Source organism: Capra hircus, chromosome 4, assembly GCF_001704415.2.
Source record: "Capra hircus breed San Clemente chromosome 4, ASM170441v1, whole genome shotgun sequence".
NCBI classification, from domain to species: Eukaryota; Metazoa; Chordata; class Mammalia; order Artiodactyla; family Bovidae; genus Capra; species Capra hircus.
In genome coordinates, this window is record NC_030811.1 from 54,928,630 (window position 1) to 55,072,126 (window position 143,497).

The 143,497-nt window shown below is 47.5% G+C and overlaps 1 protein-coding gene across 3 annotated transcripts; it reads left to right on the forward strand.

The window, feature by feature from the left end:
• On the forward strand, window positions 16,428-78,389 carry ADCYAP1R1 (ADCYAP receptor type I). 3 transcript variants are annotated; one of them, XM_018047116.1, is made up of 17 exons: window positions 16,428-16,880; window positions 27,925-28,063; window positions 29,821-29,926; window positions 45,685-45,792; window positions 47,867-47,887; window positions 49,131-49,172; window positions 51,623-51,732; window positions 52,372-52,469; window positions 52,934-53,066; window positions 53,930-54,083; window positions 54,514-54,574; window positions 55,137-55,206; window positions 59,383-59,474; window positions 66,899-66,982; window positions 70,352-70,481; window positions 71,942-71,983; window positions 73,472-78,389. In XM_018047116.1, the coding sequence occupies exons 2-17, from the start codon at window positions 27,962-27,964 to the stop codon at window positions 73,658-73,660; spliced, it is 1,542 nt and encodes a 513-aa protein (XP_017902605.1). In that variant the 5' UTR covers window positions 16,428-16,880; window positions 27,925-27,961; the 3' UTR covers window positions 73,661-78,389. The 3 variants fall into 3 exon arrangements, with proteins under 3 accessions (XP_017902605.1, XP_017902606.1, XP_017902607.1); XM_018047117.1 differs by having other exon boundaries at window positions 16,575-16,880; window positions 66,902-66,982; XM_018047118.1 differs by lacking the exon at window positions 66,899-66,982 and having other exon boundaries at window positions 16,575-16,880.

Sequence of the window (143,497 nt, forward strand, 5' to 3'; positions counted from 1 at the left end):
TAAAGCTTTTGATTTCTCCTTCATATTTGGATGAGATCCTTGCTGGGTACAATAATCTGGGCTGTAGGTTATTTTCTTTCATCACTTTAAGTATGTCTTGCCATTCCCTCCTGGCCTGGAGAGTTTCTATTGAAAGATCAGCTGTTATCCTTATGGGAATCCCCTTGTGTGTTATTTGTTGTTTTTCCTTTGCTGTTTTTAATATTTGTTCTCTGTGTTTGATCTTTGTTAACTTGATTAATATGTGTCTTGGGGTGTTTCACCTTGGGTTTATCCTGTTTGGGACTCTCTGGGAGTTTATCTCTGTTTGGGACTTGGGTGATTATTTCCTTCCCCATTTTAGGGAGTTTATCTCTGTTTGGGACTTGGGTGATTATTTCCTTCCCCATTTTAGGGAAGTTTTCAACTATTATCTCCTCAAGTATTTTCTCATGGTCTTTCTTTTTGTCTTCTTCTTCTGGGACTTCTATGATTGGAATGTTGGGGAGTTTAACACTGTCCTGGAGGTCTCTGAGATTGTCCTCATTTCTTTTAATTCATTTTTCTTTTTTTCCTCTCTGGTTCATTTATTTCTACCATTCTCTCTTCTAATTCACTAATTCTATCTTCTGCCTCTGTTATTCTATTTGTTGCCTCCAGAGTGTTTTTGATCTCACTTATTGCTTTATTCATTATATATTGACTCTTTTTTATTTCTTCTAGGTCCTTGTTAAACCTTCCTTGCATCTTCTCAATCCTTGTCTCCAGGCTATTTATCTGTGATTCCATTTTTTATTTCAAGATTTTGGATAATTTTCACTACCATTATTCGGAATTCTTTATCAGGTAGATTCCCTATCTCTTCCTCTTTTGTTTGGTTTGGTGGGCATTTATCCTCTTCCTTTACCTGCTGGGTATTCCTCTGTCTCTTCATCTTATTTATATTGCTGCGTTTGGGGTGTCCTTTCTGTATTCTGGCAGTTTGTGGAGTTCTCTTTATTGTGGCGTTTCCTCACTGTGGGTGGGGTTGTGTAGGTGGCTTGTCAAGGTTTCTTGGTTAGGGAAGCTTGTGCTGGTGTTCTGGTGGGTGGAGATGGATTTTTTCTCTCTGGAGTGCAATGAAGTGTCCAGTAATGAGTTATAAGGTGTCTGTGGTTTTGGAGTAACTTTGGGCAGCCTGTATATTGGAGTTCAGGGCTGTGTTCCTGTCTTGCTGGAGAATTTGCGTGGTATGTCTTGCTCTGGAACTTGTTGGCCCTTGGGTGGTGCTTGGTTTCAGTGTAGGTATGGAGGCGTTTGATGAGCTCCTATTGATTAATGTTCCCTGGAGTCAGGAGTTCTCTGGTGTTCTCAGGGTTTGGACTTAAGCCTCCTGCTTCTGGTTTTCAGTCTTATTTTTATAGTAGTCTCAAAACTTCTCCTTCTATACAGCACCATTGATAAAACATCTAGGTTAAAGATGAAAAGTTTCTCCACAGTGAAGGACACCCAGAGAGGTTCACAGAGTTACATGGAGAAGAAAAGAGGGAGGAGGGAGTTAGAGGTGACCCGAATGAGATGAGGTGGAATCGATAGAGGAGAAAGCAAGCTAGCCAGTAATCACTTCCTTATGTGCACTCCACAACTGGACCACTCAGAGATGTTCACGGAGTTATAAAGAGAAGAGATGAGGGAGGAAGGAGACAGAGGTGGCCAGGAGGATAAAAGGAGAGAGACAGATCCATCCAGTAATCAATTCCCTAAGTGTTCTCCACCGTTTGGAACCCGCAGATTCACAGAGTTGTGCGGAGAAGAGAGGGGTTAGTGAGGAGACACAGGTGACCTGGTGGAAAAAAAGGAGAGTCCAAAGGGGGAGAAAGCAGTCAAGCCAGTAATCTTGCTCCCAAGTAAAAATGCATACTGAAAATTGGGTTCTTAAAGGTACAAAATTGATAACAAATATCAAAAAGCAAAGATTAAAAATCTAGAGTAGGATTTGAAATTTAAAAAACAATATTAAAGAAAAGCAGAAAAAGAAAGAAAGAAAGAAAAAAAACAAAGTCACAAAAATTATAAAAATATATATATATGAAGTTTGCTTTTAAAAAATAGGGTCTTTTTTTTTTTCAAAGTAATAGGTTATAAAAGTGAAAATTAGAGGAGTAATAGAGGACTTAAAAATTAAAAAAATTTTTTTTTAAAAAGAATGATCATAAAAATAGTAAAAATATATCTAGGACTTTCTCTGGTGTTGCGGGTATTGTGGGGTCAGTTCATTTTTGGATAGTTCTTTGGTCCGGCTTATATTTCTCAAGATCTGTAGGCCCCTTCCTATGTAGTCAGTCCTAAGGACAGGGTTTTAATCTATTACACCTGTCACTTCCATGCCGGTTCCCTCTGTTTTAGCTTCTGTTTGCTGGTCTCTTCAGTGTCTGATTTCCGCCCTGACACAAGGCGGGTGGTGGTGGACACTTTTTTTAGGCTCACTTGTTCAGTCGCACTGTGGGGAGGGAGGGATGCTGCAAACAAATAACACTGGCGTGTGCTCACAGTGCCTCAGCCACACTGGGCCTGCCCCTGCTCACGGCGCGTGTGCCCTTCCTGCCCACACCGCTCAGGCTCTAGGTTGCTCCGCTGGGAACCATCTGAGGCCGGCCTTGGGCTGCATGCACCTCCCAGGTCTAAGCCGCTCAGGTTCAGGCACTCGGGTAGTCCTCAGAGGCGCAGACTCGCTTGGGCCTGTGTTTTGCGCCCTTCCCAGGTCCGAGCAGCTCAGGTGATGGGGTGTTTGGCGAGCGCGGTCTCTGCGACTTATCGCCTCCCCGGTCCCTGCCGCTCAGTTTTCTCCCTGCTCGGTTTTCTGGGTGTAAAACCGGCGCACCTTCTCAGGCGGATGTTGACCGTCCAGAACCCCAAGAAGTCTTAGTTAGCAAAGAAGCCTGCTTACAGTTTTGTAGATAATGTCTCTCTGGGGCTGCGATTGCCCCCTTCCGGCTCTGGCTGCTTGTCACCGGAGGGGGATGGTCTGCAGCCGGCTATCTCTGTTCAGTCCTTTGTTCTGTGCGCAGGCCTGGCGGTGTCTTAGGTTAGGGCTGGCTTTTCGTGTGGTAGCTATCCCACAGTCTGGTTTGCTAGCCCAAGTTAATTCACTCAGATTGTCCTCGGGGCATTCAGGCCAGATCCTTACGCTAAGCAATGCAGCCCGCGCCTCCCTGCCCAGCCCCTGCTTGCTGGTGGCGGGTGCAGGCGTCTGCGCTGCTTCTCCACTGGGGGAGTTACCGTTGGGCACGGAATCTGTGGGGTTTAATTATTTATCTACTTTTCCTCCCTGTTATGTTGCCCTCTGTGCTTCCCAGGCTCGCCACAGACTCAGCAGTGAGAGTGTTTCCTGGTGTTTGGAAACTTCTCTCTTTTTAAGACTCCCTTCCCGGGATGGAGCTCCATCCCTACCTCTTTTGTCTCTCTTTTTCGTCTTTTATATTTTTTCCTACCTCCTTTTGAAGACAATGGGCTGCTTCTCTGAGCACCTGATGTCCTCTGCCGGCATTCAGAAGTTGTTTTGTGGAATTTACTCAGCGTTTAAATGTTCTTTTGATGAATTTGTGGGGGAAAAGGTGGTCTCCCCGTCCTATTCCTCCATCTTTGGACCGCCCCCAGGTTTTCTTAAAACCTGCTTTTGCTAAATGTCAACAGCTCCATGGATGAATGGTTAATTCATACTGAAGTGTGGATGACTGATAATGGCACTCAGCTATTCCCTCTCCAGAAAGTTTTGTATTTTAAGACAATAATGATAACAAAACTCCTCTTATGGGTCTTGTCTTTTGGAGTCTTCACAAACAGTTCCTATTGATTTATCTTATTTTTTCCCTCAGCTCCACCCCTATCCTTTCACATCTATGTCCACTGTTGTAGTCCACTCCAGCCCTTCATCATCTGTCCTCAGGACTACCTCAGTAGGTTCTTAACTGTTTCCCTGCCTCTCATGCAGCCTCTATCATGCTGCCCACATGATTCTGTTTAGCATGCCTTGCTTTAAGCCCTTCCCTGGCTCTATATCCTGCATAAGTAAGGTCAATCTCTTGGTGTAACTCTTTCTACACATTGGGGTGGGACATGTCTCTGGGCAGTCAGCTGTCAGTCTCTGTGCCACCCAATTTCAGCAGAAACTTCCAAGTTCTCCACGAGAGTCTTTTCAAACTCTTTGCATGGGGCTGGGATGAGGGCAAGTGCCCTTTTCTATGTGCCTTCCTTTGGGAGCCCCCACCACAAACACATCCTCAGTAGTTTTAACATGTCTTCCTATCTTCTCTCACATAGCTTGGAGGTGGTGGTGGGCTGATGTTGGTTAAACAGGTTTGAGGCTCTTCCCTTTGCAGTTACTGCATAGACGATGTCTCTGAATAGTTCTCAAGTGGGTAGAAAGTGGGTAGTGGTGGGTAAGCATGGGAGGGCTTTTAATGTCACAATGACTGGGCAATGCCGTTAGCATTTAGAACTAGGGACTGAACTAATGCTTAATGGTGTGCATGGCAAGGGAAAATCTGGCAATAAAGAAGAAGTAGCCTAATCAGGATGCCCACCATGTGAGGTTATGTGGTAGAAGTATGGATCAGAAGCAGTACTGTGATCCAGATTAGAATGCAAGGTCTCTCCTCATCAGACCGAAGCTCTTTCCTCTATCTTCCAAAAGAATATGCATATTTCCTCTATCTTCCAGAAGAAAATGAGTCTCAGTGGAGAGATTTTTGTGCAGCAGTGAACAGGGAAGATTGCCCAGAGGATAGAGGGTTTTTCCTCGTGACCCTCATATCTTGTGGTCGTCTGAGCCAGGTGAGGCTGGACCTCAGTAGAGGAACTACCACAGCCCCTGGAATATGGGTGACAGTTTCTCACTTCTTCGTCCAGGTGACTGCAGCTCCAAGAGGTTGGTGGGTCCATTTGTCCTTTCACTGCCTTATCTTCCTGGGAGTGAGCAGTGTGTGTCAGACATTTTAAAGTGCCTAAGAGGGGGAGCCTCCAGTTCTACTGGGCACCATGTTGATGGGATGAAGGCAGCTGTCCTTCCACCTTGGAGATGCTAAAACCAGAAGCAGGGAATACACAAAGACTCCAATTTATTTGTTATTTGGATTATTACAGAGTTCCTCCTCCAAAAGCGCTGGGCTCATTAAGGAAAAACAGTGGCCTATTCCAAGGCACTAAAACCAGGCCAATCAAAGCCAAGATGGTGAGTGTCAGAAGGGCAGAAAGGAGTGCAGTTGAGGGAAGAGCGGAGAGGTTGGGAGACCTTCATGAGGCACGTGTCTATCACCAGGCTTACAAATATTCATTGATATCATCAACTTCATTTGTCAAGACCACCCAGGCAAACATCACCACAGCTGTCTCCGCCTCCAATACCACCAGGGCCACCTCTGCCGATGCTCCTCCGGCTTTCATGCCGCAGTTTGCATCTCCATCCCCAGCAGTGTCTTGACGGGGTCTGGTCCACCGACAGCCTTCCGGGTTCTCTTTCTCATGTTGGAAAGAGCTCAGGCTGGAGCAGGACTACCTCTGAACTGAAGCCCTTCCCACAGCAGGGAGGGGAGAGTCCACTTGCTCTGGGCTTTGAGAGGGAGATCAACCTGGGTCTTTGTAGCTGTTTCTGGAAGCCAGCATGTGTGTGTACGGTTTAAGGAATCCTCCTGGCTTTTGGATTCTTTGAGGTGAATTCTATTTTCAGAGATCTGCGGATGCATGAAACATTGTTTGGAGGAAAATTTAGCTGGGATTGGGCTTCCCAGGTGGCACTAGTGGTGAAGAATCCGCCTGCCAACGCAGAAGACATAAGAGACGCAGGTTCGATCCCAGTGTTGGGAAGATCCCCTGGAGGAGGGCAAGGCAACCCGCTCCAGTATTCTTGCCTGGAGAACTCCATGGGCAGAGGAGCCTGGAGAACTACAGTCCATAGGGTTGCAAAGAATCGGACAAGACTGAAGTGATTTAGCATGCACTCACTTAGCTGGGATCAGGGCTCTGATCCCAGAGCTCAATCTAGAGGTTAGTCTGTAGCTGGGATAGGGGCTTCCTATGGGACTGGGACTGGGGCCTAATTTGAGAGAAGTTCAGGGTTCAGTGCCTAGCCCAGGTCAAAAGGCTGCCTGGGATTGAGTCAATATTCAGGGTAAAAGTACTGTTCAGTTCAGTGCAGTCGCTCAGTTGTGTCCGACTCTTTGCGACCCCATGAATCACAGCATGCCAGGCCTCCCTGTCCATCACCAACTCCCGGAGTTCACTAGCGGCTCATTAATTGAACCTCTGTTTAATATGCAGAATTTCTCATCAAGTACCATATATTCTACCCTAGGTCTACCATTCTACCCTAGGTCAATCCATTTTCTTGAGGGGTTCCTCTATTCTCTGCCCCCTGGCCACCTCCCCCCTTTTAGCCCTGGGTCTCCTGGGGCTCATAACCTAACCACACTCCTGTTCTAGGGTGTGGACTTCAGAACAGGATAGGGCACCTGTCTGAACCCCAAGCACTGTGCAGACCCAGCCTGCCTTTGGATGGGAGGGCAGAGCCAGACCTGGGGCCCAGCCGGCCCTGGCAGCTGGATGGCCAGCTGTAATGGGATTAGAGCGGGCCATGCCCATGCCCTGCATGCTGCCCCAATCCCCTCCCTCCCTTTCTCCTCCTGCATCCTCATTAGGATGCAGTCTTAGGCTCCACCTACCCAGCCAGCCTCATTGTCTCAGCCAGTGCCAGTGCCTAGCAACCCTCACAGGGGAGCCCTTTCCCACCACTGTCCTGGCCCTTCTCCCCGCCCCTCAGCTCTGAACACCAGCACAACTTAGGTTTGTTTTTATCACTGCAAAGAAGTCAGCAACGCAGGGCCATTTGGTCTCACCAGGTTCTCTCAAAGACCCGGTTCTGAGAGCCTCTTCTGAAATTCTGGGTCCCCTCTCCAAGATTCCTAGGTTCTATCAACAAATCGAAGATTACATTCTGAGCTTCCAGAGTTCCATTCTGGAATTCTCCAAGGCCTGGAGTCCATTCTAGGCATCCATGAATTCCAGGCTTCCAGGATTTTATGACATAAGTTTCAGACCATTTCATCACAGGGTAGAATTTGGTTATTGTGGGACAGAGTCACCTTGTGGTTCCAGAAGTGAAGTCTGTGGTCATGAATCAAGGTGACAGAGGTTAGAAGATGACGAGGGCATGGAAGCTGCATCTTTATTTTCTTTGAGAACTTCTGAAGAGCACAGAGAGAAGTGAAACCTCTGCCCGAGAAGAGAGAAGGTAGGATTCACTCACGGATTCAACAGGTGCTGGAATAAAGCAATGAGCAAAGAAAAGCCCTGCCCTCAAGTAGCTTCCATCCTTTTGGGGGAGACAAATATTAAATAGACAAATAACATGTAACATATTATTTGTTGCATAGCAGATAGTGATAGGTGTTATAAAGAAAAAGAAGAACAAAGGAATTATTAACACTTTATTGTATTTATTCTATGTTAGACTCTGTTCTAATGTTCTTCTTATTTATTTTTGGCCACATCATATGGCAAGCAAGATCTTAGCTTCAGGAATCTAACCCAGGTCCCCTGCAGTGGAAGTGTGGAGTCTTAACCACTAGACCTCCAGGGAAGTCTAATGATTTGCATATATTAACTTATTTACAGTCATAACAATGTGATGCTACTGTTTAGTCCCACTTTAAAAATGAGGGAACTGAGGCACAGAAGGTTAATAATTTGTCCAAGTGGCAGAGCCAGGATGGGAACCCAGCAGTCTGGCTCCAAAATCTGTGCTTACCTACTGTGTTATAACTTGGGGTCAGGAGCCAGACAATGATGAGTGCAGTGACATTGGACCAGAGCCGTACAGAAGGAGCGGCTTCCCTGGTGGCTCAGCTGGTAAAGAATCCGCCTGCAATGCAGGAGACCTGAGTTTGATCCCTGGGTTGGAAAGATGGCCTGGAGAAGGGAAAGGCTACCCCCTCCAGTATTCTGGCGTGGAGAATTCCAAGGACTGTATAGTCCATGGGGTTGCAAAGAGTCAGACACGACTGAGCAACTTTCACTTACAGAAGGACAGGTAGTGATGCATGAGGGTCTCTGGGGAAGGGTGCTCCCCTGTGGAGTATGGCAGGCCTGTCTCCCAGGATGGACCTGTGTTCTCTGTGCTCTAGATCTGGAAAAATAAAAGCTCCCATGGGGGTCTGGTGGAAGGGGTAGGCTTGGTGAGATACTTGTCTCTGTGGTCATGAATGACCTGATTGCCCAATCCCAGTCAGATTCCCCTGCATCCTCTTCTCCCTGGTTATGCAGACAGGTCCCCTCCTTTCCAGAGAAGTGTCCCCAGAACACAAAGGAGAGCACTAACAGAGACAGTCCCATGTGACAGGACTAATCAGCTTGCTAATTATGAGTAATTAGAAAGACCTCCCTGCCTTGTCAGGCTCTGGGTGGCCCAGTGTGAAACAGTGATGACTTAATCCCCATGGGAAGGAAGAGGGAGCAGCGGGCAGAGTCACCGGGGAAGGTGACCAAGCATCCCCAAGTATCTCCACACACACGGCGTCCTCCTGCTGCTCTCAGTCTGTCCCACCTGCAGACACAGACAACTCAGCATGGAAAAGGGAGCCCCAGGGACGTGGGGTCAAGTTGAGTGAGCTTGAGTCCTGATTTATGATGGTGCCAGCAGCATCTTTGGAAAAATTACTTTGCCTCCCTGAGACTTGGTCTCTTCATCTGTAAACCTTGGGTATTCACCATCCCTAATCACACAGCTTTATGACAATTTAAGGAGCTGGTAAGATAACCAAACGTGATGTCTGGCACACAGCAACTGCTCAATTAATGGCAGTACTTATTGTTGTTCCGACTTAGCCATCGGTTGCCTTGGATGACTTGAAAAAGTACTTTCCTTTCTCTAGTCTTGGCTTCCCCACCTGTACATTGGAGGTAGGAGTTGGTGACTCACTTATTCAACTGAAAAATATTTCCTGAGCACCGATTTCATGCCAAACACTAGGATGGAACAAGACTAACACGGGTTGTGACCTCAGAGATCTTTGCTCAATAGGTCGTTCCCACCCCATCTCTCACGTTCAGTCTCTAGATGACAGGGGTCTCAGTAGACAGGATTGTAAGGTGCCCTGGGATACAAGCCCACACAAGTCCCTCCTCTCAGATGTGGACAGGATGTAGAAATAGAATGGATTCTACTTTCCTGGTTAGGCTAGTTACATGGCAAAGGGGAAAGGATTTTGCAGAGGTTGTTGGTCTTCCCTGGTGGCTCAGATGGTAAAGAATCTGCCTGCGATGCAGAAGACTTGGGTTTGATCCCTGCTTCAGGAAGATCCCCTGGAGAAGGGAATGGCTGCCCACTGCAGTATTCTTGCCTGGAGAATTCCCTGGACAGAGGAGCCTGGCAGGCTACAGTCCATGGGGTTGCAGAGAGTCAGACAGGATGGAGTGACTAAGCACACACACATGTTGCTTTGACTTTAAGTTTGTCAAAAGGGAGATTAGCCCAAGACAATTTGAGATAATCAGATGAGCCCTTTAAGAGAGAGTCTAGACTTCAAAGACGGAGGCATCAGTCTCTCTCCTTTTGGCCCTCAAGAAGCAAACTGTCATGTTGTAGAGAGGACCAGATGGGGTCCCGGAAGCTGACTGCTCAGCCCCTCAACCATATGGAATAGATTCTATTGACAAGCTTGGAAGAAGACCCTGAGCCTCAGATGAGACCCCAGACCTAACTGACACTTTGATTGCAGTCTTATGACACCTTGAGCAGGGGACTCCACCTGTACTCCTGCCCTAGGAAAACCAAGACATAATCAATGTGCATTATTTTAAACTGCCAAGTTGGTGGGAACTTGTTATCCTGCAGTAGAAGCCTGATCTACATACCCCCCCCCCCCTGAATACCTGCAAGGTCTTGGGTCAAGGTCATCCTGCCAGCTCTATCTTCCCAGCCCCCGCTCAGGGCCCAGAGCCCCCAGCACCGCCAGTGAATTCCCAGCAGACAATGCTCCCATCAGCTGTGGCAAAGAATTGTTTCATCACCTGCCAACCTGCTCCCAAAGTTGGTTGTCAAAGAACGTTCTATTTGCCCTACTTTTAATATAATTATCAGCATCGTTTGCACGACACCGAGTCAGGGCTCAGCCCATCACAGGGCCCCTATTATCCTGAGTTGCTTTTCTGGGAACGGCTGGATCCATGCCTCACGCTTGCTGCCTCCTCCCACATGAATTATCTGTAATTTCCACACCTCCGTGCTTGCTTGCTGGGGTCCCGCGTGAAAGCCAGGACTTGTGCTGGGCCGGGAGCACTGTTATTTTCCAGGCAGCCAAGTCAGGCTCTGAGGAAACTGGAACAACAGCAAGCAGGACCAGGCTTTTTCTGTGGGACCTGCAAGGGGATGGGTGCCCCATCCAGCAGGAGCTGGAGCCAGACTGAGGGCAGTGAACAAGCACCCAGCAGAGGGCGAGGCGTGAGCAACGTGGCTCTTGAACACCTGCAGTGAGGCCTGTTTGTAGAGTGCCCAGGAGGGGGCCTTTCTCGCAGGGGAAGACCTCACACCAACTCCAGAGCGTGCCAGTGAAGATGGGGAGGATGGAGGTGCAGGGAAGAAATAAAAGTCCAGTGAATAGAGAATTGGAGATGGAATGGAAATACGCATTCTCCTTCCACCAGAGTTCCCGCAGGGTATTTGGCTCTCATGGGTAAACAGCTAAGTCCCTGGGGAGGGGACTACAGAAGGTGAGTGGGAAACTCTGCTTTATGAGAACTGCCTGACAGGGATGAAGCTCTGCCTCTGCAGAGTGGCCCACTGCCTGGCTCAATTCTACAAGGGAGCAATGGCCTCTCATGGTAGAGACAGTGTAGTTTCGCCCGGCAGATCTGTGGATGGTGCACATGAGTGTGTGCGTGAGAGCATGTTTGGGCCCTAGGCGAATGCACCTCTGGGCATACCTAATGGACAGAGAAGCACGCGTGCGCCTGTGTGGCGAATACTCCCATGCAGCAATGCATGCTAAGTCGCTTCAGTCGTGTCTATCTCTTTGCAACCCCTGTGGACTGTAACCTGCTAGGCTCCTCTGTCCATGGGAATCTCCAAGCAAGAATACTGGAGTGGGTTGCTATGTCCTTCTCCAAGGGAGAAGGACCCAAAGATCGAACCCGTGCCTTGGGTGCATTCCCCACCCAAAGATCGAACCCGTGTCTCATGTCTCTTGCATTGGCAAGCGGGTTCTTTACCACTAGCGCCACCTGGGAACCACCCTCTCCATGCAGCAATATGTGTATTTGGCTGTGTGGGAGGCTTCCCTTGTAGCTCGCTAGTAAAGGATCCTTCTCCAGGCCAGCGGCTGCAGTTGGGTACTTATGTACATGGGGGACAGAGATACGACATTTGGCTCTTCGCATGTATCTCTCACTTTTGCCTATTTTGTATTGGGATATAGCCGATTAACAAACAATGTTGTGATGGTTTCACGTGAACAGTGAAGGGACTCAGCCATACATATTCATGGATCCATTCTCCCTCAAACTCCCCTCCCATCCAGGCTGCCACATAACATTGAGCAGAGTTCCATGTGCCACACAGTAGGTCCTGGTTGGCTATCCATTTTAAATATGGCAGTGTATCGTGTCCACCCCAAACTCCCTAATTATCCCACGCCCCATCCTTCCCTCCCAGCAACCGTAAGTTCCTCCTCTAAGTCTGAGAGTCTCTTTCTGTGTTGTAGTCCACTTGTATCATTTCTTTTTAGATTCTACATATAAGAGAAGTCATACAATGTCTCCTCGTCTCTGTCTGACTTCCTTCACTCAGTATGACAATCTCTAGGTCCATCCATGTTGCTGCAGATGGCAGTATTTCCTCTTTCTAATGGCCGAGCAATATTCCATTTCACTTTTACCTCCTTTGATGCCTACTCACATTTACCTACACTTCCCACCTCCCAAGAAGCACCTCTTCCTTTCTAAGAGTTATGGTCCAGGGGACAGAACTCAGGACTTGAAATCCAGAGATCTGGTATGTGGCCCCATCTCTGATAATAATTAGCTTTTATGACTTTGAGCCAATCACCCTCATCCATCACCACGCCCTGTGGACATGGAACAGAGAGGACGCAGAATGCCGGAGCTCTGAGGAGCTCCGAGGAGGCTCTGAGAACATGCCTTCCTTCCATCTGTGCGCCAGGTTTCTGGTGAGGCAGCTTCAAGTATTTTAGAGTTCCTGGAGAACAGTCTGAAAACCATGGGTCTAAGTAGCCTGGTGTTTATTGCCTTGGTTTCTTAGAAAATTTCAAGGGTCTCTGTAGTTGAAAAGGCTCTGGAGGGTACTGGTTTATCCGCTAAGGATGCTGCCCGCTGGGTGCAAGCCTGCTTCTGGAATGGTGCTCTCCCCGGGGAGCCCAGGCCTGCTACCTGGATGTCCCTACAGACTGTCTATCTGCTGGAGAGCAGAGCTATAGAGGCACTGGACCTGCCCTATGCACCATCATGGGACTGACCTTCCAGAGCCTCCCTGCTCACTCCACTGTGTTTCTGGGCCTTCCAGGGGCCACTCCCTGATGCACGTGGGTCGACTCAGCCTCCCTGGCTGTCTGACTCCAGCACAGATGCAGGGGGTGACCAGGGGCCCTTCAGAATCAAACTTCCCCTGGAATTGTGCACTGGCTTGCGTGAGAAGTGACCCAGGATCAGCATTTTGCTCCTTCATAGAAAGAAACACAGATTCCATAGCCTGCCATGCAAGGCCCAGCACATTCCCCAAACAGGAATTAGATGGGCAAATGCACGGAAGGCAGTTACTTTCCCATCCGTTTCATGGCCCGGAGCATGTAGAAAACAAAAACATATGTATATGAATAGTTCCCTGAGGAGGTAAAAGAGGCTGCTGATGGTTGCGAGGGCACTGAGGGACGGTCCCTCGGCACACCTCTCAGGGTTCCAGACATGTGAGCATGCCACCTTGTGACACGCACAAGGAAGGCGTTTAACAGAGGGCGTATGACAGTGGTTCTGAGCCTTGGCTGCACATTACAATCCACTGGGGAGCTTTTAAAAAAATCCTTTTGCCCAGGCCTTACCACAGACTGTCTACTGATCTCAGTGGTGAGACCTAGGCATGGGGACATTTTTAAAGCTCCCCAAGGATTCTGTAGCACCAGAGGGTTGAAAACCACTGGCTCAAGATAAGGTGAGCATTCAGCAAATGTCAGCTGTTTATTGTACTATAAAAACGCCTCGGTATCCTTGAATGTGCTGTTCTCCCCGCCTGCGCAGCTGGACTGGTGTGGCTGGCATGGGGTGGGGTGGGTAGGGGCTGAGAGTCACGGAGGGAACCGGTGCTCAGGAGAGATGAATGCTGGGTAGGGCAGCCTGGCATCCATCTCCCTCTGCCACATCTCAGAAAATTGAATTAAAATCCATCTTTTTCGGCTGCTGCCCGCCTGGCTGGCTGGCTTGTGGAAGGGAGCTGAGGCAAAGAGCACCTCAGGGGAGGGAAAAACTGTTGAGGAGACCCCAGCCTCCCACCCCAGGGGAGAGACGGAAACTCCAGGGGTCCTCTAGGAGGAGCGGGTGGTCCCACGGGTGGTCCCTCGGCCTCCAGTCTCCCTGAATGAAGCCAGACAGGCAGGGTAAGGAGGAAAAAGAAGGAAGTCTGGTCCTGTCCTTGGGGAGGCCCAGTCTGGGAGACCAGAATTGGCATAGCTCCTGCTGAAGGAGATCAGGCTTGTCTGGAGAGACCAGAGCTGTAGGCCTGCATGGGTGGAGAACAGTCTGGGCCATGAGAGGCCAGCCTGCTCCAGAATGATCGGGGCTGTTAGCTAGGTCAAACAACACCAAACTGGGCACATGGACACAAACTTTAGTCCCCAGTCTAAATGTGTCCTCGGGCTAGTCCTGTGGCGCTCCAGGCTTGGGTGCTTCATTCTTAGAGAAGGGGACTAGTCAGCCTTCCTGGATCCCAGCTCTGATGATGCTCATTCCTGTGGCTCATCTAAACTGATGTTATTAGGTACGGCAGGGATTAGAAGCCATCTATAAGGACTGCAACACTTTGGAGAGAGTAGAGAGGTGCCCTGTCCAGAACCAACTATAAGAAGTTCCCTTATGGTGGACTCTATGTGGCTGGCTTAGTGGGCAGCAGGCAGAGCAGGAGCTGAATTTCTACCCCTACCTGCTCCATGCTGGGTATGGATGGCACAGCGGTACCTGGAGTCCTGGCTGACCCCTAGCTGTGGCATAGGGGGAAGAGGTGAAGGGAAGGGATGTGAGCGGAGGACTGCAGGTTAATTCCTGTCCACTGGCTGCTCAGGCAGAGGGGGGAAGGGATGCTCAATTTGCTCACTGCCCACACCAAGCAAGACACACATCTGGGACACAAAACAGAGAGCAGGTGTTCCAGAGCCCAGAAGGGGACCTGGAGTATGGAAAAGATAGTAAATGTGGAAATGAAGGCTGACTCTGAGCCAAGGGTCCTCATCTAGTCACCTGACAATGGAAATTTCCAGGGACAGCCGGCCTGCCACAGGTGAACTTCGTCATACTTCATGCCTCCAGTGTCCTGAGTTCCATGCTTCCCTCCTGACTCTGAGACTGCTGTAGCCCCTCCTTTCTCCTCACAACACTTCACAGTTTACAGAGCACTTTCACACACAACATCTCATTTGATCTTCAAACACCTGGGTTGGAGACGGATGAAAGGAAGCTGCCAGGGGTCAGGCAACAATCTAGAAAGGGGTCTACTCAGGTGTGGAAGGAAGTCCTGCCAGTCTCGTCTGTCTGACTTGACCAAGGCACCGAGCCCTCTTCTCTCCAGAGGGGTCTCATTCTTTATTGATACAGATAAGAACGAACATCCTCCTCTTCCAGGAAGCTTTCCTGGACTCAAAGAAATGTGATCCATGCAGACCAACAGTGTGGTGTACCACAGGGGGCCAGGGTTCACTGTGTTGTAGAGAGAAACCATCAACTCACTGAGCAGACTTTCTGGACACTCAGATACTTCCTTTGTTTCCCTTATGGAGTCCTGCTCCATCCTCCAGTCCTCTCCTCCTCAGCTGGGCAAGAATTCCCAAGGAAAGGCGCTCAAGTCTCTCTCTTCTTCCTCCTCCTTCTTGAAGCTTCCTCAAGAAGGTGGCATACCCAAAACTCAAACCCACTTAGAAGGTGAACAATAACTTACTTGAATAAGGAAAGCCAGAGCCTGGTTGCAGAGCTGTGGGCTGGGGCATGGAGGGAGCTCTTCAGATGCTGACTCCTGGGGTAGGACCAAGAAACCGTGAGCAGGGGCAGGTAGGAGCAGTGGGTTGGCTGGTGGGGGTGGGCCTGGGAGTATGTAACTAACTGTTCTCGGTTGGGCTTTGGCTTTGCCACCAACTGGCTACCTGACCTTGACCTGTTTGGGGCTTCCCAGGTTGCACTAGTGGTAAAGAACTCATCTGCCAATGTAGGAGACACAAGAGACACAGGTTCTATCCCTGGTTGGGAAGGTCCCCTGGAGGAGGGCATGGCAACCTACTCCAGTATTCTTGCCTGTAGACTGCCATGGAGAGGAGCCTGGCAGGCTATAGCCCTTAGGGTTGCAAAGAGTCAGTCAGTTCCCCTCACTAAGCCTCAGCTTATCCATCTGTACCTGGAGGAGGTTGAGCAGTACAACAACAGTTAGTTGTTCAGGCTCTAAGTCATGTCCGACTCTTCGTGACCCCACAGACAACAGCAAGCCAGGCTTTCCTGTCCCTCACGTCTCCTGGATTTTGCTCAAACTCATGTCCATTGAGTTCATGTAGCAATAGCAATTAATTCATTAGTGAGGAAATAAAATCAGTGAAAACCTACTTAGTCCTAGTCTTGTTTAATGCTGTTGACAAGAGGTGGGGAGTGGGGGAGGGGAGGTACTGTGATGCCCCTGTACAGGCAGAGAGCTGAGACACCCAGTCACCTGCCCCAGCTCACAGAGCTACCCCTGGCACAGCCTCGACTGGAGCCAGGCAATCTGACCCCAGAGCACTGTTGTTTAAGCTGCTGTAGGGCGCCCCTGTAAGACAGCCCCACCTCCCTTTTCTGGCCGTAGAGGGGATCACATTTGAAGACATTCGGACAGGCTCCCGTAAGCTAGCTGACTTTCCCAGGCCAGGGCTGTGGGGGCAAAGAAAAATCTCAAGGGGAGTCTGGCACTTGCCGTGTAAGGAAGGCTTCCTGGAGGAGGAGGAACTGGTTCTGACAGGGAATCAGAAGGACGTGGGAAGGAGAAGACTGATGGTTTCTCGCTCTGGGTATTTCGGGAGGGTTAAAAGGAGGGAGGTGAGCCCCGGGACTGAGTCCCGGAAGCCGGGCGACAGAGGGGGATTGTCGCCTCCGCATCCTCGCCCCCAGGTCTCCGCGCCAAAGCTCCTGCTTTGGTTTGCGGCGGGCGGGGTCCGGCTCCCCTAACCCCTCCCCCGGGCGCCCATTGGCCTGCACCCCACCCCGCAGCCTGCGAAGCACGGGGGGAGGCGGTGGTCGGTCGCCTCCCTCCTGCCCCCGGCCTGGCTTCGCGGTGGAGGCGGCGCCTCTCCGGCAAGGCAGACCAGGCTGGGCGGACGCGCGGCGCGGGGCGGGCTAGGGCAGGCCGGGGGCCCCGCGGTCGGGCCCCGGGCGGCGACTGACAGCGGCGGCGGCGGCTCCAGGCGAGCGTGGTCCCCGCGTGCGCACAAGCTCACGCCGCCGCGCAGGGACCCACGGACACCGGCGCCCGGCGGACACACAGACGCGGAGATCCGGCTCTACGCGCGCTACTCAGCGCACGAGCTCCCCATCCCTGGGCGGAGCGGGGCGCGGACTCGCTGCTGCGCGCCGTCCCCGCGGAGTCTGCCCCAGGCAGACCTGCAGCCCGCGGCCCCGCCGCGAGGCCCCTGGGTGAGCAGGTAAGCGCCGCCCCGCCGCCCTTGCCCCTCTACGCCTCGTCCGCCCTCCCCCGACTCCAGAACCTTCGCCCCTCCGGGGCCACGGGACCCCTCCTCCAGCTCAGCTGTCTCCGCCAGCCGCGTCCTTCACCGACGGAGAGCCGGCCAGGGCCAGAGCGGGGCCAACCTCCCGAAACCGAAATGAAGCCCTCTCCCGCCGCTGCTTCCTTCCTGCGCGACACTCTGCCACCCTCCGTCCCGAACCCCCCACCCCCACGCCCCTCCTCCCAGTATCTGGGATCGCGCCCCGGAGAGACCGATCCCTGCAGCCCGCAGAGGGTGGGATGGGCTAGCTCCCGGGCGCCCCTCCTCGTGCCAGAGGGAGGACCCGGGCAGGAAGGCACTGCGACCGGAGGGACCCAGAGGGACCTGTCTACGTACTCCTGAAGCAGACGGCTACGCGGATCCGATCGCGAAGGCAACGCTGGAGGGTTCCCAGGGGGCTGGGGACCGCAGTCTTCATGGGGTTTGAGGGGTGGGCTTGGGACATGCTGTGTAGAGGGTGAAGTACTGGCCAACGTATATAACGTTCCGGAGTAGTGACACCTTCGCAGTGGTTCAAAAGAGCGTTGTCTCTGGATTTCCCGCGGTGCAGAGGCAGGGGTCGGGATGCCTGGGTTTCTGCGGTTCCGCGAGGAAACGGCCCACCGGGGCCTGTGGGAGAAACGTGTCGGTCTCCCCTGGCTGAAGTGGGCCAGCCTGAGATGAGACCCCTGCCCGCTTCCTTAAAGGCACAGGCTCCCGCTGCAGCTGTGGGAGGCAGGGGCTGGCAACCTGGCCAGGCAGGACCTTTGCAGGTTTGCAGGAGGGGGTTCAGGGGCCGGAAGCGGGGTGGTGGGTTAGAAGCGGCCAGAGTGCCACTGGATGGAGCTAGACACTCAAGAGGCAGCCCAGCCACAAACTGATTGTGTTTCATGTGGAGCTGGGAGTGGAAGCTCACCCCTGGAAGGTGCTGAGACCCCCTTTGAAAGCTGCTGGGGGAGGGACGGAGGGTGGACCCCTGCCAATTCTCCAGAGGATTTCTATCCTTTTAGTACAGGTGCATCAGTCTCCTTTATCTCCTCCAGCACCCTCCGCCCAACTACCAAAAGAAAAGACATGGCGTTTGGCTTTTCCAGTGAGCAGCCCTGCGTGGGGCTGGGGGCAGCTGGGAAGTGAGAGGTGGCTACACAGTCAGAGGGGGGCAACTTTCCCTGGAGAGAGGCAGAAAACCATTCTGAAGGTCAGGCTAGAGGCTTTTGAGTAGCTGTGGGCCTCTGGAGGGGTTAAAAAACTATATGAGCCTTGGAGGGGTTGGGGGGAGTGGGAAGGAGAAGCACTTAGATTATCTCAGAAGGCCAGTCTGAGTTGGTGTTGGGTGCAGGTGAGGTTGGCAGAACCCCTAGTCCCTACCCAGATGAATCTGGGGCTCCTGCTCCCTTCTGACCTTGGGGAGGACAAGCAGAGGTGCCAGTCTGGACACCAGTCAAAATTTGAGCTTATAAATTAGAAATAGAACACACTGGGACAGGCCCTGGCCAGATTTTCCAAACAGTTCATCAACAAGTGTGTGTGGGGTGGCCAGGGAGCTGAAGCCGGTGCCTCCCCCACTGCCCTGGGTCATTCGTCTGTGATTCTGTGCCCAGGACAATCCAGTATGACTCTCTTTGCCCCTGTTTGCAATGAGAGGGAATGTCTATGGGGAGATTCCTAAAGGACTTTTGCCTACACTCTGGGAACTAACCAGGCTGAAAGATCCATTAAGTCTTGTTTTATGTCAGGTTCAGGCGGGCAGGGAGAGGATTGGAGAAACATTGGAATCCACCCTTTTTATGTGGCCACCCCTCTCTGCCATGCCCCTACTTTGGGAAACCCCCTCGATTCGTGTTGAATAATCCAAATAAAACAAAATGTGGGTTTACAGATCAACATAGACACCTAGAAGGCTAGGGAAGATAAGACTTAAGGCCGCAAAGTGGCTTTCTTCCTGGGGATGTGGCCTCAGGTTATGTGTCCTGGGTATCCGGTCTCACAGATTTCCCTGACCAGGGCTAGCACTAAGTGGAAGACACCTTGTGTTGTCTGCTGGAGGGCAGAACCAAGGAGTGCCAAGCACAGAGCACACGCTCAGCTCGGTGCCAGAGAGGCCTTGCTTCCCCAGGAGCCACCCCAGCATGGAGCCGACACTTGTGGGTGACAGGGGGTTTCCTGTCTGGGGAGGTATGTGAGCAGAGATCCCATGCCCCAGATAGGTAGGCCTAGAGCCCCTGTAAGCCTCAATTCCCCCTGAATGGAGGAATCTGTGAGTCTGGGGTCTGAATGGCCTGGGACTAGTGGTCTGGCTGCCTGGCAACATGCAGTCTGGAAACTCATCAGCTGCAGCATGCTTGTACTGAGCCCTGGATGCCGTCAGAGGCACATGGTGACAGCCACCCCCACAGTGACACACAGGGAGTGACACACCGCTGGGGTGGCATCAAGACTTCCTGTGGCACCCGCCAGAAAGCCAGGGCAAACGTACAACAGCAGAGAGCAACATACGCAGGGACATGGGACATGCACATGGACATGGAGACACACCCTCTCACACAAGTCTGGACACGCCTGGGGACTGAGGTGTCTGCTCCACGAAGATCACAAAGTCTTCCTTAATGAGTGTCCACGTGCACGACGTTGACACTGAATGGAGAAAGTGTGTGTGTGTTGCGTGAGGCTGGAATGAGGGTTGGCAGGCTTTTTCTGCAAAGGGCCAGATAGTAAATTATTTTAGGCTTTTGCTGGCTCTACACTCTGCTGCAACTGCTTCATTCTGCTGTCATAACGTAAAAGCAGCCATAGATGCTACTTATGCAAATGAGCGGAGCTGTGTTCTGATGAGCTTTATTTATGGCCACAAATTTGATTTTCACACAGTTTTCCTGTGTCATGAAATATGAGCCTTTTGATTTTTTTCCTGACCATTTGAAAATGTAAAAACCATTTTTGGCTCCCTGACTGTATAAAAATAGGTGACAGGCTGGATCCAATCTGCTAGAAGGGTTTGTGATCTCCTGGGCTATAGGTTAGCAAAGAGAAATGGTTTAAGAGGTGGAAGAAGGGAGGAGCTTTAGTCCTGGGAGCCCACATTGCTCTAGGGGGCCCTGGATGCCTGTCTTCACCCTGCCTGGAGCTCAGGGTACCCGTCTATTTAATGCCTGACCTCAGCATCCTATCCTAGACAAGCTTCTCCTGGGTTCATGTTATACATCTCCCATGCTAAGGACACCTGGAGACAGTGTTCATGCCTGAGCATGAAAGGATATCATGTCACTGGACTCACCAAACAGGTCCTGAGCCCCTCTCTCATTCACCCTGTTGGCCAAGGACATGCCCACCTCCACCAGGAGGAAAACTCGCAGGGAAACCTGGAGATGCCCCTTGTTTTTGGATAAGACTTCAAACTCGCAAAGGCAAGGATGAGACCTGAAACAGCCCAGGCAGGGGTGAGGGCTTTCCTCATCTAGGTCTGGCAGTTGTCAGAGGAAGGTGAGGCCAGTGGAGGTGGGTGCAGCCAGGCTGGGCTTCCTGGAAGTGGTGATAGGAGGTTGTATTGGCCTCATGGAATACCTGGGCTCTCTCATCCCAGCTCCATACATTGCCTTAGCGGTCACCTTTCTCCCATGACAAATGGGCACCTCAGAGGGGTGGATTGGGAATAAAACATAGAACTCCTTTGTGGATACCTCTGAATGTTCCAGCTTCTGACTTAACGCTGTGTGGTGGACTGGGTCCTGCTCAGTTTCTTCTTATCCCTCCTGTCCCCTTCTGACATTTCTTTCCTGCCATTTCCCCAGAGGAGAGGCCCGGAGATCATTCCCCACTTTCTCAAGTCTCTGGATGACTGTTCTCCACTTCCCATTCCAGCTGCCCTTCCCTGCCAAGACCCCCATCTCCTCTACCTGGATCCCAGGTTTTCTGCTTGTGTTTTCTCCTTCCACTCAGCTCACCAGCCTTCTGAGGAATATTCCCTAAATGAGAAGCCTAGCACTTCAGTCCCCTGCCTGAAACTCTTCAGTGCCCCAGCCCTCTCTCCTGTAACTAGGCTGCTGCATCCCTGGCATCCCAGACTGGCACCAGCTTTCTACCATCTCACCACCCCCACCTTGCTGGGTCCCTCAGCACTCTTCAGTCACCTTTCTAAGCTCACCACCAGGCACCCCTCGAGTTTTAGGGTCCCCACCGAGTGCCCTACTTGTTCCAGGTGCTAGTCAGAGCTGGTCCTCCCTTCCAGGGGTCAGCATCCCCTCCAGAGGGATGGTTGGTTAGCAAGAGGGTCAGTGCAGATGGCCACACTCTCCATCCCACTGGCCCCGAGCCTCAGCCCCGGCCTGGGAGGGGCACAGTCACCCATTGACAAACCAGTGCCAGCTTCCTGTCCCCCTCCTGCACTATGCCCTCTCCTCCCACCCCCACCTCCCACTGCCTTCCATCACCTCCTGCCCTGCCTCATGCTCTCCCTTTCTTTTATCTTCTCTTTGCTTATTTCCATTCTTATCCCTTCTTCCTCTTCCAGGCCCTGGGGGGCTGTCCCTGACAGAGGATTCCTAGGACCCTTCAGGGATAGGAGATGCGCCTGGACTAGCTAGTGTGGAAGGTTTAGCAGCTTAACCTTGGCAAAGACTCTGGGCCACTTTGGGCCTCAAATCTTCACCTATGAAATGGGACATGATTAACAATGGGCGGGCTTCCCTGGTGGCTCAGATGGTAAAGAATCCGCCTGCAATGCAGGAAACCCAGGTTCAATCCCTGAGTTGGGAAGATCCCCTGGAGAAGGGAATGGTGACCCACTCCATCCAGTATTCTTGCCTAGTGAATCCCATGCACAGAAGAGCCTGGCGGGCTACAGTCCATGGGGTTGCAAAGAGTTGGATATGACTGAGTGATGAACACACACACACACGCATGCCACCAGCGCCCACGTGTGCCCAGCCTTTCCTGAGCCCAGGTTCCCTATGTGTAAGACTAGTAGGAGACACTTTCAGGGACATGACTTCTGTCTCCTGCTGTGCATAGGCCGCTGGGAACCAGACTTTGAAAGGGGAACATTTGAACATCAAAGAAGAACATTTGCATGAATGATTAATCTGTCCATTGCCAGAACACCCCTCACTGCAGCATTGGGCACTGACCTTTATCAACTCTGACCTTATTGGTGAGAAAAGAGGTTCTTCTTTCCCAAAAACAAGTTAAGTTCCCTCCATTTGAGGGATGAGTTGGAGGGGCAGTGTTTCATCTTTCAGCCTTCCTTCTCTGGTCCCCTGTACTAGGAGGGAGAGGAGGAAGTGGGGGATGGGTGCTGCTCAGGTTTCATGAGTAAAGGGGGCATGTGCAGAGTAAGGGAGGTGAATGGTCCACTTTCTCTGGGTCGTCTTTGATCTGGTGTCCAGGCTTGGCACTGCCCCGTGATGGGGACGGTTGCTGAACGGCCAGAGGAGATGCCAATAGGAGATGCTCCAACTCCATGAGGACAGAGGAGGGACCCAGGGCTACGTGGCTCCATGGAGAGGAAGAGTGCGATGCTGCCCTCCTCCAGTGGGCGCTCCCAGGAGACAGAGGAACCTGTGCTGCCCAGGGCTGGCCTGGAAGGATGTGGTGGAAAGACATCAAAGCTTCCCCTGGGGGCCCTAGAGAGGGCTGAGCTCCCGAGCCCAGGAACTGGACCATCTCAGCAGGGAGGGGGCTACAGAGAGGGTCCTGCAGGGTGTGGGGCAGCGTGGGAGATGCTGCAGGGTCTCCAAGTCCCCTCCCACTCCATGCAGAGCCCAGTGAGTCACCGCTGGCTCCGGTGTGCTGACTGATGATGCCGTCTTCCTGTGTGCCTGGCGCAATGGCTCGCTGCAGGACACGGCTGCTCTTTCTGTTCCTGCCCCAGGCCAGTCGCTGGGCTTGTGGGTCCTGAGGAGGGCAGGCCCTTCCAAGTCTGGAGTGGGGAGCCGACTCCCCTGTGGTCCGCATATTTGTCACGCATCCATTCCTGCCAGGCAAGGCTCCGGGACTCTCTTTTGGGTGACCTTGGGAAGTGTCTCCCCCACTCTGGCCTCAGTTTCCCCGCAGGAAGCTCAGTACGTTGGGGAGGCGGCCTTCAAAGTCCATTTCAGATCTGAAATGCTATGTCTGTCACGAACTCTTCCTAAGGAGGGTGCTTCAGACATAGAAATGTGGGTAGAGGGGTAGCAGACGGCCTCACTAGTCCCAGGGGATAAGAGAGGGATTGCTATTAGGATACCAATGGATTCTGAGCTGGTCTTTTTTTTTTTTTTTAGCAATAAGAGAGAGTGGTGGGAGCATAGGGATGGAGTGCACAAGCTTTGAAGCCAGGCTCTTTCGGTCCACTCCCCAGCTCTACCACATGCTTGCTGTGTGACCTTGGGGAAGTCGCCTACCCTCTTTGTGCCTCAGTCTCCTCCGCTGTAGAATGAGGATACTGCTAGTAATGACGGCGTAGGTTTGGGACAGGTGAAATGAATTAATGTATATTTATTGTTTGGAAAAGTGCCTGGCATGTACTGAGTGTTTAATAAATGTTAGCCATTAGTGAATAAAAGTGCAGCAGACCTGACGTTCCCATTTTGAATATAACAGAGGGCTTCCCTGGTGGCTCAGATGCTAAAGAATCTGTTTGCAATGCAGGAGACCCAGGTTCAGTCCCTGGGTCGGAAAGATCCCCTGGAGAAGGGAATGGTAACCCACTCTAGTACTCTTGCCTGGAGAATTCCACGGACGTAGGAGCCTGGTGGGCTACAGTTCATGGGGTTGCAAAGAGTCGGACACGACTGAGGGAATAACACTTATAGGGGTAGAGATGTCAGTAAGACGATAAAAAAAAAAAAGCCTGAACACAAGGTGGTAAGATAATAATAGTTAACATCTGGATGGTCCTTATTGGGAGCCAGGGTATACTCTACTGTCTGTGGCTTATTGTTGTTTGGTTTGGTTTGTGTTGTTTGTTGTTTGTATTGTTGCATGGTTTATTAATCGCTAAGTTGTGTTCAGCTCTTTTGGGACCCCATGGACTATAGCCCACCAGGCTCCTCTGTCCATGGAATTTCCCAGGCAAGAATACTGGAGTGGGTTGCTGCTTCCTTCTCCAAGGCTTCTTCCCAACCCAGGGATTGAACGTGGGTCCCCAGTGCGGGTGTATTCTTTGTTACTGAGCCACCAGGGAAGCCCTGTCTATAGTTAACTTTCATGAATTGGTTGATGCCTCCTAGTAACATCTATGAAGTAGGTATTATTATTCTCATTTCACATATAATTGAATTAAGGCACAGAAAAGTTAAGTGGCTTGCCTAAGGTCTTTAGGCTTAAAACTCTAGCAAAATGGTTCTCAAGTCCACCGTACTAAATGCCAGTATGTAGTTTAATTGCCTTCAGATCAGTTGCAAAAGCTGGTTTATCTCAGCAGAGCCTGGACCCAAGAGACAGCGCCTGGGAATATCGGTGAACTGGTCATCCTGAGCCACATGTTTGGTGGGGCTGAAAGAGCCCAGCATCCATCCTGAGGGAGGGGAGAGTCCAGCCCCACGCTTCAGTGGCCAGGCTTGACTGTGGCCCTTATGAGGGTCATTGAGAGCTTGGGGGAGTCCAGAAGAGGGAGGCAGCCTTGATAGGGAGCAGGGGACAGGGCTGGGAGTGACAGACCCAGGGGTTACATTTGGAAGGGCTTTCCTGGGACAGAGGACCCTCCATGTGGTCCAGATGTATACGCGGTTTGGGGCAGGTATAAGACTAAGCTCTAAGCATTGTACCGTGGTCTTGGGGTGGGGGCCTGGGAAAAGAGGTGGGCCTGGGATTACATCCTGAGACCAGGTTCCCAGCTGAGGTTGGGGAGGGGAATGATCAAAGCCTGGGAGCCTGCAGGTTCTCTCTCTCCATGCTTTGGTGAGTGATGTCTGTGTCCTGTTGGGCAGAGGGTAGACTGTAGTTGGGGAAGGTGAACTAGAGAAGGCAAAAGTGAGAATCAGGAACCCGGCTCTAGTTCCAGAGGAGGCCCCGTATTGAGAGTATCCCCTCTGCCATGCGGCACAGGGTGGGGGTGGGGTGGGGGTTACACCGCTCTCTTGGTTCTCATCATTGTCTGAGCAGCCTGGTGACAAAGCAGAGAGCTGGGGGATGGTGAGGCAGGCAGGCTGGGGCCTCTGCTCTAGCTTGTTTTTAATCCACTGCAGGGATAAGCATCCTGCAAGTCAGGGCATCGTGTGTGTGTGTGTGTGTGTGTGTGTGTGTGTGTATGGATGTTTGTCTATGTGTCTGTGTGTGCATGCTCATATGCTCATATGTGTGTGTACCTACAGCCCCATCTGAATTCAGATAAATCTGCTGCTTCTAAATATCTGAATGCTTTTGCAGAATGAGTGCGTGTATGGTTACATGCATTAATAATCCGATAAATGTGCCTGAAGGTGTAAATCTCTGTGTGATGCATCTGCGCATACCTTTGTTCTGAGCTCTGTGAGGGTGCCTTGGCATTTATGTGAACATGTGTGGAATTGTGTGTCGATCCCCCAAGGAGTTTCCATCTTCATTATTCCACACTTGGGTGTTTGTATTGATGCCTTCAGGTGGGTGCCCTGGGGGTAAAGTCTCTCTCTGTGGAATTGATGTGTCGTTACGCTCTTCTCTGTAGATCTGTTCCTCTGTGTGTGTGTGTGTGTGTGTGTGTCTGAGAGAGAGAGAGAGCACCAGTCCTTAAAAACAAACTCCTTCTGCTTGCCTGCTGCCACCCACTTGCCCCCTAAAACAACCGCAACAGGGCCAGCCACTTGTTCTTCCAGGCTAACGCTCTTGGTTCTATTAAGTTAAGGTTAAAGCAAAGGCTTTATAATCCTGTCTCTATATGAGAATTTCCTGTAGAATTTAAACAACACTGGTACCTGGGCCCAGCCTGAGGGATTCTGACTCAGTTGGGCGGGGGTAGTTTTAAATGCTCCTCAGCGATTCTGCTGGACAGCCCAAGTTGAGGACTGCCAGGGTGGTTGACAGAGGTATGGGGAGCACCAGCCCCTCTGACCCCAGGCCCCATCAGCCTTTGCTCTGCACTGTAGCACATGTGGGAGAATCAGCCCAGATATCGGAGGCTTCCTGCCTTAGGAGCTTTTCTGAGCCCTTAGTCTCCAGCGTCTGCTGAGGTACTGTAGGCCCAGCATTCCTCTCTTCCAGCCAGCTGTGTAGGGAGCACCAGCTCTCTGAAGACAGGGACTTGGCCTTCCTAGGGTTAGTGGAGATGACGGATTCCCCTGGGGACCACCAGTGCCAAGTTGTGCCAGAGGCAGCCTGTGGCCCCAGGGGTATGGAGGGTTCTGGGAGGGGGTACAGAGGCTAAAGCCTGTGCCTGGGGTCCCCAGGGGTACTGGTGCCAATGTTTCCCCAACCTGCCTAGTCCTTCTTGACCTGCAGGGGGGAGACTGGGCCAGCATCCCTGAGGCCCCCCTGGCCGTCTCAGAGCATCTCTTGGGGATACCCAGGCCCCCCTCAGTATTTCCAAGTGACCCCCAAAAGGCAGAACAGCAGGTAGGTAGAGAAGATCCCCCTTTCCTTGAACCTTCCTGAAATTGGTTTTCTTTCTTCTTTTTGGGTGCTTATTTGTCACCAGATTGAGTTTGAAGAGGTGAGGAGAGGAGGGAGGTACGAGAAGGCGGAAATTCCAGGGGCACAGAGGGCCCTGGAGTGATGGCTGCTCTGCCCATTAGTGGGGGTGTGCAAGGACTCATAGTTGGGATGCAGCCCCTCGGGTCTCCCCATGGATGCAACCCCGGCACCTGTGGGTTAGTGGTGGCCCTGATATGGGCCTAGTCAATATTTTTAGTAATAACTTAATGGTAATAATAACTTTTAATTACTGTTTAGTACTTCATTGTATGGCTATGCAGGGGTCTATTAACAGTGCCTGCCTGATGGATGGTTGGCTGCCCCATTTTTTTTTTTTTTTTTGGCTGTTGGTGCTATTTTAAATGATGCTGCAGTGAACACTCTTGCATATGCTTCTTTCTGTACAAGTGCAGATATCTCCCTGGGATAGATACCCAGATGCCGAATTGCTGGCGTGTGAGGCATATCAATTACTGATTGATTTTAGAAGCAGACTGAACTCTTCCTCTGGGCAGGTGCTGGGGCTCCCTTAACCTCCTCACTCGACTCTCTTTGCCCTATCTGGTCCCTGGGAGCTCTGAGGGGAGATCCTCGAGGTCTGAGCACATCCTCCGTAGCATCACGTTTTGTCTGTTGCATTGGTGATGGTTTTATCCTGGAGGCCGAGTGGGCTGGGGCAGGGTGAAAGGATGCTATGTTTGTTGGGGACCAGGCTCGGCTGCTGGAACAAAGCGGCCCTGTATGAGCTAGTGAGTTGGAGAGAAGAGCAGCTCCTTGTCACGTAGCAGCCGGCAGCTAGGTGGGCCTTCAGGCTGGCAGGGAGGCTCAGCACCCCAGGGCCCACTCCGTCATCCTGGCTGCCCCTGGCGAGTTGTTCCCCACCCCTCAGGTTATCCTGACTGCTCCATCCAGACTGGGCCTGGGGAGGGCAAGAGCAGCAGGGGCAAGCACGAGCTGCCTTAGGGATAGGTAGTATTGGGGTGGCACGTGTCATGTCACCCACATTCCATAGGTGGGAAGTTCATCACATGCCTGCACCCGAGAGCAAGAGGGACCCGGAAATGTCCTCTTCAGGTGGGCATGTATGTGCCAGCTAAGACTTTGCCGCTGTGGAGGGAGATCCGGAGACACAGTCATCTGCTGCGGAAGAGAAAGCCACCCAGACCATTCTCGTAGTCCGATGGGCACCAGGGCCAGCGGGTTCCCTGCTGTGCCTCAGCGCCTGGTACTGAGCAGGTGCTCGGCAGATGCTTGTGTGTTGGAAGAATAAAGAACTGCACATACAAAGGCATGGACGGGGGTACCCTTGGAGGCTTTGCTGTGCGTAGGGAAGAGGGACTGTCCCTGCCCCTCCTGTGCCACTGAACCTGCAGGACTCATGCTTTTCCTTTCTTTCTAGCCTGTAGACACCTGGGGTTGAGCAGTGGCGGCTGTGAATGAGAGCTGGGCGGCACTGGCCTGAGCCGCCTGCCAGGCTGAGAAGCGTCATGGCCAGCATCGCGCAGGCCTGCCTGGCTGCTCTCCTCCTGCTGCCTGTGGTAAGGACCCAGGACCCGTGCCACCCCTGTGCCCGGCCCCCCTCCGCCCACCGCCGACCAGCCAGAGCCCCAGGCTCACTCGAGCTCCCACCCCAGATAACCTGTGTCTTTTGTGTGCTCTCAGCCAAGCTCAATTCACATGGCTGGTATCTCTGCCTGTACCCCCACTGGACCATCCTGTACCATTGTGCACATTGAAAAGGGTGCTTCTTCCTGAAGATCTTGTACCAGTTTGACGAGAAATTGTTACATAATTTACAAATTGATTATGATAGTAATATATGTGGGCTTCCCTGGTGACTCAGATGGTAAAGAGTCTGCCTGCAATGCAGAAGACCCAGGTTCAGGAAGATTCTCTGGAGAAGAGAATGGCTAACCACTCCAGTATTCTTGCCTGCAGAATTCCATGGACAGAGAAGCCTAGCAGGCTAATAATCCATGGGGTCACAAAGAGTCAGACATGACTGAGTGACTAACACAGGCACATATGTGGCAGCCTTTAGAGTTGTGCAGTGTACAACCTGCTCAACTGTATTCAGGGGCCCTCATTAGGGCTGCATAAAGCAATTTTGATCCTGGTTCCCAGCCTACTAGTCTCTGGCAGGCTAGAGCACAGAAGCCTCTAGCTGGAGCTCAGAAGCCTCTCCCTGACCGAGAGGGATAGGGTGGGTGGTTCCCAGGCATTGCCCCCTGCTCCTCTATCTGGGAATTCTGACCAGCGTAGATGCAGCTCTCTTCAGAGCCCTGGATGCCAGTCCTGCCTCTGGCTTGCCTTTCTGTGTGACTACAGACACGCTCCGCTCTTTCCCTCCATGACTGTGAACAGTCAGCGCTAGACTGGATCCCTGAGCCCTGCTCTTGGCAGCCTGCGATGCCTGGCACCTGCCTCCACACTTACCAACATCCCCTTGTGAAACCAGCCCTGCCCTGGAGCTTTAAGCAGAAGTAACAGCCTAAGTATGCGGCTGTCATGACAGCATTCATGGGCTTTGAAGTTATTTGATCCTGCACTTAAATCCAGTATCTGCCACTAACCAGCAGGCAGTATGATCTTGAGCAGGAGTTGTTTTTAACTTTTTTGAGCCTCAGTTTTCCTCTTTTGTAAAATGGGGCAGGAGTAAATGAGTGTGGTTCGTAAGCGCCATGCAGTGCTGTCACTGTCCTTCGCCTGTAGCTCCTGGGCCCCCAGAGGAGAGAAAGGATGAGCCCTCTCAACCAACTCTCCACTCTCTCTCACCTGCTGCTTGCTCCCCTGAAATGCAGTCATAGCCTCGGGGTCTCTGGAGCTGGACTGCGTGAATTTGAATTCTGGCTGTTCAGTCTACTGAGCTGTGTGACTGAGCAAGTTTCTTAACATCTCTGTGCTTAGGTCTCACATCTGTTGAGTGGGAAATGGCAAAAATAATGCCTAGTTTGTAGTACTCTTGATATATATGTTTGCATGGATAGGACAGAGGAATGCACGCACTTTAGTATGGTGCTATCTATGTATTTGCTAACGTTCTGATAAAACGTGGAAACTGAGAGCCAGGGAGGGGAGTGGGATCTGCCCGGGTCCCACATTGAGCTGGTAAAGTGGAAGAGTCCTCATGGCATTTGTGACAAAGCGGAGGCACCGCTGCTTCTGAAATCTCTCGGTCACTGTCCTCTTCCTGCTTCTTTTGCTCCCCACTCCCACTGCCCCTGAGGCTTAAGTAGCCGGGCTTGTCAGTGAACCTCCCTGCTCCTCCTTACCATTTATCCCGTGTCCCCTGCAGGCCACTGCCATGCACTCCGACTGCATCTTCAAGAAGGAGCAAGCCATGTGCCTGGAGAAGATCCAGAGGGTGAATGACCTGATGGGCTTGAATGACTCCTCCCCAGGTGAGGATGGTGGTGGGGAGGGCCACCACCTCCGGCACATCTCAGGTCAGCCTTAGAACTGATGTGCCCACCTCTGGCCACCTACAGAAAGTGGGGGGAGGTACAGGTCCCTGGGTCCTTCAGAAAGCCCTTTGGGGTGATGGAGCCCTGGATCTGCTCTGGGCAGTGATGCTGGGGTTGCCCTCCTTGGGGATGGCCTGCTTAGATGCCTCGCTCTGAAACGGGCTATTCCAGGTGGCACATGGCCGCCTTCACTCCCATGGGGGCCGAGAACGAGCTGGTATCTGGCTTGGGCAGCCAGCAGCTGTCAGAGAGCTCATTAGCAGGCAGCCTGGGTCTCATGGCAGAAGGGACACAGCTGTTGCTGGTGGCCAAGCTAGAGAGCACCTGGTCAGCTCAGAGCATGAGGTGTGTGATCGTGCCCGCCTCCTCTGCTCACCCCATCAGAGGGCAGAGAACAGGGTGGCAGTGGGGAACCCAGCCCTGTGTGTGTCTGTGCTGCTGTTCTCCTGGGCTGCTATGAGCATGGGGGCCAGGAGGCTGCTCCCTTAGGCTGGATGGTGCCACACATTGCAGGACATTTAGTGGCCCTAGCTCTCCCACTAGATGCCTGTGCCACCCCCTAATCTCAGTGACAGCCCCCAAAACCTCACATTACCAGATGTCCCAAGGGAGTGGCCTGGCCCCTGGCTGCCAACCAGTGGTCCTGTGTACCCTTTCCTCCTATGGGATACTGAGGCCCATAGAGCAAAGGCACCCTGACCCCAGCAGAGCCAGGAGGAGGGTCTGCATGGGAAGCTGGGGACCTGAGGGTAGGGGGCATCACTGGAGAACTCCTTAGAGTTTCCCATGCCTCAGTCACTGGAAGGTGGGACTCTCTGCCCCCTCCAGAGGGATCTCCTTTTCTCTTTGGTCCTCCCCATTCGCAGGGAGCTCTTCTGAGTACCATTTATTTAAATACTTGGTTAGCCTGCAGATGAGTTAATTGTAATGATCCCTCTGGGCTGAACTCCCTAGCCAGTCAGCTCAGTGAACATTAACTAGTAATGGAGTCCCTCCCAGCCATGCTGGCCTTTCCCTCCAGCCATGCTCTTGTTCAGCCCTGCTGCTGCTGCTGCTAAGTCACTTCAGTTGTGTCTGACTCTGTGCGACCCCATAGACAGCAGCCCACCAGGCTCCCCCAACCCCTAGGATTCTCCAGGCAAGAACACTGGAGTGGGTTGCCATTTCCTTCTCCAGTGCATCAAAGTGAAAAGTAAAAGTCAAGTCACTCAGTCGTATCCGACTCTTCGCAACCCCATGGACTGCAGCCTACCAGGCTCCTACCTGAGGCCAAAAGTGGATCTGAGGCCCCACCCGCCAGGGAAACCAAGGCGGGGGCCCAGATGGGCACACGGTTGCAAGAGACTCAATGAATAGCCGATCCAGGCCTCTTGTCTAGAGGATGGGAACGTGGAGCGCAGAGAGCAGTGATTCTTTGGAACCATGGGAAGAGGGAGTGTCAGACTCAGGTGGGCCTGGACCCCATACACCCTGCCTCCCAGCACGAGGCCATTGTTCTTGAGTCACAGGTCTCAGATATACTTGGGACTGAGTGGTAGGAAGCATCAGGTAGGGACAGGTAGAGATGGGAGGTGGGATGGGGACTGGGCCCACAGGTGTGCAAGCGGATTTCACCCATGGAGCCCTGGGCAGGAGGACAAGAGGCTCTGCCTGCAAGGGTGTCCTGGCAGAAGTGTGAATGTGGGCAAGGCAGGTGTAACGATGGTACCACCCAAGAGGGGCAGGCCAGAACTGCTGGGAGGGGCTCTCCCCTCCAGGTGTTCTCAGGAGAGGATGGATAAAAGGAATTCTCTATGGGGAAGAATTCATGGAGAAGGTGCATTTAAACCAGATCCTTGGTCCTCACACCTAGATCTGTGTGCCTCAGACATGGCAGCTTTTAGGAAAATGTAGCCAAGACCCAATCCAAACCAGTTCAACCAGAACCTCAGTCTGTCATAGTCGCCATGATTTTTAAAGGCTCCCCAGGCAGTTCTGCTGAGAAGCTAGGCTGAGAATCCTTGAGTTAGTAGCTCTTGATGGTAGGTGAGAGCTGAGGGATGGATGATTGGGGAGAACGTTCTAGGCTGAGGGAACCACAGCAGCAAGAAGCGGATGGGGAAGGGGAGTGAGTAGGTCCCTATATCTGGAACCCTGAATTGAAGTCGGTGAGGGTGAGCTAGAGGGAGGTATGGCTGAGGGCCAGGGAGCAGGTATCTGTGTGTTGTGTGTCCTCTACCACTGGGGCTGGAGGTAGGAGGGGATGGCACTGGGGGCTTCTTCCCCCAAGCTACTATCTCTCCAGCTTTTCCCAGGATACCACCTGGACCTCCCTCCTCTAACCCTGCCTCAGGGACCCTGTGAGTCAGGTCACCCTCAAACCTGAACTTGAGCAAGGGATCCCAAGCCTATGGAAGAATTCCACTGACCCACCCACCGGCTCATTCATTCACTCACTCACTCATCCCCTTGCCCTCTCTCTCATTCAACTTCCATGACAAGCTGGCATCTTGGGTCCTGCCTGGTGGAGTGCAGGCAAGTTCGGGGAAGGATGGGGGCCTGCCGAGAGAGAGGTTCACACACTGATAGCCCTACCTGTAGAGTTCTCCTGGGGAGTGTGGAGACATCTCTAGGGAAGAGGTCAGTGAAGTTCAGACCATCTGGGAAGGCTTTCTGGAAGAGCAGAGAGGGCTTAGGGACCAGATTTGGGCTTTGGAGGGCAGATGGGGAACCAGGGAAGTTCCAGGTGGGGACTGACCCCAGTAAAAGTAGGAAGGGGGCAGTGAGTATGGTCAGAGGGAATTGTGACAGCTGGCACTCAGATACCAGGGGCCAGGTTCTAAATTATTACACATTCACAATTGCATAGCATAGCTCATTTAAACCTCACTAACCTATGAGCCGCGTAGCCTTTTCCTCCCATTTTCTGGACGAGGCTGTACAGACTCACAAGAGGGTAGGTCACTACCTGTTACCTAGTAAGTCACACAGCCTGGAAGGGTGGAGCCAGGACATGGGTTTGATCCTTCCAGAGTTCGTGCTCTCTGATCACTAGACTGCAATCCGGTTCAGAAAGGAGGGAAGAGACAGCCCCACCCCCGCATCCCCCCCACCCCAACCCGAAGGCCTGCAATTTTCTTGGCTACTAAAGGCCAGAGGGTGTTTGTGTTTACAAGGGCTGGGCTGGCTGGAGGCCTCAGCCTCTAGTGACCTGCTTGGCTAGGTCTCCCAGGCCCCAGCTTCAGCCTTGTGGAAAGAGAGGGGCAGGTAGAGGGGAGGTGTGAGTGTCCAGCTCAGCTCACTTCAGGGGTCCTTCCTGCTGGCCAAGGTTGGAGGAGCCCCACCTTGAGGGTCCTTCAGAGCAGGGGGCCTCTGGGCACTCCCCAGATATCCTGGGAGATATCTGCCATCCTGTCAGCTGCCTGGGCTTGGGCTTGACTCAGGACTCAGGCTGGGTCCTCAGGGCATCCTTGGCTTCAGGTTTAAGACGCTTATGAACCATGGGTAGCCATTCATCCCATCGTGCCTTGTAGAGCTTCTGGGAGCATTTAAAGATGCTGATGGTCAGGCCCTCCCCAAAGCGATGAGGGGAGCATTTGGGCATGGCGGCTTGTTGAGAGAGTGTGTTAAAAGTCTCTCAATGAAAAAAAAAAAAATCCTCTCAATGATTCTAGAGTGTATCCAAGTTTTAGAACCACTGGTTTGGTCAGAGAAGACCATCTTCCAGGGTGCTCATGTCAACTCAGGCCAGAGAGCAGTGCTCAGGGTCCAGGCAAACCCGTCTGGGAGCCAAGAGTCCAATCTGACAGTAAGCAGGAGTCAGCAGTTGTGCATTCTGGTATTGATATCTGTGCCTGGGATGAATGGAGAGAGACCAGCTCTCCTGCTACAGCCCTTCTCGGCACCTCCCCTGCACCTTCTGTCCCAAGCGCACATGCTATGCATGGAACATTGGTCGAGGGTCAGCCAGTGTCACTGAAACACACCTGAACAAGGAAATCTGTCAGCCTGTTACAGTGACTGTGAGTGTGAATTCACGGCAACACTTTTATATATATTTTTATGCTGATGGCTCAGCAGTAAAGAATCTGCCTGCAGTGCAGGAGATGTGGGTTCAATCCTGGATCAGAAAGATCCCCTGAAGGAGGAAATGGCAACCCACTCCAGTATTCTTGCCTGGAGAATCCCATGGACAGAGCAGCCTGGTGGGCTACAGTCCAAAGGGTCACAAAGTTGGACACAACTAAGCAATTGAGCAGGAGCGTGTACTAATATTTATATATTTACTACTTGTGGGCTTCCTAGGTAGCTCAGCTGGTAAGGAATCCACCTGCAATGCAGGAGACCCTGGTTCAATTCCTGATTCAGAAAGATCCCCTGGAGAAGGGATTGGATACCTCTTCAGCATTCCTGGGCTTCCGTGGTGGCTCAGACGGTACAGAATCTGCCTGCAGGTTGGGAAGGTCCCCTGGAGGAGGGCAAGGCAACCCACTCCAGCATTCTTGCCTGGAGAATCCCCATGGACAAAGGAGCCTGGCGGGCTGCAGTCCATGGAGTCTCAAAGAGTTGGACATGACTGAGCGACTAAGCACAGCATAGCATATTACTTGTATGTCCCCGTGATCTTTTATATCCAGTAAAGTGAGTGCATTGGAATGAGGACGCTGATCTATTAGAGACGAAATGCGTCTGTGCCATGTTGTAGCTGTGTATCTGTAGGTGGGGGCCTCCCAGGAGGGCACCTGCGTCCGCTTAAATCCTTACTCCTCACTGATCCTGGGATACCTACCCCCCACCCCCAAAGAGAACATGGGATGGTAACATGTATAGTGGCCTTCAGAGTGGAAGCCGAGGGACAGTGATAGGCTGGGGAGGGCACTGGAGCTCGGCAGGGGGCTTAAGCCAGTAGAAAATGCAGGGAAGACCATGGAGAGTGAAAGCAAGTCTCTGACTGGGTGGTTTCGTTCGCACCATCCTTGGCAGGTTTTAAGGATGTTTATTGGGACCGATATATTTAGTGGTTTTGTCCCTCATTCCAAAGCCCTGCATGTGAACTAGATCTTGAGACAACACCAAGTCCGGCTTCGTCGTTGTGACGCACGGAGAGGCCGAGGCCAGAGGTGGCCAACACTGGCCAAGTCACACCGAGGGCCAGAGCCAGCTCTGGGACAGGCCCCAGGTCTGCCGTCCCAGCTGGGGAGCGCTAGGAAGCAAAGAGACGAGAGACAAGGAGAAAGGACTCCTGTGCGTGGGAACCGGAGTCGCCTCTCTGAAGTGTCCCCAGGCCCACGCAGGGCACAGGCACCGCCCGCTGGGCTGGCCGCTTTGTTCTCTCGGTTCAGCCCAGGCAGCCCTGCCAGCCCCGGTGAGTCCTGCCAGCACCTCTTCTTTGTGGGGCTGCAGGCTTGCATCAGTCTGGAGGCCTTCCCTGGATTTAAGTGGGCTGGTCAGGTGTGGTCCTCCTTGGGGGTCCCCCGCCCCATACTTTGGAGGAGATGGAAGAGGGAAGCCAGCAGTGGCTTTGGCACGAGGAAAGCGGCTTGGAGGAGACATAAACAGCCTGCTCATTGCTATTCCGACCCAGCCGCTGAGGCCTGTCCAGGGTGCAGAGTGCATATCCCAGCCCCCACCTCCCCTCTCACCAGGAGAGCGGCCTGAAGGGGGAGGGAACCTCTGCAAGGCTGGGCCCAGGCTCGCCATCCTTGGAGCAAGATCAGCTTCCTGTCTGTGCCTCCCAGCAGCTCTGAGAATGAACAGACCCCCAGCATGGGGGTCTGCAGGGACCCTCCCTCTGAGGAACTCACTTCCCAGGTCTGACAAAGGGTTCAGTTTCTGTCCAAACCTGTTTTCCTTTGGTCCCGTAGTTCTCAGATGTAAGCCTGCATCAGAACTTGCTGGAAGGCTTGTTAAAACCCGGATTGCTGGGCCCAGCCCCAGTTTCTGACCCAGTGGATCTGGTGGGGCCTGAGAGTCCGTACCTCTGGCAAGCTCCCAGTGGCACTCCTGCTTGGGGGTCCACACTTTGAGGACCACTGACTCCCACAGAGAAGGGCTGCGTCTTTAGTCCTCTCTCCACTCCCCTAGCACCGAATTCACAGCTGGTCCACATTTTATGGATCAGCAACATTGGCTGTAAAGTAAATTTCAGTTATGTTGAATCATTTTTTACCCTTGAATCGTGTGCCGAGATGAGGGACTCGTTCTAACAATACCCAGGCACCCTCGGGCAGCTTCTCAGAAGAGGGGACGGTGCCTTTGTGTGAGTCCCCCTGGTTTCATGAGTGTTGAACGCTGTGTGGAACTGGACGGAATCATCGCCATGACAACCTGAGATTAGCTCCTTATTTTGTTCCAGTCGGGGCTAATGGCTCTTGCATTCTCTCTCCATTCAACCTGCCCAAGTGGTCTTTCCCCTCCTGCTGTCACAAGGCACTGCGTCTCCTTGGCTGCTGTGTGTATCAGCGTCTCAGCGGGAGCAGCCCCAGAGAGTGTGCCCACTATCACCTCCCACCCCAGCAGAAATCTCCCGGGCCTGAATTCCTCTCACCGAGTCCCCATCGAGGCTTGTAGTGGGATAGACTGAGCCAGGAAGGCGTAGGCAGGCTTCATGGAGAATTGGGAGGCTTGGGGAGTGGAGAGTGGAGAATTCTCCCAGGGAAGAACACTGTTCTGACTTCCTCTGCACAGGGAAAGAGGACGGGAATGCTCTTGACCCTGAAACCACGTCTGATGCACTTTGCCAGCTCCTCCTTGAAGCAGAGTTCGCTGCAGCCATGTCATCAGTATCTTCCGGTTGTCCTTGTGTTTCTGGCCAGCCCTCCAAGTCTTCTTTGCCAACTTCTCTTCTGAGTGGTGACCTTCCTTTTGTTGGGGCCAGGCCCTAGTCTCTTCTCTCTCTTTTTTTTCCCTCTCAAATCTACACCCTCTCACTGGACATATTATCTGGGCCCATGGCCCTACGTAACTTCCTTGTGCTGACCGCTTCTTATTCTCTTCCTCCAGTGGCAACCTCCCTTCTGAACACTAGAATTTTATCTAACTGCCTATTTGAAATCTAGTTCTGCTTGGCTCTTTGCATCATCTCAAGCTAAACACACCCCAGATGACACTCTTGAGTTCCAGCTTGCTGATTCCCTCCACCACCTGCTTCTCATCCAGCCCTCCCCGCTGTGGCCGGTGGCTCAGTCATCTAGCCATCCAGACACTCAAACCCAGGTGCCAACCTCGGTGCCTCTCTCCCCTTCGCTGCATAAGTCAGGGTAGCCTAGACCATGGTGCAGTAGCAAATGAGCCTTAACATCTCAGAGACTTAGTACTGTAACGTTTATTGCTTGCACGTCACAGGCCAGTGTGGTGGGAAGAGGGGGGAGGTGAGTTTGACTCCACTTAGTCCTTCAGGGATCCATCTCGGAACACTGCCACCCTGGATATGTGGCCTCCAGGGATGCTGCAGAGAGGGGAGAGACAGAAAGGCTGCAGGGTCTGCAAGGGGTGTTTGAGACCCAGTTGTCGTCCCCCGCCCGCTCGCCATGAGTGAGCACTCAGTCACGTGGGATGGATGAGCATGAATGGTCCCTGGCACGCTCGCCGGTTGTGTCCAGCCAGTCTGCCACCAAGTCCTGCCTGCGGACCCTCCTACACGGCACTCCATTCTACCTCGGCGGCCATGGCTCTTCATCGAGCCCCACCACCCTCCTCCCAACTGCTGCCACATCCCGACAGGCGTGTCTTCGTGTTTGCTTTCCTGCTCTTGAAATGTATCCCTTCCCACACAGCCGAATCAGGCCGCGTGCCTCCTTGTCTTAAAACCCCTCCAGGGGAGGCACCATAATGTCCCCACCAAGGATGCCTACATCCTCATCCCCCAAAGCCAGTGGACTGTGTTGCCTTAAAAGACAGAAGGGACTTGGCAGGTATAGTTATATTAAGATGGGTGAGTAGCTTGGATTATTCAGTATATTCACAAGCACCTTTATAAGTGACAGGAGGCAGCAGGAGGTTCAAAGGAGACAGATTTGGAGATGCTATGCTACTGGCTTGGAAGATGGAGGAAGGGGCCACAGGGCAAGGGATGTGGGTGGGTGCCTGAATCTGGAAAAATAAGAGAACAGATTCCTCACTAGAGCCTCCAGAAGAAATGTTCACACCTTGACTTTGGCCCCTTTCTGACTTCTGACCTCCAGAACCGTGAGATAAGAAATCAGGTCCCTGTAAGCCCCTTAGTTTTCTGTGTTACAGCAGCAATGGGAAAGTAATACACCATCCAAGGTCTTCCTCAGCATTTGGCATTAAATCCAAATTTATTCCCGTGATCACAGACTGTAAGCCCTGGGTGAGCCAAGACCAGTGGTGCTTATTCATCCCACTTTTGCTCTTCAGTATCTGACTCTTAACAGACACGTAATATTTCTTGAATATGTGAGTGAAGAAGAGGGAGGGAAGGAGAAAATGAGAAGATGAAAAAAAGGCAAAAGGAGGAGAGGGAGGAAGAGAAAAGGCATCTTGAAATCTTCCAGCCCCAACAGCACTAAGCTTTGTTGGGGCTGGAGTCTGGAACAGATGGGGAGAGAGAAGCTGGACGTATTGCGTGGGTGTGGAAGGAAGATGAGTCGTCGTCCTTAGTTAAAAAACCAAAAAGAAACAGCCCAAGGTGCTCTCAGGAGCCCAGACCCAGTTCTCATTTCCCTGGAAAGTGTTCTTGGGAGCACTCAGCTCTGAGGCTCCTGAGGCCAGAACCAACCCATCGAGAATGGGAGAGAAGACAGACGCCACCTCCCTTCTCATCCAGGTCCAGCTGAAAGGTGATAACTGTAGGAAAAATGTGCACGAGGCATCCTGGGAAGCCCTGAGAAGACTTGCATCTCCTTTGACCCCAGTGATGCCAGCCAGAGGGGTGGGTGGAGGGCTGAGAGCTCCCTATGGGATCAAGGACATTGTCCCATAAAGCAAAACTGTTTATCTATTCACAACATTTCCAACACCAAATGTGTGCGTTTTCCATACCAAGCAATTCTCCAGTTTTCTATGGATACCCACTGGATGTCCCTACAATTTAATTCAAATCTGACCCTAACGACCTAGAGTTAGCACAGACCCTACAGGTGAAGGGTCAGTTTCAGGGTGACTGCTCCCCCACTTCAGATGCCAGTAGCACATCGTGGGTCCTCAGGTAACCCACACTTCAGTCTGACTTGGCTACCGATCTGGGGTTTCCATGGCCTCCTTCTCACACTCAATAATTTGCTATAATGACTTACAGAACACACTTAGCAGTTTACTATAAAGGATTTTATAAATGAACAGCCAGATGAAGAGGTCCATAGGATGAGGTCCAATAGAATCCCAAGTGTGGGAGCTTCTGTCTTTGTGGAATGTGCCACTGTCTGGCATGTGGATATGTTCACCAACCCAGAAACTCTCCAGATCGCATTGTGTAGGGGTTTATGGATGTTCCATTATGTAGGCATGATAGGTTAAATCATTGGCCTTTGATGATTAACTCGATTTCCGGCCCCAGGGTGAGAGGTGGGACTGAAAGTTCCAGTTGCTTAATCCCACAGTTGGTTGCCCTGTGGACCAGTCCCTATCCTCCAAGAGCCATGTCATGAACATTCACTCAGGTATGGCTGAAAGGGGCTTATGAATAATGAAAGCTGCTCCTCTGACACCATCACTTAGGTTGTTCCCAGGGTTTCAGGAGCTCTATGCCCTAGTGCCGGAGAATTGACGCTTTCGAACTGCGGTTCTGGAGAAGGTTCTTAAGAGTCCTTTGGATGGCAAGGAGATCAAACCAGTCAATCCTAAAGGAAATCAACCCTGAATATTCATTGGAAGGACTAATGCTAAAGCTGAAACTCCAATACTTTGCCACTTGATGCAAATAACTGACTCATTGGAAAAGACCCTGATGCTGGGAAAGATTAAAGGTGAAAAGAGAAAGGACCAGCCGAGGATGAGATGATTAGATAGTAGCACTGATTCAATGGACATGAGTTTGAGCAAACTCCGGGAGATTGTGAAGGACAAAGGAGTCTGGTGTGCTATAGTCCATGGTGTCGCAAAGAGTCGGACACAACTTAGTGACTAAATAGCACCAGTCAGGAATCTGGGGTGAAGACCAAATGTGTAATTCTTATTATACCACAATATCACAGTCTCACAATATCAGAGTCATAATTTATTATATCATGATATCAAATTTATTTTATCACAATATCATAGTCTCCTAAACCCAGACACTAGACTTGGGCCCTAAGGTTTGGATTCTACTTTTAGGCTTCCTACCTGCTCTGGTGCTAGGATCTTTAGTCTATGGAGGGGAGGCAGGCCAGGTACCAGGAGGGCTTGTAGAGTGTGGTGGGCCGTGGGGCAGGTGAGGGGACCTTGGCAGATGCCCTGTTGAGGATGTCTGTCCGGGCAGTGGGGCCAGGGAAAGTAGCCCTAGCCTACTGGCCATCCTTCCAGATCCCAGCAGGTCCTGAGTGACTCTCTTCCAGATCTGAGCTCTGATCACTCAAGGAGCTGGGAGGCCACTCAGATTCACCCAACCCTTGATGTGCTCAGTGGGAAACTGAGTCAGGCTGGAGGATGTGGAGACTTGCCAGAATCATGCTGTGAGCCCTTGGCAAAACTCGAGTCACTGACGCCCTGCCAATGTGGAAGGGGCACCCTGTCCTTTCCCTCCCGCTGCCCTCAAATGCGAACTTCTCAAACTTGTTTTCTCCACCACTGTAGCCCTGGGCCTGATGGGCCCTGGCACATGCTAGCTGCTCAGTAAACAGTTGTTGGGAGGATGGATCCCTTACTGCCTCTGTGTCTCTGACCTTCAACCTGGGAACCCTCCTCCATTGTGCCACCTAAACCTGAGCCCCTCGGCCCTTGTGACTATGTTCCCTCACTCATCTAACAAGTTCTGGGCCTCGGGGATGTCAGCTGGCAGAAGCAGCTGGCTATGCCAGGGCCTAATGTTCCACATTAAGGAACATCTGTTGGCCAGGGCTCCAGGGCGTGGGCCAGACACAGCCACACTCCACGGCCATTCTGTGGTCAGCACGGGCCACGTCGGCCAAAGATGTACTGGTAGGTCTCTTTCAAGGACACGTTATCATGACTAGCCATGTGTAGGGGGAGTCCTGCTGTAATGGGCGGACAAGAGTCATCAGTAACAGGCCTGGGACCCATCTCCCTTCATGTGGCCCCCAGAATCCTCATCATCTTGGTTTGTCATCCTCAGAGCTTTCTGTGATGCTTCTAGCTCCCAAATGCAGTCATTCTGGAAGCAGGATACTATGGGTTAATGTGACTGCATGTGAATTCTAAAGTTGTTGTTCAGTTGCTAAGTCACGTCCGACTCTTTGTGACCCCATGGACTGCAGCACGACAAGCTCCTCTGTCCTCCACTGTCTCCCAGGGTTTGCTCAAACTCATGTCCATTGAGTCAGTGATGCTATCTAACCATTCTAAAGTAGCCAGGTCTGAATTCTAAGAGATAGGGTTTTTTGCACATGGCAACTTTGGACGCTTTCTGATCTAAACATGACCCCAAACTGTGGGCCCCAACAGAGTGGCTGTGAGCTCAGGAGGCCCACCCCAGACCCCCACCCTTGCCCAATGCCTGCCAGGCTTCCTCTGTGACTGCCCAGGGGCCCTCCACCGGCCCTTTTCACCTGCTTGGGCTCTATTTCATCTCTCTGCCTAGGCCTGTCTCAGGGGTATGATTCTCAGGGATACCTAAGTGAAATAATGAGATTAGTGGTAATAGCAATGGTGACCAGGCACTGCGTGAGTCTGCCTTTCTTCCGACAACTTTCCATGTATGAACTCATTAATCCTTCCCACAGCCCTGGGGATGGAACAGGCACAGGCTGTCTTGTACCTGGCAGAGGAGCCCTCCAAAGTCCTGCTTTAGAGCCTGGTTAACCAGGTGAGGTCCCTTTCCTGCAAGTCTGCACTCTGCCATCAGACACGCCACATACTGCCTCCTGTCTCTGCCTTTGCCCCTCTGTCCTGATTGTATCACTCTATGCACTTTCTCTGCCCACCTGGAACACGTGGAGTTCCCTGCCCCTCTCAGGTTGTGTCCTTTCCCTGGATGACCTCTCACCCTGTGGCCTCGCCCATGCCCCTTGTGCTGGAGTGTAAAGCAAGGACAAGGCTTCAGGGACCATGTTAAGGAGCTGAGGTGATAGGGCCACTGGTTCGTGCTCACTGATAGTGGTGGCTCTGTGACCCGGCCACATCTGTCTTTGGAAGAGCTCGCAGTCACAGGTGTGTGGGGATGAGTGAGAAGACCAGTGGGGAAGCTGTAACCAGGGTCCTAGGGAAAAGTGGTCTGCCCTTGACCAGGTGGACGTGCATGGATTCCACAACTATTTGACTGTCAGACAGCAGGACTTGGTGACCAGTTGTCTACAGAGCACGAAGAAGGTGACAAAATGAGAATGATTACAGGATTCCAGCTGGGGCTGACACAGGAAATCAGGTTTTGTAGGAGATGCTCAGTTGAGTCTTAGACAGGCTGGGTGCTTGGGCCTTTCAAGGTGGGGCTATCCAGCAGGCACCTGGCTGTGAGAGGCAGCCCTCAGGTTGTACAGGAGACAGGCTTGGGAGCTGTGTGTATAATTCTGTCAGGAAGCCCTTGAGCCTGGTTCAGTTCAGTTCAGTTCACTGATTGAGGCGTATCTGACTCTTTGCAACCCCATGGACTGCAGCATGCCAGGCTTCCCTGTCCATCACCAACTCCCGGAGCTTGCTCAAACTCACATCCATTGAGCTGGTGATGCCATCCAACCATCTCATCCTTTGTTGTCCCCTTCTCCTCCTGCCTTCAGTCTTTCCCAGCATCAGGGTCTTTTCTAATGAGTCAGTTCTTCGCATCAGGTGGCCAAAGTGTTGGAGCTTCAGCTTCAGCATCAGTTCTTCCAATGAATATTCAGGACTGATTTCTTTTAGGATGGACTGGTTGGATCTCCTTGCAGTCCAAGGGACTCGCAAGTGTCTTCTCCAACACCGCAGTTCAGAAGCATCAATTCTTTGGCACTCAGCTTTCTTTATGGTCTCTCACATCCATATATGACTACTAGAAAAAACAGCTTTGACTATACAGACCTTTGTCGGTAATGTCTCTGCTTTTTAATATGCTGTCTAGGTTTGTCATAGCTTTTCTTCCAAGAAGCAAATGTCTTTTAATTTTACTTGCTCCTTGGAAGAAAAGTTTTGAGTCTGTTGATATCGTCTGAGATGAGTGGAGCAAAGGGCCGAGGGCAGGGCAGATGTGAGCCCCTGCATTCGGTCAGGTGGGGCCCCGTGATGAGGGCCAGTAAGGTCAAGTAAGGGTGATGAGGTCAGTAAGGTCAAGAGGCCTCTCAGTGAAGAGGAGGGATGAAGTCAGATGAGGGGTGAAGCATGAAGGAGAGGTGAGGATGGAGTGACAAGGAGTGCAGAGAACAACAGCAGGAGGCTGGTAGGGGCTGGGAGGAGAGTGGGCACAGGGGTTGGAGGATATACTGAGCACCCCAAATCTGAAAATCTAGTCTTCACACTTGACCTCCTCTTCCTCCTGGCAGCTCACATGCCGTGAGTCACTGTCTTAATGATTCCTAAATAGCTCTCAGTTTGTCCTTACTCCTCTCCATCCCTTGGTGCTCACCTGATCTGGGCATGCGTCCCCGCCATGGTGGTCCCTCTGTGCTCCGAGCCCTTTCATAGTCCTGGGGTTTGGCTGCGTAGGTCTCTGCCTGGCTGACTCTGCCCTCCTCCCCACCCTCATCTGACCAGTTTGTGCTCCTCCTTTGGTTCCTCCTTCATTTTCACTCCATCTCTCCGCTCCAGGCCTGTCCCGAAAGTCAGTGGGTGGCCGGGGCACGGGGTAGTGGTGGCAGTGGAGCATCCTCAGGCCAGCCAGTTCCTGCCTCTTCCTCCACCCAGGACGTCCATCTGAAGCTGGACCTCACAGTGATGTGGAGCCTGGGGATGTGGAAGAGCTCGTGTGTGTGTGTGCTGCGTGTGTGCTCTGTGTGTGTGTGTGTTGTGTGTGTGCTATGTGTGTGTCTGTGCTCTGTGTGTGCTCTGTGTGTGTGCTATGTGTGTGTACGCACTCTGTGTGTATGCTCTGTGTGTGCTGTGTGTGTGTGTTGTGTGTATGCATTCTGTGTGTGCTCCGTGTGTGTGCGTGCTCTGTGTGTGCTCTGTGTGTATGTGCTGTGTGTGTACACACTCTGTGTGTATGCTCTGTGTGTGCTGTGTGTGTGTTGTGTGTATGCATTCTGTGTGTGTGCTCCGTGTGTGTGTGCTCTGTGTGTGTGTGTGCTCTGTGCTGTGTGTGCTCTGTGCTGTGTGTGCTCTGTGTGTATGCAGTCTGTGTGTGTGCTCTGTATGTACTGTGTGCACTGTGTGTGTGCTCTGTGTGTGTGTGCTCTGTGTGTGTGTGCTCTGTGTGTGCTGTGTGTGTGTGTGTGTGCTCTGTGTGTGCGTGCTCTGTGTGTGTGTGCTCTGTGTGTGCTGTGTGTGCTGTGTGTGTGTGTGCTCTGTGTGTGTATGCACTCTGTGTGTATGCTCTGTGTGTGTGTGCTGTGTGTGCTGTGTGTGTGTGTGCTCTGTGTGTGTGTGTGCTGTGTGTACACACTCTGTGTGTATGCTCTGTGTGCTGTGTGTGCTGTGTGTGTGTGTGTTCTGTGTGTGTACGTGCTCTGTGTGTGTGCTCTGTGTGTGTGTGTTCTGTGTGTGTACGCGCTCTGTGTGTGTGCTCTGTGTGTGTGCTGTGTGTGTACACACTCTGTGTGTATGCTCTGTGTGTGCTGTGTGTGCTCTGTGTGTGTGTGCTGTGTGTGTACGCACTCTGTGTGTGTGCTCTGTGTGTGTGTGTGCTGTGTGTGTACACACTCTGTGTGTATGCTCTGTGTGTGCTGTGTGTGCTGTGTGTGTGTGTGTTCTGTGTGTGTACGCACTCTGTGTGTGTGCTCTGTGTGTGTGTGTTCTGTGTGTGTACGTGCTCTGTGTGTGTGCTCTGTGTGTGTGTGTTCTGTGTGTGTACGCGCTCTGTGTGTGTGCTCTGTGTGTGTGCTGTGTGTGTACACACTCTGTGTGTATGCTCTGTGTGTGCTGTGTGTGCTCTGTGTGTGTGTGCTGTGTGTGTACGCACTCTGTGTGTGTGCTCTGTGTGTGTGTGCTGTGTGTGTACACACTCTGTGTGTATGCTCTGTGTGTGCTGTGTGTGCTGTGTGTGTGTGTGTTCTGTGTGTGTACGCGCTCTGTGTGTGTGCTGTGTGTGTGTGTGTTCTGTGTGTGTACGCACTCTGTGTGTGTGCTCTGTGTGTGTGTTCTGTGTGTGTACGCACTCTGTGTGTGTGCTCTGTGTGTGTGTGTTCTGTGTGTGTACGCGCTCTGTGTGTGTGCTCTGTGTGTGTGTGTGTGCTGTGTGTGTACGCACTCTGTGTGTATGCTCTGTGTGTGCTGTGTGTGCTGTGTGTGTGTGTGTTCTTTGTGTGTACGCACTCTGTGTGTGTGCTCTGTGTGTGTTCTGTGTGTGTACGCACTCTGTGTGTGTGCTCTGTGTGTGTGTGTGTGCTGTGTGTGTACGCACTCTGTGTGTGTGCTCTGTGTGTGTGCTGTGTGTGTACACACTCTGTGTGTATGCTCTGTGTGTGCTGTGTGTGCTCTGTGAGTGTGTGGGGGGAGGGACTGTGGATGCCCTCTCACTGTGGTTTTCATCCTCACAGGGTGCCCTGGGATGTGGGACAACATCACGTGTTGGAAGCCCGCCCACGTGGGTGAGATGGTCCTCGTCAGTTGCCCTGAACTCTTCCGAATCTTCAACCCAGACCAAGGTGGGTTTCCCCCAGGGCCTCTTCAGGCTACACTCGGTCCAGCCTGTTCCCCCAAGTCAGACCCCAGGCATTCCTGGGAGACAAGCACCAAAGACCAGGGGCACCCTGCAGGGAGGTGGTTCCCATTTCGGAGCTCTGTGCTGGTGAGATGAAATCAGGGACCCCCGTGCACAAAGGAACACAGAAGCACCCCTCACACACGGCAAGGCCCTGTAGAGGTGCGTCATCATGGTGGGGCAAGGCTAGGCTCTTGGATGTGGGCTCCATCGCATAACCCAGCTGGGGACCTTGAGCAGGGCAGTCACCCCTCTGTCCCCCCATTCCTAGTCTATCAGATGGGAATGTGGAATGGTGACTGGGAGAATTTAAGTGGAAGATGCTGGTGGAAGTCCCTTAGCAGGACTGGGTGCAGCTTGATGGTCAGCCGTAAGTGTGAGCTGATGTTATCACCACGATCACTCATACAGGGAGGCCAGATGACTGCTCTCCATGGGGAGGGGCCTGAGGGGAAAGGGTTCCGAGGGATCTCTCCTTTGGATGTGAGTCTGGTGGGCTCTCCAGGCCTATTTCTGCCTTGGCAGAGACTCATGGACCCCAAAAGAAGGTTGGTGTCTGCTTTTAGTGGACATTGGCACTGGGAGGGGCCTGGAGCCAGACTGGCCTTCTGCCCCAACTCTGTGGGTATCCCAGGAAGCAGGGTGGCAAGCTGAGGGTTGCTGAGTTAGGCTGGGTAGAGGCTGATGGAGAGACTGGGCTCCAGGCAGATGATGTACTGAGAACCACGCATGGACCACCTAGTCCTGGGCTGGGGCCTTGGTTTAAGGAAGGAGGGTAGGGGCTCCTACAGGGGCTAGAGGCTCTGAGACACTTGTGTAGCCATGCATGAGTCCCTTGAGACCTGGTCCTCAGCTTCCTCCCTCACGTGCCTAAGGCCTCGGCCAGCGTCCGTCTAGAATCAGAGAGGCTCCAAGCCGTGCTTCGCTCTAGTGTCCTCTAGCCCGTGTCAGAGGCAGAGGCAATTTTTTTCACACCTGAAGTCCAGCAACCTTGTTTCTGCCTGCAGAGGAGTCTGCTTGGAGGAGGTGGTGCAGGGAGATAGAGGCAGTGTGATGGGGATGCCCGGCCCCGCCTCTGGCTCCCCACCCAGGACTAGAGAAGGCAGGGTCTAGCTGTGCTGCCCCTATCTTGCCTCCCCGACTTTCTGTTGGGGCCCGTTAGCCATACCTCCTACCTCCAGAATCTCAGTCCAGGCCAGTCCAGCAGTTAAATTCTCCCATCCTGACAGTGGCTTGAGGACTGGATGCAACCCAGAGTAGAACAGGAAGTGCTGAAAGGAGAGGCACAGTGTGAATGGTGGCTCGTCAAGCGGGGTGGCAGCCCAGTGATTCAGCCCCAATTTCTAATTCATTCCTATAGAAACCAATTAATCACTTCCTCCATTCACGTACTCCTTTCATTCAGTCATTTATTCAAAGTTGACAGGACAGCTACTCTGGGTCAGGTACCGTGGCAAGACTACTTTTCCACCACGCACAGAAAAGGTAAAATGAATCAGCAGTTAAAATAAAATTTTCTGAAGATACGCTTTCTTTCAGATTCTATGCCTCCCTCTGGCAGTTGCACAATGAATGTGTTATTTACACCTGCCTCTTAATGGTTCATTAAGGCAGGGCCTTTTAGCATCTCCATTCACAAAGTTAGACTTGACTTAAACACTTAGAAAGCTGAGAACCGCAGTTTTCCTTTTATTTCCTGGTTCCCAGGGGTGAGTCTCATGCTCATTGTATTAGCTGCTGCTCTGCAACTGTTGGAGATGCAGGAAGGCCATCTCGCCCCTCCTTTGGAATGCCTCTCTTTCTCAGTAACTGTGCCCTGTTCTTGCAGGATTGGTAGAAGTCTCTAGTAGGACAGTAGAATCCCAGCTTGTAGTTCTCAGGCCTCTGGGGCCTCAGCACAACTTCTCTTCAGAGTCTGGGAGTGGGAAGGAGGAGGGCACCATCAGCAGGGCTCAGAGAGCAGATTGACTTTAGCCAACCGTGCTCACCTCTGTGTTTTCTCTCTCACTCTGTTTCAGTCTGGGAAACGGAAACCATCGGTAAGAGGAACCTTGGAGAGGACAGACTGCTGATCATCTGTCCATCCAGCAGGAGCCCAGCTGACTGTTAGGAGTGGGTGGGGGTGGACTGAGAGGTTCATCAGGGGCTGGGCTCATCCCTCCTTTCCCTCCCCTCCACCCTTGGCCTTCTGGAAGCTGGGGAGACACAGGGAGATGGAAGGTTGCAGCCCTGGTCTCAGGGTGCCCATGGGCTTGTTTGGGAAGATGGGACTCGCCTATAGAGGGGCAGCAAGCAAGGACACCTGTGTGCTTTGGCATGAGCTTCTGTACACATACAGGCCTGACTGTGTGTGTGAGCCCATGCCGATACTGACATCCCCAGGGCCACGGAGTTGGAATGTACGGCAGACTCTGGAGCAGAAGAGACCTAACAAGGCAAACTAATTAGTTTGACATGCAGGCAAACTAATGATGGTGTCAGGGAAGGCTTCCTGAAGGAGGTGACATGTCAGTTGGACCTTGAAAACACAGTTTGGAAAAGTAGAGGGAAATGGGGGTTCATTGCTAGCAGAGGATTCAGCCTAAAAAAAGGTGGAGGTGGAAATGAAGAATTGGGAGAGAAAGAGAAAAATATATCTAAGGAGGAAATGTTTAGAGTTCTGGGGTTCCTTTGATGGGAGCGGTTTGTGGGCTGAGATGGAGGGTTGAACACCAAACAAAAAACCCGAGAGCAGGATCCATATTGCTATTCTATGTCCTTTTTCCTGAAAGAGCCGGTTAATGAGCTTGTTTACAAAACAGAAATAGACTCAGAGATAGAAAGCAAACTTATGATTATCAAAGAGGATGGTGGAGGTAGAGGTAAATTAGGAGTTTTCCACGAACATATATGCACTATTTTATACAAGTTAGACAAACAACAAGGAAAGACACAAAAGAGAAAAGGCCAGTCACCGTCTTCCAGTCCTCTCTCACTCCAGAGGCCCTCCCCTCCTCCCGACAATGTCTAATTTCCATACCCTGTCATCCAGTGGGGAGAACTGAGTCATGAGCCACCATTAGCATCATAGAAATACAAAGCAAATGAGATGGCCCTGGAAGGTACAGTGTGTGTGTGGCTGCTGTGTGCGATGCTTCCTCCTGGCTGAGACCCCACCTCCTCCTAGCCCCCCTTCTCTAGACTAGGGGCACCCTTGACCTTTCAGGGAGCAGAGTAAGCAGTGGACAGCGCTGGCAAGCTGATGGTCAAGTGTCCTGACTCATGTCCACGTCTGTTTTGCAGGAGAGTTCGGTTTTGCAGACAGTAAATCCTTGGATCTCTCAGGTAAGGGATGAGCTAAAATTGACCATGGGCTGGCTAGAGGGAGGACGTCTAACATGTGAGGTCACAGGGAGCTAACCTGTAAGCTTGGGGACCCCCTTCCAGGCGGGGCTATGCCCTCTGTGGCTCTGTGATCTTTGGTAGCTCACTTTCCTTCTTGATGAAGTTGTGGGTTTTCTCCATGGAAATTTGCATGCAAGTGCTCAGACAGAACACCGTGCATATAATTTCAGGGAAGGACAGATCTCAGTAAAAGAACTCCTGGATTAAATGGCCTGTGATAGCTTGGAGCTCCCACAAGTAGCCCAGTGGTTCTCATACTTTGTGATCACGGTCACCTGCATGCTAAGTCACTTCAGTCCTGTCTGACTCTTTGTGACCCCATGGACTGTAGCCCACCAGGCTCTTCTGTCCATGGGATTCTCCAGGCAGAAATATTGGAGTGGGTTGCCATTCCCTTCTCCAGAACAGTCACCTAGTGGGCTTGCTAAAACAGATTCCTGAACCTCACCCCAAGAGTCTCTGATAGAGCAGTCTGGGTGGGGCCTGAGAATGTGCATTTTGGCCAGTCTCCCTGGTGATGCTAATGGGCCCGTCTAGGGAGGGCACCCACTTTGAGAACCTCTGCCCTAAGATTCTGTGTTTCTATGAAGTTGTTGGAGGAAAACAGCCTAGTGAAGTAGGCGCAGCCACTGCAGGGTGTTGGCAGTCTGGAGAGTACTCCATCTTCCGGAGATTTCTATCAGAACAATAGACCAGCAGATTCATGGAATAGTTCTAAACAAAAAGGTTTATACTTTTCTGAGCCCACACTATATTTTGAAAAGGGTAAGAAGGAAAATAAAAGAAAGGAAATGGCTTGTATCTCCAGGATACTTTTTTTGAAAAAATGTTTTTCAGTGCAGCTTCCCTTTCCTCTTCCCACCACCCTGATGTGGGCAGAGCAGAGAGGAGACCCAGGGAAGGGAAGGGCTTGGCCACTGCCATGGTCCCCTAGGACGTGCAGCCTTTCTGAAAGAAGCGTTCAGAGGGTCTTGGAAGGAGGGTGCCAATAGCAGCCTGAAACAGATTTGCTGGAAGAAAAAACCATTTGGCATCAAACTGTGGGACAGAAGTGACCTCGTCTCTCCTGGGCCTGCCAGACGTCCTCCTTGTCCTGGGTCACATATGACTCAGGATCTGAGCTGCAGTAAGAGACCAGTCTCCCTGCTCTGGGCAGAGCTCTCTTTATGGCAGGATCCCCCACCCTCTGGTGCTTCCCAAAGCCCCAGGAAGTGCATTTCTGACTCTTGGTTGAAAATAACTGGCCTTGGATCTTCCAACTCAATCAGCAGGACATGAGGTTGGAAAAGTGTTGGCGTCTCCTGTGTTGGCTGCTGCCTTTGTCCCTGTCTGAGCTCCCCAGAGATGGCCTTGGCCTCTGAGCAGGGGTTCTTCCAGCAGCATAGATGCTGGAGCCCCTTTTATACAGATGTCTTTTGTTTATGATTTCCTGGCCCCTGAGTCCTGTGAAAGGAAGAGCCACCCCCAGGTGTCCTAATACACCAGGTAAACTCCCAGGAAGCCAGTCGGGGAACAGGGGTCAGCCTGGGGCCACACTCAGGGCCTGGGCTGGAGGCAAAGGGGGCTGCTGCCTTTTCCTTTCCCCTAGACATCATGGTTCACCCTTAGACAGTCAGAAGCAGAGAGGATAAAATGAGCAATCATAAAAGGCTAAAAGGTCCCAGGCAGGGTGAAAACCAGACTGGACTCCACTCTGCAGACAGCAGATGACTCCTGCCTCCTCTGGTGTCCTACAAAATGGCCTTTAAAGTCAAGCTGAAGAAAATTAAAGTACATTAGTGATAGGAAACAGACTTCTAAACTTGAAAAGGCAGAAGTCTTTTTTTTTTTTTTAAATGTGAATATGTATCTTAATAAGATCTCATGCTAGGTTAATGGAGGTCTGGTCCTTGTTAATTAAGCAAGCCTCATACCCCCTGGACACCACGGAAGCTCCTGGAAGGCCCAGAACTCCCGGTGAAAGCCTCACCTGGAGCTTCTCCAGATATGACGAGAGCTCCTGCCACACCACCCCCAGGGTGATTCCTGGGCCAGGAATCTGCATTTGTGATCCCAGGTCATTCTTGTGCCTTTCCAGGGCCTTCAGGAGGGGCTCAGGCCTTTTCCTAGAGGGAAAGAGGCTGGATTCATCCTGGCTCAATCCTCTCACTCCTTGTTTAGAGGTCAGCTTTCACTGGGCCCCCCTGTACCCCATGTTCTTAGTATAAGGGCTAAGCAATTATTATTTTCACTCGGACACTGGAAGATCTCATGAACCTGCGGCTGCCATGCTTCTCAGATGGACATGTGGATTTCCAGGAATTGCCACTTAAGGAGTAATAGGCCATTAAGAATTTTAGACCCCCTCTTCCATCACTTCTGTGCCTCACTGCATTTTTGTTTTGCTGCAGACATGAGGGTGGTGAGCCGGAATTGCACGGAGGATGGGTGGTCGGAGCCATTCCCGCATTATTTCGATGCCTGTGGGTTTGAGGAGTATGAATATGAGACTGGGGACCAGGTGAGTATCTGCTGCCCTTCTGAAGGTGGAGGGATGGGGCCAAGGAGGCTGGTGGAAGCCTGTGTCCCCCAGGGGCCCCGACTCCTGATGGAACTCCAGAAACTCGAGTCCCCAGGCAGCATCCACGATTGCCTGCTGTGGGGCCAGATGCACACAGGGCAGGACTTTCACTCACTCATTCTAGGCCGAGAAACAACTGTCTTGCTGCCTGAGCTCTTCCGGCCCCCACCATGTGTCCACCACCTCCCGGGTGGTTTTTCCAGGATACCTGCCTTTCTGTGGTCCAGCCATTGTAGGGTTAATGCAGGGCCCAGCAGGGGCCCCCCTGGATCCTCCTCCAGGCTAAAGGCTGGCTCTGTTCTGGCTGGTCAGTGCTCCTGCACTCTACCAGCATTTAGCTTCTGCGCAGTGCAGATGGACAGAAGGAGGAGGTGGCTCAGGGGAAATGGGCTTGGGGAGCTTGGGGTGGTGGAGGAACTGATGGCGGGGGGAGGAGATGTGATCAACTAGAGAAGAGGGGAAGGAGGAGCTGGGTAGCATGCCCAGAGGTGGGCAGGCCTGGCCTGGGAGGCTTGGTGCCCTCCCAAGGGGGCCGGGGCAGGCCCCACATGGATCCCTGTGCCTTGTGCTCTGCTCCAGGATTACTACTACCTGTCGGTGAAGGCCCTGTATACAGTCGGCTACAGCACGTCCCTCGTCACTCTCACCACCGCCATGGTCATCCTGTGTCGTTTCCGGTGAGGTTCCCGACAGCCGTCAAGTGATTGCAGCCCACCCCAGTACAGAGCCCTGGCTCTGTGCCTCCCACCCCTGACTCCTGCCCCGGATGTCAGCCCTGGGAGTCTCTTGAAAGAGACCTACAATAAGAGATAGGACCCCAGAGAGGACAGCTGACTTGTCCAGGGCCACACATAACAAGGCAGACCAGGGGCGGTAGACCTACGCCCCTCGCATTATCTTCCTGGTCTGGATGGAGAGAGTCACAGGAGGGAGCAGTATGGCCCCAGTAGTGGGGCAGGAGGTGGGAGCCTGGGAGTGAGTGCGGGTTTAGAGAGCTGGGAAGAAGGCATGGTCTAGGTGGACAACCCCCTTGAGACAAAGCTGTGGAGTCTGTGGTCCCAAAGTGGACCCCAGGGTGGAGGGTGGAAGGCTGTGGGGCTCCTTTCTTCAAGGCATCTGTCTTCCCCGCACGTGGGCGTAGGAAGCTGCACTGCACCCGCAACTTCATCCACATGAACCTGTTCGTGTCGTTTATGCTGAGGGCCATCTCCGTCTTCATCAAAGACTGGATCCTCTATGCTGAGCAGGACAGCAATCACTGCTTTGTCTCCACTGTGAGTGCGCTGAGCCCCGCCACGGTTGGTCCTCCCTGCAACGCACCCCTGTCCAGGTGTTTTCCTGCAGGTTGAGATGTTGGCCCCAGTGACCACAGAAACCCAGGAATGACCATGAGGTTACTAGCAGCCGGTGAGACCCCGGCTTGACATCACTTCCTGTTCTTTGGCCTGTGGGTATACTTGGCAGAGCAGTTGAGGCGGGTCAGGTGGAGATGTCAAGTCCCACTTGACTAAGGAGGGAACTTGACTTAGAGAGAGGACTGGCCTGGTCACTGGTGCTTTAGCCCAAGATGGAGCCAAGGGACTGATTGACTGGGGTTCCCTCCATACCACCTACCCAGTTCTGATAGCTTTGGAAGTAAGCAGAAAAGAGAACAGCTCAGAGCACAACGCCTTGACCTGAGAGGGCACACTTGGAGGCGGGTGTCTATGAGACAATGGGGCAAGGGTATCCCATTTACCCATGTGATATCTGAACCCTTTATTGTACCAAGGAGGCTCCTTCCTCTTTATTCTCTTTATTCTCCTCTTCTGTGGGGGCTGGGGAAGGGGCAGAAAGTGGGGGAGAGTGAGCCTGGGGAGAAGAGAGGGTTCTGTGTGCACCCCCTGACCCCACCCCAACCCCATCCTTTTCTTACATATGCAGAGCTGCCTCCATGGGCAACTTTGATTCAGACTCATAGGATGCTGCAATTTTAGACTCTGAATCCAGGAATGTTGAGTCTTTCAGACCCAAGGGGTGTTTAAGCTGGAGATGCCTAAGCTAAGAGCCCTCAGGATTCCCCATGGTCCTGTTGGGCTGGATTTTCAAGCTTTGTTGGGGGCTTGCACCTCCCTCCTCTTCCCCACTCGCCCTGTAGGTGGAATGCAAGGCCGTGATGGTTTTCTTCCACTACTGCGTCGTATCCAACTACTTCTGGCTGTTCATCGAGGGCCTGTATCTCTTCACCCTGCTGGTGGAGACCTTCTTCCCTGAGAGGAGATATTTCTGCTGGTACATCATCATTGGCTGGGGTAGGTCTCTGACTGTGGCCTGGACAGGTTCAGGCCCCATGAGCAGGCTGTCCTTCGTCCCGCCATCCGGGAGTATTAGTCAGAGGAGGGAGGCTAGGGAGGTGCTGCCCTGCCTCACAGCTATGGCATACTGCTGGATCTTGGATGCTTTCTTGCTCTTCTCCTTGTAGAAAGCCTGCCGGCTGAGGGAGGGGATATGCTCAGCGAGGCAAGATAGCCCAGGGTCTGAGGGAGGCATGGACCCCCAGAAGGCCTGGGTATGAGGGACAGTTAGGGTCCCCAGGACACCAGGTCTGAGAGGGAGACATGCCCCATGGACCAGAACCCCATGTCTGAGGGGTCCATTGGCCCCCAGAAGCCCCAGGTCTGAGGGGGATACTGGGACTATTAGTTTTCCTATTATCATGGGGCTCCTTTTCTTTGTATCCAGGGACACCGACTGTGTGTGTGTCCGTGTGGGCTATGCTGAGGCTCTACTTCGATGACACAGGGTGAGTACATGCTGGAGAGCCAGGGCCAGAGCCCCAGGTAGGCTGTCAGTTAACGCCCTGAACTTCATGTTGACTGTCTCAGACAAACCATCTGACGCCGGGCTTGGCTACACCACCAGCCCTGAGCACTGACTATGCCGTGAACCCGCTGTGGCTTGACCCACCCTGCCACGTCTCACCTGGGACCCAGTGAGGGAGTGCACAAGGTTTCAGAGCCCTACTCTGCCTCTGGGCTCAGCTCTGAGTGACTGCTCTCCTTTCAGGGAAGAGGGGGGGACGTCGAGGCTGAGACAGCATCCCCAAGAACCTGGGGTCTCAAGGGGGAATGTGGCCCTTGCCCAGGAGCCCAGCAGTGCCCTGACTCCTGGCTCCAATTGCTGCCTTGACAGTGGAGCAGAAGAGAGCACCAATGCGCTGGGACCAGGACTGGGCTTGAGGGTACAGTCCATCAGCTCTCCTTCCAGCCAGCCCCACTCCAGAGCCACAGGGGAAGAAGTGCCACCCCATTGTCTTGCAGGGTTCCCGGCTCCCAAGAATCATCTGTCTTTTTTCTGTCTTACAGCTGCTGGGATATGAATGACAACACGGCTCTGTGGTGGGTGATCAAAGGTCCTGTAGTTGGCTCCATAATGGTGAGTGTGCTTGGGACAAGAAGCAGGAGAGAGAGAGAGGTCTGGGCTGAAAGGTCCGGGAGAGGAGAAATAAAGTGGTCACCACACAAACCAACCTCCTTTTTCACGGCTGTGTTATGTTCTGCCACATGGATGTGCAAGTTATTTAGCTATTTCACTAGTGTTGGGCATTTGTCTTTATTCCATTTTACCTCATTATGGAAGATGCTATTATGAAGAATTCTCTGCGTAGTTTTGAGAATGTGTGAATATTTCTTTAGAATTAATCCCTAGAAGTAGAATTGCCAGGTCAAAAAGGGTATCCCATATCATTGTCTGCACTTGTAATTTCAATCATTTAAACTTTTGCACAGCTTTGTGGGAGATAATGTAGCTCATTGTTTTAATTTTTCCACATTGCTTGTGCAGCAAAGCAAGTTTTTGACACATTTATTGACAGTTTGCTTTTTTTCTGGTGACTGTTTATTTCTTTGCTCATTTTTTCTAGCCCAGTTGTTATCTTTCTTACTGTTTGATAGATAGTAATGCTTCGTTTGTTACACATATTGTAAACATAATGCCAACATTGCATGGTTTTATACAGTCAGACCACCAGGCCTTTTCATCATGAATTCTGAGGCTTATTTCTTGTTTCTGGAAGTCTTTCCCAACTGGAGAATATAAAAGTAATCTTAATTGGTTTATAACGATTTTATAAATTGGATTATTACATGTATGATGGGCTTCCCTGGTGGCTCAGATGGTAAAGAATCTGCCTGCCAATGCTGGAGACCTGGGTTCGATTCCTAGCTTGGGAAGATCCCCTGGAGGAGGGCACAGCAACCCACTCCAGTATTCTTGCCTGGAGAATTCCACGGACAGAGGAGCCTGGCGGACTACAGTCCATGAGGTCACAAAGAGTCGGACACAACTGAGTCACTAACACTTCCACTTTCATTCCATGTACGTCTTTAATCCATCTGAAATTTTATTTCTCTGATCTGAGATGATATCTAATCTTATCAAGTTGTTTTTCTTTTTTTCCCCAATGGATAGACATCCCACCCTCTAAATATTTTTATTGAATAGGTCATCCTTTCTCCATTATGTAGAAATGGAAGTTTATTATAAACACTCAATGAAGTCTACTTGTGTTTAGCTGCAGACTTCCTGCTCAATGTTACTAATCTATGCAGCTATTCTTGTGGCGAGTACCCCGTAGTGCTGGTTACCATAATCTGGCAGCGTGCTTTGATATCTGCTGTGGCTAATATTCTTTCATTATTTTTTCCCTTCAGAATTTTCTTGCACATTTATTTTTTCACATGGGCTTGCACATGTGTCAAGCTGAAGGAAAAAGACTGGTTGAAATTTTTTATAGGAACGCCACTGAATTTATGAGCAAATTTGGAGGAGAAGTGGTTTTCTTAAAACGCTAAGTCTTCCTTTCCAAGAATATGGCATGATTCTCTATTTATTTAGTCTTTCTCACAGAGTCATTCTGTATAGTGTTTTTAAGTTGTCTTGATAAGTTTACCTTTATGGTGTCTTTCAGGTTGGGCTCATATGTAGGAATTATTCTTTTGTTGTATTTTCTAGTGGGTGTATTTGTGCTGGTGTTTAGGAAGCCTACTAGTTTTTGTGTATTTTTTTCCTTTCTTGGTTACCTTTGAAGCTCTTTTATTGGTTCTTATCCCTTTTCAGTTGGTTCTCATGGAAAATTATGTAACCTATAAATGAAAATATTTTTCTCCTTCATTTCCAGTATGTATACTGTTTATTCCTTGGTTTTGTTGAGGATGATGTTTGCTACAGTTTTGGGCAGCTACCCTTCACTGAATTAGGAAAGTTTCTATTTCTGACTTGTTTCAGTGTGTATTTTTTAAAATAAGGAATAGATGTCAACTTTTATCAACTGTGTTTTGGAGACATTAATTGCTCATTCCTGTAGTGATGACTATTGATAATATTCCAGTTTATCTTCATGACGAACAATGCTGCTGCGGATATATTTGTGCATACTCTTGAGTAGGTATGAATGTGTCTTTAGAATATATCTCCAGGAGTAGAATTTCTGGGACAAAGGATATATACATTTAATATTTTCTTGGACATCAAATTGCCCTCCGCATGTGGACTATTAAAGTGCTCATTTCTCATGTGTTCATTGGCGTTTTGATTACTGAACTACTCACCAGTCTTGTGGGGATAAAGATAGCTCGTTGTTTTAATCTGTTAATGTAGCAAATGTTGGGCTTCCCTGATGGCTCAGTGGTAAAGAGTCTGCCTGCCAGTGCAGGAGATGTGGGTTCAGTCCCTGGGTTGGGAAGGAAAGGAAATGGCAGCGCACTCCAGTATTCTTGTCTGGGAAACTCCGTGGACAGAGGAGCCTGGCGGGCTCCGTTGGATGGCAAAGAGTCAGACGTGACTTAGCGACTAAACAGCAACAACAAATGTTGCTGGATTTTTTTTTTTTCCTCTTGGCATAAAACCTTTATTGCCCTGATCTGCTTGTCCTTTTAACGCACTGCTAAATTTTTCGTGTGTTAATATTCAGTTTATAGCTTTTGCATCGTTCTTTGTATGGTCTCTGGTTTTAGACATGTGCCTGATCATGTGTGTGAGCATGGTTTCTGCCCTTGTCTGGGTATAGCAGGGTTTTGTTCACCTCATAGGTAATTTGGCAGGTTTTCTTTTGATTTGCTTTTAAATAATGATATAGCATGTAAATTCCATCTTCCCTAAAGGTCTTATGAAACTGGCTGGTCAAATGATCTGGGCTGGTGCCTTTTCATACACACATCTTTGATTATTTTTAAATTTTTCCTGAGGTCATTGTGTTGTTCTGATTTCTACATCTTGATTTGACTTGATTAATTTATAGTTTACCATGTCTGATCTTTTTCCTTGTGATGATTCAAAATACTCTACACATCTGTTGTCTTGTCCTCTTTCTCATCCTTTAATTTGTTTAATTGCATTTTCTCTTTTTGGAGGGACTAACGTATGCAGTTAACAGTATTGACTGTGCTAAATTCCAAGTGCTGATTAGACACTGGGCATGTAGTAGAAGGCAAAACTGACAAAAACTGCCCTCCAGGAAGGCCCTTTATCATTCTGCTTGATCTGTGAAAGCAAAACAAAACCAAAAAAATTATATTCATTGATTATCTACTTTTTTCATGTTTCTTTAATGAATTTTTATTTTTAACTTCCTTCTTTAAAGGAAGTAGAAATTTAATTTATGGTACTCTTTCCCTAAATTTTGATTTGAATGCTTAATTATTTTATTTTCAATATTTCTTATCTTTTAATAAGTTAGTGTTTCCTTGAGCCCGGCTTCACTTCAGCCAGGCGTTGCTGTGTGGTCCCCATTGTTACATTTGTGTTAGTCTCTCAATCATGTCCGACTCTCCGCAATCCCTTGAACTATAGCTGGCCAGCCTCTTCTGTCCATGGGGATTTTCCAGGCAAGAATACTGGAGTGGGTTGCCATTGCTTTCTCCAGGGGAGCTTCCCACCCCAGAGATGGAACCCAGGTCTCCCACATTCCTTACCATCTGAGCCACCAGGGAAGCCCATCGTCTCTATTTATTTACTCCCCTCCTGCCTTGTCTTTATTTACTTACTCCCCTCCCTCCTGCTTTCTCACCATCCACACAGCTTCCTACTTTGTTTAGAGAGCTTTTGTCCCTGACCTCTGAAGGTAAATGCTATTGCCATTCAAAGGCAGTCCTTTAATTAATAATCCTTATTGTTCTCCATTCTGGTTCTCCGTATTCAGTGACTCTGAACTTGGAGTTTCTCCAGAGGACAGCTCTCACCTCTGCAGTAGCCTCTTCTCTGTTTTGCATGGCTGTTTTTCCATCACCCTGACGCTGTTTGCTCCGTCTTTTCCAGAAATTGCTCACTTTTCCGGCTCACGCATGACAGCTCTTGCTATTTCTCAGTACTCTCCTGGGCTTCTTTTTATCCCTCTCTCCTGTGGCTTCAGTGACATGGAGGGCGGCTGGGGAGGGAATGAGTGTTCCCGTGCTGCCATCTTATGTGTGCTTGCAATGCTGCCATTGTAAGTCTGGATGGGATCTTGACTGACGGGAAGAGGGCCTTGTTGAGGGAGTAACAGCCAGCGTAGTGGCAGGGGTGTGGAAAGTCTTTGCTCAGAACCGTTCTCACTGCTGTTTCTTTGCTCCTCAGGTTAACTTTGTGCTCTTCGTTGGCATCATTGTCATCCTTGTGCAGAAACTTCAGTCTCCAGACATGGGAGGCAACGAGTCCAGCATCTACTTGTAAGTACCACTGGGTGAATGCCATGGTTAAATTCCAACAGCTCGGTGGGGCCTGCACTCAGGACACAGGAGGAGAAGGCCTGGGCATCACTAAGTGGGTACTCTACATGGGCATTGGCAGGACTTCTTTTGGATTAAAGTGACTTGAAAATATAGTTGCCCATCTATCCTTCAGCCAACCCAGGAGCACCTAATCCGCATAGTGACAACATGGAAACGAGAGAGAAAAAGATGGACAGATCTGTGTCTTGCTAGGAAAATCAAGATGGAAAAGGCAGATTCCTTAAGGTAGTTAGGGTGGGTCTTGGTGGATTGAAATTGTAGTTCTTTTGGGGATCTTGGTTCTCAGGGGAGCTCATGACTGCTGCTGGATACAGTGTTGCCTGAAGTCCCCATTCCCAGGCCAGTGGGTACAAGTTGCTCAGTCCCCACTAGTGAGTGAGTTGGGCAGACAGTCTCCCTGGTCTGAGTACTGGAAGAGAAATTCTCTTTGCACCTTCTCTTGGGGCAACTCTACTTCTAGGTCTGGTCATTTTCCTGAAACTCCCTCCTCCCTGGGCAGAGGGACATCTAACATGTTTGGGGTTAATGGTGTTCAGGGGCAACCTCTTACCACTGAGTGTCGGGTTTCTCCACTTCCACGGCCATTGGGTTTGTTTCTTCCCAGTGTCTCTGCAGCCAGGTCCCTAATAGCTTATCCCTGCTAGCTCTGTCCCACCCCTCTCCTAGCCCTCCACCTATGCTGAATCAGACCAAGCACCTTCCATCTCACCCTTCTTGCCTTGTAATCATGACCAGCTTGGTGTATGGGCTGTGGGGGCACTTCTGATGCTGGGGAGGCAGTTTGGTCCCCTGTGGTTGGCTGGAGGGGCCAGAGAGGGACAAACTGAGAACAACCTGTGAGGTGGAAGCCTCTGCGTTGCTTCCTCAGTTTGAGAAGAGAACAGGTTAGAAAGAACTTTGTCAGAGACCCCAGCCTGGGGTTCAGAACCTTGATAGCTGCCCAGAGGACAAGTGGGACAGCAGAGAGACTCCAACAGAGGGTCCCCCCACCCAGCCATTCTCCTGGAGAGAAGGAGAAGCAGGAATGCTTGGGAACCAGCCCCGGATCCTTCTCTCAGCCTCCTTGAGACTTCCCTGGGTCGGTGGAGCTTGTCCTTGGTCCCTGCAGTCAGTCTGGCACCTCTTCCGTGGCAACCCTTCCCTGGGAGTGGGGATCAGTGCAGGGCCTGGCTCGGTCAGGCGCTTGTTTTCCCTGCATTTAGGATGATTACACTGACCGCTGCTCCTCTCCTTTTTCTGGCTATCCATTTATTGTCTTTTATTTTTTCATGTTTTTGTGAACATTTACCAGCCTTTGCTTATATGTGCGTGTTACGTAGTGCAAAAAATTGTTCATCCATATAAAGTCCCCTGCACTGAGGGACTGCGGGGCCAGCTCTCTGCAGATAACTGACCTGGAAAGATCATTCCTGCCTTTGTCTCCTGGAGCCACAAAACAGGGCCCTGCTGCTCCCCCTACCTTCTTGTCCAGCGTCAGAGACCACATCCTTGTGTCTGGCTTGTTTCTCCCACTTGAGGGTGGTTTTGCTCCTGCATTAGCAGTTAGTTATCTCAAATGTCCTCTGAAGCTGACAGGTAGCTAACTAAGTCAGCGTCTTCTCTCCTTTGAGCTCTAAGCAACCTTGGCTCCCCCTCCCCACCGCCTCCCTGCCACTTTGATTCCTAGTAGGATCTATTTCTTCTTCTGAGGTCCCTGGGACTTGTCCTCCTGGGACTCCCCTGGCCTCCTCTCTGTCTGTGCAGGGACACACAGGGACTCAGCCGCAGCCTGAGTAAGGACACTCTGCTGACCGCAGAACATTCTTAACCAGCTTGGACATCTTGCCCCAGGCTGCAAGAAACCCAGAGTGCAGAGGGAGGGAAGTGTGGGGCCAGGGATTTGAAGGTGTATTGTAGACTAGGAGCCGTAGAGTCCTATAAGACCTTCCGAATGCATAGATCAGAACTGTCTATAATTAACACAGGGTTTATACATTTAAGTAAAAATGCTTAAAGAACCAGCTGCAAGCATACCTCGTTTTATTGTGCCTCACTTTACTGTTCTTCACAGATACTGCCTTTATTACAGATTAAAGGCCTTTGGCAACCTGGGTCTGTGTTGAGCAAGTCTGTCGGCCCCATCTTTCCAACAGCATTTTCTTACTTGGTGTCTCTGTGTTATTATTTGGAAATGCTCACAATATTTCAAGCTTTTTAAAAAATTATATTTGTTGTGGTGATCAGTGATCTTTCTTGCTGCTGTGATTCACGGGAGGTTCAGATCATTAGTGTTTTTTAGCAATAAGATGTTTTTAAATTAAGGAATGTGCATTTTCTTAGACATTTTGCCATTGCACACTAAACAGGCTATAGGATAATGTAAACATGACCTTTATATGCACTGGGAAGCCACAAAATTGATGTGACTTTATTACAATATTCTCTTCATTGCAGTGGTCTGAACTGAACTCACAATATCTCAGGGGTATGCCTATGGTTGGTTTGCTCTTATTGTGTCAAGAATCCCCTTGAAATCTCGGCAAATTCTTTAAAATTTTTTTAGAGACATCTAAGCTTGAGCTCATCTCAAGCCCCAAAGATTAAACCTCAGGAGGATGTGCTTTGTAAGCCAGGTGGGAGGGCTGACACAAGACAGCGGGGATCAGTTTTAAGTGCAGCTACATGTTTGAGTGTTGCCAGGGTCAAGGAGACTCTATTGGTGAATGTAAGGGGTAATCAAAGCAGCCATGCTGCCAAGCATTTAAAAACACTTGCCGTTCATTTAATGCCAACAAATCTGGATTAAATATAATCCCCATTTTACAGCTGAGGGAACTAGTTATCAATGAAGTGGGATGAATCCAGTGGGAAAGAATGAAGCCGTAGTTACAGTGCAGGCAGGCAGGCCCTTGACTCCGAGCTTGCTTGCACCATCATTCCTCCCCTCAAGGAATTTACAGGCAAGATGATAATATTAAACAAGGCTTCCTGGAAGAAAAGGCCGCAGTGGGTTCCAGCCTTGTACAAAACTGCCCTACCTGGAGTGCTTTGAGCTGGGAGGTGTCTACTGCTGGGTGGGGAGAGGAGGGAACAATGGGGGAATTCAAAAAGGGGCAGGATGTGATGGGAGAGGATTTCAGAGCTGTGTCTGAATCCCCTTGGTCAGCAGAGTTCTGTGTTGGGCTGAGATCCTTTCAGACCTGCCCACAACAATTTTTCGGTTTTTCCCTCTGTTCCCAGAACAAATTTAAGCCTGGGAGTCCCCAGGAGAGACCGAGAGGACCTCCTGCCTGTGCCCACAGACCAGCACTCACTCCTTTTCCTGTAGGTTTGTTCCAGCGGCTCAGATGATGAGGTTTGCCCTCCTCTGTAGACCAAGATGGTGCTCCAGACCCAATCAAAGGACCTGTTGAGGGCTGGGGTTCCTACAGGGGGCAGCAGCCCTGAGCCACCTCCACTCTCACTGGCTGCTGGGAGAAGGAGTGGCTGGGCTCAGAACTTGGGCAGTGGCCAGGCATGGAGTGTGGGCCTGAGTCCTGGTTAAGCCTGTGCTTAGGCTCAACGCTGTTTGAAGCCAGGGGTTAGGGCTCAGCCCCATTCTGGGGTCAGGGTTAACCTTCCTTTTCTTGGGACCGGAGTTTACCTCTGTAAGAACCTGACTGGCTTAGAAAAAGGAGGGTGAGGTTTCTGCACTGAGAGCATCTCAGGCCTGTCTCTGCAGGGAGCTGGCTTTATTCCCAGCGGTCTTCCTGTTGCAAGATGGGCATTGGAGCAGCCTCTTGAGTCTGGGTCAGGGAGGGAAACTTCGTCTTTATTCCCCTCAGGGACCCCACAGAGCAGATCTCCATGGCCCCGTGGGGTAAAGGAAAGAGAACAGACACTGTGATGTAGTACATAGCTCAGCAGGGCTGTGACCTACCCAGTGTCGGAGAGACAACATTCGCCTCTGAAGACAGACTCTTCCCTGTCTAGGCAGAAGTACAGCCAGGAAGCTCTTAGGCCAGGAGCTCAGCCCACAGCCTGAGGCTTCCAGTTCACATGGGGCTCTGTCTTCTCCTTCCAAAACACGCTCTCCCCATCCTCTGTCTAGGAGTACCCTGTCCTAACAACTCCTGTTAGGGATTGTCAATAGGGAATGGTTGCCCACATTTTGCAGGTGGAGAAACTGAGGTCCAGAGAAGAAAAGTGGCAACACCTAAGATCAGCAAGTCAGTGGCCAAACAAAACCTTGGACTCAGGTCCCCAAGCCACAGGTTAGGCACGAGGCACAGGGGGCTGGCAGGTCCTCAGTGGTGGTGGGTAGCGAGGGAGGGCAGGGAAACTCCAAGATCTGTTTAGCTGGGCTTCTGATTGGAGTGCCAGTGTGGTGGGGAGTGCTTCTCTGGGGACTGGGCCAGGCTTTGACGGGGCACAGCATCTTAGCAGCAGGCAGGACCCTATGGGGAATGTTCAATTCAGGTCACGACATTCTGTGGGTCTGCTATGTGTCTAGCGTTATGCTGATCAGTAGGATCAGGGTGAGATAGACAAGGATCCTGCCTACAAAAGGTTCCCCTGCAGGGGTCTCTGTCTAATATCTGGGGGCTACAGTCCAGGCAGCCTTACATACAAAAGGCACTATAACACGCGTGGGCTGTATTTAGCTTGAGACCAAAGCAAGGTCTGAAGAACCCATGTGTTGCGTCCCTGAGTTATAGATGGCAGTGTTTGACCTTCCTGCAGACACCCAGCAAAGCTGTGGCAGAACCCGGCCTGGGAGCCAGGGCTCCCTGACTTCCAGATGTGGGTGTCACTCCTGCACCCGCCGTAGGGGTCTGCCGCCTCTGATTTAGGCCGACGATGCTGCTCTTCAAGCAGCTTCCACCCGGTATCCTTGTCTAAGTTGCTTATCCCCTTGGATCCAAATCAGAATGGAGCTGATCAGCCCACGCGGGTTAATCTCTTCCTCTTGACTGAATTTCGTTTCTTTTTTTTCCCCACTAATTGTAGTGACTTTTCAGCGATTTGGACATTTTTCTCGTGCCTGTCTCTGGCTTTTCTGCCACCCTCTTCCCTTTTGGTTTCTTTTCATTGGATCCTTTGAACAGTCACTGGAGGTTTGGGGGAAGGAGGATATTTGGGAAGAAGGTCCTTTAACTTTATCCCTTCTCCCGGGAGCCCTCCCAGGCATCAGGTGCAACTTTTGATCCACCCTCCCTGCCTCCCCCGTAGAGACACACATCTTTACTGGGATGTGATTTCCCAGCTTACTTGTTGCTAAATGGCCTTTAGTAGTATTTAAAGAAATCAGAAGGGCCTATGTTTATTGTATCCAGGGCCCAGAAAGAATAGGGACAACTTGGAAACTGGAGGAGAAGAGGTCTTGGAGGAGAACAGCTAAAGCTTTAGAGTTCGGGGTGAGAGTTTAAGCCTGGTGTGTATGAAGTGACCTGTGAGGTCTGGGCTCTCAGGCTCCCTGACTCTGATTTTTGTGGCTCACCCAGACCACGGTTGAGGGGTGAGGCCACTTGCCTTAGGAGAGAGTAGTCAATCTTTCAATCTGGGCAAGGTAGAGAATAAATTTGAAGACTAGAATGGCTTCCATTTCTGAATATCCAATTAAACTCTTAATTATTGAGAAAAACATACTTATGTGTCCATCTGTCTCTTTGTACACGAAACAGACCTTTGATATTCATTGAGGCACATGAAGAAACTTCTCAGATACATGACTCCCTCCCAACAGTGTTCTGAAACTTTGATTTGCGGGCGGATCACCTAGGGATGTTGTTGAAATGCAGATTCTGAGGCAGTAGGTCTGAAACTCTGAATTTCTGCATTTCTAAGACGTTCTCAGGTGGTACTGATGCTTCGTCTGGGTAGCAGAGCCTCATACCATCCCTCATCTGTAGAAGAATCTAGTAGCACCCACTGGCATGAAGTGAAAGATGTTGTTAATTAAAGGAGAACCACACACCTGACTGAGGCAAGGATGCTGGGTGGACCTCAGCTTGCCCCATCTATGATGTGTGTGATTCAGATGTCTACTTCAGCTAAATGATATGTCACCACATGTCAGGGACCTCCAGACTTACTCTTGAGCTGGGATCACACATTCTGGATCCATGAATGCCGAAGGTCTGGGCTCTTTGGGCGTATCCATTCTCATTTGCATCAGACCCCCGCAGGTCTGTCAGTTCACCAGCAGCTCTGGTTCACGGTGCCTAACAAGGTGTGTGGAATGGGCCTCTCCTTTGCAGTCTGACAAGATGACACAGCTCTTACTCCATCTCTTACATGTTTGTCAGGGATGGGGAAAAAAATGGGTAGTGCCAGCCCAAGGGTAAGCAGGACTGAGAGGGGCTAGAAGAGATGGAAGTTGAGCCTCCCTGAGGAGACAGAGCTCTGTGTCTCCCCCAGGGGCAGGTAGAGCTGGACAGGCATCCTGGACCCACGTGTGGATGGCTCCTTAAGGTGGCTTATTTCTGCAGTCAGTGGAGCAGAGCCTGAAGGGTGTCCCCTCAGCCCTCAGTCCCTGCCTGTTGAACTTCTGTGGAGAAGTCTGGGCAGCGCTGTGCAGTGGAGGCTCAGCAGTGGTGCAGGGCCTCCAGTCTGGGCAGCGCTGTGCAGTGGAGCCTCAGCAGTGGTGCAGGGCCTCCAGTCTGGGCAGCGCTGTGCAGTGGAGCCTCAGCAGTGGTGCAGGGCCTCCAGTCTGGGAACCACCACCACCCGTGGCTGTTGAGCTGCTGCGGTGTGACTCAGTCCACTCAGAAAGTGGATTTTTCATCTCATTTCAGCTTGCCTGGTGGGTGTGTAGTGTCTATCATCCGCATCCTGTCCACCCATCCTACCTCTTCTCCGCTTAGGCCTATGCCGAGGTGCTCAAGGTTCGGTCAGAGGAAGGCGTGGGCAGAGGAGGGAGAGGATCAGGGGATGACCAGTGGATGTTCCAGTTGGCTTTCACAAGCAAGCCCACAGCTGGCCAGATTCTAGGGGTTTCCAGCTGCCCCTCTTGCCTTGGGATCTCTGGCAAGGCCATGCCCCAAGCCTGGAGCTAACTCCGGAGACAGCTCCTGGTCCCGTGTTGAGACCCAGCCAGGCCCCACTTCTAAACACACACGCTCTCCCGTGAACCCCACCGCCGCCTTTTGGGTTCCCAGTGTGAGTGCTCACGTATGCCTGTGTGTCTGTGTGCACACGTGTATATGTAGGGGTGTGTGTGTTTCTATGTCCAGAGCTGACCGCATCTCGGCCCTCAGCTTCCTCCATGTGATGCCCCCGCTCGTCTCTACACCCCGAGCCGCTCTACCCTCCCTGTGAGCCGTGTCACTCTAAGTTCCCACCTCAGTTTCTCGTGGCCCAATGCCCCCAGCTGACAGAAATGCTGATCTTGTCACACCCAGCAGCTGCGTGCAGAAATGCTACTGCAAGCCACAGCGGGCTCAGCAGCACTCTTGCAAGATGTCAGAACTGTCCACCATTACTCTGTAAGTGTGCGTGGCGTGGCTGTGGCCGGGTGTGCTGGATGGGAGGGGGACGCATGCTGCTGCTGCCTCCACCTGGAGCTCCCGTCTGCCCAGGTTGGAGGAGAGCGGGGAGTGAGCCTGTGCCTCCAGCCCTGAGCCCTTGCCTGGCTGTTGCATGTTGACATCTGTGCGTCTTGTGAGTTCTCTGCAACCCCGTGGCCTGGGGTATGAGGGGAGGTGGTGGGGATGGGGCTATGGACGTCGTGGGAACAGCCGTGGTGCAGCTGGTTCTGAGGAGGAAGCAGCTTGGAAGCCTCTGCCAATGCTGCTTCGACGTGTGGTCTTCCCCCAATCCCCCGCTTCTCCAGGTTTCAGCCTTTGCAGCTGTCAGATGATTTTTAAGAGCCTTGAGCTTGAACTCACTTAGACAGTCCCCCTGCAGGGGACGGGACCCTCACCCAGGTGCCTCACTCACACGTCACCTGCAGAGTGACGTACTCCCACACAAGCCTTTGAGATGGGTACTTGTATTATCCTCTATTTACAGGTGGGGAAACTGAAGCACAGAGAGGTGAAATGACTCACTCAAGGCCAGAGGTTGGCAGGGCGAGGAATTGAACCCAGGGAGTCCTAAGCACTAGACCCTGAGGCATCTCTAGCTGGAGCTCCAGCCCCTATTTGAAAAGCCCTCTAAGTGGGGGATCCCACTGTCATTTGGCATCTCTGGTTGTAGGAAGCTCTCCTTTGTGTTTCTTTAGGCCCCTTCTGCCCATCGATGCCTCCTTGGGGCAGGAGGACAGAGTCTAAAGGCTTGTGTCACTGTCTCTCTGGCTTAATCAGATCATAGCGTGATTCTGTGACTCCCCAAGGAGGGGTTCTAAGGTTCAAACCTTATGTCCCCCTTCCAAGGCCCCTGGTCCCCGCTCTGAGGGACAGCGGTCCTCGAACTCTGAGACCCAGTGCCTTCCTCGTCCACTTCCACTGCTGCGTCTGTCAGAAGGAGTCACTGGGATGCCTGGGTCCCTGGCAGGAGTCCCTCGTTCTTTCTGGGCCATCGCAGGGCTGCGGGGGAGGGAGGGCAGGGCCCTTGGGTTGCACTCTGGTATGCTAGGGGCTGGGAAGTGCTCGAAGGCTTGTGTTTCTCACATACTGAACCCGTCCCGTCCTCTGCCACCACAAATGCTGGAGAGGGTTGGCCTTTTGATTTCTAGGGCTTTCCTGGTGGCTCAGATGGCAAAGGATTTGCCTGCAGGGCAGGAGACCCGGGTTCAGTTCCTGCATCGGCAAGTTCCCCTGGAGAACAGGATGGCAACCCACTCCAGTGTTCTTGCCTGGAGAATCCCATGGACAGAGGAGCCTGGCGGGCTACAGTCCATGGGGTCACAAGAGTCAGACAGGACTGAGCGACTAACACTTTCACTTGTCAAACTGCACAGACAGATCCCTGGAAACAGACCCATTTGGGGAGAGGCGAAAGGGACTGCAGGAGGTCGGGCTGCCTTCTCTCCTCAACTTCTTCAATTAAGCTGCTCTTTAAAGTAACCTCTTTAGTCAGGGTCACAGAGGGGCCCTCAAGATGTCCATGCTCCTGTGTTTCCAGACAACTTTGCTTTTCATTCTTCAGCCAACACTCCCTGCTGTCCTCTGGGGTGAGGCTCTGGGTGCCTGGAGATGAGCAGGACCTGGGCGCTCAGGTCATGCCCAGTGTCAAGGGCTCTGGGGTGTATCATCCCAGGCCCGTGTGGCTGTACCTTCACGGACGCACACTTTCTGAGCATGGGCCCCATGCCTGGCAGATGCTGGCCAGGGTAGATGACAGATAAGTGAGGCACCACACCTGCCATCAAGGAGCCACTTCTGAGAGAGGACAGACAGAGGAGAGGAGAGGTGAGAGGCTAGGGCACTCCAAGACCACAGCCAGGCTCTGAGTGGGATCCTGTTGACCCCCACTCTGGTCCAGGCACCCCCAGGTCTTGCAGAAGCGGCCACCTGTGAGCATGTGGAAGATTGGTGGGTGCTGGGCAGTTGAGGGGTTTTTTTCCCAGGACTGAGCCATGACCCACCTGGAGGTCTCCCCAGGTTATTCCTTCCCCTTTCTTAGCGTACCTCCCCTCTGCTTCTCTTTCTTCCCCTTCCCCATCCTTTCCCTCTGAGTAGGCATCACTCAGACTCTATGGACTCTGCTTCTCCTGAAAATCTGGAGCCCTCACATTCAGTGGAATAGTCTCTCCCGGAAAGGCTGGGGTTGGGAAGAGAGAGGGGCACCTTGTGTAACTGCCCCAGACCAAAGGGCTGCCCCCATCTTCTGCTGCCCACCTCATGGACTGAGGTCTGCCAGAGAGGGTGAGGCTGAAGCTCAGAGGGCTCCAGGGGGCAGACTGCACCTGCAGGGTGGGGCCGGTTCTTCCAGGAGGTCCAAAGAGAACCAGTCTGCTGGGGTGGGCGGAGATGGGGTCCCACTCTTGGAGGCCCTCTGGGTGGCCCCCTGCCCTGAGCAGGACCCACAGGAGCCCACATCACCATGCTTCCTCTTGATGTTTCCCCGTGGCTTCTGCGCCCCATCCCCTCAGGGTCCCACCCCACTGGGCTTAGGAGCCAGCTGCAGTCAAGGAACCCCAGGAGAGCTGGGCGCAGGGGGTAGTGAGGTCCCTAGGGCCATTTCTCTCTTCTCTCTTCCACTCCCACCCCCGCAGACAGCCATCTTCACAACCTCTGACTCAGTTTCCCAGGTGGCAGGTTCCTCCTGCTGGATGGTGGCTGTTTACGTTCAGGGTCAGTAAATCCTCCCTAGCATCCCTCCCATGAGTCTCCTTCTGTGCTCTACCCTCTGGGCCCATCCCCCTCACAGTGGTCAGCACCTCCCCACCGCCCTCCATGAGCGTCCCTGGCCAGCCCCAGACTCAGAGAAGCTGGCTGTCTCTGTGGTCCCCTAGAGCTGCTCTTTCCAGGCGCAGAGAGCTTCCTTTCAGAGCTGAAAAATGTTTGTTTTGCTTGAGGATGCATCACATTGTCCGTCCGAATCCCACCGCAGGATTTTGCCCTGACTTCACTTTTCCAGAGGGCTTCATATCTCCCCAGAGAGGTTTCTGCCAATCACATACTCACCTGTGCACGTTCAGTGGCTCCACGGGACACCAGTGTGGCCTAGGGGGATGGGTACCCCGCAGACTGAGGGAAGTCTCCCCAGAACTTCCCAGGGAGTTCTGGAAGCTGGGGCTCTGTTGACCATCTCCCCTAGGACCCACACCCTGGGAGAGAATCCTGAGGGCGTCCATGGGCACGGGCTCCTCCTGGGAGAGGAGGGGCTGAGACTGCGGTTCTCTGCCCTGCACGGCTCCGGCCTCAGGCCCTGGCGGCCCCCGGAGCAGACGGCTTGCTCTCTCCCGACAGACGGCTCGCCAGGTCCACCCTGCTGCTCATCCCACTCTTTGGAATCCACTACACGGTCTTTGCTTTCTCCCCGGAGAACGTCAGCAAGAGGGAGAGACTCGTGTTTGAGCTGGGTCTGGGCTCCTTCCAGGTAGGCGTGGTGTGTGTGTGTGTGTGTGTGTGTGTGTGTGTGTAGGGAAGAGCTTGTGGGGAGCCAGGTCCCTGACCTCTACCTTGTTGGTGGTCCTAAGTCGTTAACTTAAACTCAGCTCTGAGTTTCCCCTTCTGGAAAAACAGTACTAGATTAGAAGACCCCTGGGAGGGCCCTTCATACTATCTGCCCTCTAGGCTTCCAAGAGAAGACATGCGGGTGCTTTCATGTTGCTGGTGCATCTGGGAGTCCTGAGCCAGGCCTCCCTTGGGCCATCAGAGACAGGAGACAGCAGCTCCCTCTCCCTCAGCATTAGCCCTGGGGATGGGTGGAGTGTCCTCAAGAGACCTCTCTGTCCACATCTGACGTCCCCCTCTGAGTGCTGGAGCTCTGAGTTACCCAGGTCGAGATCCCCAGCACAGGATCTGATCCCAGGAAGCTGAATGAGCTGAACAGGGGATGAACAGTTACATAAATAAGTGTTCCAGGGAATGAGAAAACTGGAGGACTAGTAAGTCCGTTCTTGAAGGAATCAGCAGACAGGGTTGTAAATGAGTGAGTGAAGCAGAGTGAGTCAGTGCAAGGATGCAATAGTGACGCATCAGATGGGTGCATGAGTGGGTCAGTGAAGGCAAGGTTGGCTCCCTTGAATGTCTCTGGGATACAGTGCCTCTCCCAAGCCCAGCTCGTTAGAGGAGTATTTGACCTCGAAGGTTGAAAAGTTATTCTGTGTATCTGACTTGATTCTCTCCCTCCTCCCATTTATTCTGTGTATCTGACTTGATTCTCTCCCTCCTCCCATTTTAACTCAGTTGTTTCACCTGATCAGGTTCTTACCCTGGCAAGGCTGAGGGGTTTATTGGCAAAGCCCCAGACTGGGAGTCAGAGCCTGGGTTCCTGTTTCTCAGCACAGGAATTCTAAATGCACAGAATATAAGCCAAGCATATATGTAGAAGAGCCAAACACCTACTAGGCAGCAGGAACCACGTGGTGTTCTGTGCGGTCCATGTACAAAGCTGTCTGGCCAACAGAGTGGGGAGGTGTGGTGAATAAAGACAGGCTATTCTGTCCTGAAGGAGTGCTGCCCTCAGGGGGCCTGCAGGCTGGCTTGGGAGCCTGGAGAAGACTTTGGGGTATGTGGGGAAGGCCTCTTCTAGAAAGTGGGACAGAGCTGGCCCTTGGGAATGGGAAGGATTTGACCAAGGGAATGTGGGATCCAAAGCTAGGGCTGTGGGTGGGAGGGAATGCCGCCACCAGCCACTTGGCTTCAGGGGTGTGGCCGTCTCAGTGGAGCAGAACTTTGACTGCTTTACTGCAGGCTCCTGGGCAGGTGCTTGCATCTCGGTCAGCTTATCTTTCTGCTTCCTGGTGTCACTCCCTGCTCCTGCTGCCTCCCACACACCCCACGTGGGAGGTTCCTTGCTAGCATTCTCAGGTTCTGTTTGTTCTCTCTCCTTAGGGCTTTGTGGTGGCTGTTCTCTACTGTTTTCTGAATGGAGAGGTAAGTAAGATCTTGGGTTTCTTAGCGGTGGAGGTGCAGCTTGCTGGGGAGCAGACGGGGGTGTGACCGGCTGGCCACACAGGGTTGATCCTCCAGACCAGGGCTCCGCAGACTCCCAGTGGCTACAGGAGGAGGATGACAGCCTCCCCCCAATCCTGCCACCTTTCCTGGTGCCAGATTCTCTCCTGCTTTGCTGAGGCCCAGCCTCAGGAGCAGAGATCCTTCCATAAAGGCATCAATTTCTGAGTGCAAACCCGCCTGGGAGGGCTCACCATAAGATAAACCTTAGGAAATGGTACCTACAGTACCATCCACAGGAAATGGTACCTACAGTTCATGAGGCTGCTCTTGTGCAGGGGTGCTGAGCAGGGAGCTGTCCAATGCTCGACACTGCCCCAGCACGCCAGCCTGCCCGCTCAGACCTGTCCCCTGTAGAGTGGACTTGATTGATCCTGGGGAGAGGCCTGGAATCTTCTAGTAATGCTCCCTTGCCAGGCCTCTTGCTTTAGCCTGTTAGGATGATGTTTTGAGCAGAACCCAGAACAGAGATGCTGAGATGGGAGAGGCGCTGAGTGGGTGGGTGGCTTTGAAGAGTGGGGAGAAGTCATTGCACCAAGTGCTTGGGTCTTGGCTGCATGACTGTGGCAGGCTTCCCTGATTCTGTATCTGAGAAATAAGACTTTCTCAGACAACCTGCAGAAGGGTTGCTGCTGCTAAGTCACTTCAGTTGTGTCTGACTCTGTGCGACCCCATAGACGGCAGCCCACCAGGCTCCCCTGTCCCTGGGATTCTCTAGGCAAGAACACTGGAGTGGGTTGCCATTTTCTTCTCCAATGCATGAAAGTGAAAAGTGAAAGTGAAGTCATTCAGTCGTGTCCGACTCTTTGAGACCCCAGGGACTGCAGCCTACCAGGCTCCTCAGTCCATGGGATTTTCCAGGCAAGAGTACTGGAGTGGGCTGCCATCGCCTTCTCCGACAGAGGGGTTAGATAAGGATAAAGAGTGGCAGACAGAGCCCTGCAGGTAGTGACTGCAAGAAACAAGAAGTCCAAGCAGCTTATCAGGGCCAATGGTGGAAGTGGGAGCTGGAACTGGAGGCTGTGGGTACTGGTGCCACACAAAGGTGCTGGGTGGAGGAGGCTGGCATGTGGAGTCTGAAACTGGGCATGCCCTGCATGTACCATACTAGGAGCAATGTGTTGGGAGTTCACCCAGAAGGGTGCTTTATTTAGTGATCCTCAACCCTAACAGCATATTGGAATCCCCTAGAAAGCCTTAAAACATGTGGGAGCTCTACCCCAGAGATCTGAGTGTCATGGTTCAGGGGAATGGTCTGGGCATCTGGGTTGTTAAAGCTCTCCAGGAGATCCTCATCCGCAGCCACTGTTAATGGGCGTGCCCTCCTGGGAGGGCCAGGGTGCCCGGATGGGCAGGTGAGGTGTGAGAGGGTGTCCATCCGGAAGTGACCACCTGAGTTGCTGCCCACAGGTGCAGGCGGAGATCAAGCGGAAGTGGCGGAGCTGGAAGGTGAACCGCTACTTCACCATGGATTTCAAGCACCGGCATCCGTCCCTGGGCAGCAGCGGCGTGAACGGGGGCACCCAGCTCTCCATCCTGAGCAAGAGCAGCTCCCAGATCCGCATGTCTGGCCTCCCGGCTGACAACCTGGCCACCTGAGCCCACCCTGCCCCCTCCTCTCCTCTGTACACAGGCTGGGGCTTCGGTCGGGCGCCGGCCCACGCATGTTGTGCCTCTTCTCTCCCTTCGGGCAGGCCCTGGGCTGGGCGCCTGGCCCCCCGAGGTGGGAGAAGGATGCGGGGCACAGGCGGCTGTCTAGCCTCCCTGTTTTGGCGCTGGGCCCACCCACCATGGGCCCCTGGGCCCTGACCCCAGACATGTAAATACTCCTTTATTTTGAGAAAGTCATCCCATCCCTCCCCCTCTCCTCAGGGTCCCTGCTCACCTCAAGCAGGTCCCCAGATCCACCCCACCCCATCCCCATCAGCCTCAGTAATCACCTGACCCTGAGTGGAAGGCCTCCTATGGGCCGAGGCTGCTGACCTGGCTTTGGGAGCCTTGGGCAGGGGCCTGCCTGACAAGTGCCCCCTGCAATGTCTGACTATCAGTGTGGACTCTGAGTCTACTTGCCACCCCGTGGCCCTTTGCAGGCCTGGTCCAGTCACCAAGGTTACTGGAAGTCCAGCTTGGATGGCCAGACAGCTTTTTGGTGCGGGCAGACCCATGCTCACCCAACATCTTGGTGTCCAGGTGCCCAGGTGCCCAGCTCCTGGGCATCAGACAGTGGGAAAGCTCCAGGAATCTACCATCAAAGACTTCAGTTTGGATGTAGGGCTAAGGCCAGAGAAAAGTTCTGGTGCTTTTCATCTGGCCCAAGAAAAAATTGCCAAGATCCAGAAAAGTGGATCTGAGTGGAATTTAGATGCAAAGAGCTTGGAGGGATCCACGAAAGAAGACATTCCCCATCTTTGTTATTTTATCCCTGACTCAAGGTAGGCAAGGCTCTTCTGGAAGTTTCCCTTTTCCCCCTCCTGTCCCCAGGCATCACTTGCAGAAGTTTGAGAGATGGATGCCTCAGAGAAACTGCTCCCCAACCATACCTACCACACAGAGCCCCTAAGCCCTCCCCTTTCCTATTTCCCTTGAAGTCAAAGCCATTACTAGGATGAACCAGCCGCCTTCCTGTGAATCCTGCAGCACCTTACACCTCCATGTGCCCAAGTCCAGGGACCGGGGCTCCCCCTCATGCCCCCTCACCCTCATGGACCGTGAGGAGCCCTAGTTAGCCTCTGGCTTGGGTTTAGCTACCGAAATCTGAGACCTCTGCAGAGACTTCTCTCTGGATGTTGAGTCAGCATGGATGCCAATGTGTCCTAGGGCTTGGTGGGGGGAGGTGGGAAACCCCATCCACCATGCCTGTTAGCAGAAGCTGCTGATGGGAGGAGTGACTGCACCCTGACTCCTGTCTGACCGTCTAGCCGCAAGTTACCAGACCACAGCCTAATAATTTAAAATGGGGCAGAGCCAGGTTCAGGGAAGGTGGAGGAAAGTGCTAGCGTGCCATAGCCTCTATGTGGGACCCGCTTCATTTGTATCAGCTTGTGGTGTTGCTGTCCAAGTGTTTTGTGGGCTTGTTTTGTGGTTGTGTTCTGGAATGCTTGGAGAGTTCGGGCGGATGGGGAATGTTGCTTTGCTTGGCTTTATGAAGAAGAAAGGGCCCAGGGGGCTTAGGGACCTGTTCCTCAAGGCCTGTGAAGTGACTGGGGAAGGGCTTAGTGCTTGCTTTAGAGATGAGCCCCATGTAAAGAGGGAGAACCAGCCTGCTTGCCCTGCCTGAACATACTTGGCAACTCAGGCTGGAGATGGGGTATGTGGTGGCCCTTCCTTCCTGCGCCTGCCTCGTGATACCCTTCCCTCTGTCTGAGTGCCTCGTGTATTACCTGAGGGGCTGTCCTCTGGCCACCTTGCATTTGAGGCCCTGTTGGGAGACCTGTCCCTGGCAGGTTGGAAGGATTCACAGGCTTCAATTCAGAGACACAGCATCTGTCCCAGTGGGGCTCAGACTGCTGACATGGCGGACATAGTGCTCCCTGTTCTGGGCCTCAGTGTCTGCATTTGTGAGATGAGGTGGCTCTCAGGCCTTCTCCAGGCTCTGTGCTCCAATAATTCTCCGGTTCAAAGCCAAGGCGCTAGAAGGGCACTCATCATTGTTGTGTGTATCGCCTATGGTTCTGGAGTGTCTGTGTTTGTTACATGTGGAGGGAGGGGGGAGTTCTGTATATTTTCCCTATCTTAGAAAAGGGACACCTGTCCCTTCCATTTGGACCCTGAGAGTGGAAGCTGGCGGGCCGGAGGGAAGGCTCAGGCCAGGGGCCGTCGGCCAGGTGCCTGCAGAACCATGTGCAGACCCCTCCGTGTCCCAGCCGGGTCAGGATGCCACGACTGGGTGGGCAACAGCTACCCCCAGATCCTAGGAGCAGTCCCTTGAGTATGGCCCCTGTTTCTTCGTCCTCATACCCACCAGCAGGTCTGTTTCACCATGGAAGAGGAGGCTTTGATTTTATACATTTATCATCACAAAACAGCAAAAACAAAATCCATCCCGAATCCCCATGCCATGCTGCCACCTGAGCCCTGAGCCCGCATCCTCATGGAGGCTCCAGGTTTCTGCTGGCTGGTTTTTCTCTCTGAACAGATGATTGCCAGCCTGTGAGCAGACACAGTTGATGTATTTTGAATGCTCCAGGAGGGTAGGTAGCTGTCCTTCAGGGTCATGGCAGTGGGGGGATAGTGTAACGAAGGGTTACTTCCCTCTCTGACCGTTTTTTTTTTTTTTTTTCCAAATTTGTATAATGGGCCAAAAGACTAGATAGTTTGTGTAGCCCCCTGGATCTCTGAAATTCTTGTCAAAACACCAGCTATCTACTGGGAATGGCTCCAGGCAAAGACTGCAGTGTTTGCCTGGGCCTGGAACAGGTAGGAATCATGCTGAAGGATGAGGGGCTAAAGGGCCTTGGGAAGGGCCAGGCTGGAGAGGAGCAGAGTTATCCGACTCCATGACTCTAGAAGGGGGTTGTTTTTGTTCTATGCAATCCTGAAGAACAGAACTCGTCCAGGGGAGGCTGAGTTTTCCTTGGGATAAAGAAATCTCTCATCCTCAGTCATGACTGTCCCATCAAGGAACAGGCAGTGTTGGGAGAGACTCCAGCCCTGGGGGAGATGGGTCGCCAAGTAAAGGATGCTGAGCCTGTCAGGGAGCCTGTGAGGGGCTGGAGTGTGGGTATACGGGTTCAGGGCCTGTCTGGTGTTTCCCAGCATGACAGACTTCATGACTCCCCACCATGCCTGAGGCCAAGCCACCTTCTCTGTCTCCGGGGCAGCTCTATGACCCTACTCAACACACCCAGTGGCCCGCAGTCATTCCATCTCTAACCCCCAGCCCTCCCTGAACCAACTTCCCCAGGGGACAGGACCAGAGAGCTGGAGCCAGGCTCAAGGCCTCAAATACTCCCAAGTCCATCATCACCCACCACGAGTGGGTAATGACTCATCGCCCTCACCTGACACTCTCCCTTCCCAGGAGGAAAGCTTGAAGAGGCTTTCTTTGTAATTTTCTGAGTACTCTTGACCCACCCAAGGCTACCCTAGAGTCAAAGCAGGGAGTGCTTCATCATCATAAATTCCTGCTTGGGGCCCAGTGATGCCTGCTGGAAGAGCTCTGAGCCGGGAACAGGGGACCTGGGCATCTCCTGGCTCTGCCATTGATCTGCTGTTTGGCCTGGACTCCTTCCTCATGTATCTCTGGGGAGACACACAGAGCACTAGAGCTGGGAGGAAACTTGGTGATCTGCAGGTCAAGCCTCCCCCTCGGGCTGCTGAGAAAACACTGACAGGTGGGCTTAATATGATGCTTGTGCCATGTTGGGACCCAGGATGCTTTACAAACCTGAGTGGGGAAATGGGCCTGCTGATGTGTGTGCCTGCCCTGCACATGAGCCAGAACAAGACACCCAATAAAGCTTCTGACCAGAAAACATTCAGCCTTGCACAGGAGAGGGGCTCTGGCTATGGAGGGTGTCAGGACTCCAGACTGCAGGAGGAGCCTGGGGTTGGTATCATGACGGGAGACCTGTGTTCCAGCCTGGCTTCACCACCTGCCCTGTGCTCTAGCGCTGATCCTCTCTGGGCCTCTGCTTCTTGATCTGAGAAATGGGAGGACCTGATTTTCAATCTGACCCACAGGTCAGGAGTGAGATTCAAGTGAGATGCCTTGGTGTGTAAAAGGGAAACTGCGCAGATGTGAGCTGTTTCTGGGGTAAAGACCTCTGAAAGGGGGACCCCATGCTGTTTGTCAACTGCTTTGAGCCCTCCTGGATTAACCTTTGCCTCATTTGTGAAACCACCAGCACTTGGGGGGGTTAGGGGAAGGCCAGTGGGCTCTGATGGACACAGAATTCCAGGTTTATTCCCATCAGCTGATTGGTTGTTCCGGAGATAGAATGAGGAGACTTCCATACGGGTGATGTCAGTGTTTCCATGCCACCCCCATGGGAATCCTTCAAGGATCTGGGACATCCTTCAAGTAGGCTGTGTGCCTGCCTTTCTCCTTCCATGAACTCGATGTCCTGGGATGTGTCCATGCTTGGCCTTGTGCGTCTTGTCTTATGTCTGTCTTCTGTAGCTTTGCCCCGTGAGGGCTGGAGTGGGGACGCCACTGGCACCCCAGACTTCAGGCTTGCTGTGGAAGTTGCACCCGCCTGGGTCTCATCTCCCACAATAAAGACAAGCCCCACAGACCTCACTGCTACTGCTGTGCTCACAACCTTGTCCGGGATTTTAAGGATGTCAAACTGCTGTAGGTGACTCAATAAATATCTTGTCATTTTTCCTGGTGGCTGTAATTGGCAGATGTGGAGGGCCGAGAGGAGGGGAGGTGGAAGAGGAGGAAGTCTGATCCCCCAGAGGAGTCCAGCCTTCAAGGTCCTGTGGCTTTTTCCAGGGAGCTTAGAGTGGACTTGGAAAAGTAAAGTCTTGGCCTCAAAAGGACCTGCAAGGATCATGCAACCTGAGCAGAATCGAGGTCACTTGGATGTTTTGGGGGCTCCCGGAAATGGAAGCAGCTCACCTCACAGTCCTTCTTGCCTCATGATCTTTATATGTATATATTTTTCTGAGAGTGGCCCCCGAATATCCCCAAAGATTGCCTGTACTGAGCGCTTCATTAGCACTATAGGTAACCACAGGTTGCCAGAGTCCCAACCCCTAATGTTTCTGGGCGCTTCAAATCATCAGCCCCACCAGAACAGATAAGCAATCCATGGAACCCCCATTTCTTTGAGTTTTTATTGATTTTCACAATTTCCAATGTCCATAGTTATATTAGACTTTTTAGTTTCTAACAACAGGAGATCATTTTGGCTGATAGATCAGAAAAGAGTTTAGGATAAAAAATATTGGGCAGCTCCTAGAATTCTTTTGAGGCTGGAGAAACCAGGAAAGGTGTCTCAAGCCTTACCGTCTTCTGGAACTGATGCCAGAGCTGTTGACTGCTGCTCTCAACCCAGGGATGACTCTTCCGTGCTAGGGAGCCAACCTCACAGTGACCACTTTTGATAGCAAATAGCTTTGCTGTCACGGTAACCAGCAAGGTCAAGTCCCCATGCAGCCCCCTTGCCTCCAGTTGCTCACGTCTGAATCAAAGTCTCACATGAGTCCATCAGACTGGCTGTGTTCTCTCCACAGTGAGGCTGGAAATTTGACTTTTCTGGGTTCTACCTTGGGGCGGTCAGCCTCATGTAGCTGGAGAATTTCTATATTTAACAATAGTGTTTAAAAGTCCTTGAAATAATAAGTGCCTACCACCACAGGCCTGAGATCTATGGCAATTGCAGAGCCAGCTCCCTCCAGTGTTCAGGTGGGCCACTCTGAGGAAGTCAAGTCAATGAAAGGATGAATCCCAACCCACCTACCTGGGGTCCCTACAACCAGACAGACTACTCACTGAAAGCTCCCAGGTCTCCCAGCTGGGGTGTGCCCCAGCTGGGGTGCAGGCTGGTTCTGCCGTTTGGGGTTGCCCCTGCTCTTTCTTCTCCAGGTCCACACAGATGATTCTCCTAGAGCTTAGAGAAATATTCTCACCGATGTGACCATGATACACTGAGACTCTACATGTTTTGTTCTCAGAGAGAGGTCACACTCAAGAAGTAAAGATAAAGTCTTGAATTCCATCTTAGACTTGAATTTCTTGGCAATTGTGAAGATCACCCAAAGACTTAGTACAGATGAGCACTTATTAAATCCTATTTCCTCTATCCAATTTTCTCTATCCATTCCCCCCAATTGATCAACTATTCCAGCTCTCTTTTCTCCCAGACCCAGTAAAATGTACCTTCAACCCTAGTTATTCCTGGTGATGCTCTCTGCTCCTGGTAGTATGAGCAATTCCTTTTGGGAACTCAGTGGTTCTCAAGTTTTAGCATGCATCAGAATCACCCAGGAGGTTAATAAAATACAGATTGCTGGGCCCACCTCCAGAGTTTCTGATCCAAGTCTGAGGTAGGGCATGATAATTTGCAATTGTAAGAAGTTCCTAGACGTTCTACCTGTTATACCTGAGGACAGGAGCTGGGCATCTTAGCTCCTTTTCAGAAACCTTGGAGCTTGACAGTGATTAACTTTGGGGAGGACAACCAGGAACATCCACAACATGAAATTCAATTGACTTTTTCTTTCCAGGCCACTGTTTTAGGGAGCAAAAGCAGAAAGCTCCAAGAGAAAATCAATCCATGGATATCCATTTATTTTCTTTTTTCCCATTTTCAATTAAAGTAAGTATAAAACCATCTCTGACTCAACTAGGATCGAGTTCAGTATGCTATAGATGAAAAACTCCAATGAAAGGTGACTTTGAGAAGATAGAATTTAATTTTTCTCACATCAAAGAAGTCCAGAAGAGGCATTCCAGAATTGTATGGTGGCCGTGTGGTCTCTCCAAGGACTCAAGCTTCTCCCTCTCTGCTCCTCCATCCTTAGCATATGACTTCCAGGCTCAAGGTCAACTCATGGTCCAAGAATGTTTCCTGGAGATCTGGATGTCTCCAGACTCAGGGGAGAGTGGAAGAAGGCAAAAGGTCCTTCCTTTTAGTTTTTTAAATTTTCTTTTTGAAAGAAGCCTCACATCTGCTTACATCTCGGCTCACAGTTAACCACACGGCCACCCTTCAACACAGGTGATGGTATGCCCCCCTAGGAAAACTGGGAGAGAGAATGGATACTGGCTAGCAAACAGTAGTTTGTGCCATAGTCTCAAAGCCCAAGATCTTTCAGAATTTAGGTGGTGGTCACTGAGCTCATCCACATTGTGAAACTGGAGGCTAACTGATGACGTTGATGTCCCGCTGAGAGCAAACTGGAGGCTGCAGTCTCCAACCTGGACCGAAGAATACCTCGAGAGGGTCCCCAGTCAGAGTTGAGGGAGCCTCTTGCACCCACTCACCGGAACCTACTCTGGTGTGAAGTGTGAGGATTGCAGGTGTATTTGGGGCACTTCTGGTTTCCCCCATCCTTTCTCTCCCACGGCTGCATTTCCTGAGTGGATTCTGCTCCCTTGCGGCTTCTACGTTATTTCATCTCTTTTTAATTTGAAGGATCATCAGAATGGTGATGTAGTTCTGTTTCTTCTTTTTTATTTTTTTCCCCCAGTCTTTTAATTTTTGTCAGTTGTCCTCAAGTGAACCCAACTTAGGAGCTTCTGAACGTCTCAACTATCTTAGTCTGCCCTCTGGTGGATGCCTGTCATAGCCATCGTTCTGATCAACGTCCCCTTCCCCCCTCCCCAGCCCAATCCTAGATAAAAGATTAAGAATTTGATGTGTGGAACTCAGTCACTAAGAGTTCTTCTAACTTTTAGGATGTGGTCTTGTAAATGATCATATGAAGATAGTGTTTCTTGGCCTCTTGAAATTATTTCCTAAACTCCTATAAAGCATAGGCTTGGGGTGTCAATATTTTTAGGAGGATGGTGGCAATAAGGCTTGTACCTTTCATTTATTCAATGAAAGCCTGTTGAGCATCTAACTTTTCATTCACCAATTATTCCTTGACAGTCCACCGTGTGTCAGGAGCTGTTCTGGCACTCGTGAGCATCACCAGTGAGATGAGGGCCCTGTTCTCAGGAACTTATATTCTAAGCAGAGAAGAAAAGAGACAGTTTCAGATAGAGGAAAATGTTTTGAAGAAAATAAAGTAGCTAGGGCCCACCCTAATCCAGTATGACCTCATGTTAACTCATTACATCTTCAAAATCCCTATTTCCAAATAACGTCACATTGATAGGTACCTAGTTAGGACTTCAGTGTGTCTTTGGGGGGTGGGGGTGGGGACACAGTTCAGTGCCCAGTGAAGGGAAAGAGAGTCTGAAGCTTCACAAACTTCACGATGCTTTGAGATGATATGGAAGAGATGGGAGTTGATGATGGATATGAGGGGCAAAGTAGAGCGACAGCCTCCTCTCACCCACAGTCACCTCCTGGCACCACCAATGGGTTTAAATATTAATAATAATAATAAAAAGGAAAAACATGTATCAGCCCTAACTCATCCTGGCCCTGATTTGGCCCCCTTTTGAGTATTTCTCATGGAAATTGACTGGCTCCTAATATTCCATCGCCTGCTAGAACGCAAGCCACACAACAGCATCCAGATCCGTAGAGGGCTCAGTGTCAGCTGGTGAAGCTGGAAGAAGTTCATTCAAGCAGGCTGAACACTGACCTTCTCTCACTGTTCAAACAACCCCATGGTCAAAGAAACTGAGAGCCCATTTCCAAGCAGAAACAAAAGCAAACCAATGTTCCGGTAGCCACATACACTCGTGGATGCCTGAAGACGCGTATAAAATCGTCATTCACATCTTTTATTCTGACTCACATAGACTCTTAGGGATTGGGAGTGATGCCTCAGCTTTAGCTGGCTTACCCCCCACAAACTCAGTGGGAAGCATCTTTGTTCTGGAGCTCAGGGCTTTCTCCCAGGCCATCCCACTCAGTCACTCTCTTCTCTCTTCCCCTTACAGGCGTCCCTTCCTCCCTCATCCTGGGTCCCTCCTCTCTGCACTTGATCTAGACTCAGGCATGGCTGGGTGGTCAATGTTTTCCTTGAGCTGATATTTTTTGGAGTTCCTGTCTTTTGAGTTTCCCTGACACTTGGGAATTTTCTGTGGTTTTATCGTCAACCTTATTCTCTTTAGACACTCTCTCCGTGGGCAGAAACATCCATTCTTATGCATTAACCTTGATCTCAGTTGGTAATCCTGACGCTTTATTTTCCAGCAGAAGCAGCTGGCACAGGCAGGGCCCGGTGCAGTTAGTACCATGGAGAGAGCTGAGTGAACTTGGCTCCAGCACCACAGACAGTTCCAGGACACTGTACCTACTTGAGAGCAAATTGTGGCCAATTTATCTTACGTGAACAAAGACGCATCTAAGTTTTATTGGGCCTGAAATATGTAATTTGGAGAGGTCCTCTTTAATAAAAAATGTAGAATTTAAAATTCAGGATTAGGTGCAAAAATGATTTTTTTTTTAGAAAGAAAAAAGTCGACAGCTATCATAAATATTACAAAATCCAGAAAAATAACATAATATTTGTATTAATTATGATAGTTTTAACTTACTTTTTGGAAGTATATTCTTTGACTCCATCTTTATTGGACAAAAGTTTTTATATTGTTTTCTAGACAGATAATTGCAGAGAAGGCAATGGCACTCCACTCCAGTACTCTTGCCTGGAAAATCCCCTGGACAGAGCAAACTGTGGGCTGTAGTCCATGGGGTCGCTGAGGGTCGGACACGACTGACCGACTTCACTTTTGGTTTTCACTTTCATGCATTGGAGAAGGAAATGGCAACCCACTCCAGTGTTCTTGCCTGGAGAATCCCAGGGACAGGGGAGCCTGGTGGGCTGCTGTCTATGGGGTTGCACAGAGTCGGACATGACTGAAGTGACTTAGCAGCAGGAGCAGACAGATAATTGAAATATATGTCATAATTATGATATGAAATATCAGTCATATGATTAATCAAAATATGTGTTTTATTGTTCATAGCTTTGACTCAGCATCAAGAACAGAATCCCTCACTTAAAATTTTACATATCTGATGACTGGGAAATTTTTTCCAAATCCTGGCTCTATAGACGTCAATATTTATGTCTCTACCGTTACTCAGAGTGCCATACACTGTAGAATATTCCATGTTATGATATGATCTCTGACCTCTGTCTTTGTATGTAATGCTAGGTGGAATATAGGATATTAATAGTCTATATTATGAAGTAATAGAATACCACTTAACTGTAACCTAAACTAAAGTTTACCTCCAACATAACTTCCCCTTAGCAGATCTCCCAAGTGCTCACAGTCAGTCCAGCACTACCACACATGTGAGATGCTGTTCAGCATTCCGTCTCCTGTCGCATGTTGTGTCTTGACTGTTAGAGCCATCTGAGGCAGCTGCAGGAGGGGCTGGCAAGTCAGCTTTTCCATGAGACTTTGCTCTTAGGCTTGAGTACTAATGATGAGGGGAAAAAGAGAGAAAAGCAAGAAAAAAAAAAAAAAACTTAAAGAGGCAGAGAAATTATAGCAAAGGCTTCTTCACTTTCTTCCAAACAGCTTTTCGTGAGTTCAAATCTGGTTAAATGCCTCTTTGATGTTTTTCCATAAAACTCTGTATTGAAGCCACATTGAATTCTGAGCATTTATACAAGAAATGTTAATGGGACATCTACTAAGGTCTATGTGTTTTAGACGCTTGGGACTAAAACTGAGTTAGAGGTAAGAATTCTTTTCTTACAGGGAATGCTTTCTAATCAAGAAAGCAGAAAATACATAGGCAAACACATATGTCCCTAAACTGTTAGTATGTATTTGATTTAGAACAGACGCCAAAGGCCAACTGGGAGGAGGAGGGGTCTGTTAGGAAGCACCATTCACCCCACGCTCCAAAGGGCAGGTGGCAAGCGGTCTCTTCCATGAGAGCTCATCCAGGCCTCCCAGGGGTTTGTGACCTGAAAGTCTCCTGTTGGTGGCAGGACAGGCAGCTGATCAATCTGCAGTCCTTATTGACCCCGGTTATTATGGGCAGTTTCCAGTGCCTTTAGGAACCATGAGTCTCTCTCGCCAAAATCCAGGACTTGTCCTAGCCTGCCCTCGTGTTAGAGAGCTGAGTCCAGGCAGCAGAAAGGGCTGGGCGGGAAGAATTGGCAGCTGGCTCAGGGAAGGGGCTCAGTTAGGAGTCCTATTTTCCTCCAAGATGGTTTGGGTCAGGCCCAGTGTTGGTAGAAACCATGGAGAGTCCAGTCCGCATCCCTGCCTCTTGAAGGAAGGAGGGGAGACTGCCGGATTGAGAACCAGGCTCTGGATGAACCAGTGGGGATGGTGATGGAAAGGCCCTGCTGGCAAAGGGACTGGTCCTTTTTCAGGCCTTTTTCTCTCCCAGGAAGGAACTTTGCTGGAAAGCAATCCTTTTGCTGGAGTGAAAGGGATGCAGGGCAACAGATGAGTTGAAGATTCAGTGGGTTTTGTCTTTAGGCAAATGCAAGGAAATGCTGCCTTATGTGGCCCACTCAAGCACTCAGAACACTGGATCCAGCCCTGGCCCCAGAATGTCTGCCTCTTTAGCTTCGACCAGTATCCCAGGACCAGCCAGAGCCCCATCCCTGAATGCAACCACACACCAAGGTTTCTGCTCTGAGGGCCTATGTGATGCCCAGGCTGCACCCGGCCTCCCAGCAACACAAGACCTGAGGCTGGGCCCCAGTCCACAGGTGGGCCACGTGGAAGCACAGAGGGGAGAAGATAGGCATTAACTGAAAACAGGTCCTGACACAAGCAGTCATTTAACCTAAATTAGGTGAGGCAGCAGCAAATATAAAAGGCCTGGGAACCAAGAGCCAGTCCTTCCCCACGCCAACCAGGTCTGTGGGCGACGTCTCTCATCTTGACTTGTCCTGGTAAAAATAATCAGTGTGTAGGTCTGTGCTGCCCTCTGTCGGTCACTTGGTTATTGGCATGGGCAGCCTTGCCCTAACCTGGAAAAGGCAGGAACTCTTCCCAGAATCGAGTGTTCTGCTCACCAGGCTTGTTTCCATACAGTGACTCATAAATGAGATCATGTGGGCAAGAGCAAGTTAAAATATTTACTATAATTAACATTGGGTGTAAAAACTTATATCTTAAGTCTCCTGTGGAAAGAATGTGGCCTAGAGAGATTTCTGAAATGGGTTTAACCCTCTGCATTCCCTGTGGATGAAGCACGCTGCTGCTGCTTAGTTGCTTCAGCCATGTCTGACTCTTTGCAGCCCTATGGACTGTAGGCTGCCAGGCTCCTCTGTCCGTGTAATTCTCCAAGAATACTGGAGTGAGTTGCCAGGCTCTCTTCCATGGGATCTTCCTGACCTGGGATCAAACCCGGGTCTCCTGTATTGCAGTCAGATTCTTTACCACTGAGCCTCCAGGGAAATAGATGAAGCATACCCTTACATTTTTTTTTCCTGATCATACAGAAAATTTATTATTCATTTCTGAAGGTCACATAAAGAAATATACGACACCAAATATATGTTTGGTGTCGTTTAGGAAGTGAATATGTGTCTAAGAATTTTCACATTTCATTGTAAGCATGAGTGGTCATATATATCCATTCATTCCTTCCTCAGATTTTCAATGAGATGTTTGACATATCCTCCCCACAATGGTCTGGGGAGCACAAAAGTGAAAAAGATAAAGATGCTGGTGTTGAGGAGCATGTTGTTTGCAGGGAAGTTAAGAAATATCTAAAAGAAGACAAGCAGAGACATCGGTCCAGTTGCTATTGGTGCCTGGCTGGGCTCCTGGCCAGTCCAGCTGCTGCAGGTGTGGGCTGCTAATGGCACACATCTGTCCCCTCTCCAGATGCTCACTGGGGGGTACCTGAGGGGTAACACTAACCCCACACCATACTTCTTATCCATGGTTGCCTGCGGCGGGAAAATGATTAATGTAGGGGTTCCATGGCCCAGGCCCCTGGGTGGAACAGCCTCTGTGGTACAGCGTACGTTGCAGGGTCAGGAAGAGGCTGATGCTCCTAAAACGACATCCTTGCCTGCCTCCTTCCTCTTCCCTTCCCTGCTTTCCTCACCCCTCTCTAGTTTCTCCCCAGGCCGGCCTTCCATGAGTCACCTGCTGAAGAATCTCTGTTTCAGGCTCGACTTCTTGGGAAACCAGACAAAAACGTGCTATCAAAGAGGCCCAGGAAAGATGATGTCTAGTGTCAGGATCAGGGAAAACGTACCTTGAGGATTAGTTGAGATCTGAGCACATTTGAGCTATTCATTCATTCCACAAACACATATTGACAAGTGCCTTCCATGATCTGGGCTCTCTTCCAGGCCTTGGGGACACAACAGCAAATATGACAGTCTTGTTATCACTGGCACTTACATTCTGTGATGGGGAAGGAAAGAAATAAGAACACAAATAATGGATGATTAGATGAATTCAGGTAAGTCCTGTAGTAAAAACAAAACATGATAACGTCTCCAGCTCTCTTTCCTAGCATTCTGCGACACTTACTCATGGGAACAGGTAATTCAACCTTTCTCTTAGCAGTTCTAATTCTTTACATCCGGTGGTTCAGATTTCAGTCAATGCCAACTCCCAGTGAGTTCCTATTGCGGATGGTTATTTTAAACCTTAGCATTGACCCCAAACATTTTTTCAAACACTTCCAAAGCCTGAATTTGGGGTCTGGGAGCATTCTTTAGGCTTTCCACAATTGAAGCCTCGAAGAGTTTCATTCAGTCTGATTTCAGAGCAGAGAGTCCCTCTAGAGGACTGGGAATGCTGTAAACTGTAGGAGGCAAGCCCCTGGTGTTGCTGGAGATGAATACATGTAACTGCCTGACAGATGCTTCAGGGGATGAGAAGTTGGCTTTCCTGGGAGCTCAGGCTTGACCTGTCCTGCATGACTTATGTCCGTTCTCTGCACCATTGTTCCAGGACCGCCTTTGATCCAGTGTGCCTTGCCAAGGCCTGTAGCCTTAGGTGCTAACATCGCCTCTTTCTGGCCTGTGGGGTCTCCCCAGGCAGAGAGTGTTTGATTCATCTTCCTGTGTCCCAAGGGCACAAACAAAGCCTAGAGCACAGCTTAACCAGTGACATTTGTGGAAATACGTGAATTCCAGGTCCCTTTTAAGTCCGTGCCTTGCTATCCATGGTCTCCTATAGCCAGGCCATCATCCTTTCTCCATTCGACAGATCTCAAGTCCTTTCTAGCCACCGTGCCTTTGTGCAGCCTTCTCTCTTGCTCAGTGGCTAACTGGATCACTGAAAGAAACCTCTGGGCAAATGGCAACCCACTCCAGTACTCTTGCCTGGAGAATCCCATGGAGGGAGGAGCCTGGTAGGCTACAGTCCATGGGGTCGCAAAGAGTCGGACACGACTGAGCGACTTCACTTCACTTCACTTCACTTCACTTTAGGGCAGCCAGGCCTGCACTGGAATCCCAAAGTGTGTGACTTAGAGCAGATGACTCCTACAGACACCCTACCCACAGTGTCCACTCCTGCCTGTACATAGTAGGCACTCAGTGTATGTCTTCCTCCAGCTCTCCCATCTTCTACCCAGTCTGCTTTTGAAATGGCCTCTATCTTTATAACCAAACAGCATCTACCTTTCAAATCTCACCCCCTTCTCAAAGGCTCCCATGATTGCTGTGACATAGACTGACCTTAGAACCAGTTATTTTTCTCTAATTTGCATGGGACAGGCTCTTCCCCATGCTATGGCAAACACTCCTATGAAATTCAGTATTCCTTTTACATAACGCCGTGGGTGTTAGGCTTTCCTGAGAATCTTGATCCTTCTGTTTCTGAGAACAGAGTTGGATGGCAACTCCAAAGTCCTTGAAGTCAGGCATAGGCCTGTGACACACTGGCCAATGAACTGTAGCAGAAGGGAGCTCGGCCACTTTGCCACCTGAGTATTAAAGAGTCCCGTAAGATCTGTCATCCTTGTGTTCCCTCTGCTGGAGCAAACAATATGGACCTACAATTTGCATTGGAAATAAACGCGGGCTGTTTCAAGTCACAGGGATTAACCCAGAGTTGCTCATTTCTGCCACAGAATGTAGCTCATAATGACTGAAGCACCCGTCTTAGTATCCTAAAATGACATTAATCGTATGCATGTGTGTCTATGTGTATATGTGCTGTGCTGTGCTTAGTTTCTCAGTCGTGTCCAACTCTTTGGGACCCCATGGACTGTAGCCCGCCACGCTCCTCTGTTTGTGGGATTGTCCAGGCAAGAATATTGGAGTGGGTTTCCATGCCCTCCACCAGGGGATCTTCCCAATCCAGGGATCAAACCCAGGTCTCCCGCATTGCAGGCAGATTCTTTACCATCTGAGCCACCAGGGAAGCCCCTATACGTATGTATATCCACAAGTCCCATAAGCGTTCATGGCTCAGTCATGTCTGACTCTTTGTGACCCCATGGACTGTAGCCCACCGGGCTCCTCTGTCCCTGTTCTCCAAGCAAGAATCCTGGAGTGGGTTGCCGTTTCCTTCTCCAGGGGATCTTCCCAAACCAGGGATCAAACCTGGGTCTCCTGCATTGCAGGTGGTCTCTTTATTGACTTAGCTACCAGGGAAGCCCTATATGCCTATGTACATATACATACACGTATGCATATAGTATGCACATATTTAATTTAAAGGAGTTATATAATGGTCTAACTGCAATATGAGGGTGAAATAAAGGGGCATTAAACTGTAATGACAAAGAAGGTAATTGCAACCCACTCCAGTACTCTTGCTTGGAAAATCCCACGGACAGAGGAACCTGGTAGGCTGCAGTCCATGGGGTCGTGAAGAGTCGGACATGACTGAGCGACTTCACTTTCACTTTTCACTTTCATGCACTGGAGAAGGAAATGGCAACCCACTCCAGTGTTCCTGCCTGGAGAATCCCAGGGACGGGGGAGCCTGGTGGGCTGCCGTCTATGGGGTCCCACAGAGTCAGACAAGACTGAAGCGACTTAGCAGCATCAGCAAACTGTAATGATATATATTCAATAGTAAATGCTCTCAGGTGACGCTTGCTGACAGAAAGAGGGAGATGCTTGTCCTTGCCCATCCCAGCACTAGGAATACAGCAGCTGCAGAAGCGGACTCTTAGAGCTATGCCAATGACTCAGACACCACTGGCAGTACTATTGTCATTGACATGATTATCTAAAAATAGGAACAAATCTCAGTAAGGTTTTTGATGAGACTTTAATCCTCCCTTGATTAACAAAGCAGTTGGCTTCCTGAGAAAATGCAATGTATTTTGAAGTTACAGTCCAAATACTTTGTGTTTAAGTATAAACAGGAGTTGTGTTCCTGGTCCAGGTTTAAATGTAACCTACAGTTGGCCCAGGTTTTAAGTAAAAACCTACATGTTTTGCCTACATAACAGAAGGCAAAAGGTCTGTTAAGATATTGGAAAGTTGTGCAGGATATGGGACAATTCATTTTTAGTGTGCACCTGCCCTATGTATTACAGTCTACTGTCCCTGGCCCCTGCCCAGTAAATGCCAGTTGCACCCCAACTCCATTGCTATGATCCAGCTCCCCCCCACCTAAAATTGCCAATGTAGCCCACAGATGCTGGTTTTTCCCTCCGTGTTTCTGAAGAAGGACTCTGTTTTATACTTTTTCAGAACCCCTACCACCTAGCATTGATTTATTAATAGTTAACAGTAGCTTTCTTTTAAAAATCTGTTGAGTTGATTTTTAAAGCTGATTCTGTTAAGCTGATTTCTTTCTTAGCACCTGCTGTATGATTAACCTGACCCTAGCTCAGTTGGTAAAGAATCCACCTGCAATGCGGGAGACCTGAGTTCGATCTCTGGGTTGGGAAGCTCCCTGGAAAAGGGAAAGGCTACCCACTCCAGTATTCTGGCCTGGAGAATTCCATGGACTGTATGAAGTGAAGTCGCTCAGTCGTGCCCAGCTCTTTGCGACCCCATGGACAGTAGCCTGTACCAAGCTCCTCCATCCATGGGGATTTTCTAGGCAAGAGTACTGGAGTGGGTTGCCGTTTCCTTCTCCAGGGAATCTTCCTGACCCAGGGATGGAACCCAGGTCTCCAGCATTGTAGACAGACGCTTTACCGTCTGAGCCACCAGGGAAGTCCCAATGAGTATAGGCCATGGGATTGCAAAGAGCTGGACATGACTGAGCGACTTTCACTTTGCACAAGTCTGTCTCTGATGGCACCACAAGGACCTGTGGTTCAGAGCTGGATATGCTGATGCCCTCAAATGCCATGGATGTTCTGAGTGTCCCTAACTTTTCCTCATTTGCTTGTTCGAGTTCATCACACAGGTCTGTTCCCATGATCATCTCTGCAGTTTCCTCCCCATGTCAGTGCCTCCCCAATAGCGCTAGTTTCAGATGGTCAGACATGGTTCAGGAGATGGCGGGCCTAGGGCTGGGCTGGCTCAGCTGAGACTGGTTGTCTGTGGTAAACAGGAGCACGTTGTAGGCAGCTCATGTTCCCCCATGCCTCTGGGAAGGATGGCGCTCCCAGACCCGTGTGGCCCTCTGTGCCTTCGCCTTCCCCGAGACCCACCATTCGCTGCACCTGGCCAAACTCAAGCTTTGCTGGAGGGATCCCCTCCTGCCTTGTTTTCCACAGCTGCATTTGAAGCGAGATTCAGGAGGTTCATCCACCGGGTAACGCTACACTTCACTCACTTCCTGTTGGCGTGGTTTTGGAAACCAGGGGCTGATCTTGAGCATGTGTATATCCTGACCCCCATTTTCTAGTGTTGGGATTCTCTAAAATGCTGATTGACAATCTGATTCCGCAAAGCTCTGTTCTCTGCTCTTCAGTTCCACAAATCATGCTGTATAGTGGCCTCTGGGGCTTCCCTGGTGGCTCAGATGGTAAAGAATCTGCTTGTGAATGCAGGAGACAGAGGTTCGAACCCTGGGTTGGGAAGATCCCCTGGAGAAAGGAATGGCTACCCACTCCAGTATTTTTGCCTAGAGAATTCCACAGACAGAGGAGCCTACAGTCCCGGGAGTAGCCAAGGGATGGACATGACTGAGCGACTGAGCGTTCATACAGAGTGTATATATGTCAATATCACTCTCAGTTTGAACCATTCTCTTCTTGTTAACTGAGGGTGACTACTTTCCTGGTTTCTGCTTCTGAAAGTTGTGTCTGGTGGCTGGAGTGCAGAATTTATCTGTTTCTTGTCTTGAGACACCAGTTCTGACTGGCACTCCATGCTGGCAACAGGCATTATCTCTGGCAGACAGCAAGGGTGGGAAGGAACTGGTTTAAAAAACGCCCTCTGTTTATTAAATTCCTCTCTGGCACAAATATTTTCTGCCATGTTTTCACTTTGTGAAACATGATTCAACTATATTCTGCTTATAGGAGACACAGTTTAGGTTCTAAGAAATAAGCAGATTGAAAATAAAAGGATGAAAAAAGATGTGCCATACAAATGCAACCACAAGAATTCTGGAGTGGCTCTACTGATATTACCTAAATAGACATATAAGGAGGGGCATGAAAAGGTCAATCAATCAGGAAGATATAACAAGGATAAACGTATGTGAACCTAATAAAGAATATCAAAGTATATGAAACAAAATTGAAAGAATTCAGGGAGAAATAGACAATTCAGAAATAATAATTGCATACCACAATACTCCACTTTATTTTTTAAATTGAATTGAATTTAAATTGAATTTAATTTAAAAATTAAAAAATTAAAGTATAGTTGATATACAATATTATGTAAGTTACAGGAGTACAATATAGTGATTCACAGATTTTAAAGATTATGTTCCATTCATAGCTGTTATAAAAAATTGACCATATTCTCTGAACTGTACAATATATCACTGTAGCTTATTTTATAGAAAACAGTTTGTACCTCTTAATCCCTTATCCCTATATTGACCCACCTCTCAGCCCTATCCACACTGGTAACCACTAACTTGCTCTCTGTGAATCTGTTATATTCTCTAATCTGTTTTAAGTGATATATCATACAGTACTTTTCTCTCTCTGATCTACTTCCCTTAGCATAATATTCTCTAAGTCCATTCCTGTTTTTGCAAATGGTATATATATTTTTAATGGCTGAGTAGTATTTCATTGTACACACATACTACATCTTTATCCATTCATCTGTTGATGGACACTTAGGTTGCTTCCAACCTTGGCTATTGTAAATGTGCTGCTATGAACATTGGGGTGCGTGTATCCTTTTGAGTTTTAGTTTCATTTTGAAGTCATTTTAATAGGTGTGTAGTAATATCCACTGAAGTTTTGATCTGTATTTCCCTAATGAATTATCCTAACAAACAACTTTCACATGTTTATTTGCTATTCATCTCTTTCTTTTGGTTAAATATCTATTTGTATCTTTTTTCCCCTAAAATTGGGATATTTTCTTATTATTGCGTTGTTAGAGTGGTAAAACACACACATTTTTCAAACAAATCCTTCATCAGATACATGATTTACAAATGCATTTCCCAGTCTGTGGCTTGTCCTTATTTTCCTAATAGCATTTTAAGAAAAATAATCATTTAAATTTTTTATAAAGTCCAGTTTATCAATCTTTAAATTTATTTTTACTAATATTATTTTCAGAGGGATTTCGTGCAGAAGGAAATGGCTTCTGAAGGATTTTGTGCAGGTGAGAAACATCTTAAAAGAGATATTAAAACAAAAATTGGTCTGATAGTAGACAATGATATAAATTGCAGTCCAAATAATTCTAGAGTAAGAAAAATCACCTGTTACAATAAATAAGATATGAAATAAAGAACAATTTAGGTAAGTGTAGGAACAACAGGAATTGTAGTTTATTGAAATTTTATCTCTCTGCTTAGCTAGGATGTACTAATGATTACATAGGGTTACTCCAGGCCAGGCTGGGGTGACTCCAGAAGGAAAGCAGGAGTCCTCTGAGAGGCAGGATGAGGAGAGCCAACTTCCTTAAGTCCATCTGGTCCATCCTCAAATGTCTTTTCTTAATGATTTCCTATTCAGCCAGGAAATGTAAATTTTCTAAGATGTAATTTAGCAATATTACTTACGAGTTAGCTACAACTGTATCACAAATCACTCCAAAAGAATGTTAAAACAACCAGCATTTGTTTAGCTCATGATTCTGAAGACTGGCAATTTGGGTTAAAATCAATTGGGCGCTTCTTCTGGTTTCTACTGGGCTTCTCTGGTGGCTCAGATGGTAAAGAATTTGCCTACAATTGCAGGAGACTTGGATTCAATCCCTGGGTCTGGAAGACCCCCCTAGAAAAAGGAATGGCTACCCACTCCAATATTCTTGCCTGTCCATGGAAAGAGGAGCCTGGCAGGCTACAGTCCACAGGGTTGCAAAGAGTTTGACACAACTGAGCGACTTCACTTTCCCTTTCTGGTGGCTACTGGGCCCTCCCATGGATTTGTGAATGACTTTGCTCATCTTAGGCTTCTCCCATGTGTCATGGTGTTCTGCTGGGATGATTGTCTCTGCTCTGTGTGTTCTTGTAAGTTCCAGCCAGGCTGCCTACAGTTTGCTTGGCAGTTGGTAGGGTTCCAAGAGATGAAGGTGAAGCACACAAGGCCTTGTAAGATCCAGACTCAGAATTGGCAAGTGTTTTCCACTGAGCTTTGGGGGGACAAAACAAGTCAAAGCCAGTCGAGACTCAAGGGATGAATATAGGGAGAAGAATAATTGTGATCATGTTTGCAGGCAATCTATTTCAGTGTCTATCTGATGTTCTGATATAAGTTATTTCTGTGACATTTCTTGGGATGAAAAGCATCTTAGAGATCCTTTTTCTGGGAGTCGATGGTGAAAGGATTATTTCTAAGACAGACTTTTATTACGCTCATTATTGCAGGACCTGGAGCCCTTATAAAGAACCAGAGTTAAGATTTAAATTGGAAATCCCAGCTTTTGTTATTTGCCTTCCACAAGGATAAGAAACAGCCACATTATTAAGTGCTGTACTTTGCTGCAAATATTAAATAACAGCAATTGACCCTCTATGGGATTTTCCATTTAGTTATTTATTGGAAGCGGTTCCCTGCAATTTTCAACAGTGCTGTTATTTATAAGATTATCTTTCTTTTAGCTGCGCTGGGTTTCCAGTTGCATTAATACAGCTTAATATCTCTTCCTGTTGCTTCTCTAATTAAAAGCTTGTTGGATATCCAAACAAGAACTACTAGATCCCGGCAGTAGTAATAAAGACTGCTAAGAATCAGGAAGAAAACACCAGAAAGGGACAACATCAATCAGACATGAATAATCTTCTGATCAGGCAAAGATAAGGGTCCAGGGGTCTGGGGAGGATTTAGGGCAATGGTAGAGCTTCCCTGGTAGTTCTTTACTGTCTGTATATGCAGACAGTAAAGAATCTGTCTGCAATGCAGGAGCCGTGGGTTAGATCCCTGGGTTGGGAAGATCCCCTGGAGAAGGAGATGGCTACCCAGTCCAGTATTCTTGCTTGGGAAATCTCATGTACAGAGAAGCCTGGCAGGCTACAGTCCTCGGGTGGCAAAGAGTCAGATGCGAGCGACTGAGCGCACCCATGCAATAGGGCAATAATACAGCTCTGACAAGCCAGCCTCCCAAGGGAGGGGCCGCTGCAGGCGGGAGACACCGGTGGGCAGCCAGAATACAGTTCAGCCCTGTTCTGAGCTGGATGTGTGAATCCTGGGTCCCTGAAGAATATCTCATGTCTGCCTTTCCAATCACTACCCATCTCCTTTGTTGATTCCCGAAACTCCCGCCCTCCTCCCCTCTGGCTGCCTTTGCTGGCTGTGGTCCTCACAGCAGGTATCGGTTCCACTAGTTATAAGAATCAGCCACAAGATGGCACCAGCTGTTCAGATTAAAGTGCTGTATTGGGCCGGCTCTGTGGGTCCTTCCTCTGAGAAGGAAGGCAGGATCGGAAGATAGCTTCCCCTCTCTGCCACTGTCATTCTTTCTCCTACGTTTCCCTCCATCTTCTCACTGCATCCCAACCCCATTTAAAATATAGGTTTATTCCAGCAGCAATTTTTAAATGATTCTGAAGGAGGAAAAGAATGTGTGTGTGTGTGTGATGGAATAGGGTTGTGGGGAGGGAGAGGGAATCTGTGGGCCCTCTAAGGACGTAGATGCAACTCTGGACAAGAAAGAAGATAAAACCACAACTACTCACTACTCTCACCTCTCTTGAGCACCCCCACTGGGCTGATCTACAGGTACCTTTATTGTTTCAAAAACTGTACTCGTTATTTCCTTCTGCCTTCCTCTCCAACCTCAATCTTCTCTTTCTAGTTCCCTCCTGATTTATTACGCTCTCATAACCCAGTCAATGGCACCCCACTCCAGTACTCTTGCCTGGCAAATCCCATGGAAGGAGAAGCCTGGTAGGCTGCAGTCCATGGGGTCGCTAAGAGTCGGACATTACTGAGCGACTTCACTTTGACTTTTCACTTTCATGCATTGGAGAAGGAAATGGCAACCCACTCCAGTGTTCTTGCCTGGAGAATCCCAGGGACGGGGGAGCCTGGTGGGCTGCCGTCTATGGGGTCCCACAGAGTCGGACACGACTGAAGCGACTTAGCAGCAGCATAACCCAGTCATTTCAGGAACCTCAAACTCATCCTATTTTCTTACACAACTCTCACCCTCCTATGTAACTTGCTACCAATCACCTGTCCACTTCACATTTGCCTCCTCAGTCCTCCCCTTCTGTGCATCTACGCTGATTGATGCTGCTCTTTGTCTGATCACCTGTTTGTTTAAATGTAGCAGTGATGTTGACACTGAGGATTCAACAGTAACATCTAACCTGAAATCTCAAAGATGAATTCAAGTTAGCCAGGCAAGTGTGGGTAAAAGCATTCTTAACAGAGCAATGGATTCCCAGCTGGAAACAAGGGGAGATTTTACCGCATAAGAATCTTTTGGTAATGTCTATGGACAGTCTTTATCCAACCAGTCCATTCTAAAGGAGATCAGCCCTGGGTGTTCTTTGGAAGGACTGATGCTAAAGCTGAAACTCCAGTACTTTGTCCACCTCATGCGAAGAGCTGACTCATTAGAAAAGACTCTGATGCTGGAAGGCATTGGGGGCAGGAGGAAAAGGGGATGACAGAGGATGAGATGGCTGGATGGAATCACCGACTCGATGGGCATGAGTTTAAGTGAACTCCGGGAGTTGGTGATAGACAAGGGAGGCCTGGCGTGCTGAGACTCATGGGGTCGCAAAGAGTCAGACACGACTGAGCGACTGAACTGAACTGAACTGAACTGATGGACAGTTTTGGTTGTTACATCCTGGAGGGCAGGGGAGGTGGTACTGGTATCTAATGGGTAGAGGCCAGGGATGCTGCTGACCATTTTACGATGCACAGGACAGTCCCTAAGACAAAGGATTATCCACCCTCAGAGGTCACTAGGGGTGAGGCTGAGAATCCTGTGACAGAAGAAGCAGCTGAGAGGTGAGAGGACATGGCTTTTCTAGGCACTGGAAGGGTTTTATTATGGTGGGAAGGAGTGCTGGGGAGAGGTGGCCAGCACCAAGTGTGCAGAGTTGCACTCAGGAGTTTAGACTGTCCCCATGTCTAATGGACAGTTCTCGAAGCCGCTGGTGCCCCTGCAGACTTTATTCTCAGGGTCCCTGAGAGCCAGTGGTGGGAACTTTGGTGCCTCAGAAATATTTAGTGAGCGAATAGGCCCCATTTCAGCCAATGATTTGAACCAGGCCTTCTTGTCCAGGCCTTGTGTAGAAAAAATATTGATATGCTGTGATCTTTCCAAAGTAAACTAGAAGTAATCATAGTCGTTCGTTTAAACAAATAAATAGATGAATTAAACTTACATACCAAAGCACTGTTCTAAGCTTTCCATAAGATTTTTACCTTTCATCTACCCAACAACCCCTATGTAATAGGAACTTTTTTGTTTCATATCCTTGTTTTTTCAGATGAGGACACAGAACTTGAAAGAGTCATCTCCCAAATATTAAGACAGCAGGGATTTAGGAAGGTGGTGTTGTTTAGTCCCTAAAAGTGAAGTGAAGTGAAGTCACTCAGTCGTGTCCAACTCTTTGCAACCCGGGACTGTAGCCTACGAGGCTCCTCCATCCATGGAATTTTCCATGCAAGAGTACTGGAGTGAGTTGCCATTTCCTTCTCCATCTTCCCGACCCAGGGATCAAACCCGGGTCTCCTGCATTCCAGGCAGATGCTTTAACCTCTGAGCCACCAGGGAAGCTAGTTTAGTCCCTAAGTCATACCCAACTCTTTGCGATCCCATGGACTGTAGCCTGCTAGGCTTCTCTGTTCATGGGATTTCCCAGGCAAGAGTACTTGAGTGGGTCGCCATGCCCTCCTCCAGGGGATCTTCCTCACCCAGGGATTGAATCTGCATTTCCTGCATTGCAGGCAGATTCTGTAAACACTGAGCTACCAGAGATGCCTCATAGCAAGGTATGTATATGTTAAATTTTAGGAGATACTGCCAAATACTTTTCCAAAGTGGCTAGCTGTACAATGTAACACTCCCACCAGCAGTATATGGAATTTAAAGTTGCTCACCAACACTTAGCATCAGTATTTAAAATTTTAGTTATTCTTGTGGTTATATATTTCATTATGGTTTCAATATTCATTTCTCTGTATAATAATGACACTGAGCATATTTTTATGTATTTCATTGGACAGTTTGGGTATTATCTTTTTTCAAATGCCAGCTCAAGTCTTATGTCTATTTTTCTATTGAGTTGACAGCCTTTCTTGTATTGATTTGAGGTGTTTCAAAAATATTTTCTGGATTCAAATCTCTTGAGAGTTATATATATTCGATAATATCTTCTCCAACTATGTGACTTTCAATTTTACTGTCTTAATATTATAATCTTTTGATGAATAGACTGTCTTAATGTCAATATAGGCCATCTTACTAATCTTTTTCTCTTGTGTACTTTCTCTTGGTTACTATCAGGGTTCTATTTAAGAAATCTTAGTCTATCTCATTTTCATGAATATGTTCTCCTACATGTCTTTTTAATGTTCTTTTAAAAATCATTTACATTTAAGATTTTGAGTCACCTCAAGTTTACGCTTGGCTATAATGTGAAGTCAAAGCCAGTGTTCATTGTCTTTCCATATGGCTATTCAGTTGACCCAGCACTGTGGCTAGGATTTTGATTGAAATTTCTTGGCATCTTCAGGTCCATTTGGGTGTGAGTAGCTGACACCTTCAATAATATTGAGTCTCCCAAAACATAAACATAAACATAAACATGATAATATTAAGCCATTTCTTCTTTTTTAAAAAATATTTTTTGGTAAAATTTTATAGTTTTCTGTGAAGAGATGACATCTTTTCTTAGATTTGTTTCTGGTATTTAGTTTGTTGATGCTTTTGAAGATGGCATAATATTTTAAAATTTTACTTTCTAATTTTTGTTACTTAATTATCTGTAAATTTTAAAATATTCTACATGCAATCAGGGCTTCCCAGGTGGTGCTAGTGATAAAGAACCCACCTGCCAATGCAGGAGATAAAAGAGACGTGGGCTCGATCCCTGGGTTGGGAAGACCCCCAGGAGAAGGGAATGGCTACACGCTCCAGTGTTCTTGTCTGGAAAATCCCAAGGACAGAGGATCCTGGAGGACTACAGTCCATGGGATCACAAAAGAGTCAGACGCTACTGAATACACACACACACGTGTATATGTATACACATATACACACATATGTTATATATATATAATATATACCCACATATATGTATATGTACATATATGTGTATGTATATGTGTGTATATATAATATATGTTGCTATTAACACAACTTTTGAGTTTTAAAATTTAGTTTTTAAATTAAAATTCCATTTTTTCTATTGTACTGTTTGCAGTTCTCTAATTAAACCTACCATCTTGTCACCTAATTTCTTGAACACCAATAATCACTTATTTTAAAAACAGTGTCTGATAAAACCAATATTGATTCACCTGTGACTCAGTGTCTGTTACCTGTTTTTCTTTTTTTTCCCCCTCATGATTTATACCATCTGGTTTATTTTCTGATGTAGCAACAAGTTTTTACTAAGTCCCTACATTGGATATAAAAATATTTTGGAGATGGTCTGGATAGTGTTATCTATACCTAGAAAGGGTTTGTTTTGCCCTGATAGACATCCAGGGTAGGATAGAATTATTTTAATCCAGTTAGGTAATGAGTTAATTTGAAACTAGGCTTCAGTCTTTGTAAGGGATGGACTATTTTCTGGGTTCATCTCTACTTCTGCAACATAGATCCCATAGGGCTCTCAACTGAAATTCTTGGGTGTTTATTAGGGCCCCTCCTCTACTTGTTTTGCCCCAAGTCTTATGGAAGTGTAGGAAATACTTGCTCAGTTTCTCTATTCTTAGCCACCTCTTGTGAATCATCAAATTCCTTGATCAAAAAAGCAGTATTAAATTAATGCCAAGCTCACCTCATTGCAAACTCATTCTTTTTAGGATTTGTTTTTGCAAATCTTCGCTGTTTTGTAGCTATTCAAGAACTTTCAAATACATATTTTAAAAGCATATTCCAAGTGTTGTTTTTGGTTGATTTTAGTGGGAAAGTTGGTTTGAAACCAGTTACTATGTAATTATCGGAAGCATAAACCTCTAATTACTAAAATTTGAAGTATATATCACTTTCCTGGACAGGATTTTTAATAAGGTTTCTGTGGAGGATAAGTATGGGTTCTGTATCAAGGTAGATTTTCCTTTATGATCCAGGATTTGGTATATAAATTTATTTTACTTTTATCTTTTTTTCCTATGAACTGGATAGATATCTGTAAGGTTTTTTTCTTTATCCACTGCTACAAAGAAAATGTTTATGGTTTCTGTGTTTGTATTTCCTGTTCTTTTTACTTTTACAAAGATTTATGGGGAGATGAAGGAAGAAATTCTAACTCTATAATGCTATTTTCAAATCAGAAGTCTGATCTCATTTTCATTTTAAATGAATCACACTGGCTTTTGTCTGGAACATTTTATTTCAAATAGTGAAAGACTGGAATAAACCTAAATGATATGAATACAGAATGGTTAAATAAATTATGATAAATTCACATAATAAAACATCATAGCCATTAAAAATAATTAGGTGGCTTTCTATGTAATGATATGGAACTATTCCAAGATGTATTGAATGAAAATATCAAGGTGTGAATATGACATTACTGCTATAATATGTTAAAAAAAGTGTATATATACTTTTTACAAATGCATTAACTGTCTGGAATACATACAAAAACTAGTTAAAAGTTACTACTTTCTACAAAAGTTACTTCTAGGGAATGAGACAAGGTTATTGAATGACATACTCAAGGCAGACATTGAGCATATCCTCCTGTATGTTTTGGATGTTGTACTGTGGGTATGTATTACCTATTCAGAAATTTAAGTAAAATATTTTAAAAAATAAAACATGCATTTTCCTATTCTCTAGCAAAATCATTTTCATTTGTAGGCTTTATTGACCTGCTTCTTTCCTTTCATTATTTGCTTTTATCATACATATTTTATATAATTGTAATCAGAATTTGTGAAGAAATTTTTCACATTTTATAGTCTTCAAAATTATTTAAAAATTTTGCAGAATATTTTGTTTAGCTCATGTAGCATGAATTTGCTTATCCTTTCTCCAGTGTTGGTCATTTATATATTTACATGTTTCCTTATTATGTATTACTATGTGTAACACAGTAATAAGTGTCTTTGTGCATGTGTATTCACTTGGTCTCTATAATTAGCTCTGATACTTTATGGTTATTTGGTAGGGCTGAATGAAAATAAAATAAGCATTACATGGAGTAGATAAAAGTTCCAAATTGATTACAGATGATGCTCTAGATACTTAGGATAAGCATAGTGATTTTCATTCTTTTTAACATTTATCTATAAGGATAAAACAAACAGAGTTATTGCTCTTGAAATATACATATAGTGAAAATTGAGCTCATAGGAAATAATGCACTTAAAGAATCATTAATTATTACCTAATTACTTGCACCACTGTGGCATGGACAGAAAAGTACTCTGTGATGATGAAGTTGTCAATTACAGTTGATAATTAAGGGGCCAGGTGCATGTTTAACTTAACAAGATAAATATCTGCCCAGATGTTGTTTGTCTGCTGCTTCATTACCAGGTAGGTTAAAAGATTTTCATAAACTAGAAAGACTATTAAATTCATAACCTTGCTACATCAAAAAATCTTTAACAAATCTGTTACTGTAGCCAATATTCATTTAAATAGGCTGTCCATCAGACTTCCTGGGAAACTGAAGAAGTATGTGTATACAATACCATATTTGCAGATTCTCAGTGAAATGGCTATTTGAACATAAAATAGGGCTAAAATACGACAGCTTTGGAAACTAGAGAAGATGCTTTCCCATGCCAGAAACATAAAGGAATTTTTTGCAAGATTTAAAATGGCAGATTAAAAGAAGACCACAAAGAATCAGTCCATGTTTAGGCCATTCCAAAACACCCAAGACCCTTGTAGGTAAGAGATGTTTGTAGAGTTACAGTGAGACATCCTCAATTGAAGGGGAAGGTGGGGAAGAAATGACTGCCAGAATAAAACGTGGAAGTCAGGTCATGTCACTCCTTGTGCTAGTTTGCTTGGGCTATCATAATAAAATACCACAGACTGGGTGGCTCAAACAACAGAAATTTGTTTGCTCAGAGTTCTGGAGGCTGGAAGTCCAAGATTAAGGTACTGGCAGGGCTGGTTTCTCTTGACACCTCTCATTGGCTTGCAGATAGCTGTCTCTGCCTCTGTCACACCTGGCCTTTTCTCTCTGTGTGTGTCTCTTCCTCTTCTTATAAGGACACTAGTCATATCGGATTAAAGTCTCATCCTTATGATTTCATTTAATATTAATTACTTCTCTAAAGAATCTACATACAAGTACAATCACATTTAGTGCTTCAAAATATAAATTTTGAGGGAACATAATTCAGTCTATAACACTCCTCTCTTTAAAATCCTCCAAAGGCCTTAAAATGACCTGAAAGGGCCCATGTAATCTGGTTCAATGCACAGAGGGTTTCTCCCAGGGTGGGGGACGTGGCTTGGGCCGTCTCAGTGAATGTAGCAGAGAAAGCCACTACGCACTTACTACTCTGTGGCCTCTTCCTTGCGCAAAGGACTATGACATTCCCAGCCTCCTTTGCAGTTAGTCTGGGGCCATGTGGTCAGTGAACCTCACATGGAAGAGACACAAACCACATCTAGCTGGAGGTGCTTAAGAGTTTTCTTTTTTTCCTCTCCTCCCCTGCGCAGTGACCCTGGGAGTGCTTTGTTAAGAAGCAAAGCTACAGGGATCCTTAAGGTACAAATTGTGAGAGGTTTCTCTTGAGACCTGTGGACTTGCTGAAAACTTTATTTGAGTGAGAAACAAATTTTGAGCTTTGTTACCATAGCATGCCCTTCCCTGATGACTCAGCTGGTAAAGAATCTGCCTGTAGTGCAGGAGACACAGGAGATTTGGGTTTAATTCCTGGGTTGGGAAGATGTCCTCGAGGAGGAAATGGCAACCCACTATAGTATTCTCACCTGAAAAATCCCATGGGCAGAGGAGCCTGGCGGACTATAGTCCACAGGGTAGCGAAGAATCGGACACTACTGAGCAACTAAGCATGCATGTATGCACGCACTGTAGCATAACCTCACCTCATTGAAATGAGTCAAATACTATAGTGACTAGGATACATTCCCCAGAGCTAGGGCAAATCCAGGAGAATTCTGATGAATCCAGACTGGCTTTACCTGGACTAATCAATGTGGACAGGAGGATAAGTTAACAGGATGGGCTGAATTATGTGCAGAGTCCTCTGACCAGGGGTTGAGTCTGTTATAATAACATAAAATTAATAATCTTACATTAAGAACAATTACAGTAATCTCTGGGAAGCGTCTGGAGTTGCACAGATACAGCTACTATTGGGAGTCATGAAAATGTCCCAATTTGTGGCTAGTTAATTAAGGCAAACAAGAAAATGATAATAAACATGAATATAAAAATTAACATTCTTTTTTGAAAATAAGCAAAACCAATAAACAAGCCCAACAGTTATTTCACTGAAAGAGAAAGTAAAATAATTAAGTCTTTGGCTGATTTTGTCAAGAAAAAAGAAAACAGAGAGACACAGAAACTAGAAAAGGATATTGGCCATCAGATTCAAGGGGAGCTGATTAATAATCATATGTTTGAAAAGTTATATGAAATATGTGCCTTTTTTGGAATGTGACAACATGATCTTGAAAAATCATATATAATAGTAAATGGAAGGAAATTGCCAAGGAAGTTTTGGTAAAGAGAGACAAAGGGGAATGACTTTATTTATTACTAAAATATATAAAATAGTAATGACTAAATTATATAGAAATTACTGGGCTTGTTTTTTATTGTAAGATTTTTAATTTTGTGATTTTAATATTTATTAGTAATAACCACATATATAATTATTAATTTTAAATACTTGAATAAATTGATTTATGATCATTTTATTTTTACTACATATCTTCTCTTTTAAAAACATCATTTGTATTTCACTTTCTACCGTGTTTATACTTTACAATTCACTAAACATTTAAAATTGCGCAATTTCAGGGTTCATGGCTAATCTACCTTTTCTACATCTTTATTATTTTTAAGTTTTTTATTTAGTTCATTTTTCACCATAGCACTTATCACTGCTTCTGTGTGTGTATCCACACACACACACACACACACACACACACACACACACACACACATATAATTTTTGCCTAGTGCTTTGTTAATATTCATCAATGTTGTTATGTGTAATAGTATTTTATTCATTTTCATTACTATATGGTATTCCATTAAGTAAAGATACTATAACTTATCCATTCTACATGATAGACAATTGGTTATTTACAATTATTGTGGCTATTATAAATAGTGTTTTTATGAATGTCATCATATATATACCTGTACATGTATGTATATATACACACATGTACATGTATGTGTGTATATATATAGAGAGAGCACACATAAGCATACATTTCTGTAAGGTATAGGAATAGAATTAACACATAACAGTCTATAGGTAGTGGAAAAATGCAACCTTTTTCCCAAAGTGGTTGTACTTCATTTTAAAACAATCTAGCAGCTGTGTAGTGACATCTCATTGTGGTTTTAATTTGTCCTGCCCTGATTACTAATGAGGTTGAGCTCCTTTTTATGTGTTTATTAGCCACTTGAATTTCTTCCTTCCCAAAGTGTCATTTCAAGTCTTCCAGTCTCGGTCAACTGACAGTTTCTTACTGACTTAGGAGTCCTTTACTTATTCTGGATGTAATAGTTATTGCAAAAAACTGCTTTTCTGTAGCTTACCTCTCATTCTCTTAATGATCTCTTTTGATAAATATAGTTTGTTTTATTTTGGGTGTTTAAATCTTTTCTTTAATAGTGATGTTTATGTCTCTTTTGAGAAGTCTTTTTTTCTGGGACACAAGAGCCAATCAGATGGTGCTGCCAATATCCAAAACAGTTTGAGCCACAAAATAAATAATGATCATATTGGATTATAACCCACAGAATAAAATAAATAACTATTAACTCATACTGTTACAAATAAATCATTGGCTCAACTGAAAAATGGGAAGATGGATAGCTCTTCCATATACTGCAGAAGGACATTAATTTTAAAATGTAGAAGACTTTCCTGGTAGTCCGATGGATAAGACTCCGTGCTCCCAATGCAAAGGGCCCAGGTTAGATCCCTGGTCAAGGAACCAAGATCCCACATATTGCAACTAAGCCTGCATGCCATGAAGACTCAGCTAGACAAAATAAATAATACATATTGAAAAATGTAGAAGACATAAGGCAATAGAAAGTTACCATTAGACAAACACCATAATATTTACTGTAAGCAAAGTCTCCAATGGATGCTAAAAACATCCATTGGATGAAATTTTGAGGGGAAACAGGATATTTGCTTAGTCTCAAAGTATTTTCCCCAGGAAATGTATTGATTACAAATGGAAAAGAGAGTGACTTTGTAGTGACCCAGTAGATAGTTAATCAGGGAATCAGTTAACAAACAGGTAATAAGACATACTGACACCTTGATAATCCTTGATATGATGCATTGAAAAGAGAACATTATCACTCCTAATTGTTTTTATAAAAATGGATAATCTCAGTATAATCATGGGAAATGACCAGACACAACCTAAGTGGTAAAATTCAGATGAAATAACTTCCCAGTTCAAAATGGCCAAGATCATGAAAGACAAAGATTGAGGAATTATCACAAACAGATGGACAGTAAATGGACATAAATCAGTGGATGATCCTGGAGTGGATCTCAGAATAGAGAAAGGAATTTTTCCCCCTCTTTGACTTCAATTCTGTCTCTTTCTGACATGACATACACTATGGGGACCTTACTAGTCAGTAAGCTTTAAAAGAGCGAGAGGTAGTTATGTTCAGTTTTCTCAAGTAGCTGCAGTGTCTTTAGTACAGGATCTAACACAGAGTGCTGAGCAGTCAATCTTCATAGAATCAATAAATTAATAAGTGAATAAACAGAGTTTTAGCTGACAGGCTCTTTGTATGCATGATCTCATTTGGTTCTGTTAAAATAAAGTTCATTTGAAAGGGGAAATGTATGTACTGTTCCACTGCTGCATTCAAGTCATCCTACCAATTGTTTACACAAAGATTTAATAAGAGCAACAATATTAAGAGTTTGGGATTTTTGTGTTCTCTGCAGAAGTGAAATGTCCTTCTCTTTCATATGTGAATGTGAATTTGTCATCTATTGACTCTGTTTTTACTGCGTCATGTGGGCACTCTTCGGTCTTATTTGCTTTAAAGCCCCTTTATTCAGAATTCTCTTGCCAGTGATGTATTCCCAGTTTCTGTTAGATGTACTCCCGCCAGTAGTCATCATGTTGGCGTTGTAGGAGGCACCTTAAAATCCAGTCCAGCTGGTTACTTACCTCAGCTTCCTTTCTCTTCCAGAATCAAAACTTTCTAGGGAGGAGGAGATGAAAACACCACCTGAATTCCCTTCTGCTTTCCACTGAGATTCCCGGAGGTTGCACTCCACTTTTCTCCCAGCTTTGTGTTCTCTGTGAAATTGTGTAAGTGAGAGGAGTCTGTGGGTTTGAGGTGCTTCGGTAACTTTTCCTCACAAGTGTTTACGCACAGACTGTAGGGCAGTTGATTTTACTTCTTCAGGGACTTCGCATTGGCCCCCTCCTGGGCTGCCCTTAGACCTTCACCTGCCCCATCGAGGGTCACACCTGCCACACCCCATGCTCCTCTCTCACTCAGCCACAGTCACACAGAAGCAGCCTGACTTCAGATCTCCCGCTGGTTTGTAGTTTGACCTTGAAGAAGTCATAGACCTTCTTTGACTACCTGGGGAATGGAACTTAACTTCAGAAAGAGAATAGTGAACTGAGAGTTGTGGAAAAACTTAAAAAAAAAAAAAAAGAAGCAGCAGCTAAATGAGTTAATTATGCTAGTGTTTCTCCACCCATTTTGTTGATGAAAGAGCTTCTAAAACATTACCTGTCAATCTGATCCTTCAGATAAAAGACTTTCCCTTTGAAAACTGTCATCATGTGAAAATATGAGGGCCAGTATCAATATTTATTAGGGGATGCCCACCCCTCCTGTCCTGTCATATCATGGGTTTACAGCACACCAGTTATCCTGAGCTCCCTAAGCTCTTTCAAGGATTGTGCTGAAATTAAACTTGTCGGCTCTTCCTTGGGAGAATCGCAAAGTTTCAGGCATTTGTGTAGCTGACTTGCCTGCAGAAGTATGGAAGCAGAGTTTCGTTTCTTTTAATTTCAAGCTAGCAAAATACTTCTCCTTTTATCTCTTCTAACCTTGTCATTTCTGGTGATTAGTATCCAAAGGCCAAATTCCTCTGGGAATAGCTGTCATCTTCTGCCACTACATAGGTCAAAAGGGAGGATGAGGTAAACACTGGCCATCAACTGATGGGAGAAATAGAAAGCTTGACAACTGGAAGAAATTAGACATAGAAAGGAATAAGAAACAACCGTAAAAGGAAGAAAATACATTTTATTTTCTTAAAATTAATTTTAGAGAAAGATTAGGTCAATCAGGAAAGTTAAAAAAGCTCAGTGCCCAAAGCAAAGAGCAGCAAATGAAATGATGGTCCACGTGAGCTGAAACTAATGCCAAGACAGATTTAGAAAGAAGTAGGAGAGCTTGTCCCTAAAGGGAATGCAGAGATACATCAATAGTCAAGTGTGTTGGGTTGTATTAGATACAATTCCCATTTTTAGAACTCCAAGAATTTCTTAGGGACAGAAATAATAAGTGCAAGTGGATGCATGAAGTGAACAGAATAAGGATGTTGATGTGCCTTCTCTGACCTGGCCAGACTGCACCTGGAATGTTGTGCTCAAATTGCAGACCACTGAGATGGTGGTGGTCTAGAAATCGTGTTAATGAAGAATTTTGAAGAAATTGGAAAGTTTGATTTCAAGAGGAATACTTAAGGCCATGGATATACCTCTTACTGCTGCTGCTGCCAAGTCACTTCAGTCGTGTCCGACTCTGTGTGACCACATAGAGGGCAGCCCACCAGGCTCCCCCGTCCCTGGGATTCTCAAGGCAAGAACACCGGAGTGGGTTGCCATTTCCTTCTCTAACGCATGAAAGTGAAAAGTGAAAGTGAAGTCGCTCAGTCGTGTCCAACTCTTAGCAACCCCATGGACTGCAGCCCACCAGGCTCCTCTGTCCATGGGATTTTCCAGGCAAGAGTACTGGAGTGGGTTGCCATTGCCTTCTCCAGAGGTACCTCATAGCTACTTCCAACCCTTTAAAACCTTAGTGAATTAAATGAAAATCTGAACACCAGCTCACAGCATATCCTGTGCATGGAGCCTGAGATGGGTAGTGAATATGGACATGTGCTACTGTCCGGACACTTCTCACGTGGGAAGGAAAATGAGACTGATTCTGCATGCTTCTAAACAGACACTGGTGGCTCAAAGACAGGAAGATTTCCGTTTAAAGAAAGGAAAAGGGCCTTTATGAACACCCCTGTCCCAAGACGGAAAGAGACGGCAAGTCCTCCTGTTGTGTGACCTCATGGTAGGGTGGTTTCGGGTCTCATGGCAGGGTGGCATGACCAGGGGTCTTAGCTGTCCTAGAGGAAACACTGGGTAGACAGGACGACCCCATGTTTGGGCTATCCTTGGAAAGGAGTCTCCATTCCCTTCCATTTCTCATAAATCTGTGTTTCCAAATCTTAAGATTTAGGAGAAGAAAGAGAATAGAGTAGCCAAGTAATAAAGGAAGCATAGTTTGAGTTAATTAAAGCATATATAATAATTGCAAACTTTTATTTGGCAGGGATGGGCAGCACCTATCCTGTGAGGCAGCGCTAGCTTATCTTCTTTTTACAGCCGAAGTAACTCACCCAAGGTGCCACAGCAGGTCAGCGAGCCTGGGAACCCAGACTCATGCATCAGCCTCTGGGCGGTGCTGCCCCATTACTTACACCTAGTGTCGTTTCCTCACTCAGACCTGCACTTGTATGCCTGCGGGAATGATCCCAGCAAGGATTCTAGAAATGTGCTTAATTTTGTTGCAGCTTGTATAAGCTGATAGGAATGTACACCAAACATATGAAACTATGAAAATATGAGAAACTGGGGAAAATTATTTGCAGCAAGAGTTTTTTTACATGGAATCCGTGTGTGTGTGTGTGTGTGTGTGTGTGTGTGTGTGTGTATGTGTGCATACCACTCTATGAAGAGATCTGAAGAGTCCTGAGATTTAGGTTCTCAGAAGGGTGATGCATTACGTCACCGAAGTTTATGAAATACTGCTTTAAGATCTCCTCCAGCTTCTGGGCAGAGAAGAAAGCTGGAACAGATAGAAACATTCATTCACAAATAGGAACCAGCTAGTTTAAGAAAGAAAAACAAAATAAAGCAAAACAAAAATACTCTTAACAATTAAAGTTATTAAACCAATTCATTCTGATTGTAGGAACCATCTAGATCTAACCTTCGGGGATTCACTTTACTAGGTGTTTCAGAGTCTGCGAGGAGGCACTCAGTGGTTGCCTCCTTTTCCCTAAAGGAACTTGAGAAGATAGGAAGAACATAGCAACTGACTGGAATGGAGGGATGAGCATTCCTCGCCGGCTTTTCTTAAGCACCCCTCCCCTAGAGTTTTGCAATATTCAACAGGGAAGTCTCTGAATGATCATTTTGTTTTCACAAGGCTTTCTTTTCTCTTTCCTTCGATCCTGGCCTAACACCGTCGAGTACTACACAGCCTCAGAAACAGGTGACAAAATGGAAACCACAGAGATCAAAAGCAGTCACATTTCCAAGCACAAAAACTCATCTCTGTTTCTGAGTATCCAAAGCCACTCTCTCCGTTCCTGCTGAATACTTTTGATGTCAGCTAACTGCAGGAGTGAGCCTTGTATAGTAACTGCATACTTCTCAGTGCTATCTGTTGTGACTGGTTTTTTTTTTGTGTGTGTGTGACTACTTTTTGGCCAAAAACTTCTGAAAAGCTATTGGGAAAAGGGAGGGTTTGGTTTTATTAACTAGTTTCACATTAAGCATTTAATGATCACATTTCTATATTTCTGTTAACACTACATAAAATACCAGTACCATCTTGCTGTTTTATTAACAGTCCATTCTCTTGCAGGAAATGACCCAGAAAAAAGAAATAAAATCAACACTTTCTACTAATGAAAAAAATGACTTCTATTCTGACTCAGCTTTTTTTTCCCCTTGCTTAATTCTCAGATCTGCTTTGGAAGGACAGTCTCTTTGCCTAAGTGTCCAATATCACTCTACATTAACTTGCTGTAATCTCCTTATGTAACTGGCTTGGGCTTCCCAGCGTGGCTTTCCCAAATTGAGGTTTCTTAGTTGTTATCAGCAAAGGTTTGTTAGCTATGAGCCTGTAGATTAGTGTGTACTGGTTCTGTTGATCACCTCAAGATGCTAATAAGGAAGCAGTAATGTTAAAGAACACACCTGCCAATGCAGGAGATCTGGGTTTGACCCCTAGTTTGGGAAGATCCCCCTGGAGGAGGAAATGGCAACCCACTCCAGTATTCTTGCCTGGAAAATCTCATGGACAGAGGTGCCTGATGAGCTATAGTCCATGGGGTCCCAAAGAGTCTGACATGTCTGAGCACACACACACACACAGTTTGACTGATCTATGAATAGTTTATCACTGCTTTCACATTCAGATCTCCCCTAGTCCTAATGAAACATGTGACTGTCTTTGCAAAACTGTGCTATATATATATATTCTTTTTCTCTGGAGAACCCTTACTAATACATTATCTCTATTCTCTCTCTCTCTGTCTCTGTTTCTCCTGATCTCTCTCTCTTATCACTCCTCTCTGGAATTACATTTCCTTCCTACTAGTGAGAGAAGTAGCTGGGATCTCTTTTCCACTGAGAGGAGACTCATCTCATACACTCACTGTATGGCTGGGGGGCTTCCTAGTCCTGATCCTGCCCTACATTCTAAGAGCCAGAGGGTCAGTTTGTTTCCTCAGCATCTATTTCTTGATTTTTTTGGTTGTATCAGCTTTATAGATAAGGGACCATGTTCATTACCTATGGCCTGAATTGGCTGGATGAGGGGTGAGGAGAGGCTAGCCAATGGTTATGGGCCAACAACGCTAATGATAATGGAAAGCACATAGCCGTTCTTCTTACTGTATTGGCATCAATTTAAGAAATTCAATTTATTTTTTAATAGACTTTACTTTTTAGAACAGTGTTAGATTTATGGGAAAACTAACAACATAGTACATAGTTAGTTCCCCATGCACTGTATACCCAGTCTCCCATTAGTAACATTTTACATCATTATGGTGTATTTGTTATATGTAAATATATTTAGTATATTAATTAGTGAACAATATTTATATGTTAGTATTAACTAAAATCCATAGTTTACTCAGATTTCCTTGTGTCGCTGGTATTGTTCAGACTCATATCTGACCCTTTGCAACCTCATGGACTGCAACACACCAGGCTCCTCTGTCCTCCACTGTCTCCCAGGGTTTGTTCAAATTCATGTCCATTGAGTCCATGATGCTATCTAACCATCTCATCTTCTACTGTTCCCTTCTCTTTTCGTCTTCAATCTCTACCGGCATCAGGGTCTTTCCCAATGAGTTGGCTCTTCTCATTAGGTGGCCAAAGTACTGGAGCTTCAGCTTCAGCAGGAGTTCTTGCAATGAATGCTCAGGGTTGATTTCCTTTAGGACTGACTGGTTTGGTCTCCTTGCAGGTTTCCTTGCAGTTTTTACCTGATGTCCTCTTTCTGTTCCAGGATCCTATCCAGAATACCATATTACATGTAGGTATCATGTTTCTGCTGGCTTCGCTTTGCTGTGACCATTTCTCAGACTTTTCCTGTTTTTGATGACCTCGAATGTTTTGAGAAACAGTTGCCAGATGTTTGGGCATTTGTCTGATGCTTTCTTTGTGATTAGACTGGGATTATATGCTTTGGGAGGAAGATCATAGAAGTAAAGTGCCATTTTAATTACATCCTTACCAAGGTACAGTCTATCAACGTGATTTATGACTGCTGACATTGACCTTGATAACTAGATGATTCAGGGTTTGTCAGATTTTAGCACTGTCAAGTTATAATTTTCCAAACCCACTGTGCGCGGACCACAGCTAAGGAGTAGGGGGTTGTGCTTCTCCTCCCCGAGGGCCAGGTATCTCCATCAGTGATTTGGAATTCTTTTGTATGGGAAATTTGTCTCTTCCCCCACAGAAATCACTTTTCAAAAACTATTAAAGCAATAGTATAAAGGCTTTTAAAAACATATGGTATCATTTGTCCACTGTTACTAATCTCTCCATCTGAGGCATATATTGTGAATCCATAAACTTAAACCTAAACTCCATAAACCCAAATATAAACCTAAACTCCATAAACCTAAACCTAAACTCCACAAACCTATCCATAACTCCATAAACCTGAAATTCAGTTACGGCTACAGATGCTCCAGGCATTGTGTGAAAAAGCTAAAGGGTAAAGAGTAAATGTGGTTCTCAATTAGTGGAGAAATGTTAGATGAATCCCTGGGAAAATTCCTAACTGGGCTCTGAAACCTCTGGGCAGCCCAGAATAGGCAGGTAGAGGTAGATTCAGATAATCACATACCGGATGGTGAGCACTGCTGATATCAATGCAAAGACGGCATACAGAGTGTGCGCTGGGGCCCTAAGAAGAGAGTGACTTCCCCTGGGAACTTCCAAGGAGGCCCCAAGTGGGCAAAGGTGGAGACACAGCCAGCAGCAGTGGTTGACCAGAAGTGCTTTTAGAAAGATCAGGAAGAGGAGGAGGACAGGAGGGAGATGACTGGGACGGCGATGCCAGTAAAGTGAATGAGTTTGTGACAAATTACCTACCCTCTCACTTGGCCCTTTGTTTCCTAGCTTTGTTACCTCTTGTTGCAAGGATGTGAGGTAAGGGCCACAAGTGAACAGAACTGAGTTCATCAGACTCCACAGTTCATGGCAATGAACATCACTGGTCAATGTAAGGCATCTCTTTGGTTTGGTTATTATTGATATTCTTCCCCCTTCGTTGTTTTCTTCTTACTGCATATGTACCCATATGTGCGTATATTCAGGCTATGTCCTTTCGGTATACTTTCCTAATATTCTTTAAAAATAGGTCCCATTGTTTTGAGTTTGTCATTTTAAAATTTACTTGGTAGTATTTCATGTTCTAAATCTAACTATTTCTTGTTTTAAATAATTTTTTCTTACTTTATTTTCACTCAATAATGTTTTTAAAATCTATCCAAAGTGCATACATAATTTAGTCCATTATTCTCACTGCTATATTGTATTTCTTCCTGCTTAAACTCCTATTTTATTTATTCATTTTCTTGTTATTATTGCCAATTCCTTGTTCCCCCTAAATGTTGCTACAGTGAGAATCCTAATAAAAGTCCCCATGTGACAATGAGGGAACTTCTTTGGGTTACACACTATTAATATAAGTGAAATTGCTTGACTTTCTGTGTGTGTGTGTGTGTGTGTGTGTAAATAAATACATACTTTGATTAAATATAACCAAATTGCCATCAGGATGACCAAAGAACATGATGCTGAATTCAAATGTCAGTTCTAATTCACTTCAGTTCAGTTCAGTCACTCAGTCGTGTCCGACTCTTTGCAACCCCATGAATCGCAGCATGCCAGGCCTCTCTGTCCATCACCAACTCCCGGAGTTCACTCAGACTCACGTCCATCGAGTCAGTGATGCCATCCAGCCATCTCATCCTCTGTCGTCCCCTTCTCCTCCCGCTCCCAATCCTTCCCAGCATCAGAGTCTTTTCCAATGAGTCAAGTCTTCGCATGAGGTGGCCAAAGTACTGGAGTTTCTAAGTAATCCCTTAATAACATTTGTCAGAATTATCATTGCCCACCTTTTGAATTCCTTTTCAATTTGGTTCCATTAAATGAGGTGATTTTCCCCTTTCTTCACTGGCCACATATTTCCATTCTCCCTTGCCTTTTGCCGACATGTAGAGGGGGCCCTGCTTGTTTAACTTATATGCAGAGTACATCATGAGAAACGCTGGGCTGGATGAAGCACAAGCTGGAATCAAGATTGCTGGGAGAAATACCAATAACCTCAGATACACAGACAATACCACCTTTATGGCAGAAAGTGAAGAACTAAAGAGCCTCTTGATGAAAGTGAAAGAGGAGAGTGAAAAAGTTGGCTTAAAACTCAGCATTCAGAAAACTAAGATCATGGCATCAGGTCCCATCACTTCATGGCAAATAGATGAGGAAACAGTGAGAGACTTTATTTTTCTGGGCTCCAAAATCACTGCAGATGATGACTGAAGCCATGAAATTAAAAGATGCTTGTTCCTTGGAAGAAAAGCTATGACCAACCTAGACAGTATATTAAAAAGCAGAGACATTACCAACAAAGGTCCATCTAGTCATAGTTATGGTTCTTCCTGTAGTCATGTGTGAGAGCTTTTCTCTCATAAAGAAAGCTGAGCACCAAAGAATTGATGCTTTTGAACTGTGGTGTTAGAGGAGACTCTTGAGAGTTCCTTGGACTGCGAGGAGATCCAACCAGTCCATCCTAAAGGAAATCAGTCCTGAATATTCATTGGAAAGACAGATGATGGAGCTGGAACTCCAATACTTTGGCCACCTGATGGGAAGAGCTGACTCATTTGAAAAGACCCTGATGCTGGGAAAGATTGAAGGCAAGAGGAGAAGGGGATGACAGAGGATGAGATGGTTGGATGGCATCACCGACGCAATGGACATGAGTTTGAGTAGGCTCCGGGAGTTGGTGATGGACAGGGAAGCCTGGTGTGCTGCAGTCCATGGGGGTCACAAAGAGTCGGACACTACTGAGCGACTGAACTGAGCTGAGATGGGGGCAGCCTTGGAAATCTGCTGTAGCAGACTAGAAGCCTTCTTCTGACTATTTGTATGCAGGATGGTGGGTGTGCTCGTGCATTTCCCTGGCCGTTAATACCATATCCATATTAGTGCTTTCAAATACATAACCATAGCCCTGATCTTTACTCCAAACTCCAGACTCAGTGTTTCCATTTGAATATCAGCCTGACTTTCCTATGACAGGTCCAGGGATGGTTAAGGCACGGACCTGGAAACACATGCTGATAACCATCTTGTTTATCTCATTTTGAATTTGAATGGAGTCTTCTCTCCTTGGGATAGATGATTGTTTTAGAAACTCAGAATCACTCCTTTCCCTTGGATGCTTTGAGCACTCATGAACCCTACTCATCTTAAGCACTGACCCAGTCAAAGCACTTTTTCGATGCAGATTGGGAGTTCTTACAGTAAGTAGATCACCATTTAATAGGAGCGCTTCTGCCTGGGCAGGTCACTAATGGGAACCAGAGTCCCTTAACCTCCATCCCCCCACTCTGGGCTGAGGCATTTAGACTTGTTTTTCTCGGAAGGTGATACAGCAGCTTCTCTTGGATATTCATCTGGATTCTTCCTCCCTTCAGACACATCTACACTCAAATATTGGCTCCTCAAAGAAGCTCTCCCTGATCATCTAAACAAAAATAGGCTCCACCCACACCATCACTCTGCCCACTTAGCCAGCTTTACATTTCATTATGTAACTGACATGATGGTATACATTTTCTGTCTTCCTTACAGGAATGCCTACACCATGATACCCAGACTTTGATGTTTTTTGTCACGGTATTCCCTACACTTGGCACACCGAGATCAGTGAATAAATGCTATTATTTGGCAGCTTCTATGCATGACTATCACGAGGGAACATCCACAGTCTTTTTATATTCCACTTCTGTTTTTAGCTCTTTTTTCTGCTGGGGTCATGGTGGGAACCAGGATGGCTGCGTGAGGCCAGAAAAAATCCAGACAGAAGGGTGGGGAGGCCCCCATTGTGACTGTGGGACTATTTCAGCTCAAAATGCTATTCTGACGGAAAGTTTGACCCTGAGTCCTCTGAAGCATTCTGAGCACGTGGCTGTATAAAGTGCCAGAGTTCAAGCTCTTGGGAGTAGATGTCTTTGAAGCTAGGAGGAAAATTTATAGAATTCGGATCATATGCTGTTTTTCAGCTTCAGTTACAAATGAGTTAGCAAAACAAAGTTTAAAGTTCCCAAATGAGCATTTAAAATAAAAATAGAATTTTTCAGGGAGCATAACAAGAAGGGATAGGAAGTAATGAGCCTTTTCTGAAAAATGGTATGACAGAACAATCCAAGCTGGTTGCCCAAGGTAAGTGGAAATTTGTGTGGGAAATGAGAAAACTCTGGCTACTGATAATCTCCTTCCTCTTGCAATAAAGTGAGATGGTCAGAAGGATATGTGCCTTATATTTTATATTCAGATCTCCCCTAATCCTAATGAAATGCCTTTACTTGACCACAAATATTTCTTCTCTTCTGATGCATCTAAGGGCTGACTAGAAGGGATTTTAACAGTGGCTATTTTAACTCCATGGGCTTCCCTGGTGGGTCCGTGTAAAAGAACCCGCCTGCCAATGTAGGAGATACGGGTTCAGTTCCTGGGTCAGGAAGATCCCGTGGAGAAGGAAATGGCAACCCACTCCAGTACTCCTGCTTGGGAAATCCCACGGACAGAGGAGCCTGGCAGGCTACAGTCCATGGTGTCACAAAGAGTCGGACATGACTTAGTGATAAACAACAACAAATTTTAGCTCCACACCTTAAAAGTTTATTTTCTTGTACTTTTTTAAGTTAAAGGGAGGATTTATAATATCTTGCTCATTCCATTACCGGCCCATAAATGAGCGATTACAAGAGTTGGCATGAACCAAATAATTCTTATGAGTGACCTAAAGCATATTTTTGGGAGGGACAACAATCAGAGCTACAAGTCATCTGATAAGGAAGGTTGTGAAGTTATAATGACAGGCTGAAGATGCTATTCCTTCTGTTTCCAAGCTTGTTTCATCCTTGCATCCTGGGAAGGATATTTTGCCCAACCTGGTGGACTAATCTCGTATGAGGTCTACTCAGATGTCACTTTCTTTGTGCAGCCTTCCTGACCACTGCTTTTTCCCCAGATAGAGTTAGCTGCTTTCCTCTCTAAGTTGGCACAGAACATTTTTTTTCACGCCTCTGTTGTGGCCCCTACCATATATTGTAAACAAGAGTTTATCTTGTTTTGCTAGATCATTGTCACCAAAGAAAGTGGCCTAAGTTTTCTTCCTTCTTGTGTTTCTGGTATTTAGCACAGTGGCTAGCCCAGAAAGTGAATGAATGAGTGAGATTATTCATTTATTATGTATATTGACCAACTACCTCTCCAACTGTATGACCACATTCTCCCAAGGCACAATGTACTAATTTTTGATGCTGTCCCCTTTACCCATGGGCAGGGTCATTGCAGTGTCCTCTGCAAGTCTTGGGGGTGAAATTGCACGGAGCAGCCAGCTTGCAGAGCCACACTGACTCCTACTGGTATGACCGGCCACTGCTACTAGTACACTGCTGTGTCTTTCCTTCCCATTTTGTCTTCCCAGCAGATCCCAAAGGCTAACTATTCCACCTGCCCCAGATGTAGAACTGTGGTTTGACAGGAAGCCTGGATCCATTTCTTGGTGCTCTCTGCCTGTCTTTGATGGCACTCACTTTCTGCTGAGATTGACCATCAGCAGCAGAGCACTGCTCATCCTGCTCTGTTGAATTAATTTTCGCTGCTGTTTGGAGTCTCTGCCTTCTCAAGAGAGTGACCAGATGTCTCTGAGAGCCTCTGGCAGGCTTGGCATCCGAAGACATTGCCATCTCTCCCAGTGTACCTCCATCAGGATGTCAGGCCAAGCGGCTGGAGCAGGCTCTACTGCTTGCCCTGAGTACAGGGAAATTTCTAACACCATCTGAGCTCTCAGATGTCTGTCTTGGGACTAGTAAGTCTGTACTTGTTAATTTATCAATGGGCCTTTAGAATAAATTAACATTCCTTGCTAAGATCATCTTGTCATAGGGTGGAGACATAACCATGTCAGGTTTATTCTCTTAGAATCCCGAATCACGTGTTTACCAAGTAGGCATAGATTATATCTATGATGGGCTGGTGTTGTGCTTGGAATGAAAGGGTTAATGTGTGCTTCTCAGGGTAATACCAATTAACATGTTTGTCCCTGTTAACATTGGAGAATGGACAGTTATAAAGTCCATTTATTTACCAACAAAGTCAGCGGACTATTACCTTGGCAGTTGAGCTGATTTTTGGTTTCTTGGTTTGAAAGCTAGGAGAAATTACTGGTTCACTGGAGGAGTTATTAAGTGTGTTTCTGTTGCTCCTAAGATGCTGTGTTTTAGAAACCTCAAGGCCCAGTGGCATACACATTGCATGGAACAGGGCAGCAGGGGCCCTAACTTCTAACCCTGCCTCTGCCAACATCTAGCTCTGTGACTTTGGACATGTCACCTCACCCTTCTGGGCTTCACACTCAACTTGCAGAGGGTGGGAGTTCCTTCCATGTTTAATAAATCAAGCATGGAGAGATTACTGGAGCATCAGGGATTCAATGTTCAGCCTGCATACGAAGATTCTTCCTCTCAAAGCCACTTTAATCTCTCCTTCAATGAGCTCTAGGTGGTTTGGCTGTTTTGTCCAGATCTGTCAAAGTGGCACCAGGAAGCACCATTTTCCAAACTAGAATCCAAGGGTGCCCTTGCAATTGTGAGACGCAAAGATGTATCCAAGTCTGCTTTTTTTGCCTTGAAAAGACACGTCTATTTTCCATTTCATAGCTGAAATTGAATAGATAATGGTGCATAAATCACAAGGCAAAGCATAATTTTGTAAAAAGACATCTGAGTCTACCCTACAGTAAAGAATGTGCACCCAAACGTAACTACATTGAATGTAGTAGCGAGTATGTCCTTCTTCCCCCAGCAGCAGCGGCTGAAAGGAACTATTCTTTCTAAACACCCTTCCAAGTTCAGAGAGATCTTTGATGGTTTCCTTTCTAATTTGCTATTTGATCCTTAGGTGTTCTTACTCCATTTCCGCTCTCAGTCTCTGTTTTCTCTCTCATTCCTTTGTTCAAGCCTTCTCCATCTCGTTTGACAGCTACAGCATCTTTGGGTTTCCCTGCTTCCTGTCTCTTTTCTCTCTAAGACTCCTCATGCGCTACTGCCAGACGACTCTCTGAATAAGCCCAACCCCGACCCCATGCTGGCCCCATGCTGCATGCCAGCGGTGGTTAAGACTGTGGGCTATTTAGTCAGATTCTTTGGTCTAAATCTTGGCCCCTCAACTTGCTGACTCTGCACTTGCGTAAGTCACATCCCTTCTTCAAGCTTCACTTTTTTGTTCTGGGAGATGGAATAATTATTGATCTAACACAAAAGAGCGTTAGGGAAACTCTATGCCTGGCACATAGAAATTGTCGAAAATCGTTAGCTGCTCTTTTAATGATAGGTGTTCATGGCTCTTCCTAATCAGTTCTTTCTAGTTGCTTAAAACAGGGTGGCAGGGACCCTGACTTCTAGCCCTGCCTCTGCCAACATCTAGCTCTGGACACGTCACCTCAGCCTTCTGGGCTTCACACTCAACTTTGAGGGAGTGAGAGTTCCTTCCATGTCTGATGAATCAAGCATGGAGAGATCGTCGGGCAGATTGTCTGCCCAAGTCTGTGTGTCACCGCCCTTCTTTATGTAATCTGTGTTAGTCTACATCGCTCACTGTTCCTTCCAGCAGCCTGGATGTTCCTACCTGCACCCATGTATGTTCTTTCACCCGGATTCTTACTTATCCATGGTTAGATCGGTCATTCACAAACATATTATGGAAATTTTCATATGAATACTGTCGACTCTTGAACAACTCAGGGGTTTGAGGCATTTGATCTCATGCAGTGGAAAATCATCTGAGGTTCCTCTGTATTGTCAGTCCTGCATCCATAGATTCAACCAAACACGATCGTTAGTACCACAGAATGCATTTATGAAAAATTCTACGTAGAACTGGACCTAAGCAATTCCCATGTTTTTCAAAGGCCAACTGTATACACTAAATAGAATAGTAAAATGAACTTTCATGAACCTGTCACCCAGCTTCAAAAATAACCAGCACATGGCCAACCTTGTTTCAACTTTACCCTTAATAGATTATTTATATATTTTTTGAAATTTATTTTCTTGAAGTATAGTTTATCTGCAATATTGTGTTAATTTTTACTGTACAGCAGAGTGATTCAGTTATATTTATATACATTCTTTTTCGTATTCTTTTCCTTTATGGTTTATCACTAGATATTGAAAAAAGTTCCCTGCGCTAGACAGTAGGACCTTGTTGTTTATCTGTTCTCTAGATAAGAGTTTTCATATTATAATCCCAAACTCCCAATCCATCCCTCTCCCCTCCCCCCTTGGCAACTACAAGTCTGTTCTCTATGTCTGTGAATCTGTTTCTGCTCTTCAGAGAAGTTCATTTGGGTCATATTTTAGACTCATATACAAGTGATATCATATGGTATTTGGTATCATATGGAATTTGCCTTTCTCTTTGTGACTTACTTCACTCAGTATAATAATCTCTAGGTCCATCCATGTTGCTCCAAATGGCATTCTAAGATAATTTTAAAGCATACCTCAGATGCCATACTGTTTCATCTATAAGTTCGTCAGTAATTATCCTTAAAAAAAAAAAGGACTCTTATAAAACATAATTACAATACTATGACCACACCTAACAAATGAAAAGTCATTTTTTAACATCAAGTATATATTGTCAATGCTTAAATTTCTCCAACTGTCTTATAAGTGTTTACTATTTTATACTTTGTTATTCAAATCAAGATTCCAACACAGTCCAACATTCTTTGAATGCATAGATTAAAAGAGATTTAAGAGACATCCCAACCAAATTCAATAAGTGGACTTTGTTGGACTCTTGATTTGAATATCAACTGGATCATTTGTCCTGTAGAATTTGTTACATTCTGCCCTTTGCTGATTGCATGCTTAACATGTTCTGCTGTCTTCTGTATTACCCATAAATTGGTAGTCAGGTCTACAGACTTGATCAGACTCAGGCTTGAACTTTGGGGTCAGAAGCCTTCATAGGCAATGTCAAGAGCCACATCTTGGACACTGAGCCCTGGCGCGGCTCCTGGTGTGCAGGGGCGTGAGACACATCTCCCACATCGGGATGCATAATGCTCCAAGCTCCACCTCACTGATGTGTGTGTGCTTAGTTGCTTAGTTGTGTCCGGCTCTTTGTGACCCCATGGATGGTAGTCCACCAGGCTCCTCTGCCCATGGGATTCTCTAGGCAAGAATATTGGAGTGGGCTGCCGTTTCCTACTCCAGGGGATCTTCCCAACCCAGGGATCAGACCCGGGTCTCCTGCATTGCATGTAGATTCTTTACCATCTGAGCCATTAGAGAAATTTTTAGTTCACTGACATTTTCTTAAAAATAATTTTTTTTGCCTGGTATTTCAGCTTTTTACACAGTGGTCCATGAATCAAGGCAAATTGGAAGTGGTCAAACAGGAGATGGCAAGAGTGAACATCAACATTTTAGGAATCAGTGAACTAAAAGGGACTGGAATGGGTGACTTTTACTCAGATGACCATTATATCTACTACCGTGGGCAAGAATTCCTTAGAAGAAATGGAGTAGCCATCATGGTCAACAAAAGAGTCTGACATGCAGTACTTGGATGCAATCTCAAAAATGACAGAATGATCTCTGTTCGTTTCCAAGGTAAACCATTCAATATCACAGTAATCCAAGTCTTTGCCCCGACCAGTAATGCTGAAGAAGCTGGAGTTGAACTTTTCTACGAAGACCTAAAAGACCTTCTAGAACTAACACCCAAAAAAGATGTCTTTTCATTATAGGGGACTGGAATGCAAAAGTAGGTAGTCAAGAAATATCTGGCTGCTGCTGTTGCTAAGTCGCTTCAGTTGTGTTCGACTCTGTGCAACTCCATAGACGGCAGCCCACCAGGCTCCCCCGTCCCTGGGATTCTCCAGGCAAGAACACTGGAGTGGGTCGCCATTTCCTTCTCCAATGCATGAAAGTGAAAAGTGAAAGTGAAGTTGCTCAGTCATGTCCAACTCTTCGCAAACCCATGGACTGCAGCCCACCAGGCTCCTCCATCCATGGGATTTGCCAGGCAAGAGTACTGGAGTGGGTTGCCATTGCCTTCTCCTGGAAATACCTGGAGTAACAGGCAAATTTGGCCTTGGAGTACAGAATGAAGCAGGGCAAACGCTAATAGAGTTTTGCCAAGAGAATGCACTGGTCATAGCAAACACCCTCTTCCAACAACATAAGAGAAGACTCTACACATGGACATCACCAAATGGTCAAATCAGATTGATTATATTCTTTGCAGCCAAAGATGGAGAAGTTCTATACAGTCAACAAAAACAGGACAGGAGCTAACTGTGGCTCAGATCGTGTACTCCTTAATACCAACTTCAGACTTAAATTGAAGAAATTAGGGAAAACGACTAGACCATTCAGGTATGACCTAAATCAAATCCCTTACAATTATACAGTGGAAGTGACAAATAGATTCAAGGGGTTAGATCTGATAAGACAGAGTGCCTGAAGAACTATGGACAGAGGTTTGTGACATTGTACAGGAGGCAGGGATCAAGACCATCCCCAAGAAAAAGAAATGCAAAAAAGCAAAATGGTTGTCTGAGGAGGCCTTACAAATAGCTGTGAATAGAAGAGAAGCAAAAGGCAAAGGAGAAAGGAAAAGATATACCCAACTGAATGCAGAGTTCCAAAGAACAGCAAGGAGAGATAAGAAAGCCTTTCTCAGTGATCAGTACAAAGAAATAGAGGGAAACAATAGAATGGTAAAGACTAGCAATCTCTTCAAGAAAATTAGAGATACCAAGGGAACATTTCATGCAAAGATGGGCACAATAAAGGACAGAAATGGTATGGACCTAACAGAAGCAGAAGATATTAAGAAGAGGTGGCAAGAATACACAGAAGAACTGTACAAAAAAGAGCTTCATGACCCAGATAATCACGATGGTGTGATCACTAACCTTGAGCCAGACATTCTGGAATACAAAGTTAAGTGGCCTTAGGAAACATCACTATGAACAAAGCTAGTGGAGGCGATGGAATTTCAGTTGAGCTATTTCAAATCCTGAAAGATGATGCTGTGAAAGTGCTGCACTCAATATGCAAGCAAATTTGGAAAACTCAGCAGTGGCCGCAGGACTGGAAAAAGTCAGTTTTCATTCCAATCTCAAAGAAAAGCAATGCCAAAGAATGCTCAAACTACCACACAATTGCACTCATCTCACACGCTAGTGAAGTAATGCTCAAAATTCTCCAAGCCAGGCTTCAACAGTACATCAACTGTGAACTTCCAGATGTTCAAGCTGGATTTAGACAAGGCAGAGGAACCAGAGATCAAATTACCAATATCCACTGGATCATTGAAAAAGCAAGAGAGTTCCAGATAAACATCTACTTCTGCTTAACTGACTATGCCAAAGCCTTTGACTGTGTGGACCACAACAAACTCTGGAAAATTATTCAAATGATGGGAATACCAGACGACCTGACCTACCTCTTGAAAAATCTGTATGAAGGTCAGGAAGCAATAGTTAGTATTGGACATGGAACAACAGACTGGTTCCAAATCGGGAAAGGAGTATGTCAAGGCTGTATATTGTCACCCTGCTTGTTTAATTTATATGCGGAGTACCTCATGAGAAACGCTGGACTGGATGAAGCACAAGCTGGAATCAAGATTGCTGGGAGAAATATCAATAACCTCAGATATGCAGATGACACCACCCTTATGGCAGAAAGCGAAGAACTAAAGAGCCTGTTGATGAAAGTGAAAGAGGAGAGTGAAAATGTTGGCTTAAAATTCAACATTCAGAAAAGTAAGATCATGGTCCCATCACTTCTTGGCAAATAGATGGGGAAACAGTGAGAGATTTTATTTTTGGGGGCTCCAAAATCACTGCAGATGGTGACTACAGCCCTGAAATTAAAAGATGCTTGCTCCTTGGAAGAGAAGCTATGAGCAAACTAGACAGCATATTAAAAAGCAGAGACATTGCTTTGCCAACAAAGGTCCGTCTAATCAAAGCTATGGTCTTTCCAGAAGTCATGTATGCATGTGAGAGTTGGACTGTGAAGAAAGCTGAATGCCAAAGAATTGATGCTTTTGAACTGTGGTTTTGGAGAAGACTCTTGAGAGTCCCTTGGACTGCAAGGAGATCCAACCAGTCCATCCTAAAGGAAATCAATCCTGAGTGTTCACTGGAAGGACTGATGCTGAAGCTGAAACTCCAATACTTTGGCCAACTGATGGGAAGAACGGACTTATTTGAAAAGATCCTGCTGCTGGGAAAGCTTGAAGGCAGGAGAAGAGGACGACAGAGGATGAGATGGTTGGATGGCATCACTGGCTCAATGGATGTGAGTAAACTCCAGGAGTTGGCGATGGATGGGGAGGCTTGGCGTGCTGCAGTCCATGGGGTCGCAAAGAGTAGACATGACTGAGTGACTGGACTGAGCTGAAACTTATGAGCAAGGTGTTTTAGTATTATCACTCTAGAGATGAGGAAACTGAGGGAGAGTTTCAGAATTTCCTCCAAAGAAACTTTTAGGTGATGCCCCAAATAACTGGGATCAGTTTCCAGTGTTGAGTCCTTCCCTATGGCAGTGAGCCAGCCCTGTAGGTAATCCCACTTCTTTTCATCCTCTGTGAGAGAATTTGACTTGACTTTTCCTTTTGAACCTGGAGTGCTAGCTTACTTAAATGCCAATAAATTTTGCTATTTGCTGAAGTCGTCGTGTGTGTAAATTCAGGTTTGAAAGATGCCTTGAGAGCTGCAGTTTGGAAGGGATTGCAGTATAGCAGTTAGGGAAGGCGGCTATGGAGTAGAATCCTAACAGCAACTTGCCAGCTCTATGACCTTGGATAAGTCACTTAACCTCTCTCTGCCTTCCTAACCTCATAATAAAGTGCATGCTAAATGAAAGCAATGAAGCACCCAGCATACAGTAAGCCGTCAGTAAGTGTTACCTGCTACTGTTTTTAAATTATTGTTATTATTATCCCTAGTACTTGAATAATAACCAGGAAGACCCAAATAAAAAGCTTGAAGGTAATTTATTTTGTATCTCCTGTTGTGAAAGGCCAACTCCCTTTCCCTTTAACTAGTCATTTCTTTTTCATAGAGGATCAGAAGTACAGAGGTTTCTCTCCACCCTCCTCCCGCCACCACACACATTTTAATTAAGGTATCTTTTGAGAAGGAATACTTTAATCCAAAGTGATCACTTTGATACTCAAAGAGACACATTTGGAGGCTACTTGGCGAGGGGGAATTAACGACGGGGAAGCTGAATAAATAGCAAGCAAAATGTTAATGTTTTGGCTTTGTGGTGTCTGCATCTGAGAGCACTCGCTGCAGATTTGTTGGCCGGCTCCAGCTGGAAGCTTCCGCGGCTCCTTTTGTGTGCGCGAGAGCCCTGGCTGCGGATTGCCGCGCTGCCCCTAGGGGTCAGTCTGATCCAGGGATTGTCCGGATCCGGGCCGCTCCGGACGTGAGAGGAGGCGGGCGCCAGGTCCACGCGGCTTCCCAGAACCTGCAGGGCCAGGAGCAGGTCTCTGTGCTTCCCCAGCCGCGCAGAGAGGGGGCATAGCCGTGAGCCCCGCCGCTGCGCGCCGCCCTGCCTTCGTCCCTCCCGCGGTTCTCCTCCTGAAGACGCGTTTTTCCGAAGGCAGAAGCCGTCAAATTTTTCTTCAGCATCCTGAGTGGCTGGGATTAGCCTCAGTTCTTAATGTTAAAAAGCGCCCTCCCCAAAAGGATATAGATGATTTAGTAATATTTTCTAATAAACTCTAATTTTCGCTTGTGCTACATTCACCCTATTGCACCCAAGAGTCATAATATGTTAGAGCTTGTGAGAAACCTCATATACGTTTTATGTCAACCCTTCATCTACAAAGAAACTGAGGCCCAAAGGAGAAAAAAAGTAAACAGCCCTAGTTATCACACTTGACATCTCAACTGAAGGTTATTTCCACTGTATGTGAACTTGTTAATTAGAAAAAAAACTTTATGAATGATTATTAATTTTAAAGACCATGAAATGATTGAAAAAGTGAGTTGGCAAACAAGCATAGAAATTAAACTAGTTGCAGATTAAATTAATCAGTTACAGATTATCTGTGTTCCAGTGGGGATTGGGTTATGGAGGCAAAGTGTTACCACTAATAATTTGTGAGGTCCAAAGTCTTTAACCTCTCTGTGCCTCAGTTTACTTGTCTGTAAAATGATGATAAATGGAGAGAATTCACTTTTTTGAAAGTTCCTTCAAGATAATCCTGTAAATATTCAGTGAGTGTTGGCTGACATTATTTAATACCAGTGAAAACATTGGTATTGCAGTTTCAGGAAGAGATGGGACTGCCCTGCTTCATCTTGCTGCTGCTGCTGCTGCTGCTAAGTCGCTTCAGTCGTGTCCGACTCTGTGCGACCCCATAGACGGCAGCCCACCAGGCTCCCCTGTCCCTGGGATTCTCCAGGCAAGAATACTGGAGTGGGTTGCCATTTCCTTCTCCGATGCATGAGAGTGAAAAGTGAAAGTGAAGTCGCTCAGTCATGTCCGACTCTTCGTGACGCCAGGGACTGTAGCCCAACAGGCTCCCCTGTCCAGGGGATTTTCCAGGCAAGAGTACTGGAGTGGGGCCAGGAGCAGGCCATTGCCTTCTCCACTGGTTCATCTTGGGAGAAGTTTTACTCCTTCCAGTCTGTCCCCTACATGACTGCCAGAGTGATCTTCTCTAAATACATGTTGTGAGTCATTTCCCCCATCCCAGTATGAAAATGCAATGTCCAGCTAAAGCAGAAGGAATGTCCCTTGGGAATTTGCTGAAGGAGCCAAGAGTAGGGTGATAACAAGCAGGGTGGCAGGTGTTAGAAAGAAAAAGTCTGTCCCTGGACACATTTTCAAGGAAGAATTCTCAAGATTTAGTAACCCTTTCAAGTTCAAATTCCAAAGGAACAGGACCTTCATGGGGACTTTGGATATTTTATTTCTTGCTCTGTGGTTCACTTAGCTGTATGTTGTTCATACTCAGGTCATCCTAGAGGACAGAGATTCTGTCCCCAACCTCCAGCTTCACTTCATGTGCGAGGGATGCTTATGAAAATGCTTGCTATGGTGTGAATTGCTGGACAAGATGCTTACTGCAGTCTTCTCCTTGTGAACTGTCTTGGGTACCATTCTTTCTCTGCAAACACCGTATATAAATAGTCAGAAAATTAATACAATAGACCACTGCCTTTAGACTTTTCTGTCTTCTTTTTCCATTGATTTTGCTACATTTATGGTATTTGAAGATATTGCCATGTACATTTTCCTCCCATTAGTGCTTAGTTTGCCTTTGGAGAGGGGCTAGCATCTAATCCTTTCTTGCAGTTCTGGGGATATTCAAAGACAGTTACCAAGGCTCCTGGATTCTCTTTCACAGATCTCCATCCATTCTTCATGGAGCATGATTCAGAGTCATCATTATCTTGGTCATCATTACTTCTAGATCTCCAATTTGTAAGCATCTCTGATCACTTCTTAGATTTTGGTACCCAGAATGAACCTGGAACTGTGGATTTGATCAGATTTTCCCAGAGTGCTAGTTTATCCTTTGCTTTATTCTAAATACTACCCTGTCTTTAGCACATTCCAGGAATGCATAAGTGTCTCTCAGAGAAACAGTTTGCTCTTGAATCGTGGATCTTGTGGCAAAATAAACTCCCAATTTTTTCACATTAAGGGTCATTGAGCCGAATTATTCACCACTCCCTATCCAGTACTTGTTTGACTTGATTGTTTTGAGTCCAGAACTAGATTCTGTTCTTGTTTCATCAATACCAACTTGTTCATTTTGCAGACTAGTAGACTCTTTGGTTCCATTATGATTTCCCTGATGTTGGATACTTTGTCTCAACTCTGTTTCTAGTGGCTGCCCATCACAGAGCATGGCATTTCATAAGTGCTTAATAAATGCTTGTGGAGTAAAAGAATGAAAGTCTTTGAATCTTTAGTTTCTTATTCATAATTTTTTCAATATTATTTGTAGCATGCAAATATGTTACATGTAATTATACTAAACTGTTCTTCTATGTTTTCATCCTAAGTCAGTAATATTTTGATTAAGACAGAGCTATATAGAACCTAACTAGACATCATCTTTCATGAAGTTTAATAAGAATTGTAATGATAATAATCAACACCTCTTGCCAGGGTTAATAAATGTACCATATATTTATTTCATTTTGCTAATACCCAGCTAAAATGTTCAGATGCTGAGCACAAGGACTTCAGGAAAGTTTTGCTGAAGACTATGTTAAAACCAAGATATAAAGATGTATCCATGGCAATCCTGATATTCAAATATAAGAACCAAGCATTGGAAATGAAGTTTGTGTATCCTCACTTGAATTTAGTGATTTGCTGTTTCCTTAGGCAAATAGCTTACCATCTCAGTGTCACTACTGCCTCCTGTGAGAAGTGTCAGTGAAATAGTGCTACACTGTTGAGCTGTTGTGTAGGTAGCACAGAGATCCACAGGAAGGGCTCAGCATAATTCCTGGCACATACTGTCATACTTCAAAATGCCAACTACTCTTATTATTGCTTCTATATGGCCAGCTATGAACCCACTCAATTGAATTAGTATCCAATAAATTGTGCATCCATGCAGTCAAGTCTGTTTTGATTTTTTTAATTAGTTAGCTAGTTTAATGTCCTATAGCCAGGGACCACGGTTGGCTCAATTTTTATCATATCAACCTTTTTTGTTTACTTGTTTGTTTTGTTTCTTTGCCTGGAAGAGACAAAAACCTGAGTGTGTTTCTTATGAGCAGATGCACGTGTTTGTTTAAGCTGGTGGCACAGGGTTGGGAAGCGAACGAGGTAGTATGGCCAACAGAGAACCTTGTAAATACAGGTCAGGCCAATGCAAAGAAAGTGTGCTGGCTAAATCGTTTGTGTCTCAGTGATTTGTGAAAACAAAATGCAGGGAGTTTTCTCCATCTATCAGCAAGATAGTTTACACATATGGCAAAATGTCCAGCATTTTTAATGCAGTTGTATAAATTAATAAAATATAAAATCCAACATCAACCAAGGTGTGGCTACTTGTGTAGTTGGACCTTTTGAGTTTTAGGGTGTGAATCTTTCTGTTGTTTTAGTTGAATGCAGGTCTTGATATCCTCATCTGTCACAGGGGACAGTTTCAGGTAATTGTTAAGATGTACTGGTCCTGACCATGTCATTGTTCTAGCTTTTACCAAATTGTCTTTATGGCCTTGATATTATTTCTCAAGTAAATACATATGTTAGATATTATTAGCTCAACTTTCCAAAGAGTTGTCCCAGGCCACACAGCTAGTAAGTGACAAAGAAAGGTCTCTTGGACCCCAACCGTCTTTTTTTGTTCGTTTTTTATTTTGTTTTCCCTTTTTGCTCTGCTAGCCTCTCCATGACATAATTCTGCATTCTAGGAGATCTCAAGGGCCTCTTCAGCTCATTCAGTGAGCTTTGAGAATGCTTTATGAAAGTAGGAATAGTTTATATATTATTAAAAAGAACAAAAAGGTCATATAACTTCTTGTTTTAATCTCTGGGACAAGTAGAACCAAAGAAGTTGGCTATCAATTATTCATAAACAGCCATTAATTACCTTTTGGCTTTTGAGGTTTGATCTTCAGTTACTCAATTCAGAATTGATTTATTAATAATTTAATTAATTCAACAAATATTAATGAGGCACTTATCACTTGCCTGTCATTGTCCAAAGTGCTGAGGAACTACTCTGATTAAAAAACTTTCTATAGAGTTGGACATTAGTCTAAACTAAATACTTTAAAATCATCATTGCAACTTAAGTTCTCACTTGATTGAAACAGTCTTTATCCCTCTAGCATAATTTACATATATGTATATCTATCCCTGAACCATGGTCAGTCCTCATCTCATATCCACTGTGCCAAATTCTGCTCCTTCTTCATGGACCCAGAGCCACCTTCCTCTTGAAACCTTTTCTGACCACAAGGCTACAGGTTACAAGTTCCTCCTCCTCTTCTTAACCTCTATTTGGTGTCGAGAATAACTTCTCGTCCCTAAGAGCACAGCTGTTGAATTTTCATATTTCAAGGGTTCTTAAACTGTGGTGAGCCCAGAGTCATCTAAGGAACTTTAATAAAAACTCATGTGCTTAGACTTTATCTCCCTGAATATTTGCTGACTCAATATTGCTGGTATTGGAGCTTGATTATGTTACCATTTGAAATAGTTCTCTGAGTGATTCTGAAGCCTGAGACAGTCTAAGAAATCAGTCTTGTATATCAAGAGTTATTAAGGAACCCCTAAATTTTATATGCAATATTATATTCAATGTTATATAAATTAAATTTATATGAAATATTATAGTATTACCTCTTCCACTAGATTTAAGCACCTGGAAACACTGTGATTTTAATTCTTTGTATTTTCCTAATTCCTAGCACAATGCTGAAGGAATACTCAATAATCACTGAAAGAATCATCAGTTAATGGGACTGACTCTGTTTCTTCTTCTTTGCTAATGCACTCAGAAAATTTCAGGAGTGAAGTAGGCAGTCTGACACCTAAGTCTCATGTCTTTAGAGACAAACTCCCTGACCCCAGCCTGTGTGATAGACACAAGGGTGATTTGCTTGCTTCTACTTTTCTGCAGAAGAACATCATGGTAGAACAGCAGTTCTCATACCTTGAAATTATTTGCATGATCACGTGACTTGTTTTCTTCCAAGACTCATGAGTAGAGGTGATGTGTGTCTTTCCCAGGCCAGAGCACTGAACTGCTGTTGCAGTACCTGCTCGGATTCCCTCCCCTTGCCTGGGCAACCAGTAATGCTTCAGGGACAGAGGCTCCAAAACATGACATGGGGTCCTTGAGTGTGGGGATGTGGAACAGACCTTCCACTTACCCATATGGGATGTGTAGCATGAGCAAGTGGAGAAGGCAACGGCACCCCACTCCAGTACTCTTGCCTGGAAAATCCTATGGATGGAGGAGCCTGGTAGGCTGCAGTCCATGGGGTCGCTAAGAGTCGGACACGACTGAGCGACTTCATTTTCACTTTTCACTTTCATGCATTGGAGAAGGAAATGGCAACCCACTCCAATATTCTTGCCTAGAGAATCCCAGGGATGGGGGAGCCTGGTAGGCTGAAGTCCATGGGGTCGCACAGAGTCGGACACGACTGAAGCGACTTAGCAGCAGCATGAGCAAGAAATACAGCCTTGTGGTGACAAACCACACACATTTGTGGAGGCTTTGTTACTGTACTTTAACCTGTTTTGACTTAACGAGTGTGGCCCATACCCATATGAATTATTTGTTGTATATATTATATAAGGCTTTTCAATTTAAAAAAAGTATATAAACTTGAACTATTTCTAGGAAGGAATAATAGAAACTAAGCCAAAACCTAAGGCTTACTATAAAAAGTTAAGGAGTGTGGGACTAAAGTAATGTTTTTGTCCTACATGTTCTTATCAAAAAATCAGTATTCTTTTCGCTCGGTTACATAATGAGGAATTGTTTGGTAAGAGGGGTAAATATCATCTTCAGTCCTCTGATACGGAGCATTGAGGATGGAACAAAAGGCAGTCATCCTATGAGAGTAAGTACCTTGGTCACATTCTTAATTAGTCACTTGGGATAAAGCCACTAAGAGAGATGGCTAGGTTGACAGGTACGCCACTTCTTAGGATTTTGATATAAAGTACCAGGAAGACAGTTCCATTTTACATGAGCACCAGTGACTTAGGCTATGTTTCTTTAAACTCTCTCTGATATTGGATATCACCTTTTTCTCAGCACTTAGTAGTTTGATGGATTAAAAAAAAAATGTGTGTGTGTGCTCAGTTGCATCTGATTCTTTGCAACCTCATGGATTGTAGCCCGCCAGGCTCCTCTATCCATGGAATTTCCCAGGCAAGAATACTGGAGTGGGTTGCCATTTTCTCCTCCAGAGAATTTTCCTGACCCAGGGATTGAAACTGTATCTGCATTGACGGGCAGATTCTCTACCACTGTGCTAGCTGGGAAGCCCAAAGAAAACTGATGTCTTAATTTGATTTTTTTGTTGGTAGTGAGGTCATCCGATATTACATGTACTATTGAAACTTATTCTTTTGTGAACTGCTTCCTCACGCCTTTGACAGGGACATACCTAAGGAGGTGGAAGTCTCTCTCCAAGTCAGGACACAAAGTCTCAAAGCTCTTCTGCTCACCTTGGAGCTTTGTGTCTGTCTCCAGACATCCCTGCCATCATCTCAGCACATGGGCTGGCAGAAGGGCAGAGGGATGCCACCAGTACAAGAATCCTTGTTGCCTAGCCCTGACTTCTGAATGTCCCTCTCCTTTCAACTCACTCAGCTCCAGGGTTGGATCAGGCTTCTGGAATGCCAAGAAAGGTTAGAGAGGGTGTGAGAATCAGTCTCAACTCAGGATGTTGGGAGAACCTCGAGTCTTTCACTTTTAAGAGCTGATCTCTCTTTTCTCTTTTTTTTCCTATTTTGAACCTCTCTCTCCCTCTTTTTCAATTTCCCTTGTATAGGGAGTCAGGTGGGCTGCACGGCTGCAGCAGCTGAGACTCTGACCCCTCAATTCCCCCTGGGAGCTGCCAGTAGCTTGTTCCATGCCACATGCTCCTCTCTAGGGAGTGTAGGCTCACTCACAATCTCTTCTAACCTCGGGGAAGGTCACCCTCCAAGTAAGTCATGGTTCTCCCTCCTCCCAACCTCCCAACCTCACAGGCTACCTCTGTTCTAGTCTTGCCCCCACACTGGGGTCTGGATGATTTTTTATTGGAATCATCTTATTTCCCCTACTACCCAGGGCCCATCACCTACAAGGAGGATGAAGACCCCTGACTTGGCCTGTAAGGTCTCTGATCATCTAACTGATTGCTTGATGAGGAGTTTCAGCTGTGCTTAGAAGGACAGATTGAAGTCAGATCACTGTGGACCTTGAATGCCAAATGGAGGAGTTTAGACGGAATCCTTTCAGTTAGTTCAGTTCAGTCGCTCAGTCATATCTGACTCTTTGCAGCTCCATGGACTGCAGCACGCCAGGGTTCCCTGTCCTTCACGAACTCCTGGAGCTTGCTCATACTCATGACCATCGAGTCGGTGATGCCATCCAACCGTCTCATCCACTGTCATCCCCTTCTCCTCCTGCCTTCAATCTTTCCCAGCATTAGGATCTTTTCCAGTAAGTCAGTTCTTCGCATCAGGTGGCCAAATATTGGAGTTCAGCTTCAGCATCAGTCCTTCCAATGAATCCTTTGGGTAATAAGAAAACAGTGCAGGTGAGTGTGTCATGGCCAAAGGTGTGCCTTATCACATGGGGAGGCCAGGTGACTGCTCTTTGGTTTATAACACCTGACAAGAAGTAAGGGGGCCACCTTCTTGCACTGACAGCGAACACGCAGAGTCCCAGGTGGGATAACCGCGTTCTGGGAGATCTACTGGACAAAGGATGCAGGGAGAACCCTGGCTAAGATGAACGGATGACAGTTTTCTTCTAAGAGAGAAGAGAAAGCCTTCCTCCCACCTCTAAGGAGAGTGCTCTGCTTTATGGGACTTTGGCTTCTCTGGGAAGGGTGCAGCTATGTCCTGAGACCTGAGGTGAAGTCACTGCGGAGGATTCTTCTGAACACTCGGTGGGTGCTGCCTCAGTTGTCTTCTCACCCCATCCTGGGGAGACGTAATCAACTCCCGGCTAAAAGAGAGATAGAGAAGGTCAGATTGCTCATTACTCACAAGTGCTGGCATGTGGGTGGTGTTACCTGCTTGCTTACTCCGCTTGTCTCGGTTGTAGGCACAAGGACAGCGGCCAAAATGGCAAGGGCAGTCACTGAGCTTTCAGGGCTCAAAGGAGCATGAAAAAGTTGCCTGGGACCCTGCTGCAAGTTATAAGATGGGACTTAGGTTCAAAGGCAATGGAATTGCCCCCAAAATTTCCTCCAATTTATGATTGTCTTCCATCTTCCTTGTATAGGACTGAAGGTTCTGGCAAGAAAAAGCACATCCAAAGTGAGTAATTTAAGGGAGTTCCTAGGAAACCATGTACAAAGATAGAGGTGGGTACAGAAAACTTCAAGGGGTACAGTAGTACCCAGGGGGTAGTTCAGACTCTCTCACTCCTAGACCAGAAATGGAAGAAGCAGTCAAAGAAGTCGTGTGGAGTGGGCTCCCTTGCAGAAGCTGGGCTTTCAATCGAGGAACATAGCCCATGGTGACCTCACAGCACTGGAGGGAATAAATACCATGATCTCATTCTTCTTTCTCTGAGCTCTTCCTGATGCTTCCAGGTGGCCAAAGCCAAGGGAGCCTGTTGAAGTGGTCCATGCGGGCGACTCTCCTAGGGTAGAGAGGAGAAGGTGGGTCTGGATGGGCAAGTCGAGGATACACCCATGCTGATCCCACTGCAGAGGAGAAAAGCCTTTCCTCTCCCTTCTTATGTTCAGAACTTGAGGACTTGCAACTTAAACTAACCAAAGACAGATTAGCAAGAGAAAACAGAGATTTAAAACATACTTAAGGTAATGCTCAGAAGGACTTAACTTAGGGCAGTGAATTACATCTTGGGGCTTACACACCATCTTAATGGGAAAGGAAAGGAGAGCAAAGCACTTATGGGAAAATAAATGACTTTTTGCAAAAGATGGATGGATGCTTAGAAAAAAAAGATAGGAGATATGATAGTTTTATGACAATGTCTCATCTCCCAGGATAAGAGTCAGTCTTCCTAGTTACAAGCTCTGGGACTTAATGATGATTGTGTTCTTTTGAGTTCTTTTGGGGAGGGGGTCTCTGCTTTTAGGCAGAAAAGAGATTTCAGGAACTCAAATGCCTCTGCTCAAAATAGTTTCTATGCCACAGTGGTATGTTCAGGAACTCTTTACCACCAAAGGTAACATGGTCTGTGAGGGACACTAGGGAGATCTGAAGTTCCTTCTTTTGCTCCACACAGAGAACTGAGCAGGTGGTCCTGCTTCGAGGAAGTGCAGTCCTGTGCCATCTTAGGTTTTTCTGTAGCATGACTAGGGCCCCATGCTCTCATTTTCATGCAGCCTGAAGGGTCTATACGGCCCACAGCCTTCCCTTGCTAGGAAGTCAACAACCTATCTATCCGAGAACTTCAGGAAATGTTGCTGCTTCTAGAAAGGTCCTGCTGGAGTAAAGAACTCCAGACTGTATTTTCTTCAGGGCTTTGGGGAAAATGCAGAGTACTTCTAACCACTCAAAGAAGATTCTGTATGCAATTATAAAGTTTTTTGGAGTTCAAGAAGAAAGTGAACTTCCCAGGTGTGTGTGTGTGTGTGTGTGTGTGTGTGTGCGCGCGCGCGCGTGTGTGCCTTCCAGATGGAAGGAAGGTAAAACAGATAAGGTGATAGAATTTCCATTGTTAGATGCCTCTTGTTTGTCTGTGAAATCCACATGAAGGAGCTATACTGAGCCACAGATACTGAAAACACTTGAGGGTGTTGCCATGTGTGAAAACCTTACCCTTTGAAAAATCCGAGGCCCGCCCCGGGCCACACATGTCGGATCTGGAGCTCAGCTGTTCGCTAGCAACTCACCTGCACAAACAGCGAGAGCAAAAGTGGTACGGCACAGACATTGTTTAAAATGAATGTGTTAAAAATACCATCTCAGCTTCACAGATTTTTGGAACCGTGAGGAGGCATCTTCATTTGTGTACTTAGGTGAAGGTAAGTCTGGGAGAAATGCACAAGCCAGTTAAAAGTGGTTGTCTAATTGGATTATGAAACAACAGCTTTTGTATTTCAGTGCTTAACATTTTAAAGAACCAGCTACTTGTTGGTGCCCCAAATCATGGTCTGGAGCAAGGCTCCAGGGGATGGAATGGGAGAGAGGCTGGCAGCTCCATCCTGGTGTGACTTTGGCGGTGACTTCATCTGTAAGGTGGACTACTGTTGGGGATGAAAGAGACCCGTTTACGGGGAAGGCTTTCCTAAGTGCTGAGGGGGAAAGAAACTCTGGGTGTGTTAAAGGGAAAGGATGCAAGGACTCCCGAAGAAGACCTGACTCTGAGGTCCGTCCTCAGTGAAGGAAATTGGTGATAATCTTGGCTCAGGTTTACTTTAGAAGCCACATGAGTTTTATTCTCGAAAGCTGAGCTTGGCCTTCACATGGTCAACTCCCCCTCCCCCCACCGCCAATTAAATCAGGTTTATGAGCTTGGTCTTCTTTTTCAGAAGGTGTCTGTTTTGTGCACTCAGGCAAACATTTACAAAGGACCCTCTTGCCTCCTGTTAACTGCAAATGTAGCTGCCTACCAGTCGACCCCTGCCCCCCGACCCCTAGCAGCTCTTCTCCTCCTTGTTTGCACAAGGTTGGCCTGGGCCAGGCTCATTTCAGTGGCACAAGTGTAATGGGCTTATCTAGGACTCATAGACCTTCTGAAAAGCAAGATCATGGCTGTGAACCCAGTGATGTATTCCCTTCAAACCAGACTCTCTGTTGTCTCCATTTTTTATTTCTCTGATGATTTACTACTTTATTCTGCTGCTAGCTTTTGAGGTATAGTCAGAACTGTCAATGCTTCTGAAGTTCCCACCTCCAAAGGTGGTGGGGTAGGGGGTTGAGGCAAGAGAAAAGGATTGAGAAAGACGGCCAATATGGTGGCCCCATGGGAAGATAACCTCTAGTATTTACTCCTGAAAAGTGAAACGGTTGGCAAACCACCCAGAAGTCAGGGGAAGGGATTGTAAAAGCAGAAGAAAGAGGAAAAATACTCAACATGTGTTGATTATGAATTTTAATTACTGAGTTATCTGTTCAGTCAAACAAGCTGGGAAAAAATGTGGGCAGGAAGAGCTCTATGAATGTTACAGATGATATGATTCTGTTTTTAGGAAATGCACAATTAGACTGTGTCTACACAACCCAAAGTAAAAGCAGATGTAGCCGTCACCAGGCTATTTTGATTAATGGGGAAATTTGGAGCTTAAATTATCTGGTTCCGCCAGCTATGTTGATCAAATGAACTGGATCATTGCCAGATCTCCACTTCCTTCAGTGAGGTGTAGATACAAGTTTTGAGGTGAGCTAGTGTCAGAGACAGGATTCATCATGTGAAGTAGCAGAGTCTAAGGGGAGGGGAAAAGCACCACAAAGCTAGTGATAATGTCATCTTTACATTGGGATAATCCATATGAGAGGTCACAGACTTAGTTTACCTCCTATTCACATAATCATCTCAGCAGGCCCCATAATCTCTGACATGGGACCCTATTTTTCCTTCTTTCTAGGAGTTGGTTATCCAGTTAGGGAAAGAGTCCTCATGCTATTGGTCTGTGATGAGGGGACTGGGTGGCTAGACAGAAGTAGAAGAGGTGGCAGAGCCCTTCCACACACAAAGACTTCTTTCATGATCGCTCATGCCAGTGATAGGGCTTGTTCCATGAAGATGGAGCCTTTGCTCTCTCGTTGACAGAACCAAAGTTCTCTATAGGACCATCTGCCCTCCAGAGATTTCACTGTGCCACTCAGGTTTGATTACACGTGACTTGGAGGATGCTGTTACACGAACAAATATCTGTTGAAATAAGGCACTTTTGGAATATGGGTCCTGCAACATTAACTAATATGTCAAATGATCTTGAATGCCTTTTACTATAAAGTCAAATAAGCAAATAAAAATGAAAAGGAATAACCAACCTGGAAATCATTAATGATAAAGGTGATTACAAAGTGGCTGCAATAATCCAAATGTCCACCAATAGATGAAATGAGCTAATAGCAGTATACACATGCCAGTAGGATATCAGCCATAAAAAGGAATGAAGTACTGATAATTTCTACAACATAGATGAAACATGCTAATTTATAGAAGGCAGGCACAAAAGTTTGCATATCATATGCTTGCATTTATATTGCTTGTCTAAAATAGGCAATACCTCATTTACTTTACTCTCAAATCATATGAAGTCAATAAGGAAACAGAGATCTACAAAGGGAAAGCAAATTTCCTCCAGAGGTTAGTAGAGCAGTTGGGGTTGGTGGTCTATTGCCAAGAGCTTCAGTACTCTCAACCAATACACTAGTATTTTTTAGACCTTTGGATTTTACAAACTAATAAAATTTCCAAAACCAACATAAGGTAGTCATGTTTTATTTTGCCTAGTATAAACACTGAGTAACAAACAAATAATAAAAGAAACAAAACCCTACCATCATTATGCAATCAAATAAAAAATGTTTTATGCCATAAAGGAGAACTTAATCTCAGAATAGACAATGGTCTTTTAAAATGGGTCTGTTTAGCTGTATGAAATGTCTCTCACTCATTTTGCTGTCCAGCAGGATTTCATAGTGGAGGCTGAGCTGGTCGCAGCAATAGAAGTGATCAATGAGAGACATACTATTATTAGACTGTGTTTTAGGGTAAGAGTGGCACTAATGTTTGGGTAACTTAGAGAAGAGATACCTACCAGGAGACCAGCAGTCTGAATGGTCACGATGAGAAGGTGTTGCAGTGGGAATGGAGAGAGTGAGAAGAACAATTTTGGTTTATACATGTTTTTTGTGCCAATCAAGTGACAGATAGTTGCTGTTTGGAGACCAGAGCTTCTATCTGATGCTCTATTAGTGAGCCCAGTCAGGAGGCTGTGAGGACTGTGCGCTGCAGCAGATTGCCTCAGAGTTCTGCTTTCGCAGTTAGAAACCCAAACTGATGTGAAGAGTGTTTGGTCTCTTCTCATTTCTATGTACGTGGAGATTTCCTAGTTATATCAAAGGAAGTCAGTTGTGTACGGAAAGGAGAAAATAATATACTTTGGGGTCCTTATTTGTCAAACTCCATCAGGATTTTCTTCTTGCTCATGAAAATGACAGAATTCACTTGAATAGTTTTGACAGCATGTGATGAAACGATGTCAGAGGTGATAGCAATAATAATAACTAATATTTATTGAGTATTTACAATGATCCGGGCAGTGTACTTTGCACTATGCCTTATTAATCACTGACAGTAAACCTAGGAGATGGTATTCTTCATTATTCTCATGTTACAGATGAGGAAGAAGAGATGTAGACAAGTTAAGCCTAAGCTCACACAGAGAGGAAGAGACAAAGTTGCTTCTCTGCGGCAGAACTGGCCAGCTCTAGAGGCCATACTCTTAACTTTTATTCTCTACTTCATCTCAATAAAATTTGTGTTGTCTATTGTCTGTATAGGATCCCTGGTGGCTCAGAGGGTAGAGTGCCTGCCTGAAAAGCAGGAGATCGGGGTTCGATCCCTGGGTCGGGAAGATCCCCTGGAGAAGGAAATGGCAACCCACTCCAGTGCTCTTGCCTGGAAAAATCACATTGTCTGTTAAATAATGCATGCTTGATGCATGCTTATTTATGTATGTATTACTCAGGATACGTGAAACTTTGGCTTTATCCAGTGCCTGACTTCAAGTTTTTAAATGTATTAATAATTAATATCATTAGTTTTCTATTGGACAAGAAATTGATCGGGCTTTGGTTGAGTTATTTGGGCATAGGTAAGAGTAAACAGACAGAGGAGCCTGGTAGGAGGCCGTCTATGGGGTCGCACAGAGTCGGACACGACTGAAGCGACTTAGCAGCAGCAGCAGCAGCAAGAGTAAATAGAAGAATTATAACTAATATTCACCAAGCACTTACTTTTGGCCAGGTTCTGTTTAAAGTTCTTATACATATTATCTCATTTTGTTCTCACTACAATTTTGGGAGAGAGATACTAACAGGGTCTTCCAAAATTTAGCAATAATTAATAAGGTGGAAAAATTGCCCTCAGATGGAAAGGCTGTATTAACATTTATTTTAATACTCCACTTAAAATGACCTTTTGGGAACAGAATTTTGTCAGGACTAGTCAATTACCCATCCATACTTTCAGATTCACTCATTCACTCAAAAATGCTGCCAGATTGCTGGGAGAAACATCAATAACCTCAGATATGCAGTTGATACCACCCTTATGGCAGAAAGTGAAGAGGAACTCAAAAGCCTCTTGGTGAAAGTGAAAGAGGAGAGTGAAAAAGTTGGCTTAAAGCTCAACATTCAGAAAACGAAGATTATGGCATCTGGTTCCATCACTTCGTGGGAATTAGATGGGGAAACAGTGTCAGACTTTATTTTTTGGGGCTCCAAAATCACTGCAGATGGTGACTGCAGCCATGAAATTAAAAGACGCTTACTCCTTGGAAGGAAAGTTATGACCAACCTAGTTAGCATATTACAAAGCAAAGACATTACTTTGCCAACAAAGGTCTGTCTAGTCAAGGCTATGGTTTTTCCAGTGGTCATGTATGGATGTGAGAGTTGGACTGTGAAGAAAGCTGAGCACCGAAGAATTGATGCTTTTGAAGTGTGGTGTTGGAGAAGACTCTTGAGAGTCCCTTGGACTGCAAGGAGATCCAACCAGTCCATCCTAAAGGAGATCAGTCCTGGGTGTTCTTTGGAAGGACTGATGCTAAAGCTGAAACTCCAATACTTTGGCCATCTCATGCAAAGAGTTGACTCATTGGAAAAGACTCTGATGCTGGGAGGGATTGGGGATGGGAGGAGAAGGGGACGACAGAGGATGAGATGGCTGGATGGCATCACCAACTCGATGGACATGAGTTTGGGTGAACTCTGGGAGTTGGTGATGGACAGGGAGGCCTGGCGTGCTGCAATTCATGGGGTTGCAAAGAGTCTGACACGACTGAGTGACTGAACTGAACTGAATATATATACCAGTTCTATTCTCAGCTATGGGTCTGTTTTCAGTAATGGAGCACACTGATCGATGAAACATAGCCTCTGCTCTCGAGATGCCTACTTCTTAGCAGAGGGGGAACTGAAGTCAATCTGCATGCCACCAACACTTCCTGCCTTGGTGAAAAGTGGGTAAAAGAAATTGAATGGGGCTTCCCCCGTGGCTCAGTGATAAAGAGTCCACCTACCAATGCAAGAGACATGGCTTTGATCCTTGCTCTTGGAAAACCCCACATGCCACGGAGAACTATGTCTGTGGATGCTATTACTGAATCCCAGGCACCCTAGAGTTCATACTCTAGGGTGTATGTAATAGAAGAAGCCACCACAGTGAAAAGCTTGCGCATCACAACTAGAGATAAGACCCTGCTAGCCACAACTAGAGAAAGGCCAGCACAGCAAAGAAGACCCAGCACAGCCAAGAAAGTGAAGTAAATTAAAAAAAAAAGAAATTGGATAAATCCAACCTTGATTGAGGAAGAGATACGATAACATTTTCTTAACATTTAAGATTGGATTGTTAATTTTAATTGATGTCATGGTCTTCTGATTATGCTGCTTTGTCCTAATTGAATCAGGAGTGTTGCATTTTGGGGGTTTCTCTGGTGGCTCAGTGGTAAAGAATCGCCTGATAAGAGATCTGGGTTCAGTCCCTGGCTTGAGAAGATTACTTGTAGAAGGAAATGGCAACCAACTCCAGTATTCTTGGCTGGAGAATTCCATGGACAGAGGAGCCTGGTGGGCTACAGTCCATGGGGTTGCAAGAGTCAGGCATGACTTAGTGACTAAATCACCATCATTGCCTTTTTTGATCTCTGACTCTAACCGAATTCTTGCCTTTCAGCTCCACTCAGAGGTCAAAAAATCCGACCCCGCTCAAATGTTTTCTTTAAATAGGATTATTTCTTTAGCAGAAACAAGAAATCATATTATCATTACCAATGTCTACTCTATTAGTTTTATTAATTCTTTAAGTAGTAAGTACCACTGATCACCTCCTTGGGCAAAGACAGTTGGGTGACACTATAAAATACTCTTCCTTTAGGAAGGAAGATAGAAAAATAAATTATTCTTAATGTATCACTGAAAATCTCCCCGACACATTAGATTTATATATTTTTGTACTCAACCTGCATTAGAGTGGTGTGACCCATCACATTGATCATAAAATATTAGTTCCCAGGAAGAGTTTAGCGAAGAACACTGGTGAGAGCGGCAATGTAGTCTGCAAATTGTATATGGCAACCATTGCTTCCATACAGCACCAAGCTTATCCAGGGAGAAGAAATCACATTTCATCAGAGAACAGGTTTTCCATCTGATTTGTGCTCAGAACATGTAAAAAACATAGCAGATTGCATGCTGCATTGACTTAGGAACATACATATGCATTTAAATCACTTATGGTTTACTTTTTTTATGATGCATTGGTGGATTGTATTTCTTTTGCATTTGTAATTAGGAGGTGGAACAGATGTGATGGCTTCGTTTAAAGTGATATGTCCATTAAAATAACCAATACTACCAAGTAATTGTTTCCTCTAACAAGGAAGGCTGTCCATGGCAGTGCTGTTTTTGAGCCAGTTAAACAGACAATGAGGAAAAACATGTGTGTCTTCAGGAAATGTAGATTAATTATGGAAGTCAGAAATTTGTGGGGTGGGGTTCGACTGTTTTCATATTGATACATCAGTTACTGCTTGTTTTTGTTTTCTTCTGTTTATTTGGAGATGTGTGTGATGCTCAGTTGCTCAGTTGTGTTTGACTCTTTGTGACCCCATGGACTGTATATATAGCCTACCAGGCTCCACTGTCCCTGGGGTTCTCCAAGCAAGAATACTAGAGTAGATTGCCATTCCCTTCTCCAGGGGACCTTCCCGACCCAGAGATCAAACCCACGTCTCCTGTCTCCTGTGTCTTTTGTACTGGCAGGCAGATTCTTTGCCACAGAGCCACTTGGGAAGCTGTCTTATTTGGAAATGGAACATTAGCAAAGGAACACTCATTCCTTTAACATCACTTTTTGTTCTCAAACTGAGTCAAATAATCAAACCTATCTGTATTTCCAAAGAGACCAAGACCTTTTAATTTTAGCAAGCTGCAGTCCAGTAAAACCAAATACTCAGCTATCATGCACTTGGTGATCAAATGTAGCTGACAGTAGTACCAGCTCTTTGAACCTAAATAAAATGTAGGTTTTTATTTTGATCAATAGCAGCTTTCTGGAAATTTGCAGTTATGCTTGATTGAGACAGACTGTGACAGCCAACACAGTAGCTGGCAGATAATTCTTTAATATATGAACTCAACTGACCCAATTACCCACCTCCAGCCTCAATGTAAATAGCATCTGCAGCAGCCTTTTCACCATTTTATTCTTGCAACGTCAATTCACTTATGGCAAAAGTTTAAATAAAATTAATCTTTGTAGAACAGGTGCATATTAATACCTTGTACTGCTATAATT

Coding starts and splice junctions, on each gene's coding strand:
- ADCYAP1R1 (XM_018047116.1), top strand. CDS start 27,962: ATGAGAGCTGGGCGGCACTGGCCTGAGCCGCCTGCCAGGCTGAGAAGC. Junction 29,927..45,684: donor CTTGAATGACTCCTCCCCAG/GTGAGGATGGTG, acceptor TCATCCTCACAG/GGTGCCCTGGGATGTGGGAC. Junction 66,983..70,351: donor GAACTGTCCACCATTACTCT/GTAAGTGTGCGT, acceptor CTCTCCCGACAG/ACGGCTCGCCAGGTCCACCC.